This window comes from Capricornis sumatraensis, chromosome 9, assembly GCF_032405125.1.
Source record: "Capricornis sumatraensis isolate serow.1 chromosome 9, serow.2, whole genome shotgun sequence".
Classification (NCBI taxonomy): domain Eukaryota; kingdom Metazoa; phylum Chordata; class Mammalia; order Artiodactyla; family Bovidae; genus Capricornis; species Capricornis sumatraensis.
The window spans coordinates 5507542-5638121 of record NC_091077.1 but is presented as its reverse complement, the minus strand read 5'-3'; the positions used below and the strand labels follow the sequence as shown (position 1 = coordinate 5638121).

The 130580-nt window shown below is 50.5% G+C and overlaps 4 protein-coding genes and 1 non-coding gene across 7 annotated transcripts; 1 reads left to right on the top strand and 4 right to left on the bottom strand.

Moving 5' to 3' along the window:
• Positions 1–14302: 14302 nt before the first annotated feature.
• Positions 14303–77052, bottom strand: PBX4 (PBX homeobox 4). Its single transcript, XM_068980026.1, has 8 exons — positions 76901–77052; positions 53444–53517; positions 21332–21576; positions 20869–21059; positions 20491–20626; positions 16877–17033; positions 16410–16516; positions 14303–14422 (listed from the first exon to the last, which is right to left on the bottom strand). Exons 1-8 carry the CDS (start codon positions 77050–77052, stop codon positions 14303–14305), a joined length of 1182 nt encoding a protein of 393 aa, XP_068836127.1.
• LOC138086749 (U6 spliceosomal RNA) lies at positions 61739–61845 on the top strand. Its single transcript, XR_011145445.1, has one exon. It is a non-coding gene; the product is annotated as a U6 spliceosomal RNA (small nuclear RNA).
• A 3612-nt stretch (positions 77053–80664) lies between the features above and the next one.
• Positions 80665–82489, bottom strand: LPAR2 (lysophosphatidic acid receptor 2). Its single transcript, XM_068981410.1, has 2 exons — positions 81757–82489; positions 80665–80978 (listed from the first exon to the last, which is right to left on the bottom strand). The coding sequence occupies exons 1-2, from the start codon at positions 82487–82489 to the stop codon at positions 80665–80667; spliced, it is 1047 nt and encodes a 348-aa protein (XP_068837511.1).
• A 2071-nt stretch (positions 82490–84560) lies between these two features.
• GMIP (GEM interacting protein) lies at positions 84561–93998 on the bottom strand. 3 transcript variants are annotated; one of them, XM_068980138.1, is made up of 21 exons: positions 93875–93998; positions 92819–92903; positions 92257–92332; positions 92089–92146; positions 91692–91817; positions 91535–91599; positions 91316–91423; positions 90798–90878; positions 90544–90714; positions 90316–90453; positions 89784–89965; positions 89426–89553; positions 89264–89353; positions 88855–88932; positions 88628–88782; positions 88269–88457; positions 88035–88172; positions 87735–87931; positions 87018–87405; positions 85383–85449; positions 84561–85250 (listed from the first exon to the last, which is right to left on the bottom strand). In XM_068980138.1, the coding sequence occupies exons 1-21, from the start codon at positions 93891–93893 to the stop codon at positions 84877–84879; spliced, it is 2913 nt and encodes a 970-aa protein (XP_068836239.1). In that variant the 5' UTR covers positions 93894–93998; the 3' UTR covers positions 84561–84876. The 3 variants fall into 3 exon arrangements, with proteins under 3 accessions (XP_068836239.1, XP_068836240.1, XP_068836241.1); XM_068980139.1 differs by lacking the exon at positions 88855–88932; XM_068980140.1 differs by lacking the exon at positions 88855–88932 and having other exon boundaries at positions 89264–89350.
• A 5693-nt stretch (positions 93999–99691) lies between these two features.
• On the bottom strand, positions 99692–115659 carry ATP13A1 (ATPase 13A1). The gene is made up of 26 exons (XM_068979681.1): positions 115279–115659; positions 113046–113135; positions 112776–112966; positions 111315–111387; positions 110973–111128; positions 110799–110868; positions 110615–110721; positions 109983–110112; positions 109824–109879; positions 109283–109409; positions 109065–109202; positions 108865–108985; positions 108323–108480; positions 107883–108058; positions 107700–107810; positions 106550–106675; positions 105666–105774; positions 104011–104210; positions 103832–103928; positions 102032–102192; positions 101845–101959; positions 101563–101759; positions 100555–100697; positions 100304–100415; positions 100079–100222; positions 99692–99995 (listed from the first exon to the last, which is right to left on the bottom strand). Exons 1-26 carry the CDS (start codon positions 115657–115659, stop codon positions 99885–99887), a joined length of 3600 nt encoding a protein of 1199 aa, XP_068835782.1. The 3' UTR covers positions 99692–99884.
• Positions 115660–130580: the final 14921 nt, after the last annotated feature.

Sequence of the window (130580 nt, the reverse complement as noted above, 5' to 3'; positions counted from 1 at the left end):
CCCTGGCCCTCAGCACGATTGCCCCATCTCCTGTATCCCATGTCATTCTCTGCTGAGTGGCTCTAATGAGCAGCTTTAATGAGCGGCTTCTGGGCCAGAGGGCTGTCTGAGTAGGAGGCTGGGGATGCTTCTTGCTGGGAGGCCAAACCACGGGCCCGCCGTCTGGCCCAGCTGAACACAAACACTTGGAAATGGCCGGCCCGACGGAATCTAGGTTGTGGTCAGGCTGTGGCTGAAGAAGCCACTGGGAAAACACGCAGTCCACGCGGCCAGACCCAGCTTACGTTTCACCAGGCAGCAGTGGCCTGCCGGGCGCCTGGAGCTGAGGAATGTCCGCTCTCTAGCTCTCTGGAACCTGCCGCCCTGACGGGGGGTCCAGCTGCCGGGCAGTACTCCCCTCGGCGTCCTGAGGCCAGGATGTGGCCTGCCTCTTAACGGGTCCTCAGAGAATCAGGCCTCTTGGCTTGTCCCCTGGCCTAGATGCTGTAGGAAACCTTTTGTTTGCTTGTATGCCCCGACCATGGGGAGCTCACTCCTTTATAACTGTCATAGCCAGCAGCCAGGGGCTATAACTGGACTGGTTTCCCACCGGAAGGTCTGGCTCCCTTGACCACATGAAGGGGAGGTCACGCACCCTTCCACGGGTTCAGCCCCTTCCTGGGCCTCCAGACCTCCCCCATGCCTTTGGCGTTCAGCATGTCCTAAGTGGACCCAAGTGTCCTTCCCCCAGGAGGTGCTCCTTGCCCCACGGCCATGCTTCAGCACTTATCTCCCTGTCCTTCTGCCTAAGCCCTGGCATGGGCAGACGGCCCACACATCCGTTGAGCACATGCTGGATACTGAAGCGTTTACCTGCATCTCTTCACCAAGCCCTCCCAGTGAGGCTGTTCCCTATAATCGCTCTCCTGTACAGATGGGAAAACCAGGGCTCAGTGGATTTGCTTGGTGTCCTGGGATAGCACGGCGGATTCTGGAAGAGGGCCATTCCCCCGCTGGTGAACTAGGATAGGGCCCTGGTGATCTCGTCTTTGGGGCTGGGATGCCCCCTGGAGGTCAAAGGGGGAGATGCAGCCTGTGCCCCCAGGTCGGCCTGAGCGGCCCAGCTTCCCTCAGGTTCTGTCGCTGCCCTGCTCGCACCGCCTCCGTGGCGCTCCTGGTCCCCGTCGGTGGGGGGCAGGGGCTCTGCGTGAACTCTTGCTGGGTCACCATGGAGACCCCTGAGCACAGAACCGGCCTCTCATGTCAGACTCAAGCTGGACCCCGGGCTGGGGAGGGACCAGATGAGGGGAGGGGCCGAGTCCAGTCTGCCTGTGGGTGGATGATTCAGGTGAGGGCGGGAGGAGTCCAGGCGGACCGGGGATGCATGCCTGCCCAGACTCCAGGTTTCACTCCACCCGAGGAGAGACGGCGAAATTAAACCCGAAGCTTCGGGGGGACTTTGACGATCTAGCAACACCGGGTAACTGGGGGGTCGCAGACCTCCCCTCCACACAGACCCCAGCTCTCATCATCTCTCGGCCCTCCCCAGGATTCGCTTTGGTCTGGAAAGTCCCCATTGGCTAGTCAGGAGTATGACTGAGGACCAGAGGGAATTCCCTGGTGGTCCAGTGGTTAGGACTCTGAGCTTTCACTGCTGAGTACGCTGGTTCAATCCCTGGCCAGGGAACTAAGATCCAGCAAGCTGGGAAGCCAAAAAAGAGAAAGAAAATAAACCAAAATCTTGGGACCGCAGAGGGGAAGATCCTCCCTGGACATACAGCCCAGTCCCGTCCTGCCCCAGGTGACTTGGCGGCACTTGGCTGGGGGAGGCTGGGGGAGGCTGGGCCTGGGCCCAGATGGGGAACAACGGGAGCCCCAGCCCCAGCTGGAAGGGTGCCCCATCTCTGTCCTTTTATTTTATATATATCTTTGGTCACGCCTCCTAGCTTGCTGGATCTTAGTTCCCTGACCAGGGATGAACCTAGGGAATTCCCGTCCCCGCTGTTTTTGGAGTTGCCCCATCTTTATTCCAGAGGGGAAAGAAGGGCCAGGCCAAAACACTGTGGCCCTTGAAGTGCCCGTGGCCCTTGGACGCTGGCTGGCTGGTGAGGGGGCGGCGGCTGGAAAGAAGGCTGGGCAGCGGGCAGTAGTGCGTCAGGGACCCTGAGGAGTCAGGTCCGGGGAAGAGGGGCTGTAGGAAGTGGGCGGGGAGCAGAGCAGACGGGTGGGATCTTGGGGGGCCAGGTAGAGCAGCTCACGGGGCAAAGAAGGAGACAGAGGGCCCTCGGGCAGAGGGACCAGCCAGAGCGAAAGCCCTGGGGTGGGAGCATGTTCCTGGGAGGGGTGGTGAAGGAGGCCAGCGAGGAGGGAAAGGACGTTTAAAGACACCGTTTGTAAGACCTGGAGGAGGGGGAAAGGTAATCGAGTCTGAGAGGAAAGGGAGCCGCGGCCTGGACTTGCTTCATGTTGTCCGTGCGCCCCCTGGTGGCCGAGTGCAGGAGGGGCAGGGAGATGGGTCTGTCCACCCTCGAGTCTGTGCTTCCCGGCTGGGGCCCTCACAGGCGGTCACAGACACTGTGGCATCCTGAGCCGGCTGCCCTTGGTCAGACCTCTGCCCTCTTGTCTTCCTGTCTCTGTGTTCTCCTCGGAAGGGGGACAAGATGACCCCAGACTCTCCAAGAGCGGGGAGCATGCTTTGGGTCCTCAGCGCTCTTGTGATTCCCACCAATCCTGTGGGGGCAGGAATTACTTCTATTAATATTTCCACTTCGCAGAGGGGAAAACTGAGGCTCAGGAAGGGCAGGGCATGGCTGGACCACCTCATACCATGGATACCTGCCAGGAGAGAATGGATCCCCCCCAGGGACCAGCCCAGTGGGCCAGAACTCAAGTTCAAGTTCTGCCACTTCATATCCTCAGGGTTACCTCCATGTGCCTCAGTTTCCCCAGTCCTTCAGTTGAGGGAGGCTAGCAAGAATAGCTCCAATTCATTCTTCAAACTTTTCTTTCTGCTGATGTTGGTGTCCACTTGTGGTTGAACAGTTGCTCAGTTGTGTCCGACTCTTTGCGACCCCATGGACTGCAGCACACCAGGCTTCTCTGTCCTTCACCATCTCCCAGAGCTTGCTCAAACTCATGTCCATTGAGTTGGTGGTATCATCCAACTATCTCATCCTCTGTCATCCCCTTCTCCTCTTGCCTTCAGTCTTTCCCAGCATCAGGGTCTTTTCTAATGAGTCAGCTCTTTGCATCAGGTGGTCAAAGTATTGGAGCTTCAGCTTCAACATCAGTCCTGCCAGTGAATATTCAGAATTTATTTCCTTTGATCTCCTTGCAGTCCAAGGGACTCTCAAGAGTATTAGTTTCTGCTGTAAAACAACATACAACGTGAATAGCTGTGTGTTCTGCTCAGTCACCCAGTGGTGTCCGACTCTTTGTGACCCCATGCACTGCAGCCCACCGGGCTCCTCTGTTCATGAGAATTCCCAGGCAAGAATACTGGAGTGGGTTGCCAGTTCCTCCTCCAGGGGATCTTTCTGACCCAGGGATAGAACTTGCATCTCTTGTGTCTCCTACACTGGCAGCTGAATTCTTTAACGCTGTGCCACCTGGAATGCCCAAAATCAGCTATAAGTAACATATATCTCCTCTTTCTGGAGCCTCCCTACCAGCCCCCCTCCACTGGTGATTCTTTTTTTTTTTTTTTTCCCAGAGCGAAGTTTATTGTTGTGCGCATTCACACAGCAAAACTGTATCCGCCAACATAGGAAGTGTGACTCGTGCTGGGTTAGAGTTCCCCGCCTTCCTGGGCCGCTCCAGATGCGAATGGAAGGGGGCAGCAGCACCAGACACCAGGGGGACTGGACGTGGGCGTTTAGTTTAATTGGTCTTCCATTTGTGTGTGTGTGTGTGTGTGTGGTTGCTCAGAATGTGGGATCTTAGTTCCCTGACCAGGGATCGAACCCATGCCCCCTTGCAGTGGAAGCAGAGTCTTAACCACTGGACCACTGAGGAAGTTCTAATCGTCCTTAAACTTGCCATCAAAGTAGGGCACCCAGTCCGAAATCAGTCACCGCTGGGTGGCCCACACTAGTACCATAGTGCCCACGGTGCCCCTCATGCCCTCCTTAGGAACCCAATTTCTGGCCAGCTTACAGTAGTGTGGGCCCAGGAACCTATTCAGCACCCCCAGGCTGGCTGGTGATTCTTGCATGAATCAGTGCAATCATGGGCCAGTAGGAGGCCCTTCCTGGAGAAGGCAATGGCAACCCACTCCAGTACTCTTGCCTAGGAAATCCCATGGACGGAGGAGCCTGGTGGGCTGCCATCTGTGGGGTCGCACAGAGTCGCAGACGGCTGATGTGACTTAGCAGCAGTAGCAGGAGGCCCTTCCGCACTGCTCCTGCATCTGTCGGTTACCCTAAAATTTAGGTCCTCTGGCTCCCTGACCTCAGGCTCCTACATATTTGGATGTGTGTTTGAGATTTAAAGTGCTACCCTTCGTGCCTGAGGAAGGTCCCTCATCACCTGGTTCTACAAGGTCTGGGTCATGAGCTACTGTGATTGCTCACCTTCAACAAACCCTGAAGGGAGTTCAGGGCAGAGATTAAGAATGAAGCTCTCAGGGCTCTGGGGAAACTGGTTGAGTAGCCCTTCAGATAGGTAGGTATTTTCAGGAGAAAATGTTTATGAGCCCAGTTTCTTGCATCTTTTCATACTTGGAAAAGCGCTGAAATCATTAACTGAGACATCTGGTTCGTGTGAGTAGCAGCTCTTCTGAGATACGTGCTTGATTGCACGCTCTCCTTCTCCAAGATCACATACGTGCTGACATCCTCCCCACTCTTTGGAGCAGTTGCTGGGAACTCTCTGAGAGGCTGGCGGGGCTATGGTCTTCAGTCAGTCCCCAAAGAAAACTCAAACTCACAGGTCTCATGCTGTGCACTTTTCAAAATTTAATTTTCATTTTATGTTGGAGTAACTCAACATCCAAAAAAACAAAGATCATGGTATCTTGTCCCATCACTTCACGGCAAGTAGAGAGGGAAACAATGGAAATGGTATTTTCTTGGGCTCCAAAATCAGATGCAGATGGTGACTGCAGCCATAAAATTAAATGACGCTTGCTCCCTGGAAGAAAAGCTGTGACAAACCTAGACAGCCTACTAAAAAGCAAAGACATCACTTTGCCGACAAAGGTCCATGTAGCCAAAGCTATGGTTTTTCCTGTAGTCATGTATGGATGTGAGAGTTTGACCATAGAGAAAGCTGAGCACCAAAGAACTGATGCTTTTGAACTGTGGTGTTGAAGAAGACTCTTGAGAGTCCCTTGGGCTGCAAGGAGGTCAAACCAGTCCCTCCTAAAGGAAATCAATCCTGACTATTCATTGGAAGGACTGATACTGAAGCTCCAATACTTTGGCCATCTGAAACGAAGAACCGACTCAGTGCAAAAGACCCTGATGCTGGAAAAGATTGAAGGGAGGAGAGGGGATGACAGAGGATGAAATGGTTGGATGGCATCACTGACTCAATGGACATGAGTCTGAGCAAGCTCCGGGAGTTGGTGATGGACAGAGAGGCCTGGTGTGCTGCAGTCCATGGGGTCACAGAGAGTTGGACACGACTGAGCGACTGAACTGACTAGCTGATCTCCAATGTTGCATTAGTTTCAGGCGTACAGCAAAGTGCTTCCGTTATACATATATATGTATCCATTCTTTTTCAGCTTCTTCTCCTGTATAGGCTATTATAGGTACACAGAATGCCAGGTAGAGTTCTCTGCGCTCTAGAGGAGGTGCTTGTTTGTTAATATCTTATATCTGGTAGTGTATACACGTTCATAGTGCACACACATTGTGCATTTTCATTTCATTCAACACCCTCTTTCCAATCTCTCAGTGTTCCCAAATAAGGAACCCAAGGACCTGACAGCCCAGCCGCACCCTGTCTAAGCTGGCCCCGAGGGAAGGGTGTCATGCGCAGGGTCCACGCCCAGACAGGGGCAGTTACCCCAGTCAGGGTCTCACATTCCAGGCACACGGCTGCTGCTTGCAGAACTCTAACCTACAACCAGACTTTTTATTTCTTTAAATCACCAATCAACCTCAGACACATTGCTAACTGAGGATCATGATGAATACTGTTGTTGTTTGGTTGCTAAGTCATGTCTGACTCTTTCGTGACCGCATGGACTATAGGCTGCCACGTTTCTCTGTCCATTTCCCAGGCAAGAATGCTCGAGCGGGTAGCCGTTTCCTTCTCCAGGGAATCTTCCCCACCCAGGGATTGAACCTAGGTCTCCTACATTGGCAGGAGCCACCTGGGAAGCCTCTATGATTAATATTAAAGTGAATTTTTCTCTGGTGGGGGCCTTGGGATTAAGATGTGTGGATCAGAGAGAATATTAGCAGTTTTTCTGCCCAGACATCTGGTCAGAATGCCAGCCTTATCTGGGAGCTGGTGGAAATGCAGATTCCCAGGTTTGGCCTGGATCCAATGAACCAGAACCTCCATTTAAACCCATCTCTGGCCTAGACACCTCAGAGTAGCCCTCAAGACTCTTGTGTCCAGCTGCTTGGAACCCTGCCCAGGTTACGGTGGCTTTTGTCTCAGAGGGTGGGGCTCTAAGCAGAGAGAGTGTGCCTTCCTGGGGCTCCCAACCAGGTGATGGAGATGAGATTCCGTAGAAGCTGGAGGAGGTGTCCCCTCACCTCTCAGAGGCTGCCCAGGACATGGATTCCCAGTCTCCGTCTCCCAACAAACTGGCTCACAAAAAAAAGGTCTCTAAAAAACTACACAAATAGCACGCAAAAATATGCAAATCACACAGGCGTTTAATTCAAATAAAGCAAATCGTGCATATTCTTTGCAAACCGCAAACACACATGCAAATATCATGAGAGGGAGAGTGCCCGAGTGAGGGTGGTCAGACACTTTGCAAGGGACACACTGAGCAGAATAGTGACAGCGGAGGTCCTGTTTCCTGCCCCGAGCCTGACCCTTTGTGTGGGTCTGCCTTTGAACCCCACAGCTACCGGGTAAGGGGCCTTCCATCCTGGGGTCCCTTGCCCGGGAGCAGCAGGTCTCCAGGCCTCCAGCTCTGTACTCTCTGCAGGGCCCTGGCGAGCCCTGGTGGACGATGGTGGGAATCAGCGCCTGAATCACCCACCCTCTCCTCCCTGAGCGGCGGCTTTCCAGATAGACCCTTCTCCTGTGGGCCTCCTCTCAGGTAAGATCCCGGATCATGTACTCCAAGCATTAGTGGGTGACAAGCAGAACTGACTGGGGCGTGATCAGTGTTCCAAGGGCTCCTTCTCCTCTCCCTGCACAAGCCTCTTTTTGTTGTTGTTTAGTTGCTAAGTCGTGTCTGACCCTTGAGACCCCACAAACTGTAGCCCACCGGGCCCTTAGGGATTTCTAAAATGCAGACTGCCCAAGGGTATACAGAGAAAAGAGAGCCTGCTTTCCCACCAATCCCCGACCCTTGGTTCCTTCCCCAGTGGTCGTGGCTGTGACCTGTGTCTCCTTCCAAAGATATCTGGATACCTCATTTAAAAAAATGTACCAAATTGTTATCTTCCTATTCTTTACAGTAACACATTGTGGAGAAAAACGGCTTCAGCTTTTTAATGGTTGTATACTATTCCATTACAAGACTCAACCGCCTGATTTAAACAGTCCCTGTGCTTTGGGCTTAGTTATGCTGTCGTGTCTGACCCTTTGCGACCCCATGAATTGTAGCCCATCAGGCTCCTTTGTCCGCGGGATTTCTTCCAGCCAAGAATACTGGAGTAGTTTGCCATTTCCTCCTCCAGGGGATCTTCCCAACCCAGGGGTCAAACCAGCATCTCTTGCGTCACAGGCAGATTACTGCTGAGTCATTGGGGAAGCTCCAAATAGTTCTCAACTGACAAATATTTCTTTTCCTTTTCTTGCAGTTACAAAAAATGTAGCAGGAAGTGCATCATTTTGCAGGCATTTGCATGTTCCTGTAGGAAAATTATCAGAAGGCAAACTGCTGAGGGAGAGAGTGTGTGCATTTTTAATACTAATAGATTCTAGAAAATTGCCGTCTTGAGTCGCTGTACTGATGAGCAGTCTCCCCTGATCAGCTTTCAAACTCAAAGCCTCGGGTCTGCCTACCTCTCTCCTAACTGGGGGCCTGGGGCACAGGTCACCAAGCCTCCGGGCCTCAACGTCCTCTCCCATTGTATGCAGGTGCCATCAGCTCCCGCTCTGCCGGCAGCGCGATTCCTCTGAGCTCCTGTAATCCTTATAGTTCGATTACTGTCATGTGGCCACATTTCAGGCATTTTTTGAGTAATGTAATATGAAATGTTAGTAAAGTGCGACTCTAGGTGCAGAATTTGACGTAGGGAGTTTGCTCAAATTGAAACCCTCTAGGAGACCCAGCCGGAAGCTGGAGGCTAAACCAACCCAGAGCTGCTTTCACGCCATGGCCAGGAGAGGGGGCAAGTGAGCAGTGAGCGCTAGGGCCGCCAGGGACACACAAGTTGCAACATCGTCTGTTTCCCCTGGGACACCCCTGCAGGGTTTTCTCCAGCACCTGTGCTCTCCGCCTCCTCTCCAGGGTTCAGACGACCTCCCCTGGCGCATCCCACTTTCCCCTCCCTCAGGACCTGCCGGGCAGCTCTCCCCACACCTTGGGTGTTTCCCTCTCACACCCCACGGCCTCTGGCAACATTTTTGCTGCAAATGTGCTCAAGAGCTGACTGTGCTCTCTGCCTCTGATTGCTTCTTGAACTGGTTTATGGCCCTGTGGTTCGACTGAGCCAGCTACGCTGGTGAGGCTTCACTTTCTGCTCCTGAGATCTGCCTTTCTGACTTGTGACATCCTCTCTTGATTTTTGTCAATTTGGCCTTGGAATGCGGAATGAAGCAGGGCAAAGGCTAATAGAGTTTTGCCAAGAAAATGGACTGGTCATAGCAAACACCCTCTTCCAACAACACGAGAAGATTCTACACATGGACCTCACCAGATGGCCAACACCAAAATCAGATTGATTATGTTCTTTGCAGCCAAAGATGGAGAAGCTCTCTACAGGCAACAAAAACAAGACCAGGAGCTGACTGTGGCTCAGATCATGGACTCCTTATTGCCAAATTCAGACTCAAATTGAAGAAAGTAGGGAAAACTGCTAGACCATTCAGGTATGACCTAAATCAAATCCCTTATGATTATACAGTGGAAGTGAGAAATACATTTAAGGGCCTAGATCTGATAGGTAGAGTGTCTGATGAACTATGGAATGAGGTTTGTGACGTTGTACAGGAGACAGGGATCAAGACCATCCTCATGGAAAAGAAATGCTAAAAAGCAAAATGGCTGTCTGGGGAAGCCTTACAAATAGCTGTGAAAAGAAGAGAAGCAAAAAGCAAAGGAGAAAAGGAAAGATATAAGCATCTGAATGCAGAATTCCAGAGAATAGCAAGAAGAGATAAGAAAGCCTTCTTCAGCGATCAATGCAAAGAAATGGAGGAAAAGAACAGAATGGGAAAGACTAGAGATCACTTCAAGAAAATTAGAGATATCAAGGGAAAATTTCATGCAAAGATGGGCTCGATAAAGGACAGAAATGGTATGGACCTAACAGAAGCAGAAGATATTAAGAAGAGGTGAAATGAATACACAGAAGAACTGTACAAAAAAGATCTTCACGACCAAGATAATCATGATGGTGTGATCACTCATCTAGAGCCATACATCCTGGAATGTGAAGTCAAGTGGGCCTTAGAAAGCATCACTAAGAACAAAGCTAGTGGAGGTGATGGAATTCCAGTTGAGCTGTTTCAAATCCTGAAAGATGATGCTGTGAAAGTGCTGCACTCAATATGCCAGCAAATTTGGAAAACTCAGCAATGGACATAGGACTGGAAAAGGTCAGTTTTCATTCCAATCCCAAAGAAAGGCAATGCCAAAGAATGCTCAAACTACCGCACGATTGCACTCATCTCACATGCTGGTAAAGTAATGCTCAAAATTCTCCAAGCCAGGCTTCAGCAATATGTGAACCGTGAACTTCCTGATGTTCAAGCTGGTTTTAGAAAAGGCAGAGGAACCAGAGATCAAATTGCTAACATCTGCTGGATCATGGAAAAAGGAAGAGAGTTCCAGAAAAACATCTAGTTCTGCTTTATTGACTATGCCAAAGCCTTTGACTGTGTGGATCACAATAAACTGTGGACAATTCTGAAAGGGATGGGAATACCAGACCACCTGACCTGCCTCTTGAGAAATCTGTATGCAGGTCAGGAAGCAACAGTTAGAACTGGACATGGAACAACAGACTGGTTCCAAATAGGAAAAGGAGTACGTCAAGGCTGTATATTGTCACCCTGCTTATTTAACTTTTATGCAGAGTACATCATGAGAAATGCTGGACTGGAAGAAGCACAAGCTGGAATCAAGATTTCTGGGAGAAATATCAATAACCTCAGATATGCAGATGACACCACCCTTATGGCAGAAAGTGAAGAGGAACTGAAAAGCCTCTTGATGAAACTGAAAGAGGAGAGTGGAAAAGTTGGCTTAAAGCTCAACATTCAGAAAACAAAAATCATGGCATCCAGTCCCATCACTTCATGGGAAATAGATGGGGAAACAGTTGAAACAGTGTCAGACTTTATTTTAGGGGGCTCCAAAATCAGTGCAGATGGTGACTGCAGCCATGAAATTAAAAGACGCTTACTCTTTGGAAGAAAAGTTATGACCAACCTAGATAGCATATTCAAAAGCAGAGACATTACTTTGCTGACTAAGGTCCGTCTAGTCAAGGCTATGGTTTTTCCTGTGGTCACGTATGGATGTGAGAGTTGGACTGTGAAGGAGGCTGAGTGCCAAAGAATTGATGCTTTTGAACTGTGGTGTTGGAGAAGACTCTTGAGAGTCCCTGGGACTGCAAGGAGATCCAACCAGTCCATTCTGAAGGAGATCAGCCCTGGGATTTCTTTGGAAGGAATGATGCTAAAGCTGAAGCTCCAGTACTTTGGCCATCTCATGCGAAGTGTTGACTCGTTGGAAAAAACTCTGATGCTGGGAGGGATTGCGGGCAGGAGGAGAAGGGGACGACAGAGGATGAGATGGCTGGATGGCATCACTGACTCGATGGATGTGAGTCTGAGTGAACTCCGGGAGTTGGTGATGGACAGGGAGGCCTGGCTTGCTGCGATTCATGGGATCGCAAAGAGTTGGACACGACTGAGCGATTGAACTGAACTGAGCTTCCAAATTTCTTTTTGGAAGTTTTGCAATATCTCCTTTATTTCTTTCACTTTACAAAAGAAGTTCTTTTAATTTTTAAAAAACTTTTTATTTTGCATTGGTGTATAGCCAATTAACAGTGCTGTGATATTCAGGTGAACAGCAAAGGGACTCGGCCATAGATATATCCATGTATCCATTCTCCCCCGAACTCCCCTCCCCTCCAGGCTGACACATAACATTGAGCAGAATCCCCTGTGCTATACAGTAAGTCCTTGTCCCGGCTTCCACATTTCTATCCTGAACACGACGCTTCTGCCCAGCTGTGTGGACACACCAAGCTGCCAGATCAGAGCTGAGCTGCCCTCCCTCTGTGACATCCCGTCCAGTCTCCCTGTGGCTCAGAGTGCCCCGCTCGACCCGGAAACAGGCTGAATGGAAGGAGCGGGACCCAGAAGGCCTCATGCTGTGTGATCCTCTGTGTGTGAAATGTCTGGAACAGGCAAATCCACGGAGACAGAGCAGATTAGTGGTTGTCAGGGGCTGGGGAGGGGGACTGGGAAGTGACTGCTCACGGGGAGGGGGTCTTCTTTTGGGTGGGCTGCTCAACAGCCTCGATTGAGACTCTCCCTACTCCAGGCTGCGGTTTTGGGGCTTCCTAGCATCTTAACCGTTCCTGCTGGGGGAGTGCACAGTGGAAGTGTCACAGGCGCAGGGGGAGGTCCTGATGGCTGGCCCCTGCGGCTTTCCAGGTAGCTCAGCCTACAAATGCAGGAGACACAGGTTTCATCCCTGGGTCCGGAAGCTCCCCTGGAGAAGGAAATGTCAACCTACTCCAGTATTCTTGCCCGGAGAATCCCATGGACAGAGGAGCCTGGTGGGCTATCGTCCAGGGGGTCACAAAGAGTCAGATATGACTGAGCACTGCAACAGTGCCCTGCAGGGAAGAAAAGAGGCGGCAACGATGCAAAGAGCCAGGCCAGGGGCGGCTCGCTGACCAGCACTCAGCACTCAGGAGTTGCTGAGCTGGGGGGCAGTGAGGGCCCAGGGCTGCAAAGATGGAACCACCCTAAGTACCCAGTACCAGGAACAAGGGGCTCACTCACTGGAGGAAGATCTTCCCAGATGCAGAGGCAGTGGCCGCTCCAAGATACATCATGTGGAGAAAGGCAGGGCATGCAAAGTGGGGACATGCACGCAGGGACACACAGACCATCACAGACCATCTCGGTAGGACCCTAACTCTGAGGATGGGTCTGCAGGGGATGCCGGTGGAGAAGGGGCCAGGGCCTGGATGGAGTCAGCTGAGGCTGTATTACCTTCACTACAAATCTATTTCTTGAGACGTCCCTGGTGGTCCAGTGGTTAAGACTCTGTGCTTCTAATGCAAAGGGCATGGGTTCAATCCCTGCTCAGGGAACTAAGATCCCACATGCCGTGCAGTGCGGCCAAGAAAATATATTAAAAAAAAAAAAAAAGAAAAAGAAATCTATTTCTTTGTTCTCAAACAGAAATGGAGACCTGGAGAGCAGTGTGGTAACAGCAGGCTTGTGGCTGTGACGGTAAGGGTGGGCAGGTGGATGGAAGCCAGAAGGGTGGAGGCTGAGGTCCTCTGATTCCTGGAGACCACTGTGCTCAGCCTTTCGGGGTGTAGGCTGTGATCCTGCCATGCTGCATGGCTGGGCCTGGCGGACTTTTACTCCTGCACCTCGTTTCCTGTCTGCACCCCTCACTAGAGCATCAACACCAAAGTGGTGGCACCGCAGAGGGCGGAGACAGGAGGGAGGGGGCGGAGACAGGAGGGAGGGGGCGGAGACAGGAGGGAGGGGGGCGGAGACAGGAGGGAGGGGCGGGGACAGGAGGGAGGGGGCGGGGACAGGAGGGAGGGGGCGGGGACAGGAGGGAGGGGGCGGGGACAGGAGGGAGACACGGCGGGGCTGGGAGGCCGAGAACCAGGAGAACGCAGTCAACTGGCCAGGATCTGGGGTGACCTGTGTGGAGGCGTGTGGGAGTTGGAACACACTGTGTGCAGAGAAGAACCCTCTGGACAGAAACTCAGGGGCTAGTCGTAGTGTGGGGTCAGGGCCCTGGTGACGTAGACCGATGGGCAGATGCAACATATTTGCTCAGGGCCCTGAGCTGTCTCGAGTCCAGGCTCATTTAATTCTCCCAACAGCCCAGCCCTGCCTTCTTGTTCTGGCTGCGCCAGGCCTCGGCTGTGGCATGGGGCACCTCTAGGTGTGGCATGTGAACTCTGCTGAGGCCCGTGGGATCCAGTTCCCTGGCCAGGGAGAGAACTTGGGCCTCCTGCATTGGAAGCCCAGAGTCTTAGCTACTGGACAGCCAGGGAAGTCCCCCAGCTCTACCACCTTCACTCACGGGGAGGGGAAGAGGAAGAGGAGACGGAGCGAAGGCCGCGCCCCCCCTCCCCCGCCAAGGCTGAAGCAGAGGAGGAACGAGGTGAGGGGACCGAGGGACGCCTGGGAGGCAGGGCACGCTGAGCACCGAACCTCAGGCCAGCGGGATTTCAAGAGCACAGAGGCAGGAAAGCGCTTGGGAAGTTTATTGTCTCGAATGACATTTCAGCTGAAAATGGTAGAACTTGTATTAACGGAAGAAAGAAAAGTGCCAAACTAATTCTGGTAAAACCCTGAGCTCACAACAGACTTAAATCAAAACTGCATATTCATAACACAAGTCAGGTTGGGAGGCAGTGTCTGGGCGAGTTGGCACCGGGATGGACCAGTGAGCAAAAGGTCACAACTCGCACAACTGCACTTGCGTCATCAGCCACTGCCAGCAACAAATCTGGGGTGAATGGTGGCAAAATTAAAATCAGTTCAAAATTTTAATGGCAGAATTGGTGCCAGAATTTCTTGTAGAAATAGTTCCTAGTCTTAACCAGAAAATTACTATGTGTATGTATATATATATATGTATAAATATAAAAACAAGAGTTGGGAGAACAAGCTGCATCTCAAGCTGTTTCAAATCCCAGCTGATAAGCGGAGAGTCAGTGTGTCTGGCCGCTTAGGGAGCGCCCTCTGCTGTCAGCTCTGGGGTTTTGAAGGAACTCGAGGGCCGGGGAACCGCGGCAGGTCACACCGTCCTCTTTTCTGCTCGCCCCAACACTTGATTAGATGCGTCTGAGGGGACACTGCCGGGGTTGCCAGCGGGTGAAGCGGTTGGCATTCGCTTCACCTGCCAGCCGCTCCTGGGCTGAAAAGACAGACAGGACTCAGTGTGTGTGGGGGGGTGCGTGAAGACTGGGGGCCCGTCCAGCCTCCACGTCCCTTAGAACGTGCTGAGGACTGTGAGAGGAGCCAGGGGACGAGGGGGCGCAGGGCTCTGCCCTGCGGTGCGGCTGGCCTCCACATGGCTGTGCTTCCTTGGCGGGGTCTGGCTTCCGCTGGCCGGGCGCTGGCAGGGGAGGGGCGGGGCACCGTGGCACGTGCTCTGAGGGGGAGGGAGACCCAGGCAGGCCCGGAGCTAACAGTGGGCCCTGAAAGACCGTGGTGAGATGTGCTGAGCAGCAAGAGGTTCAGGAACCCAGCAGGACCCGCCTGACATGGGAGGGCCCATGGCCGCTGACTGGGGGGGATGTACTGGGCACACGTGACCGTGGGGTGTTCGTCCACAGACCCCCCACCATCATGCAAACCACTGTTGATGATGGCTGTCTGCTCCAAGGTGAGTCCTGTGTGCAGCCCGCGAGAGCAATGATGCACAAGCTCCCCTTCTCCCCCCTCACTCTCAAACTTTCCTGAACAGGCTGAACCTTCCTGCCTGCATCCAGCCCGACGATGCCCAAGACCCTGCTCCCTTCCCCCTCTCCCCACAGCTGTTACCTCCCACACGTGCCTGAGGACAGTGCTGGGCAAGAGAATCGGGAGGCCAGCGCTGCTGCACTCAGCCTCAGTCTGAAAGCGCCTGGGGCAGGGACGCTGGCCGCAGGGGGACACGCTGTGCCCTCGGGTGGGCACCACAGGCCTGTGACCTCAGCAGGAAGACTTGAGTGAGGAGGGGAGGACTCACCGGGCAGGCCTGGGAGGTGACAGGCTGGGGCCCAGTGTGGGCCTGGGAGCCAAAGGGCAGCTCAGGGCTGAGGAGTCGGCGCCCAGCTGGGTGGGGGGTGGTAGGGGAGCGGGGGTGCTCAGCCTGGAGACCTTCTCTCGGGAAGAGCATCTGTGCCTGCTCACGCCAGGGGACTGGGGCACAGCTGGGTGTACACACCACATCCCACGCTTTCCCACTTACTCCGTGGGGCCGACAGGACCCGGTCCCCGGTCCACGGACCCCTCACCCTGAGTCACTCTCACAGGCTTGCCCCTACTGTGGTCGTGGCGCTGGGCCTTGGGCAAGTGCAGGGCAGGATGAACTGGCCACCCGGTGACAACAGAGTGCTGGCTCTGCCAGGTGCTCACTGTGGGCTGTGGGGTTGCCATGGTGACGGGATGCCCTGCACCAGGGGACATCCATTCCCTGCATCTTTAAGAGGGGTACACTGAGGAGGGAGATTTGACTCTGAAGCAAACAGTCTGGCTGCGTAAGACCCTGCCCACTGCTGCGTGCCCGTGTTACACCTGTACCTGCATAGCTCCGCAGGACAGCCCTGAGTGTGGGGCCAGGCCCCCTAGCCGCCCCCCGCCGTGGCTGTCAGTGGGGGGCCAGGAGGCCCCAGGGCCCTCGAGAGGGATGGCGTCCCACACTCTGAGAAAGTTCCTGAGGGCACATCCTGAGAGTCGGGATCCGAGGCCCATGCTCTTCCCAGTTGCCAAAATGGACCTTCACTCTGGCCCAGCTGGGTGCCAGCGGAGGGGGTGGCAGGGATGGTGAGGCATGCTGAAGGCTCTGAGCTCGGGGGCTGTACCTTCAGACCATCAGGGCCTCGTTTTCCCACCCCACCCTCTGCCTCCTCGGGGAGGGAGGGCCCCTTCCCAACAGGCAGAGCCTGCCGTGCGCACTGAGTCCTGTGAGGACTGAGGTCTCTGGTGAGTGGCCCTCTGTGCCCAAGGTGCCCCGGAGGGGCTCCGCCTGCCTGCACCATCCCCGTGATGAGGGCCTGGCGGGCCCAGCTGGTCGTCATGCCCTTCACAAGAGCCTGCGGAGACCACAGTCCCGAGGACCAGACACCCACGGGGGCTCCAGGCCTGCTCGTCACTGGGTTGGGGACCCCACAGGCCTCGGGGTTGTGCCACAGACTCACCTGGGCCAGAAGGCCGCCTTCCCGGGGGGTGGGCTGGAGACAGGCCAGCGTCTGCAGGCGGATAAGTGTGTCCCCGGGGCCGGTCAGCAGAAACGGGCCAGAGGAGCCTGCAGGGGTCAGAGGGTCAGGACCAGCGTTCCCGCCCCGGGAGGCGCAGCGGCGCTGCAGGTGGGACTTGCCAGCCCCTGGGTCAGGAGGAGGCCGTGAACGTGACTCCCACGGCTCCCAGCCCTCCTGCAGCCTGTGTGGGTGGGGAGACCAGCCTTCTGGGGTGCACCTTCTGTCCCCACGGCACCTGCACAGCCGGCGGGGCTGTGTGACTTGATGGGGACCGTCTCCAGTGGGAATGGAAACCCCACAGTGTGAGCAGAGGGGAGAGGCGTGTGCAGGGCCCTGCGGCTGCCCCGGATGCAGCTCGGTGCACTCAGCCTCCGGGGCCGCCGAGCCCGGCTCACTGTCCCACTCACTGGAGTGGGACATCGATGGGGGGCTGGCCTGGCGCCCTGGGCCCCTGACTTCTGTGGCGTCCACTGCTGTCTTGGCTGTGTAGATGGTAGCCTCTTCTTGAAACTTCCTCATGTTCTTTTTATACCGAATTCTTTTGTTGCCGAACCAGTTGGAGACCTGTGGACACACAGAGACAGAAGTCACTGGAGAAGCTGATGGAGCAATGAGACACGCAAGGAGGGGGCGTTGCTGCATGACAGCGCATGGCCCCGGGACGGGGTGAGAGGCTAAGACTGTGAAGCTGGCACTGATGAACCCTGGGCACAGGGAAATGTCTGCCGTGTGTTGGGGGTGCCCTGGAGTCGGTGTGGCTTACAGAGAGGGAGGAGCTGCGTTGCTTGAGGACCAGGCGCTGCTGGAACTGGGATGAGGATGGAGGTGGGAGCAGGGCAGGCACGTGTCACACGCTTGGAGAGACCAGTGACCAGTTGCTCACTGCAGGCAACAGACTGAATCCTGGCGCGGGACACGTGCACCAGCAGCCGCGTTTCTGGGAATGCGATTGAAGCAAAGAACACAGTCGAATCCAAAGCTTATCAAAGGATACAGGACCACCTGATGGAGCAGGGGAAGGAGCTGAGCGCGGAGCGCAGGCAGCCTTCAGTCCTCGAAGCTGGTTGGGAGGGAGCTGCAGTCACACACATCTCGTAAGCTCGGAGCCGGCCCAGGGGCCCAGCTCTGACTGCACGTCTGCACGAGCCCTCTGGGGCAGGGCTCCTCTCTGTGGATTGTCCTGGGCCCTGAGGGTGCTGAGCAGCATCCCTGGTCTCCAGCGCCGGAGGCCAGGCGCGCCTTCCCCTCCCCTCAAGAGCTGTGACAACGAAAACGTCCCTGGCTGGCTGAGAGGCTGGACAGCGCCCAGCTGTATAAGCATGGAGACGTGCACAGCTGGAAACACCGTGTATCCCCAAGTGGGGCACCTGGGCCTGCAGGTTCATGCACACATGAGACGTGTGCATTTTCATGAACAGAAACACACAGCTGAACTGCATGGCAGGACTGTGGACGACCTTTTCTCCTTTAAAAATTAGTTTCTTTAACGTCTTTCTGTAATCCTCTCAATGTCAACCATGGACAGAAAAGGCCCCATGTGTGTTCCCTGCTCTCAACTCTCCTGCCCTCAGTGTTGAGTGTGACCTGCTCGCAACCAAGCCAGGTATGCACCTGGCTCCCACTTACCTCCAAGGAGTGCACCCACACGTCTGTGGTGAAGTTTGCAGGAGAATGTTGGCGAGCGGTTTTCCATGTTGAATTCAACTGGCATTTTAGAGGGACAAAGAGCAGACTTCCCGAGTGGGTGTCTGCGGGGGAGCTGGTTCAGGCTGGGGTCCGCCCTCCCTACAGGGTCTGTCCCAGCACCTTGGACAGGAGCGAGATGCCCTCTCTGCAAGGGTAGCCACAGCTCGGCGTCACTGGCCACTCCCTGCCCAGTCCCTCTGGCCCCTTTGGTCCATGTAGCTATAGCCACTCAGGTTTCCACCCAATGCCCTGTCCGTGGGCTCAGCTCTCCTGTCCTTCCCCCTCGGGCCTCCTCAGCCTGCAGTTGCAGCTGATCCTTCCTGAAAACATCCGTGGTCTCGTCTGCAACACCGTTTGCCCAATGTTGCTCCACTATTTTCTCCTTAAGTGAACCTCACAGCCTGCACCACGTTTGGAGCCCTACTCAGCTGTCAGCCATTTCTACCGAGGAGCCGCCACAGCGCGGAGGGGTCCCAGGGCAGAATCCGGCTGCTGGTGGGTGGGTGGGGATGTCGGGGCCCAGCCACTGGAATGTGGCCAGAGCTTTTCAAATCTTTGTTTGTCACAAACTCTCTCCTCAGATGAAGCTTAGACCCCAGGCCCGCCTGCTCTCTGAGGTGGCAGGCCCTGGAGTGAGTCTGGTTCTTTCCAGACAACTGCTCCCGGGGACAGATGGGCTGCCCGCTTCTTCTGGGCCTCGAGGTCCTGGAGGCGTAGGCCTCACCTCAGCTCTGGCTGAAGTGCTGAGGACACCACAGCAGTTCTGGGTGAGTGAGGACACCGGCGTGACCCCGCAGGCCTCCGGAGTGCTGCTGCCCCCAAGGTGCTGCCAGACTCCGAGGGGGCTGGTGCAGAGGGTGGTGACTCAGCCTCCCCCTCAGCACAGGGGGAGGGGGAGGGCCAGCCTACTGCGTCCAGGCCCCTGATGGCCCTCTCTGCGGCCAGAGGCGGGCGCCGACCCCCACGCTGCCCCGTGGGTGTTGCCTGGTCTGGTCTCTCCCTTGTGGCCTGCCTGCACTTAACTGTTCTCATTGTAAAACCTTTTGAAAGGGCTTCCCTGGTGGCCTAGTGGTTAAGAGTCCACCTGCCAATGCAGGAGGCATGAGTTCAATCCCTGGTCCAGAAAGATCCCACATGCCTCAGAGCAACTAAGCCCAAGCCAGAGCACCTGTGTTGTGGAGCTCCACAGCAAGAGAAGCCACCCGATGAGCAGGCCCGCAGCACGGCTAAGATAGCCCCCACTCTCTGCAGCTAGAGAAAGCCGGTGCAAAGCAGCAAAGACCCAACACGATAAAAATCAATAAGACAAACAACAAAACCTTCTGACAGATTTCTTGGGCTCTCGCCTTAGCCCCGACCCCACCCCAATCCCACTGAGATGAACAGTCATCCCAATATGGTCCGAAGTTGTCCGGGTCTCTTCTCCAGCCTGCGCTTCTGTTTCCCATCTGGAGCCAGCTGTCACCTGTCTTGTGCCCCCAGACTCACACGCTGGACTGTCTGAGCAACTAGCAGGTGATGCACACGCCTGAATTTATTCCAGGATAACTGAACTGGTGCTTTTGCACAAGAGCTGGTCTCTCACTTTCAGTCCTAATTTTTCTCCAAGTTCTTTTTCTTCTCCTAAGCTTGCACCCCGTCCATCTTACAGGGCACAGCACACCCCTCTGATATGAGGACATGAAATCTTAGCGACTGGGCTTCCCTGGCGGTTCAGTGGTAAAGAATCTACCTGCCAGCGCAGGAGACACTGGTTCGATCCCTGGTCCAGGAAGATCCCACATGCCGTGGAGTAGCTCAGCCCATGTGTCCCAACTACTGCGCCTGCACTCTGGAGCCCGGGAGCCACGACTGCTGATGCCCACTTGCCCTAGAGCCATGCTCCACAAAAGAGACGCCACTGCAAGGAGAAGCCCGGGCCCCGCAATGGCGAGTAGCCCCTGCCCACCACGACTAGACAGAAGCCTGCACAGCAGTGACGACCCGGCCAGCCAAAACCAAATACATCAATAAAGAATGTACGGTTAAAAAAAAAATCCCTAATGACTACAGTTCACCAAGGATCACTCCTAACTGCTGTCCTCAGTGGTGGCAGGACCGCACACTCCACACCCATTGCGTCAGGGAGCGTGGGAGGGTAGGTATGGCTTCCTGCCTGAGGTCCGGGTTCGTAGCCCAGACCCGGGACCTGAGCCCAGCCAGCCAGCTCCGAGGCTGCACTGCGCGTGCTTGGCTGTGGCTGCACACCACGTTTGGCTCCTGCACCACACGTTTGATGAACCTCCCTGGGTGTCCCTTTCGGGTTCAGGGAGGTGTGGCAGGAAAGGACCATCACCTGGGAGACCGTGATGCCACCCCTCCTGGCCAGCTCCTCTTTGGTTTCTTCGCTGGGGTATGGGTTGCTCAGATGGGAATAAAAGTATTCATTCAGCACCTCTGTGGCTTGCTTGCTGAAATTCTGCCGCTTACGCCTGAGAAGACAGACAGCCTCAGCCGGTGATCGTCCATGGGGTCTCATCCCCATCTCTGATCTCCTAGAGGCTGTGACAGCAGCGGTCAGCACTTCCTAGCCTTCCTGGAGGCTGTGTGAGGGCCGCCCCTGCAGCCGTGGTCAGAGCCCCTGCCTAGGCTGGGAGGCTCCCGTAACTCAGACCCAAACCAGTGCAGGACTTGCTTCCCTTCCTGAGGTCAGAGGTTGGGGGGAGGGCCTGACCTGGCGTCGAGGAACCTCGCGCGCAGGGCCAGCACAGCCTCGCAGGTGCTCTGCTTCAGCTGCATCTGGATGCTGTGGAACTTGCCATGGATGATCCCCACCATGTGCTCTATCTCCGTGGGCGAGACGGGCCTGATCCTGCTCTGCTCCTGGAGGAGGTTGGTGACGTGCATGGTGAACTCACGGCAGGCCTGGGGTGGGGACACACGTGCTAGCTGGTGACCACCTAGCAGGCTGGCCTAGGGTCCCGGGTGGGACCAGCCACCTGCCCCCCAAGCCTCCCATGCAGGCTGGCTACTGAGAAATGATGGCAAGGGGCTGGGGTCAAATCAGCCACCTCTGCTATGAGACCAAGCTCGTGGGCTCTCTGCTTGATGCTGCCAAGGGAAGGCAGTTTGTACTCCATGGGTTCCTTTGACAAATGTGCATTCCCATGATAGAAACTCTTCACGCAGAAAATCACCTGTTCATATTTCTCTAGCTCGGAGTGGTACAGCTGTCGGATCTGGGACAGCTTGGCCCTGTAGTCAGAGTGCTCAAGGCCACCCTCGTTTGGACGGCCTCCTGGCGTTGCTGCGTTGGCCGCTGCCGATGCTCCCCTCCCTTGCTTCTCAGGCCTGGACATGCCCTCGGCCAGCAGCATGTTATCCAGCCTCAGGAGCTGAGCATCAGGGGGGCCCACTTCCTGAATGCCGTGGATGCTTGACACTGGATCAGAGAAAGGAGATGGAGTCAGTGCTTGTTGTTGGAGCAAAACCCCCCACGACAGTGCTAGCACTGGCCGAGTGTCTGAACCCTCTTCATGCATCCCTTTTGGGGAAAGAAAGACTATGATGACAGACATCAAATAACCCACTCTGATGCTGGTCTAGGTGCTGTGCTCAGGAGCCCAGCTGGGCTGCCAGGAGTGCAGGCGGCAGGCACGCCACAGCCCACAGCTCACAGCTGGGTACATGTGGAGCTCCAGGCAGGGCAGGGGTGGGATGGCACCAGGTGCTGGAAAGCCTGAAGCCCTGAATCACGCCTCCAGATGGGAGAGGTGGCACCTTCCAGAGGCTCAGAGTGCATAGACAGGAATATGAAGGCTGGTGGCAGCCTGGCTTTGGGAAGGCTGTGCTGGCATGTATCTGAAACTGAGCCCCCCCCCCCCCCGCCCCGCCCAATTGAGCCACCTGAGAAGCCTCAACTCCATGTTCAGTTCAGTTCAGTTCAGTCGCTCAGTCGTGTCCAACTCTTTGCAACCCCATGAATCGCAGCACACCAGGCCTCCCTGTCCATCACCAACTCCTGGAGTTCACTCAGACTCATGTCCATCGAGTCAGTGATGCCATCCAGCCATCTCATCCTCTGTCGTCCCCTTCTCCTCCTGCCCGCAATCCCTCCCAGCATCAGAGTCTTTTCCAATCAGTCAACTCTTCGCATGAGGTGGCCAAAGTACTGTAGTTTCAGCTTTAGCATCATTCCTTCCAAAGAAATCCCAGGGCTGATCTCCTTCAGAATGGATTAACTGAACACTAATCAACCAGTCAGATGACTAATACCGTGTTGTTGATGACATGGTTAAGGTGCTAAATTTGCTATCATAGATATTTCATCATTCACGCACAAACTCAGATTGTGTCTCCGGGGCAAGATGAGCTAACAGGCACGGACCACCTGGAGAGAACCATAAGCCAGAAACATCCTGACTGTTGAAACTATGATTATGAAATGTCACAAGATGATGCTTAATTCCAGCCTCTCTGTTCTCCCCCTTAAAAACAGACCCTCATTCAAAGACCAAAGTGGGGCAGATCTGAGGTTTGTCTTCCACTCCCTTGCTTGGCACCCTGAAATAAATGCTGTACTTTCCTTCACCATGATCTGGTGTCAGTAGAGTGAATTTGCTTTTCAGGTGACTGAACTTTGGTTTGGTAATACGTCTGTTGTGTCTGTGTCTGTTGTGTGCGTGTGTTGAGGGGAGGGTTTCTGCTGTAAAATCAGAGAGGAAAAGATGGATCCAGAGGTGCCAGAAGAGATGAACTAACCCACTGAGAGATGGGTTAGTTTGAGCACAGACACAGTTGCCTGGCTTTATAACATGGAGAAGCCATCCTAGCTAGGCGATGTGCTCAAGGGCAGGACTGGACAGGCAGCGGGTGGGCAGGGGATGAGCTGCTGCTGTCCGAGGGGTGCATGTCAGCTACGAGGCGGCCAGAGGGAGAGGCCCCAGACTGTGACCACCGGAATATGAAAGTGTTAGTCGCTCAGTTGTGTCCGACTCTGCGACCCCATAGACTCTAGCCCACCAGACTCCTCTGTCCAAGGGATTTCCTAGCAAGATACTGGAGTGGGCTGCCATTTCCTCTTCCAGGGGATGTTCTCGACTCAGGGATCGAGACTGTGTCTCCTATGTTTCCTGCACTGGCAGGTGGATTCTTTACTGTCTGAGCCACCAGGACTTGAGAAAAAGGAAGACGCTGTGACAATTCCCACATTCGCCCTGGAAGGCGCTACTTTTTCCCAAGCAGAGCACTCAAAACAGCAGGCAGGCAGGTGAAAAGGTGGTGTCAGGCCGGTCCCTGACACAGCTCAGCACAAATGTCTAGGTGGCTGCGAAGCAGCTGCTACCTGGGAGCTGGGGCTGAGCTGACCAGTTCGGGTGCAAGAAGGTAGTCCTGAGTCACTAGTGTGTGGCGTGTGTTTGGGAAGTCTGTTTTTATCTGCTCGTACCTGCAGGTATATCTATGAGAAGGCCACACCCCCTGAATCCTAGAAAATCAGTGTTTAAAGGGCAGGCAAAGGAGGAGATGGAAAAAGTTATGAGGCAGGTGGAGGAATAATCAGAAGTGGTAACAGAGGGGTGAAAACCTAGGCTTGGGGAAGATTGTTCAGTTCAGTTCAGTTCAGTTGCTCAGTTGTGTCCAACTCTTTGCAACTCCATGGACTGCAGCATGCCAGGCCTCCCTGTCCATCACCAACTCCTGGAGTTTACTCAAAATCATGTCCATTGAGTCAGTGATGCCATCCAACTAGGGGTAGATTGTTAACCTCTGCAAAAGCAGCTGCAGGGTATGGTGGGGTGAAGCCTGACTAGCAAGTTCAGAGGAGGACGGGAGGCAGGCAGTGTGGGGAGGAGTCTGCTACAGGGGTTACAGAGTGAGGCTCGGGTCCAGGGAGGGTGGTCTTGCAGGACCTATTTTTTCTCTGCTTTTTCAGTGATGGAACTCATATCTGTGGAGACACAGGAAGGAAGGCTGAGGGGTGGTTCCTAAGGGGATGGGAGGCAGGGAATGCAGAAGGAGGTAATGATAGATGATATAGATTCCATGTAGTTCTGACTTTCAAGAAAAACAAAGTTTTAAGTCTTTTCTTAGAAACAGGCTCTTAATATTATCAGCTACTAATTGACTTCAGTGCTCAAATAAGAATTGAGCTTAGGGAATTCCCTGGTGGTTCAGTGGTTAGCACTCAGCACTTTCGCTGACATGGCCTGGTTCACCCCCTGGTCCTGTAAGCTGCATGGTGCAGCTAAAAAAAAAATAGTATAATCCTATCATATAGACATTTGCTCATTCATCATATGCCCCTTTCTTGTTCCCTGTTTAACAGATGAACTTGTTTTGGTCAAAAACTCACTAGCAAAAACTGAAGGAGTTCAAGAGATATCCCTGCAGGAATTTTCCTCACATGCAGGGACCCCTACCTCCTCAGATTCAGGGACTCAATTCACACAAAAGAACCCTTTCCATTTAGTCCCACTGGGCTGCAACAGGGCTCTTTCTGAAAGCAATAAAGCAAAAGGGTCCTTTTTATGAGTTGCAGGCCTTCCAGTTCAGAGACCTAATTCCCTAACAGCCTTACTTGGTCTTCAAGAAGCACCAGATGTTAAGGCTGGGGACTTCTGGACAGAGTGGAGCTGCGCTGCCTGATCCTTGTAAAGGCCCACCCCCTCTTAACCGTTCCTAACCCAGAGCCGATTACGGACATGCTCTTCCCTCATCCCTCTGTGTGTGCGGATCCTATTGATTCTACCTCGACGCCTGACCCACCATCCAACCCCTTCCTTCATGCCACTCCTGGAGTCCTGTGCATTGACCCCTTCCTGTCCTCTGCGACCTATGAGGAAAGCTCCCCGCTCTGGTCCATCAGGCACACCTGCAAGCTGACTACGCTCAGAAGCTGTCTTCATCACGCCAGTCTCCTGTTCAAAGACTTCAACCAGCTCTGCATCCACAGCGGCAGCCTAGACTCTGACACCTGGCACTCAGGGCCTTTCCTGACAGCCTTCCAAACCCGCCCTTGTGGACTTTCCCTCTTTCGGGCCCTTCATGGCCCTTGGAAGCACAGCGACTGTCTCAGGCTTGCTCAGCAGCTCCTCTCTAAGCACCCATGGGTCCAGCCTGGGCTCAGGAGTGACCGAGAGGGACACACACAGCACCCCACCCCCCACAGAGGGCCCCCAGCACAGCCTGCCTCCCAGGGCTGGAGAGGTCTCATTATAATTAGGGGCAGGAGTGGTCCAGGCTGGACGCATGGCTAAGTGAAGGGTGGCTGGGAGCACATGTGTGTGTTTGTGCATGTGTGTGTGTATGACCCTGGGCTGCTGAGGAGTGCGTAGTGGTTTGTCTTTTGTTTTGTTTTGTTTTTGGCCACACCTTGCAACCTGTGGGATCTCTGTTTCCCAACCAGGGATTGAACCTGGGTTAAGGCAGTGAAAGCACCGAATCCTAACCACTTGGGTACTCCCCGTTCATTCTTTTATTTAACCAACAGTGTGAAAAAAACACTCTGGTTGTAGCAAACACCCTCTTCCAACAACACCAGAGACAATTCTACACATGGATGTCACCAGATGGTCAATACCCAAATCAGATTGATTACGTTCTTTGCAACCAAAGATTGAGAAGCTCTATACAGTCAGCAAAAACAAGACCTGGCTCAGATCATGAGCTCCTTATTGCAAAATTCAGGCTTAATTTGAAGAAAGCTGAAGTTCCAATACTCTGGCCATCTGATGCAAAGAGTCTATTCATTAGAAAAGACCCTGATCCTGTGAAAGATTGAAGGCAGGAGGAGAAGGGGGTGACAGAGGATGAGATGGTTGGAGGGCATCATCAACTCAATGGACACGAGTTTGAGCAAACTCTGGGAGATGGTGAAGGACAGGGAAGCCTGGTGTGCTGCAGTCCACAGGGTTGCAAGGAATCAGACAGGAATGAGCGACTGAACAACAATAACAAAGAAACTAGGGAAAACCACTAGGCCATTCAGATACCACCTAAATCAAATCCCTTATGATTATACAGTGGAAGTGACAAATAGATTCAAGGGATTAGATCTGGTAGACAAAGTGCCTGAAGAACTATGGACAGAGATTTGTAGCCCTGTACACGAGGCAGTGACCAAAATCATCCCCAAGAGAAAGAAATGCAAGAAAGCAAAGTGGTTGTCTGAGAAGGCCTTACAAATAGCTGACGAAAGAAGAAAAGCAAAAGGCAGGGAAGAAAGGGAGAGATATACACGACTGAGTGCAGGGTCCCAGAGAATAGCAAGGAGAGACAAGAAGGCCTTCTTCAATGAACAGTTTAAGCAAGAGAGTTTCAGAAAGACATCTAATTGACTTAATTGAAGATGCTAAAACCTTTGACTGTGGAGATCACAACAAACTGTGGAAAATTCTCAAAGAGATGGGAATACCAGACCACCTTATCTGTCTTCTGAGAAACCTGTATGAGAGTCAAGAAGCAACAGTTAGAACTGGACATGAAGGGCAGTCCTAAGATGGCAGAGGAATAGGACGGGGAGACCACTTTCTCCCCCACAAATTCATCAAAAGAACATTTAAATGCTGAGTAAATTCCACAAAACAACTTCTGAATGCCGGCAGAGGACATCAGGCACCCAGAAAAGCAGCCCATTGTCTTCGAAAGGAGGTAGGAAAAAATATAAAAGGCAAAAAAAAGAGACAAAAGAGGTAGGGACGGAGCTCCATCCTGGGAAGGGAGTCTTAAAAAGAGAGAAGTTTCCACACACCAGGAAACACTCTCTCTGCCGAGTCTGTGGTGAGCCTTGGAAGCACAGAGGGCAGCGTAACAGGGAGGAAAAATAAATAAATAATTAAAACCCACAGATTACGAGCCCAACGGTAACTCCCCCAGTGGAGAAGCAGCACAGACGCCTGCACCCGCCACTAGCAAGCAGAGGCTGGGCAGGGAGGCGCGGGCTGCATGGCTTAGAGTAAGGAGCTGGCCTGAATGCCCTGAGGGCAATCTGAGTGAACTAACTTGGGCTAGCAAACCAGACTGTGGGATAGCTACCACGCGAAAAGCCAGCCCTAACCTAAGACACCGCCAGGCCCGCGCACAGAACAAAGGATTGAACAGAGATAGCCGGCTGCAGACCATCCCCCTCCGGTGACAGGCAGCCAGAGCCAGAAGTGGGCAATCGCAGCCCCAGAGAGACATTATCTACCAAACTGCAAGCAGGCTTCTTTGCTAATTAAGATTTCTTGGGGTTCTGGACAGTCAACATCCGCCTGAGAAGGTGCGCCGGTTGTACACCCAGAAAACCGGGTGGCAGGGACGGGGGAGGCGATAAGTCACAGCGACCGCGCTCGCCAAACACCTCATCACCTGAGCTGCTCGGACCTGGGAAGGGCACAAAATGCAGGCCCAACCGAATCTGCCTCTGAGGACTACCCGAATGCCTGAACCTGAGTGGCTTAGACCTGGGAGGTGCATGCAGCCCAGGGCTGGCCTCGGATGGTTCCTGGTGGAGCAACCTAGAGCCTGAGCAGTGTGGGCAGGGAGGGCACACGCGCCGGGAGCGGGGGCAGGCCCAGCGTGGCTGAGACACTGCGAGCACACGCCAGTGTTATTTGTTTGCAGTGTCCCTCCCTCCCCACAGCGCGACTGAACAAGTGAGCCTAAAAAAAGTGTCCACCACCACCCCCTTTGTGTCAGGGCGGAAATCAGACACTGAAGAGACCAGCAAACAGAAGAAGTTAAAACAGAAGGAACCCCCTTGGAAATGACAGGTGCAATAGATTAAAACCCTGTAGTTAGTACCGACTGCACAGGAAGGGGCCTATAGGTCTTGAGAAATGTAAGCCGGACCAGGGAACTATCCAAAAATGAGCTGACCCCACACTGCCCGCAACAACACCAGAGAAAGTCCTCGATGTATTTTTACTATTTTTACAATCATTCTTTAAAAAAATTTTTTTTTAATTTTAAGTCCTCTATTACTCCTTTAATTTTCACTTCTATAACCTACTATTACTTTGCAAAAAAAGACCTTATTTTTTAAAGCAAACTTCATATATATATATTTTATAATTTTTGTGACTTTTTTTTTTCTTTCTTTTCTTTAATATTGTATTTTTGAAATTCCAAACTCTACTCTAGATTTCTAATCTTTGCTTTTTGGTATTTGTTATCAATTTTGTACCTTTAAGAACCCAATCGTCAGTACCCATTTTTACTTGGGAGCGAGATTACTGGCTTGACTGCTCTCTCCCCCTTTGCACTCTCCTTTTTCTCCACCAGGTCTCCTCTGTCTCCTACCTACCCCCTCTCTTCTCCACCCAACTCTGTGAATCTCTGTGTGTTCCAGATGGTGGAGAACACTTAGGGAACTGATTACTGGCTGGATCTGTCTCTCTCCTTTGCCCTCTCGATTGCCCCCTTTTATCCTCCCGGCCACTTCTGTTTCCTTCCTCCCTCTTCTCTTCTCTTCTCTGTATAACTCCATGAACATCTCTGAGCAGTCCAGTTGTGGAGTGCACATAAGGAAGTGATTACTGGCTAGCTTGCTCTCTCCTCTATTGATTCCACCTCATCTCATTCAGGTCACCTCTAACTCCCTCCTCCCTCTTCTCTTCTCCATGTAACTCTGTGAACCTCTCTGGGTGTCCCTCACTGTGGAGAAACTTTTCATCTTTAACCTAGATGTTTTATCAACGGTGCTGTATAGAAGGAGAAGTCTTGAGACTACTGTAAAAATCAGACTGAAAACCAGAAGCAGGAGGCTTAAGTCCAAATCCTGAGAACACCAGAGAACTCCTGACTCCAGGGGACATTAATCGACAGGAGTTCATCAAACACCTCCATACCTACACTGAAACCAAGCACAACCCAAGGGCCAACAAGCTCCAGAGCAAGACATACCATGCAAATTCTCCAGCAACACAGGAACACACCTCTGAGCTCCAATATACAGGCTGCCCAAAGTTACGCCAAAACCATTGACATCTCATAACTCATTACTGGACACTTCATTGCACTCCAGAGAGAAGAAATCCAGCTCCACCCACCAGAACACTGATACAAGCTTCCTTGACCAGGAAACCTTGACAAGCCACCTGTACAACCCCACCCACAGCGAGGAAACTCCACAATAAAGCGAACTCCACAAACTGCCAGAATACAGAAAGGCCACCCCAAACTCAGCAATATAAACAAGATGAAGAGACAGAGGAATACTCAGCAGGTAAAGGAACAGGATAAATGCCCACCAAACCAAACAAAAGAGGAAGAGATAGGGAATCTACCTGATAAAGAATTCTGAATAATGATAGTGAAAATGATCCAAAATCTTGAAATCAAAATGGAATCACAGATAAATATCCTGGAGACAAGGATTGAGAAGATGCAAGAAAGGTTTAACAAGGACCTAGAAGAAATAAAAAAGAGTCAATATATAATGAATAATGCAATAAATTGAGATAAAAAACACTCTAGAGGCAAAAAATAGTAGAATAACAGAGACAGAAGACAGGATTAGTGAAGTAGAAGATAGAATGGTAGAAATTAATGAATCAGAGATGAAAAAAGAAAAACGAATTAAAAGAAATGAGGACAATCTCAGAGACCTCCAGGAGAGTGTTAAATGCCCCAACATTCAAATCATAGAAGTCCCAGAAGAAGAAGACAAAAAGAAAGACCATGAGAAAATACTTGAGGAGATAATAGTTGAAAACTTCCCTAAAATGGGGAAGGAAATAATCACCTAAGTCCAAGAAACCCAGTGAGTCCCAAGCAGGATAAACCAAAAGCAAAACACCCCAAAACATATATTAATCAAATTAACAAAGGTCAAACACAAAGAACAAATATTAAAAGCAGCAAGGGAAAAACAACAAATAACACACAAGGGGATTCCCATAAGGATAACAGCTGATCTTTCAATAGAAACTCTTCAGGCCAGGAGGGAATGGCAGACATACTTAAAGTGATGAAAGAAAATAACCTACAGCCCAGATTACTGTACCCAGCAAGGATCTCATTCAAATATGAAGGAGAAATCGAAAGCTGTACAGACAAGCAAAAGCTGAGAGAATTCAGCACCACCAAACCAGCTCTCCAACAAATGCTAAAGGATCTTCTCTAGACAGGAAACACAAAAAGGGTGTATAAACTTGAACCCAAAACTATAAAGTAAATGGCAACGGGATCATACTTATCAATAATTACCTTAAACGTAAATGGGTTGAATGCCCCAACCAGAAGACAAAGATTGGCTGAATGGATACAAAAACAAGACCCCTATATATGTTGTCTACAAGAGACCCACCTCAAAACAGGGGACACATACAGACTGAAAGTGAAGGGCTGGAAAAAGATATTCCATGCAAATAGAGACCAAAAGAAAGCAGGAGTAACAATACTCATATCAGATAAAATAGACTTTAAAACAAAGGCTGTGAAAAGAGACAAAGAAGGACACTACATAATGATCAAAGGATCAATCCAAGAAGAAGATATAACAATTATAAATATATATGCACCCAACATAGCAGCACCACAATATGTAAGACAAATGCTAACAAGTATGAAAGGGGAAATGAACAATAACACAATAATAGTGGGAGACTTTAATATCCCACTCACACCTATGGACAGATCAACTAAACAGAAAATTAACAAAGAAACACAAACTTTAAATGATACAATAGACCAGTTAGACCTAATTGATATCTATAGGACATTTTACCCCAAAACAATGAATTTCACCTTTTTCTCAAGCACACACAGAACCTTATCCAGGATAGATCACATCCTGGGCCATAAATCTAGCCTTGGTAAGTTCAAAAAAATTGAAATCATTCCAAGCATCTTTTCTGACCACAATGCAATAAGATTAGATCTCAGTTACAGGAGAAAAACTATTAAAAATGGCAACATATGGAGGCTGAACAACACGCTGCTGAATAACCAACAAATCACAGAAAAAATAAAAAAAGAAATCAAAATATGCATAGAAACGAATGACAATGAAAACACAACAGCCCGAAACCTGTGGGACACTGTAAAAGCAGTGCTAAGGGGAAGGTTCATAGCAATATAGGCATACCTCAAGAAACAAGAAAAAAGTCAAATAAATAACCTAACTCTACACCTAAAGCAATTAGAAAAGGAAGAAATGAAGAACCCCAGGGTTAGTAAAAGGAAAGAAATCTTAAAAATTAGGGCAGAAATAAATGCAAAAGAAACAAGAGAGACCATACATAGCAAAAATCAACAAAGCCAAAAGCTGGCTCTTTGAAAGGATAAATAAAATTGACAAACCATTAGCCAGACTCATCAAGAAACAAAGGGAGAAAAATCAAATCAATAAAATTAGAAATGAAAATGGAGAGATCACAATAGATAACACAGAAATACAAAGAATCATAAGAGACTACTATCAGCAATAATATGCCAATAAAATGGACAACTTGGAAGAAATGGACAAATTCTTAGAAAAGTACAACTTCCCAAAACTGAACCAGGAAGAAATAGAAAATCTTAACAGACCCATCACAAGCACAGAAATTGAAACTGTAATCAGAAATCTTCCAGTAAACAAAAGCCCAGGTCCAGATGGCTTCACAGCTGAATTCTACCAAAAATTTTGAGAAGAGCTAACACCTATCCTACTCAAACTCTTCCAGAAAATTGCAGAGGAAGGCAAACTTCCAAACTCATTCTATGAGGCCACCATCACCCTAATACCAAAACTGACAAAGATGCCACGAAAAAAGAAAACTACAGGACAATATCACTGATGAACATAGATGCAAAACTCCTTAACAAAATTCTAGCAATCAGAATCCAACAACACATTAAAAAGATCATACACCATGACCAAGTGGGCTTTATCCCAGGGATGCAAGGATTCTTCAATATCCGGAAATCAATCAATGTAATACACCACATTAACAAATTGAAAAATGAAAGCCATATGATTATCTCAATAGATGCAGAGAAAGCCTTTGACAAAATTCAACATCGATTTATGATAAAAAACTCTCCAGAAAGCAGGAATAGAAGGAACATACCTCAATATAATAAAAGCTATATATGACAAACCCACAGCAAACATTATCCTCAATGGTGAAAAATTGAAAGCATTTCCCCTAAAGTCAGGAACAAGACAAGGGTGCCCACTTTCACCACTACTATTCAACATAGTTCTGGAAGTTTTGGCCACAGCAATCAGAGCAGAAAAAGAAATAAAAAGAATCCAAACTGGAAAAGAAGAAGTAAAACTCTCACTGTTTGCAGAAGACATGATCCTCTACATAGAAAACCCTAAAGACTCCACCAGAAAATTACTAGAGCTAATCAATGAATATAGTAAAGTTGCAGGATATAAAATCAACACACAGAAATCCCTTGCATTCCTATGCACTAATAATGAGAAAATAGAGAAATTAAGAAACAATTCCATTCACCATTGCAATGAAAAGAATAAAATACTTACAGATATATCTACCTAAAGAAACCAAAGACCTATATATAGAAAACTATAAAACACTGGTGAAAGAAATCAAAGAGGACACTAATAGATGGAGAAATATACCATGTTCACGGATCAGAAGAATCAATATAGTGAAAATGAGTATACTACCCAAAGCAATCTATAGATTCAATGCAATCCCTATCAAGCTACCAACGGTATTTTTCACAGAGCTAGAACAAATAATTTCACAATTTGTATGGAAATACAAAAAACCTCGAATAGCCAAAGCAATCTTGAGAAAGAAGAATGGAACTGGAGGAATCAACCTGCCTGACTTCAGGCTCTACTACAAAGCCACAGTCATCAAGACAGTATGGTACTGGCACAAAGACAGACATATAGATCAATGGAACAAAATAGAAAGCCCAGAGATAAATCCACACACTTATGGACACCTTATCTTTGACAAAGGAGGCAAGAATATCCAATGGATTAAAGACAATCTCTTTAACAAGTGGTGCTGGGAAAACTGGTCAACCACTTGTAAAAGAATGAAACTAGAACACTTTCTAATGCCATACACAAAAATAAACTCAAAATGGATTAAAGATCTAAATGTAAGACCAGAAACTATAAAACTCCTAGAGGAGAACATAGGCAAAACACTCTCTGACATAAATCACAGCAGGATCCTCTATGACCCACCTCCCAGAATTTTGGAAATAAAAGCAAAAATAAACAAATGGGACCTAATTAAAATTAAAAGCTTCTGCACAATAAAGGAAACTATAAGCAAAGTGAAAAGACAGCCTTCAAAATGGGAGAAAATAATAGCAAATGAAGCAACTGACAAACAATTAATCTCAAAAATATATAAGCAACTCCTGCAGCTCAATTCCAGAAAAATAAACGACTCAATCAAAAAATGGGCCAAAGAACTAAACAGACATTTCTCCAAAGAAGACATACAGATGGCTAACAAACACATGAAAAGATGCTCAACATCACTCATTATCAGAGAAATGCAAATCAAAACCACAATGAGGTACCATTTCACGCCAGTCAGAATGGCTGCGATCCAAAAGTCTACAAGCAATAAATGCTGGAGAGAGTGTGGAGAAAAGGGAACCCTCTTACACTGTTGCTGGGAATGCAAACTAGTACAGCCACTATGGAGAACAGTGTGGAGATTCCTTAAGAAACTGGAAATAGAACTGCCTTATGACCCAGCAATCCCACTGCTGGGCATACACACCTGGGAAAACCAGAATTGAAAGAGACACGTGTACCCCAATGTTCATCGCAGCACTGTTTATAATAGCCCGGACATGGAAGCAACCTAGATGTCCATCAGCAGATTAATGGATAAGAAAGCTGTGGTACATATACACAATGGAGTATTACTCAGCCATTAGAAAGAATATATTTGAATCAGTTCTAATGAGGTGGATGAAACTGGAGCCTATTATACAGAGTGAAGTAGGCCAGAAAGAAAAACACCAGTACAATATACTAATGCATATATATGGAATGTAGAAAGATAGTAACGATAACCCTGTATGCGAGACAGCAAAAGAGATACAGATGTATAGAACAGTCTTTTGGACTCTGTGGGAGAGGGAGAGGGTGGGATGATTTGGGAGAATGGCATTGAAACATGTAAAATATCATATATGAAACAAATCACCAGTCCAGGTTTGATGCATGATACTGGATGCTTGGGGCTGGTGCACTGGGACGACCCAGAGGGATGGTATGGGGAGGGAGGAGAGAGGAGGGTTCAGGATGGGGAGCACATGTATACCTGTGGCGGATTCATGTTGATGTATGGCGAAACCAATACAATATTGTAAAGTAATTAACCTCCAATTAAAATAAACAAATTTATATTAAAAAAAAAGAACTGGCCATCAAATTGGTTCAAAACTGGGAAAGGAGTACAACAAGGCTGTATATTGTCACCCTGCTAATTTAATTCATATACAGAGAACATCATACTACATGATGGGCTGAATGAATCAAAAACTGGAAATAAGATTGCTGTGAGAAATATCAACCACCTCAGATATGCAGATGATACCACTCTAATGGCAGAAAGTGAAGAGGAACGTAAAGAATCTCTTGATGAAGGTGAGAGAGGAGAGTGAAAAGCCAGCTTAAAACTCCACATTCAAAAAACTAAGATCATGGGATCTGGTCCCATCACTTCATGGCAAATAGATGTGGAGAAAGTGGAAGCAGTGACAGATTTTATTTTCTGTGGCTCCAAAATCACTGCAGATGGTGACAGCAGCCATGAAATTAAAAGACATTTGCTACTTGGAAGGAAAGCTATGACAAACCTAGACTATGTATTAAAAAGCAGAGATGTCACTTTGCTGACAAAGGTCATGTAGTCAGTGCTATGACTTTTCCAGTAGTCATGTATGGATGTGAGAGTTGGACCATAAAGAAGGCTGAGCACTGAAGAACTGATACTTTTGAATTGCGGTACTGGTGAAGACTCTTGAGAATTCCGTGGACTGCAAGGACATCAAACCAGTCAATCCTAAAGGATACTGATCTTGAATATTCATTGGAAGCACTGATGCTGAAGCTGAAGCTCCAATACACTGTCAGTGACAAGCTGACTCACTGGAAATGAGACTGATGATGGGAAAGATTGAAGGCAAAAAGAGAAAGGGGTGTCAGAGGACAAGATGGTTAGATGGCATCACTGACTCAGTGGACATGAATCTGAGCAAACTCCAGGAGGTAGTGGAGGACAGAGGAGTCTGGCATGTTAGAGCCCATGAGGCTGCAGAGTTGGACATGACTTATTGACTGAACAATGACAGCAAAGCATCTGAGAACCCATCATAAGTCAAGTACCCAACCAGGTGCAGGAGATTAAAAAAAAACAACAACAACAGAAACCTATGGGACCTATTCTCAACTGAAAACTCTCACAGAGAACTCTGAGAACAAAGAGAGCATCCTTTTCTTATACCTTGTTACGGGGTATGCATTATTGTGACCTTTTTTGGAGGGGTACTTTGAAATGCTGATTAACATCTTAAAATTCCTGTTCTGAGAACTTACCCTACAGGAACATGGACACCAGTAGATGTTATATTTATAGGGCACACAAGACTACACTGAAACTGTGAAAAACCAAACCTGCCTAGATGCCCAGGAATAAGGATACTCCTGGGCAGCAGATTGGCCCCAGGGCAGCCAGCAGCAGCAGAGGGACCCTGGAGCCCTCTGCTCCTAGGCATCCTCCAACCTATGGTCCAGCCTTCCCCAGACTCCCTTCCAAGCTACTCCAGCAGGAGCTTTGCCTTGACTTTTGAGTTGCATGGCCACTGACGGTTTACATGCTCAATGAGGACCAGCAGTGGGACAACCAGGGCACCAGGCATGTCACCCAGCTACATGGAGTGGCCGAAGGGCATGTCATTGCTAGTCAAGGCCTGACAAAACATGGTCCATCAGAGAAGGGAATGGCAAACCACTTCAGTATTCTTGCCTTGAGAACCCCATGAACAGTATGAAAAGGCAAAATGATATGACACTGAAAGATGAACTCCCCAGGTCAGTAGATGTTCAATAAACCAATGGGGAAGAGAGGAGAAATACCTACAAAAAGAATGAAGAGGCGGAGCCAAAGCAGAAACAACATCCAGTTGTAGATGTGTCTGGTGGTGAAAGTAAAGTCTGATGCTGTAAAGAACAATACTGCACAGGAACCTGGAATGTTAGGTCCATGAATCACGGTAAACTGGAAGTAGTCAAACTGGAGATGGCAAGAGTGAATGTTGACATTTTAGGAATCAGTGAACTAAAATGGACCAGAATGGGTGAATTTAATTCAGATGACCATTATATCTACTACTGTGGGCCAGAATCCCTTGGAAGGAATGGAGCAGCTAGCCCTCATAGTCAACAAAAGAGTCCGAAATGCAGTACTTGGTTGCAGTCTCAAAAATGACAGAATGATCTTGGTTCATTTCCAAGACAAACCACTCAACATCACAGTAATCCAAGCCTATGCCCCAATCTCTAATGCCAAAGAAGCTGAAGCTGAATGGTTCTATGATGACTTACAAGACCTTCTAGAACTAACAGCAAAAAAAGAGGTGTCCTTTTCATCACAGGGAACTGGAATGCAAAAGTAGGAAGTCAAGAGATACCTGGAGTAACAGGCAAGTTGGGACTTGGATTACAAAATGAAGCACAGCAAAGGCTAACAGAGTTTTGCCAAGAGAACACACTGGTCATAGCAAACACCTTCTTCCAACAATGCAAGAGATGACTTTACACATGGACATCACCAGATGGTCAATATAGAAATCAGATTGATCATATTCTTTGCAGCTGAAGATGAAGAAACTCTATACAGTTAGCAAAAGCAAGACCTGGAGCTGACTGTGACTCAGATCATGAGCTCCTTATTGCAAAATTCAGGTTCAGATTGAAGAAAGTAAGGAAAACCACGAGGCCATTCAGGTATGACCTAAATCAAATCCCTATGCAAGAGTACTGGAGCGGGGTGCCATTGCCTTCTCCTATGATTATACAGTGGAAGTGACAAACAGATTCAATATACTAGATTTGGTAGATGGAGTGCCTGAAGAACTATGGAAGGAGGTTCATAACACTGTACAGGAGGTGGTGACCAAAACCATCCCCAAGAAAAAGGAATGCAAGAAAGCAAAGTGGTTGTCTGAGAAGTGCTTACAAGTAGCTGAGAAAAGAAGAGAAGTGAAAGGCAAAGAGGAAAGGGAAAGATACACCTAACTGAATGCAGAGTTCCAGAGAATAGCAAGGAGAGATAAGAAAGCCTTCTTAAGTGAACATTGCAAAGAAATAGAGGAACAGAATATAAAGGGGAAGTCTAGAGGTCTCTTTAAGAAAACTAGAGATACCAAGGGAACGTTTCATGCAAAGATGGGCTCAATAAAGGACAGAAACGACAGAAGCAGAAGACATTAAGAAGAGGCAGCCAGAATACACAGAAGAACCGTACAAAAAAGCCCATAATGACCCAGAAAACCACGATGGTGTGGCCACTTGCCTAGAGCCGGACGTCCTGGAGTGTGAAGTCAAGTGGGCCTCAGGAAGCATTGCTACAAACAAAGCTAGTGGAGGTGATGGAATTCCAGCTGAGCTATTTCAAATCCTAAAAGATGATGCTGTTAAAGTGCTATACTCAATATGCCAGCAAATTTGGAAAACTCAGCAGTGGCCATAGGACTGGAAAAGGTCAGTTTTCATTCCAATCCCAAAGAAAGGCAGTGCCAAAGAATGTTCAATTACCATACAATTGCACTCATTTCATATGCTAGCAAGATTATGCTCAAAATTCTCCAAGCTAGGCTTCAGCAGTACGTGAACTGAGAAGTTCTAGATGTACAAGGTGGATTTAGAAAAAGCAGAGGGATCAGAGAAAAAAATTGCCAACATCTTCTGGATCATAGAAAAAGCAAGAGGATTCCACCCCCCCCAAAAAAAAAAACCACATCAATTTCTGCTTCATTGAGTACTCTAAAGCCTTTGACTATGTGGATCACAACAAACTGTGGAATATTCTTGAAGAGATGAGAATACCAGACCACCTCACCTGCCTCCTGAGAAACCTGTATGCAGGACAAGAAGCAACAGTTAGAACTGGACATGGAAAAATGGACTGGTTCCAAATTGGGAAAGGAGTATGTCAAGGCTGTATATTGTCACCTTGCTTGTTTAACTTACATGCAGAGTACATCATGAGAAATGCCGGGCTGGATGACTCATAAGCTGGAATAAAGACTGCTGGGAGAAATATCAAACCTCAGATATGCGGATGATATCACTTTAAGGACAGAAAGTGAAGAGGAAGTAAAGGGCCTCTTGATCAATGTGAAAGAAGGTAGTGAAAAAGCTGGCTTAAAACTCAACATTCAAAAAACTAAGATCATGGCATCTGGTCCAATCATTTCATGGCAAATAGGTGGGGAAAAAGTGGAAACAACGTCAGATTTCATTTTCTTGAGCTCCAAAATCACTGCAGTGACTGTAGCCATGAAATTAAAAGACGCTTGCTCTTTAAAGGAAAGCTATGACAAACCTAGACAATGTATTAGAAAGCAGAGACATCACTTTGCTGACAAAGGCTCATATAGTCAAAGCTATGGTTTTTCCAGTAGTCATGTATGGGTGTGAGAGCTGGACCATAAAGAAGGCTGAGCACCGAAGAATTTGTGCTTTCCAACTGTGGTGCTGAAGACTCCTTGGACAGCAAGGAGATCAAACCAGTCATTCCTAAAGGAAATCAGTCCTAAATATTCATTGGAAGGACTGGTGCTGAAGCTGAAGCTTTAATACTTTGGATACCTGATGTGAAGAACTGACTCACTGGAAAAGACCCTGATGCTAGGAAAGGTTGAGGGCAAGAGGAAAAGGGAGTGACAGGGGATGAGATGGTTGGATGGCATCACTGACTCAATGGACGTCAGTATGAGCAAACTCAGGGAGATAGTGAAGGACAGGGGAGTCTGGCATGCTGCCGTCCATGGCGTCACAAAGAGTTGGACACAATTTAGCGACTGAACAACAACAAAGAGACAATATGGCCGTCACACCCCAGGCCCCATGGTGTTAACAGTGCATATGTTACGGCAGGCGTACACACGTTAGAAGTTTAGTGTCCTCAAACTTGTACATTTTTGCAAATGTACCATGGTCCCAGCTGAGGACACAGCTCTGCTGAGCACCTCTGGGCCCTGTCAGTGGCCCCCGTGTGGAGCCCTTGGTCGCCCTCAGCACGGCCCAGCCGTCTCCCAGCAACCTGTCCCTGGCTTGACTGCGGCCATCAGCACATGTGACATTGGCACATTAGCTCCCTCTCACACACGTGCAGATGATCGATCACTATCAATCACAACAAGCTCGTTTCCGGCCCCAGGGGTGCTCCTCTGCTCCCCCAGGGCCCTTGACATTGGAGCGGGTGGCTCTGGAGACCAGGAGCTCAGCTCAGAGACACTGTCAGTTAGAGGCGTTCAGAGGAGGAGCTGGGATCTAAAGCAGAGGCACTCCCCACCAAACCACCACATTTCCTTATGTTCCCAGTTTACTGTGTGTTTAAAAACCACACAGTGAGGTAAAATAAAATTACGAACATCAACACGTTATGTTTTTTATAAGAAGCAATATGGAACTTCTATGGACTAACTTGTGTTCCCCAAATTCACACATGAAACCCCAAATGTCTATGTGAAATAGGGCCTGTGAGGAAGAAATTAAGGTCAAATGAGGTGATAGGGGCAGGGCCCTAATCCACAGCACTGTGGCCTTCTAAGCAGAGGACAGGGCTTCCATGGTGGCTCAGACGGTAAAGAATCTGCCTGCAATGTAGGAGACCTGGGTTCAATCCCTGGGTTGTGAAGATCCCCTGGAGAAGGGAATGGCTACCCACTCCAGTATTCTTGCCTGGAGAGTCCCATGGACAGAGGAGCCTGGCGGGCTACAGTTCACAGGGCTGCAAAGAATTGGACACGCCTGAGTGGCTAACACTTCATTTCAACCAGAGGAGGAGAGACCTCTCTCATCTACAAACCAGTAAGAGAGCCCAGACTAGGAACTGAACACGCTCCAGACAATAGTAAACCAGTGAGCAGCGGAGTTCCAATAACTGCTTACCAAGACTGCGGCCTGGGACTCTGCTCCTCCGTCCGTGTGCCGCCGAGCCTAACAGCGTCTGAGGAGGAGCCCACGTGCGGGTCCAGACGGGTCCTCACAGCTCTGCTTCACTGCCTTCAGGTCCCCTCGTCCCTGGAGCGCCTCTGGACCCTTCCCCTTCCCTGACAATTTTTCTGCTATGCGTGCACTACAAAGCAGGAGGTTTTAGTGTGTTTCCCTCAGTTCTAATCCAGACAAGGACTCCTCAAAAGCTCGTGTCTGGTCTGCCTTCTGTCTCCATAAAGGCCAGTGCAAACATGAGGGGCAGCAGCGTGACAGGTGAATTTATGTCTGTTGGATCTAATGAGATTTTTGAGCTTATTCTTTTAGATGTCTGCTGCGTTTTTTGTTTCCCTTTCCTGGTTTCCTTCCTTGTGTTTCACGTTGGTCCTGGACAGCGGTGAGCCAGAACGCTTCCTGTGGCCAGGGACACCCTGCGCCTGGGTCGCTCCCAGAGGCTGTGGGTGCGGCCCGGGGGTGCCCTAGCCCCAGCTGCAAGGTCCAGGTGAGGGGCAATCCTGCAGTGACACCCTCAGGGGGCAAAGCTGCTTCCTCTCACACATGTGCGGGAGGCCTGCCTCCCTGTGTGTCACGACCATTCTGTCTCGGGGTGGGGATGGCGCTGCTCCCCTGAAGGAGTCTGGACATGAGATGCTGAGGGAAAGCCCCGTGTGTGGTTTCATTCCAGGTGCTCCCATCGAGGGAACGCAGAGGCGCTAGGCAAGGAGGAGGGGGCCGGGCCCGGGTTGTGAGGGAAGAGCAATCCATTCTCATGGGAAGATCCATGTAGTGAGGAAGCAAGGCCCTTCAAACCCCAACAACGCCAGGTTGGTGGCATCACAGATGTGGCAGGAATTCAGGCTGCGGGTGCTTCCTTCGCAGAGAAGGCAGACCAGGCTTCCTGACCCAGGAGTGAACACCTCAGCCACGCAGCAGCATGGGAACAGGAGGAGGTGGGGGTGACGCCCTGAGGAAGGCAGCTGGCGGTGACTGGGGTGAGGAGGCGGGCTGGGCAGGGTCGGGGGCAGCACAACGAGAGGGAGGTGCGGGCAGTGGGAGGCCCCCCAGGTGGCCCGGGGACCCACCCTGAAGACGCGGGGCCAGAGCAGGAGCAGGAGGCAGCCCCACCCCCCAGCAGGCGCGGGGCAGTGACCCTTGGCCCCCACGTCCTCAGGTTCTGTTCCAGAAAGCTCCCTGGCACTGCCTGCTGCTGTCACTCACTCAGCTCCAACCTGGCTGCCTGCCTTCGGGCCTGGATCCCAGGCCATTCCTGCCTCAGAGACACTTTCCCAACGTGGAAGCAGAGATGTCCCATCAGGCAGGTCCTGGCTCAGGTCAGGGCCCCTGGGGAGACTGACCTGCCCAGCTGCCCACCCCACTGCCCCACTGCCTGCCCCGAGGGCTCTGAAGGCCACAGCGGTCTCTGCATGGCTGTGTGGGACCACCCTGCTCCCCAGGGGCCCAGGGACTGTTGCTGGCTCCTTCACTGCCCGGGCTCTGGTTCCCGTAACGTTCCTGGCCTCACGGAATCATGGCCCAGAAATAGTGACTTGTGCTAAGAAACCTCTCCCCAAAGGCTAGCAGGACATTGTAGGGACCAGCACTACCAGGCCCTCAAGGAAGAGAGAGTGCCTTCCTGCAACACTTTGAGAAAAGAGAGACACAGGAAAAGCAGCCGCTCACAGATGGAGACTGAAGGTGGGGGCTCGCATGCAGAGTCACAGCCCCACGCGCTCATGACCAGAGCCCAGACAGTAAAACACAGCCAGCAGCCCCAAGTCAGCAGCATCTGTGTGCATGTGTGAGCGCAGATACAGGGGCCACAGCCAAGGAGACTCACCTCTGAACACGGGGGCTTCCAAACTCTGTCAGTAAAAATCACCATTGTCAATGAAAAGCAATGTAAATCTATCAACATAAAACACCGCAGTAACCCCAAGGAGAAAAAGCGTATCTCAAAAGATGCAAAAAGAAACAAATTGATTAAAACACCCATTAATGATAAAAACCCTTAGCAACCAGGAACAGAAAGAACCCTCCTTAACCTGATAAGGGGCATTTCCCTAAAGCATGCACGCGCACACACACACACACACACTTAGACGTACTGGGGACCCTTTTGAGGCACTACTTCAAGTCAGACACTGTCCTGTAGGTGCTGGTCAAGCAGATGGCCCAGAACCTAGAAAGGGACAGATGGGCAAAGTGAAGATGGGAGATGTCACCTACTTACAGGCTGAAGGGCATCCCTGTGTGGCTGGAGTCCCCCAGGGAGTCAGTGACACCACTGGCAACTCCCCTCTCATCCTCCACCTCACCCCCAAATTGGCCTCCAGGTGGGGTCGGTGCTGAGCAATGGCATTTGACCAGCTGGCCACCCGCACTGCCAAGGGACCTTTAGATTCTTGCTTCCTGGGGATAATTTGAAACACAGCCTGCTCGTGTTGAGAACTGTCTGCAATTACCTTTGAGGCAATGATTCCCAGGTCAGTTCTTTAAGCAAGATTCTAGATGAAGCCTTGTTTAATTAAAAAAATTTTTTTTGTATGTTATTTCTTTGGCTGCACAGGTCTTAGAGCAGCATGCAGGATCTTTAGTTGCAAGGCATGAGGGGTATTTTAGTTGTAGCATGGGGGATCTAGTTCCCTGACAAGGGATTGAACCCAGGTCCCCTGAACAGTCTTAGCAGTGGACCACCAGGGCAGTCCCTGAAGCCTTGTTTCAAATCACTAGACTTTCTCAGTCCCATGAAAGTGAAAGTGTTCATCGCTCAGTTGTGTCCAGCTCTTTGTGACCCCAAGGACTGTAGCCTGCCAGGATCCTCTGACCAAGGGACTTTCCAGGCAAGAATACTGGAGTAAGTTTCTAGTCTCTTCTCCAGGGGATCTTTCCAACCCACGGGTCAAACCTGGGTCTACCACACTGAAGGCAGATTCTTTACCATATTTCCCATAGGACTTCACAAAGAATATTTCTTTAGGGAGTGCCCTGGTGGTCCACTGGTTAGGTCTCTGTGCTTTCACCGCCAAGGGCCCTTATCAGGAACTAAGATTTCACAAGACGAGTGGTGAGGCCAAAAAAAAGCAAAAAACCAAAGAATATTCCTTTAGCAAACACTCATCAATTTCTGAAATCACAGCTGACATGAACGTTAGATATTCATCAGACTGAAGGGATATAACACTATGCAAATTATCATCAGTTCTAATCAATCTTTAGTTAAAATACATCACAACCTAAGCGCTGAAATCTCAACCAAATATGCAAGTTGTTTTCATTTCAATACACGCTTGCAGTTGTTAATTAAAGGCCTGTGATTCTGTCATAAACTACTGAACTGCTGATGCTCAGTAAAAATGGCATGGAGTTTGCTTCAGCTCTGTTTTCTTGTGGCAACAGGGCAAAAGGACAAGACAGAGAAATGTTGTAATAGAAAATGCAGCCAAGTAAAATGTCTAGAAAACTAGTCCATGGTCTCCTGTGAGGCTTTGAGAACATTTAAGAGCAACAGCCAAGAAAAACAGCACTTATGGATGGTTTCTGTCTACCTTAAACAAGCTTATTTCTCATCCCAAGAAATGCTCAAATTTCAACTGAACGATATCTAGAAGCTTCTGAAGTTGGGCTGCCCAAGGTGTGACCTTTACTTTGCTGAGTCCTGCACAGGGAGGTGACCAGCCCAGCAACACACACAACCATGTCCAATCCATTCTTAGGCTGGAAATCAGATTTTCAGGCCTGCCCCGGACCTAACTCCCCGGGATTGGCCCGGGGACTGCTGCCTGAGGGATTGGCCTGGGGACTGCTGTCAAGCAGGTTCTAGGTGACCGTCAAAAGGAGCATTCCCTTTTGAGAAAGGTCAGTCACTTTCACACCATGACCAGGTTTACTGATGTCGACTGTGGGCCAAGCCCGTAACTGGGCTGGGAAACGCTGCAGGCACGTCTGTGCGTTCATGGGCTGGCGTTCCAGGGCGGGGATCAGGAGACACTCCAGAGACAAACCCACAGGATAGTTTCAGCCAATGGTTAAGCCCTAAGAAGAAACTGCAGTAGAGATACGGATCCTGCAAGAAGGCGATGCTGTATAAGAATCTCTGTCCCAAGTCCTTAGGCTGTGGGCCCCTGACCAAAATCCTTCAGTCTCGGAGTGGTTTTTATAAAAGCTTCACTGAGAAATAATTCAGGTGACATGCAATCCACCCATTTCCAGTGAATAACTCAGTGGTTTTCCAGTGCTTTCACCAGGTTGTGCAACCAGTGCCTAGTTTTTCACCACCTCAGAGAGACCCCAGGCCCATCAGCAGTCGCTCCCCACCCTCCCCCCCCAGCCTCTGGTAACTACTAACCATCTCCTTCTGCCTCTTCTGGACGTTCCACCTAAACGGAGCCACATGCTATTTTGGACATTTTCGTCTGGCTTCTTTCACTCAGCATAGAGGTTTTTCCTTTTTTAATTGAACTGTAGTTGATTCAGAATGTTTCAGGTGTACAGCAAAGTGATTTTGTTATATATATATTATTTATATAATAATAAATAGAAACATATAACATATTAATGTACTATATATGTTATATGCATAATATATATATTTCTCAGATTATTTTCCATTATAGGTTATTACAAGATATTGCATATAGCTCCCTATACTATACAGTAGGGCCTTGTTAGAATAAAGGTTTTAAGGTTCATCAATGTTGTAGTTTGTGTCAGAAAACTTCATTTCTTTTTATGGCTGAATAGCATCCACTGAACAGATGGACCACATTTTGTTTCTCTGGTCATCATCATGGACATCAGAGGTTTTTTTTTTTTTTTCGTAATTCTTGATTTGTGTGTTTGTCTGTACTAATCCACCTGTCTGTCCAGCAGAATTTCCCCAGTGATGGAGTGTTCTGCATCTGCAGTGTCTAATATGTGAACCACCAGCTACACATGGCTACTGAGCACTTGAGATGTGGCTAGTGTGGCTGAAGAACAGCTTATTTAATTATACTTGATTTTAATTAACTTGAATGGAAATTGTCCCTGGGGGATGAACCACAGTCTGTGGCTGCAGAGGAGCTATGATAGGCTGGTCAGAACTGGAGGCTCAATTCACAAGTCACCCTGAGACTGTGGGGCCGAGAAAGGATACTCCGAGCAACCTGAAAAATAACCCCCAGCTCTAGGAGGTCTGCAGCCACAGTGAGCTACTCAGGACCAGCCAATCACAAAAGGGGGCCGAATTCCGAAAGAAGTCACACACTGGCCCAGAGGGCAGTCTTTGGGACAGACCCAACCAGAAGGCTGAAACTACCTACCACCATGTTACAACTGCAACAGCTCTGAGTGGCTGAGGAGGAAGGGAAACATGAGTGAAAAAAACAAAAGAACTGCTGGATGACTATGCCTGAGAGCTCCCACCCAGGCCCGGGGAGCAGCGGTGAGGAGGGTGGTCCTTTGCGTGGCAGTTCTTTACACCCACTCTGCTGATAGCAGCTCCTGGTGCTCCTCGGCTCCAGAGCAAGGCTGGCAGAGCTGGGACGTCTCGTTCCTCAGAGAGGAAGGGAAGCACAGGGGTGCGCTCGAGGCCAGCACAGGGGACAGGCAGGCTTGGGGAAGACAGGGCAGGGCGCTCGGTGCGGATTGCCTGGAATGCCTGGCAGCTCTTCCGGGGCGCTCCAAGAGGAAAGCTTTTTACACAAGCTGGCACTCGAGCTAATTTGCAGGTACAGCCTGACCCACACCAGGGTGTGTGGCTGTTCCTGCTCTGAGGCTCAGGCACTTCACACAGGCTCTGCTTCAGTCCTTGTCAGCACCACACACCTGAAACCCAAACAGAGTCCTGTCCTGCACCAGCCCCAAGGGTTTCAGGAAGGGGACTGGGCCAGTACTGGGTCCTCCCAGCTAACTTCAAAGATCTCCAAAAAGGGTGTATTAGTTCTCAGGAGTGCTGCTCCAGACACCAAGAAGGACGGGTGTTTCAAGGGACGGATGAAGAGGGGAGTGTTCTCCGAGGATACGCTTGGCCTCCGGAGAGTGCCACCACAGGACCATCCAGACAGCACACAGAGGAGAGCACGGGTGGGGCACTGGCATCTTGACCCTGGAAGATGTGCCGACATCCCTGCCACAGGCTGGAGGAGGCGTTGGACAGAAACTCCTGGAACTTGTAGGTAGGGCTTCCAGGAAAACTGGGCACCATGGCTCACACAGAGGACGGTGCTCTCTTCAGGGTGATATGAACGATGAACCTTGTGTTCTGAATCAGGCCCCAGACACCCAATCTTCCTGAATCCCGTAAGATGTACAAGGTAAAAAGGATTTCACTCAATAGGTATCAGTCACCAGAAACTGCTCTTTATTCAACAAAAATACAAGCTGTGTACACTGTGTGTCAGGCACCAGGGCAGTCCTAGGACATGGCCAGTTAGAGACGCTGCACTCACGGGAGGAGGCAGATGGCAGAGGCCAGGAGCCGCCGTGGAGGGAGCCAGAGCCGCAGACACGGAGGCAGCGCCTGGGGCCTGTGGGTGCAGGGTTCCCTCCCTGAGCCAGAGCAGCATGTGGAGGGGTAGCACGTGGCCTGGCTACGGGCTACTGCAGTGCAACCCTCTCTCTGGACTCCACTCTGCTCATCTTCAAAATAGGAGTGACGTAAACGTCTGTGCGGGGCCGCTGGAAGGTTGGGGCAACGATGCTGGAGCTCGCGGAGCTGCCTTGCTGTGGACCACACCCCATCAGTGCCTCGAGTTTGTGCTCAGTTGTGTCTGACTCTTTGTGATCTTATCGACTGTAGCTGGCCAGGCTCTGTCCATGGGATTTCCAGGCAAGAATGCTGGAGTGGGTTACTATTTCCTCCTCCAGGGGATCTTCCAGAGCCAGAGATCAAACTAGTGTTTCCTGCATTGGCAGGCAGATTACTTTATCACTGAGCCACCTGGGTACTGGCCTTTAAATCCTCTGTGCAGGTTTGGTTTTAGTTTTTATCCTAAAGGCTTGTCGCAGACATTAGCCAGAGGCAAATTTGGGTTAAATAAAAAAGCCGATGTGGGGCTGTGCTGGTGGTCCAGTGGTTAAAACTCTGCCTTGCAATGCAAGAGACACTGGTTTGATCCACCCTGGTCCAGGAAGAACTCACGTGCTGTGCAACAACCACAGAGCCTGTGCTCCGCAACACTATAGAGAAGCCACTATAATGAGAAGCCCGTGCATCGTGGTGCAGAGCAGCCCCTGCTCTCTGCAACTAGAGAAAGCCCTTGGGCACCAATGAAGACCCACCACAGCCAAAAAACAAAATCAATCAACCTTTAAAAAAAAGAAGAAAAAGCTGATGTGCCATCTCCTGCTGTGAGCGCCCCAGGAGGCCCAACCCCCAGGATTGCTCACTGGGCAGAGGCCCCTAGGAAGCCAGTGCAGAGTCAGGACCCTCAGCAGTTTTCTCTGGGCCAGAACTTGGTCATGCCTGGCCAGGGGGTTGGGGAAAGCTCAGGCAGAACTGAGATCTCGCTTCTTTTCTTTGTGGTCTGTCCTGAGACGGGAAGGCCGGTGGCCCGTGTGTTGGACACACAGTACTCCCACGACTGCACTTCCTACTAATATGAAAAGACGCCTGGCCACACTGAACCTGACGTTTAGGCAGCTCTTGGCAGTCGTGATGGCTTGTGTTTTTCAAGGCTGAGTGGTGCTGCTCCATCCTGATGCCATACCCCCAAACGTACCAGGCACCCTGATGTTTGAGCCAATCAGTGGAAAGGAAGCATGATTTTCTGAAAAAAAAAAAAAGCCCAGATCTGATGCGTGGCCTATACTGTGGGCCCCACAGCTGCCTTGGGACCCAGTCTGGGTGGGGTCAGAAGCCCTGAGTGTGACCCCTAAGCCTGGGAGGACGGGCTAGCGCAACAGCGTGGGCTAAAATGGAGACCTCAGCCAGTCCTGATGGCGGTAGGTGTCGAGCCGTTCTTCTTCTCCTGAAGTTGCTGAGTTGGAAGCTGACTAACGGCTGTCATCACGTCCGTACATACAGAATCAGATGAAGCCAAAGCGCATGTGGCCAGACAGTGCAGCCGCGGCACTCAGGAAGCAGTTCTCTGATCAGTCCCAGCATCTCGCTGATGGGAAAAGCTTGTCAAGAGCCACAGCTTCCTGAGATGACAGCTGATGAAACGACTTTTAACGATTGCTTATTATTGCCACTCAATTCTTTACTTTGCATAGCTAAGTTGTCAATAAAAACCTTAAGGATCCACACAGCCAAGGCGCTCTGATGACAGGGCCAGCTGCTGGGGGCAGTGGGGAGCTCCCCCAGAGGGCTGTTTCTCCCCTCCAGGGCCAGTTGGGGGCTGGCTGGGAGATAGCACGCCTCAGAGAGAGGCACCAACACTGCACAATTTTGAGGAAGGTGATCAACATCACACAGTCCACGTGGTACTAAGGAGCATGTGACTGTGCCGGGAGCTCCAGGTGCTGGACACACACCACGTGTCCCCTGAGGGCAGTGTGTTCCAGACCGCGGGGCTCTTGGGTTGGGGTGCTTTTCAGTTGCAGGAATGCTGCTTATCTGGTTCACACAGAGCTCTGGAGGGAGGTGCTGTGAGGCATTGAGAGCAAACTTGTTTATAAACCCCCCAAAAGCCCAACCTCTGTTTACTGGAAGCCATAATATCTGTGCCCCATAATAGAAATAAGGGACACAAATGAAAACATACATAAGTAAGGAACACAGAGGACAGACCACTAGACACTCAGACACCGTGAGAAGCACCTGAGCAGGAGCTCAGGGGTGGGGCATCGTAGCCCTGTCGGGCAAAGGCCTGTCTGCAGGGCAGGGCGACCTGGTTGTGGCCGTTGGAGGCTGAGGAGGGTGAGGAGGGCCGCCGGCAGGAGCGGGCGAGAATCTGGGTGGTGGAAAGGGATCCGTGTGGAGGGGAGGAGGAGGGATATGCGTGAGAGGGGAGGGGTGACTGATTAAATAAGTAAAGCACCGAGGATGACGCGTGCAGGGTTCTGACTGTTGGAGAGACAAGTTACCAATCCAGAGAGAGAGAGATGGAGTGAAGCCTGTGGTGCTGAACTGGGATTAAAGATACTGACATGAGCACCTGTCCTGGTGGCCCAGTGGTTAGGACTCCGTGCTTGCAGTGTAGGGGCACGGGTTCCACCCTGGGTTGGGGAGCTAAGATTCTGCGAGCTGTACCGCATGGCCAAAACCAGAGGGAGAGAGAGAGAGCAAAGAGTTATAATAGTAACTGACTGTTTTAAATAATACTCCATGAATCAATAGTGATACAAAACCCAAAAATGAATAAATGGGAAATTTAATAAGGAGTAGTCTTAGAGTACCTCCAACAGAATAATTATTACAAAGGGAAAAGGAGCGACTTTAAAAAGGAGAAGTCTGGCAGACGCCACCTTACTTGAGTTAGCAAAGTTAATGTCACCAAGAGGGCGCAGAGCCAATGTGGGCGCCGCTGACCAGTCTTTGTGTGAGAAGAGGCATGGCTTCCTTGTGAGGATGTGCAGCAGAAGTCTCTTCATGAGGAAACACCAGACAAGCCCAAAGGAAGAGGGCTCGCCTGTGACCTTCCAGATGCTCAGGTCGTGAGGGTCAGGGAAACACAGGGGTCTTATCACAGAGGCAACAAGACCAAAGAGACGTGACAACTAAAGGCGACATGGGACCTTGGCTCTTTTGGTCCTTTTCTCTAAAATACACCATTGGGGAAACTGGCAGAGCCTGAATGAGATCTGAGGGTTCCATGGTGGGTGACGCACCAGTGTTCCTCTTCTGACCGTGATGGCTGTTCTGCGGGTAAACAGGAGGCTGTGCCCTGTGTGTTGGAAATGTGCTCAACTGTGCAGGGCTCATGAGGCATCACGGCAGCAACTTACCCTCCAACAGTGCAGAGAGAAAGTTTATTGGTGCTATTCTTGGAACATTTATGTAAATCTGTGATTGTTTCAAAATAAAAAGTTAAACATGCATGAACAAACTTATCAGAACAAATGGAGACCACTCAAACGAGAGTGGCTTTGTAAACCAAATGGAATATAAGTTTCTGGGTTACAGAGTGCATAGAAGGTAAAATAATTAAAAAAGAAATACACCACAAGCTGGGCTTCCCAGGTGGCGCTAGTGCTAAAGAACCTACCTGCCAATGCACGAGATGCAAAAGATATGGGTTCGATCCCTGCATCGGGAAGATCCCCTGGAGGAGGGCATGGCAGCCCACTCCAGTATTCTTGCCTGGAGAATCCCATGGACAGAGGAGCCTGGCAGTTACAGTCCATACGGTTGCAAAGAGTCAGAAAAGATTGAAGCAACTTAGCACACACACTCATATCATACCACAGGCTAGTTCTTATGAAAAGTCTCAGTTTAGGAAGATGAAAACGTGTTGGAGGTAGATGGTGGTGATGGTTGTACAACGATGTGAGTGTACTTAATACCACTAAACTGAACACTTAAAAATGGCTGAAGCGGTAAATTTCATGTTATGTATATTTTATCGCAATAAAAAATATTCAAACTGTGGGAGGAAAAAAAGAATCTTATGTCCTTACAGCATTTGGGTGAAACTTAAATAGGTTTAAAATTGAATTTCTCTTTCAGTCATCAGATAACTGCTGGAGGCTGGCACTTCACCCATAACCTTACATCTCTGAGCTCACAGTCTTCAGTCATCAGGAGCTAAGTGTTGTCACTGTCCCCAGTTCACAGGGAAGGACTAGAGACAGGAAGATTCTCAGTCACGTGCCCGGGTGATGGAACCAGAAGCAAAAAGGAATTCAGGCCATGTCACTGCCCTCTGCCACTGTCCATGTCAAGTACACATCAAGCTTGCACCAATCTTGCACCATTTTTGGACTTACCTGGTGGATAGGAAACCACTCGCCAATGCAAGAGACGTGGGTTCAATCCCCAGTCTAGGAAGATCCCACAGGCCGCAGGGCAACTAAGCCCTGCACCATCACTACGGAACCTGCATGCTCTGGGCCCGCCAGCTGCAACTGCAGAAACCCATGCGGGCCTAGAGCCTGTGCTCCACAACAAGAGAAGCCCCCCAAAGTAAGGAAGACCCCAAATAACTGAATTAACAAATAGAAAAAGAAACATACTTTTATACCACATGTGTACTTTCTACAAGCCCCAGTATAACTGAAGTGCTATGCTCTAACGTGACACACAACGTTCAAATAACTGATCTCAAGAGACCAACTCTCTCTAAGAAATCAAGGGACAACCCTTCTATTGAGGACTTTAGTTTTAAAAATATCGTCACCATATTTTCTGGCTTCTCTTATAAACCATCTTCAGGGGACTTCCCTGGTGGGCCAGTGGATAAGAATCCCCCTGCCAATGCAGGGGACACAGGTTCGATCCCTAATTTGGGAAGATTCCACATGCCGTGGAGCAACTAAATCTGTGTGCCACAATTACTGAGCCCATGTCCCAGAGCCCATGAGCCACGACTGCTGAGCCGGTGAGCTGCCACTTCTGGAGCTCACGTGCCTAGAGCCTGCACTCTGCAACAAGAGAAGCCCCCACAGTGAGAAGCCCGTGCACCGCAAAGAAGAGCGGCCCCTGTTTGCTGCAACTAAAGGCCCGTGAGCAACAACGAAGACCCAGTGCAATCAAAAGTTAAAAAAAAAGAAACAAACCTTCAAACTGCTGTTAACCTTGACCAAGTGATCAAGGCCAGAACTATCAGTGGTAGGATTTATTGACAGCACATACCTCCGACATGAGAAACTGAGAAGTACACAGCCTTGCTTCTGTGAGATTTCTGCCAAAGACGCACAGCCTCAGTCTAATTACGCAGAAACAATGGACAAACCACACTGAAGGACTCTCTATAGAATGGCTGAGCAGTCCTCAGCAGAAGTATGAACATCATGAACGAGGACCAACAACAGAGAAAACTTCACAGGTTGGTGGTAACTAAGGAGACACGATGACTACATGCAGCGTGGATCCTGAAGCAGAAAGAGGGCATTTAGGGTCAAACCCAGGGAAATTCAAATTGCTCAGTTACAGAGCATTGCACCAACGTCAGTTTCCTGGTTTTAATCACTGCACTATGGAAACAGTGACAGACTTTATTTTCTTGGGCTCCAAAATCACTGTGGATGGTGATTGCAGCCATGAAATTAAAAGACACTTACTTCACCTAGACACATATTAAAAAGTGGAGACATTGCTTTGCTGACAAAGGCCTGCACAGTCAAAGTTATGGTTTTTCCACTAGTCATGTACGAATGTGAAAGCTGGACAATAAAAAAGGCTGATCACCAAAGAATTGATGCCTTCAAACTGTGGTGCTAGAAAAGACTTGAGAGTCCCTTGGACAGCAAGGAAATCAAACCAGTCAATCCTAAAGGAAATCAGCCCTGAATTGGAAGGACTGATGCTGAAGCTTAAGCTCCAATACTTTGGCCACCTGATGTGAAGAACTGACTCACTGGAAAAGACCCTGATGCTTGGAAAAACGGAAGGCAGGAGGTGGAGGAGGTGATAGAGGATGAGATGGTTAGATGGCATCACCGACCCAATGGATATGAGTTTGAGCAAACTCTGGGAGATAGTGAAGGACAGGGAAGCCTGGTGTGCTGCAGCCCATGGGATCGCAAAGAGTCGGACACAACTTAGTGCCTGAACAACAACAACCGTTTTGAAGGTGTTGCTGCTAGAAGAAGCTGGGAGAAGGGTATATTAGAACGTTCTGTACTCGCTTTTCAACTTTCTGCAAGTCTAAATTAATTCAAAATAAAAAGATTTTTGTTTAAACAAAAGAATTTCCAATGGCAGAAACTTCCATGGGGCTTACTTTGGATGCTTAAAACAACCAAAACAAAATTATTCTACTTTCCGAATTCTGTAATGTTAGATCCTTTTGTAAAACAATGGAATGCCACAATGCCTCTGAGGTTTTATACACAGAATGCAGCTGCTTGTTACTCACTGGCAACAGTACTTCTCCGGTTACAAACTATGAAATGAATGAGTGTAATACACCAGAAAGCAGGGCTGTGACAAGTCAGAAGTGAGTCATCTGAACCACTGCTGCCAGAGAGGGATGTGACGAGCAAGACGGCTCAGGATGCGTGTTAGGACTGAGCCAGGACCAGAGCTATGAAGTGGCTGCGGGCCTGGAGCCACACTGGCAGCACCTTCTCGATGGCCTACCTGTCTTTTCCTTGATCTCGCAGAGCACACTGTAGAGTGCAGGCTTCATCCGATGGCAATTCAGAGCGTGCTTTCTGAAAGAGAGGCGACAGACGCGCATGTGAGAAGGTGAAGAGTCATTCTGGGCACAAGAGTAAAGACCCTCCATCCTGAGTCTGCCAGTTCTGTTGAAATTTCCTATGAAAGGACAGAACCATAGCATTTCAAATAAATGCAATTTGTACCAAATCCAAACAGTAATATTCAAATATTCAAGACATTTCTCCTTAAACACTGCAAATTCGAGTAACACAAATGTGAAATTTCAAAGTCCAGTAATCTGAAAGCTGTTCGCATGTTGCCCTATAGCAGGCTTTCAGTGCATAAGTAAAACCCCAGTGGAACTATCCCAGTGTCCTGCAGTGTTAATTTAGCAGGACTGATGCTGAAGCTGAAGCTCCAGTACTTTGGCCACCCGATGCAAACAGCCAACTCATTGGAAAAGACCCTGATGCTAGGAAAGATTGAAGGCAGGAGGAGAAGAAGAGGGTGACAGAGGATGAGATGGTTGGATGGCATCACTGACTCAACGGACATGAACTTGGGCAAACTCCGGGAGATGGCGAGGGATAGGGGAGCCTGGGGTGCTGCAGTCCATGGGGTCACAGAGAGTCAGACACAACTCAGTGAGTGAAAAACAGCAACTGAGCAGCTTCTAGGTGCCACGCACGATTCCAGTGCCACAGAGACACAGAGGAGTTCCCGAGCAGCTAGGGTGGAGACGATGAGACACTGCACAAACAAACACATCCCGTCAGCGGGGGCAGGCGCTTTCTGGTGGCTTAAGCTAGAGTGACTAGAAGGCTTATTGGAGTTTGCATGTCTCTAAGGTGACATCAAAGCCGAGATCAGAGTGACAAGGAGAAGTCAGGCGGGAAGAGGCCCAAAGAGTAAATGTTTAGGCAGAGGAAACAGCCAGTGCCAAGGCCCCAGGTGTGGGGTTTCCCTGGTGGTCCAGTGTAAGGATCTGCCTTGCAATGCCGGGGACATCGGTTCCGTCCCTGGTTCAGGAAGCCCCCTCGTGCCTCATGGCACCACAACTACTGACCCTGTGCTCTGGAGCCCACGTGCAGCAACTACTGAAGCGTACAGGCCCGAGAGCTTGTGCTCCCCAAGAGAAGACCCTGCCATGAGAAGCCAAGTCCCTCAGCTAGAGAGTAGCCCCGGCTCTGCATAACTGGAGAGAGCCTGCGTGCAGCAACAAGGACACAGCGCAGCCAGAAGCAATAAATAGTGGGTAAAGAGAGCAGGGCGCTGTCGGGTAAGGGGCGAGGGAGACAGCCATATGGCTAAGTTAGAGAGGCAGGCGGGGCTGACTGGAGAGTCTTGTAAGTCAGAGGAAGGGCTCTGGCTTTTGCTCACAGTGGTGGAAACTGTGGCTGGCAGAGGAATGGCCCCCAAAGATGTCAGTATGGTGACCCTCAGAACCACTTAAGAGAGAAAAAGGAACTCTCAAGAAGATTGATGTTAATGACTTTGAAGCGGAAGGGTGAACTTGGATTACACAGATGGGCACAATCTAATTCATGCGTCCTTTCTTTTCTTCAAATTGAAGTACAGTAGAAATGGCAACGCACTCCAGTATTCTTGCCTGGAAAATCCCATGGACAGAGGAGCCTGGAGGGCCACAAGTCTATGGGGTTGCAAAGAGTTGGCACGACTGAACACACACGCATACATACATAGCTGATTTACATCTAATCATGTGTTCTTACAAGTGGACAAACTCTCCCAGCTGTGGTCAGTGAGAGAGAGGCAATGACCTAGGGTCAGAGACACTGTGTTGTGGGCTTTGAAGATGGAGGGACTGTGAGGCAAGGAATGCAGGTGGGAAAGGCAAGGAAGTGGACACTTTTCCAGAGCCTCCAGTAGGAATCCCCTGCTGACACCTTGATTTTAGCCCAACAAGAGCCCTGTTGGACTTGGAACCTACAGAAATGGAAGATCACAAATCTGTGCTTTTTAAGCTACGATGTGGTCATTTGTCACAGCTGGCAATAGGAAACAAACACAGGAAGCGACGGAGGATTTTACAGGGTGGTTTCACGTGATATGTACTGTACTTTTATTAGTGCCAATTTTTTTGAGATATAATTCACACGTCATAAAGTTTACCCTTAAGGGTGTATGTAATTCAGTGACTTTTAACTAATTCGTGACATGCATTCTCACCACTACCTAATTCCAGGACACTTTCATCACCCCAAGGAGAAATCCTGTTCTCATTAGTGGCCATCCCACATTTCTCCCCGCTCCCACTCAGCAACTCCTGACCTGCTTTCACAGATTTGTCTGGACATTTCATATAAAAGGAAGTCGTACAGCATGCGGTCTTTGGTGACATAGAGCGCGTTTTCAAAGTTCATCTACGATATTGTGTATCGGTGCTTCCTTCCTTTTTACAGGCAACTAATACTCCATCGTTAGATTATATTTTGTTCAGCTGTTCATCAGTTGATGGACATTTGGGTTATTTCCACCTTTTGATTATTATCAATAATGCTGCTAGGAACATGAATGTGTTTTTGTGCGACCACATACCTAGGGAGAATGGTTGGATCATATAGTAACTCTACGTTTAACTTTTTAAGGAAATGGCCAACTTTTGCAAAGTGGCTGCACCGTTTCCCCTTCCTTTCAGCAACTTAAGAGGGATTCAATTTCTCCACATCCTCAACACTTGTTTTTTTTTTTAACTATAGCCACCCCTGTGGGTGTGAGGTGGTATTTCACTGTGGTTTGGATTTGCATTTGTCTAATGGCTAATGACGTACATCTTTTCAAGTATTTATTAGCCACTTTTTTTGGCAGTACTGGGTCTTCATTGCTGAATGCGGGCTTTCCCTAGTTGCGCTGAGCAGGCTTCTCATGGCGCTGGCTTCTCTCGAGGAGCACAGGTTCTAGGCATGCGGGCTCCCCTGGTTGCGGCGTGTGGCTCTAGGCCGTAGGCCTCAGTAGTGGTGGCGCTGGGGCTCAGTAGCTGCGGCTCTCGGACTCCAGACCGCGGACTCAGAAGTTGTGGCACACAGGCATAGTTGCTCCAAGGCTTGTGGAATCTTCCTGGACCAGGGATCAAACCTGGGTCCCCTGCATTGGAAAGTGGATTCTTATCCACCATGCCACCAGGGAAGTCCTATCAGCCTTCTTCTTCTTTTTTTCTGGTGTATTTGGTCTTTTTATTTTTAACATTTACTGGAGTATAATTGATTTATGGGCTTCCCAGCTGGCTCAGTGGTAAAGAACTTGCCTGCCAATGCAGGAGACTATGGATTCCATCCCTGGCTTGGGAAGATCCTCTGGAGAAGGAAATGGCAACCCATTCCAGTATTCTTGCCTGGGAAATCCCATGGACAGAGGAGTCTGGTGGGCTACATCCATGAGGTCACAACTTAGTGACTAAACAACAGCAACAACAACAAATCGTTGGTCTACAATATCGTGTCGTTTCAGGTGCACAGCAGGCCACTCTTTAGAAAAATGTCTGTTCAAATCCTTCACTTACTTGACTGCACTGGATCTTAGTTGCATCAGTTGCGGTCTCCGATGTGTCCTGCGGGGTCTTTTGTTTCGGTCACGGACTCCGTCTTTTGTTTTGGTCACAGACTCTGTCTTTTGTTGTGGCCTGCTGGCTCCAGAGTGCATAGGCTCAGTGGTTGCAGGGTGAGGCCTCAGTCGCTCTGTGGCAAGAGGGATCTTAGTTCCCCGACCAGCGATCACACTTTAGTTCCCTGTATTGCGAGGCAGATTCTTAATCACTGGACCATCAGGGAAGTCCCCTTTGTTCCTTTTTAAATTAGGCTCTTTTTTATTGTTGAGTTGTAAGACTTCCTTATATATTCTGGATACTAGATGCTAACATGATTTGCGAATTTTTTCTCCTATTCTATAAGCTGTCTTTTGACTTTATAGTGTCCTTTGAGGCACTATAAAGAAAGTTTTTCATTTTTCATTTTGATGAAATCAAATTTATCTATTTTTTTCCTTTTGCTGCGTGTGCTTCAGGGGTCATATCTAAGAAGCCATTGAGACTGGAGGGCTTTGGGGGTTTGAGTGTTGAGCATGTTTGGGGGAGGGTCTGGAAAAGAGGGCTGTGTTTTGATCAGGTTATACCTGAGATCCCTATAAACTTCCCAAGAGGAGGAATCACGTAGGCAGATAGCACACAGGCATGGACTCAAGGCTAGAGATAAACAACATAAATGTTAGCGGAAACACTGTCTGAAACTGCCCACCCTGGCCATGCACCATAGTAACCATTTATGTGTTATTTTGTGACAGGAGGTCCTGGTAAGAAATATGGAACTAACAAGCCACCACCAATGGGAAGAATATGCAAAAGGTCAAAAGGAGACGCCATATGTCCTACCAACCTCCCAGGATCCTTCTCGTTGGAGTCCATCTTTGCTGAGTGATGCGTGCACCACCAGGAAGGACCCTGAGTCAGAATGATTGGCCAGAGACGATCTGGAAACTAACCGCATCACCATAACACCCGAGACTGCGAGCCATGTGGCAGAGTAGTCCTTCCGGGTTCCCTTACCCCCCTTCTCTCCGCCCAGGCACCCCTTCCCAATAGAGTCTCTTGTTCTGTGAGCTTGTGTGTCCTCTCGGACAGTTCATTTCTGAGTGTTAGATGAGGGCCCACCCTCTGGCCCTGGGAGGGGTCCACCCTGCCTTCTTGCAATGTAAAGATGGAGCCTTGGGCCTAGAGATGGCACTTTTAAGTCACAAGACTTGATGGAATCACCACGGGAGAATGTAGATAGAGGAGCCCAGGCCCCAGGCTCAGCCATCTGGCCTTGGAGAGGCCAAGCAGATGAGAAAGTCCTGCAGAGGAGACTGGGGCCCAAACTGCCAGTGGGGAGGAACCAAGAACAGTTTCAAAGACAGAAGCGTATTCTGTGAGAAATGCTTCTGAGAGGTGAAGCAGGAGAAGAGACCTTGGATTTAGCAACATGGAGGTCACTGGTCACTGACTCAGCAGAGGGAGGAGAAGGCTGGGAGAGGGTGGGTGGAGGTGGGAGAGGAAGTGGAAGTAGCAACCACAAACTCTGACACCATCACAAAAAGCAGCAGAGAAACGCAGCGAGCGCTAAAAGAAAGGGTGTATATTAGGCATGTTGAAAATTTTTCTTATTTTATTTATTTTTAAAAAATTCATGCATGCATTCGTTCATTTGGCTGCACCGGTCTTAGTTGCGGCATGTTCTGTCTTTTATGATGCTTTGACTTTGACATCCTGGGGTAGGGAGAGACCGACTTTCCCAGGGCTAGCTAAATCCACAATGCTTGTCTGAGAGTGTGTCTTTCATATGCCAACTCAAATCCAAGGCCCACACTCTTAACTACTGCTTTATCTCTCAGCATCAGTCAAGATGCCCCTAGCCCTAAATCACCCAGGTGCCAGGTACCAGATGAGGAGAGAGGAACTGCTGAAATTATTGAAAATATCCGGTCCCAAACTTGCTTGGTTGTCTACCCAGCCTCACTGCTTCCTCCTCACACGTGCATGCTAAGCCGCTTCAGTCATGTCCGACCCTTTGCGACCCTATGGACTATAGCCTGTCAGGCTCCTCTGTCCATGAGATTCCCCAGCAAGGACACTGAAGCGGGTTGCCATTTCTTCCTCCAGGGGATCTTCCTGACCCAGGCAGCGAACCTACATCTCTTAGGTCCCCTGCATTGACAGGCGGGTTCTTTACCACTAGCGCCACATCATGGAAATCATAATAAAGGCTCCAGGCCATGCTTTCTCCTCACTTCTGCCCCTGTGGCGCTTCCCCATGTGGCCCTGCATGGCGTGGACTGCCTTCTCTCAGGAATTTTAAGTGATAAACTCTTCTTTTGAAGTTGTCTCTGTCTTTCATCTTATTATACCTGATTAAAAGCAAATCCTAGGGATTTCCCTGGTGGTCCAGTGGTTAAGAATCTGTCTTCCAATGCAGGGGACTTGGGTTTGATCCAGATCTCACATGCCTCGGGACCAAGCACATAGCAGCTAGCGGGCCGGCGTGCTCTAGAGTGTGCCCCACAACTAGAGATCCCCCACGCACCGCAACTGGAGGAAAGCCGGCATGCCACAATGGAGGGCTCCTGAGAGGCAAGGAAGACCCAGCATAGCCAAAAAAACAAAAAAACACCCACCCAAATCCCAGGGACATGTCAAAGACAGGGAGAGTCAAGGGAGGCTTTTGTTTCTTTGTGTGTTTTTAAAGATGGGAGACACCAGCACGTGTTTATATGCCCAAAAGCCAGTCTAGGGAGGGGATTTGGTAACACAAGAGAGAGTAAGGATAACTGTAATCTCAAGGGTGTATATATATGTGAGAAGTCAGCATACAAATTTGATTGTTTGAGGCTAGGCTTCAACGGTACATGAACTGAGAAATTCCAGATGTACAAGCTGGATTTAGAAAAGGCAGAGGAACCAGAGATCAAATCGCCAACAATTATTGGATCATAGAAAAAGAAACAGAATTCCAGAAAAACATTTACTTCTGCTTCATTGACTACACTAAAGCTTTTGACTGTGTGGGTCACAGAAAACTGGAAAATTCTTAAAGAGGTGGAAATACTGGACCACCTTACTTGCCTTCTGCGAAACCTGGATGCAGGTCAAGAAGCAATGGTTAGAACCAGACATGAAACAAAAGACTGGCTCAAAATTGGGAAAGGAGTACATCAAGGTTATATACTGTCACCCTGCTTATTTAACTTACGTGTAGAGTATGACATGTGAAATGCCCAGCTGGATGAAGTACAAGCTGGAATCAAGATTGCAAATCTGAAGAGGAGAAGCGGATGGGAGAAATATCAATAACCTCAGATATGCAGATGACACCACCCTTATGGCAGAAAGCGAAGAGGAACTAAAGAGCCTCTTGATGAAGGTGAAAGAGGAGAATGAAAAAGCTGGATGAAAACTCAACACTCAGAAAACTAAGATCATGGCATCCAGTCCCATCACTTCATGGCAAATAGATGGGGAAACAATGGAAGCAGTGACAGACTTTATTTTGGGGGGCTCCAAAATCACTGCAGATTGTGACTGCAGCCATGAAATTAAAAGATGCTTGCTCCTTGGAAGAAAAACTACAACAAACCTAGGCAGCATATTCAAAAGCAGAGACGTTACTTTGCTGACAAATGTCCATATAGTCAAAGCTATGGTTTTTCCAGTGGTCATGTATGGATGTGAGAGTTGGACCTTAAAGAAGGCTGTGCACCAAAGAATTGATGCTTTTGGACTGTGGTGTTGGAGAAGACTCTTGAGAGTCCCTTGGACTGCAAGATCAAACCAGTCAATCCTAAGGGAAATCAGTCTTGCATATTCATTGGAAGGACTGATGTTGAAGCTGAAGCTCTAATACTTTAGCCAACTGATGTGAAGAGTCCACTCATTGGAAAAGACCCTGATGCTGGGAAAGACTGAAGGCAGGGGAAGAAGGGGACCACAGAGGATGACATGGCTTGATGGCATCACCTCCTACTCAATGGACATGAGTTTGAGCAAGCCCTGGGAGATAGTGAAGGACAGGGAAGCCTGGCATGCTGAAGTAAATGGTTTCACAAAGAGTTGGACATGACTGAGCATCTGAACAACAACAAAATGCCATTATTTTAACATTTACTGCTGCTGAATGTTTAAAAGCATTTATGATTTTAAACTCTATAATGCTGTCATCTAAGCATCCATTATTAAAAGATGCTGCCAAGGACACATAATGTACCTGAAAACCAGTAGCTTCATTATGGAAGCCAGATGTGATTAACACTCTGAGAAAGGTCAAACACCTGCCACAATGCACTATAATGTTGATCCAAGGGAAAACGCCCTCATTTTCAAATGCTTTCCAAATTCACCACATGCCCCTGCGGGATGCCTTTCAAAAGGTTAGGGTTGGGGTGCAGAGCTAAGATACACATCTGTGAAGCCAAATATGAGAAGGTTAATGGGTGATGAGATTCGGTGCTCTGCAAAGCTGAACCCAAATGTTAGTCCTTCTTACACAGTGTACAGTAGTTGATCACATAGGATATTATGCCGAAATGGTTTCCTTCCATAGAAGCAGTTATTATCATCATAAAAATGGACTCTGGTTAGAGCTTGTTATCCTCTGTGATGTAATTCTAAAAATACTAGGCAAGAGGAAAGAGAATAAAGTTGGCTGCTTTGCTTCTCAAAGGGGATTCTAGGAAAGTTTATTCCCAGGTCAGTTTCCTGCTTATAAAACATCTTACTTAAGATACAGTATAGTGCTCGCTTTGGCAGCACATATACTAAAATTGGAACGATACAGAGAAGATTAGCATGGCCCCTGTGCAAGGAGGACACGCAAATTCATGAAGCGTTCCATATTAAAAAAAAAAAAAAGACACAGTATAAAAGCACCTTTGAATGAACACAAAGTGATTTCACAGAATGTTTTTTGTGGTTTATTATAAACAGTAAACAAATGTCTAAACATTCAGCATGTTCCTGGCCTAGAGGTGATCAGCTGACAGCAAACCATTAATGATCTCATAAGATATGACAGACCAGGGAGTTCACGGCATCACCAGAAAGGATGGATTATTTTCTGCAATGGACACACCCTGAGGTGACCCCGCTGAGTGTGATCTTCCCTCCTTGAGTTTGGGCAGATTTTGTGACTTGCAGGGCAGCAACGGTGATGATATGGTCTTGCCTGTGGTTTTGTTACATTATGTTATGACTCCGGTTTAGTAGACTGGGGAATGTAACCTGTCGTCCTTGAAGCCAGGACGTCCTTGCTATGTTGTGAGAGGGCCATCAAGCGGAACTCTAGGGAGTCTCTTAGAGTTGAGAGCGGATCCCATCTGACAGCTGGCAAGAAAATAAGAACCTCTATCCTATAACTTCAAGGAACAGTTCTGCCAACAACCCTGAGACTGGAAGAGGACCCAGAGCTTCAGATAGGAACACAGACCAGCCAACACCTTGCCTGATGCCTTGCGAGACCCTGAGCAGACGACCCAGCTTACATGTGCCCAGATTCCTGCCCATGGAAACTGAGATCACAAAGGTATGTTGTTTCAAGCCATTAGGTGTGTGGTAATTTGTTACATAGCAACAGATAACTGACCAGATAGCAAGGCAGTGAATGGGGACTGTGGGCAGAAAAACAAGGTCTGTGTTGGCACCTCTGGCAAGTACATCACATGTTCTGCCCAACCAAGTATCTACATTAAAACGAAACAAAATGTTAATGTTTATGAAGACGTAAAATTCCAATGAATGAGAAATGATAAATCCTTTAAATAAACTTCTGAGGATAAACTAAATTAAAAAACAAATCTGTGAGTATCCTTTTAAAACCAACCTGTAACAAAACTATTATCACATAGAATCATGCCAGAAAATGAAAGCATTCAGCTTTACCACCCTCCAACCATGCTTATTCAATATTTACGGGACAAACATTGAGGCACTACTATATAGTGGTCACTGTACAAGGAGAAAGGACTGTGGCAATGAATAGAACATGAATCACATCCTGGCTCCTACCAACAGTGTACTACAGCCTCTAATTTTAGTTATCATTTACTTTTTCAAGTTATAGAATGATCTGCCTTCCTGAACAAAGTATTGTTTCATTTACTTTTGGGGTAGTTGTTTACTAATTTTTTATTAAAGTATAGTTGACTTACAATGCTACATTAGTTTTGGGTGTGTGTGCGTGCTAAATTACTTCAGTGGTATGCAGCTCTTTACGACCCTATGAACTGTAGCCCACAGGCTCCTCTGACAATGGGATTCTCCAGGCAAGAATACTGCAGTGGGTTGCCATTCCCTTCTCCAGGCGATCTTCCTGACCCAGGGATCAAACCCAGGTCCCCTGAGGCTCCTGCTTTGCAGCTGGATTCTTTACCACTGAGCCACTAGGAAGCCCAGTCTAGGGTGTATACCATAGTAATTCAATGTTTTAATAGCTTATACTCAAAACAAAGTTACTATAAAATATTGTCTATATTCCCTGTGCTGTGCATAAAATTCCTCAGTTCAGTTCAGTTCAGTCGCTCAGTCGTGTCCGACTCTTTGCGACCCCATGAATGGCAGCACGCCAGGCCTCCCTGTCCATCACCAACTCCCGGAGTTCACCCAAACCCACGTCCATCAAAGTCGGTGATGCCATCCAGCCATCTCATCCCCTGTCGTCCCCTTCTCCTCCTGCCCCCAATCCCTCCCAGCATCACAGTCTTTTCCAATGAGTCAACTCTTCGCGTGAGGTGGCCAAAGTACTGGAGTTTCAGCTTTAGCATCATTCCTTCCAAAGAACACCCAGGGCTGATCTCCTTCAGAATGGACTGGTTGGATCTCCTTGCAGTCCAAGGGACTCTCAAGAGTCTTCTCCAACACCACAGTTCAAAGGCATCAAGTCTTCGGTGCTCAGCTTTCTTCACAGTCCAACTCTCACATCCATACATGACCACAGGAAAAACCATAGCCTTGACTAGACGGACCTTAGTCAGCAAAGTAATGTCTCTGCTTTTGAATATGCTATCTAGGTTGGTCATAACTGTTCTTCCAAGGAGTAAGTGTCTTTTAATTTCATGGCTGCAGTCACCATCTGCAGTGATTTTTGGAGCCTCCCAAAATAAAGTCTGACACTGTTTCCACTGTTTCCCCATCTATTTCCCATGAAGTGATGGGACCAGATGCCATGATCTTCGTTTTCTGAATGTTGAGCTTTAAGCCAACTTTTCCACTCTCCTCTTTCACTTTCATCAAGAGGCTTTTTAGTTCCTCTTCACTTTCTGCCATAAGGGTGGTGTCATCTGCATATCTGAGGTTATTGATATTTCTCCCAGCAATCTTGATTCCAGCTTGTGCTTCTTCCAGCCCAGCGTTTCTCATGATGTACTCTGCACATAAGTTAAAGAGCAGGGTGACAATATACAGCCTTGATGTACTCCTTTTCCTATTTGGAACCAGTCTGTTGTTCCATGTCCAGTTCTAAGTGTTGCTTCCTGACCTGCATATAGGTTTCTATGACTTACTTATTTCATAACTACTAGTTTGTACCTTTTAACCCCCTTCACCTATTTAGCCTCTCCCCCAGTCCTCTTCCCTCTGGTAACCACTGGTTTGTTCTCTGTGAGTCTGTTTCTGTTCTATTTGGTCACTTGCTTTATTTTCCAGACTCCACATATAAGTGAAAACACACTATGTATCTTTTTCTCTCTGACTTATTTCCTGAACAAGGTCTCATTTTAAATTATTGAGAAATTTGCCTTAGAGATACATCCAGAGATCTTATCCCTTAGAATAGGATACTTCTTGAAAAAACTTCCCTAAGAGCAACAATGATCAAATACCTCAACAAAAGATGGAATCAAATCCCCTTAATTATTTTCGTTTCTGAAGAACTGTTTTAGCTGACAAATATTATGTACCTCCTGGAGACAGACCGAGGTGAAGAACAACAATTAAAGACATGGTCCCTACCCTGAGGAAACAAAATCTTGATGGAAAACCTAGAAACTCACAGAGGGTGCCGAGCTCCAGAAGGGAATGCAATCCAGGAGGCAGATGCCCCTGGCATTTTAAAATAAACTTCTTAGTAAACTAGGAAGAATCAAACTATAGTAGGTATCATCAATCATTTGTACAGTCATTCAAAAAACAAACTTATACACAATGAAACAAAAACAGCTAAGTAAATAGGAGCTGAGAATATGTCCTGATACCCAAGTTCAACCATGGAAATCATTACAGCAATTTTAGCAAAATGAAGCCTTGAATCAGGAGCTAACTTTGGCACCAGGAAACAAGGACAATTATTCAATACAATATAAGAAAAACTCTGTAGGACTTGAATGAAAGAGCAACCTTTATGTAGAATAAGTTTAAGACTGCATAAAGCTCATTTCAATGTTCTTATTTCCTAATTTGCCTGTGGACTGGTCACGATTGACACTGCCGCGTAATTTCTTACTGAAAACCATGGAGAGATGAGAATCTCTCTGAGCACAAGATGAAATGGCTACTCACTATCTGCTCCAATAAACTCAAACCCCTCAGCAAAGTATTTGAGGCTCTTAACCAGCATCTCTCTGACCTGCTCCCTCCGCTGGTCTTGAGAGCGAAAAGTGAAAGTGAAAGTTGATCAGTCGTGTTCGACTCTTTGCAACCCCATGGACTATACAGTCCACGGAATTCTCCTGGCCAGAATACTGGAGTGGGTAGCCGTTCCCTTCTCCAGGGGTCTTGGGGGAAGTCCTACCTTTCTGTCAAGTCCAAGACTCTAATGGCTTGGCCTGTCCCAGCCTGGATTCATTACTCCCTCCTCTGTTCTATTGACAGTGCTTACCAAGTCTGGCCTGGGCATGATGAAGGCCTCAACTTACACATTTTAGGAAGTCCAGGCCAGCACCACACTTGGCACAATAACTGGGCAAAGATTTGTTGAATTTGACTGAAGGAAAGGCAGAGGCTAGATACGTCAAACTAATAGAGGAGAAATGAAGTGGCAGAGCTCCGACATCTCTAGACTGAAGTAGAGCAAGTGGAGAATCAAAAACTAGGGTGGAACCGTAGCTGCCACAGCCAAAGAAGAGAGGAGAAGCCAAAGGCACACAGGGCTCGGTTGGGAGCCCCTCCTTCCTGGTCTCATTTATAGGGCTGAGCTCCTGGTGGGCACTCATCCACTCTAAGAATGAAGAGAACATATTAAGGGGTTTAATAATGCTGCATGACGAGAGAGACAATCAAAAGAGGATGATGGCCAGAACACACTACATTTGGAGAGTTCCCTAGAGGTCCAGTAGTTAGGACATTGGCGCTTTCACTGCTGGGGTCTGGGTTCAACCCCTCATTGGGGAACTAAGATCTTGCAAGCCTCATGACATGGCCAAAGGGAGGGGGTGGGGCAACACTAGATTTGGGCAGGAGAAAGTGATGAATAAAGAAGAAAGGTGCTTTAATAAGAACTAAGAGCAAGAGTCCTTAAACCACTGGAAGGCTCAATCTGCAAGAGAAATGAGTGTCTCAAGACATTTCTGAAGAATGGATGGTAGAGAAGAGCCAGTGACTGCTCAACTTTCTTCGGATCCAGGACCAACACCTTAGGAAGGATGGAGTGCTTCAAGAAGTACTTATACAAGGAACAGAATAAACCTCACGCTCACTCCTTGCTTGGTGCTTGGCAAGGAATTCATGCTCGACTGGACAGCAGAGAAGACAGGCAGTCACCCCGCTGAGTCCCCGCCTTGCCCTCCACTCAGGTCTGACAGAACCACATGTTCCATGCCTTCCCTGCACACATGCCTGCCCCAGCCTGGAATACTGTTGCCTCCTTGGCCTAGGCAAAGCCTCTCATCCAGGCCACAGTCACCTCCTCGGGGGATGCTTCTGACACCCAGCCTGACTTCAGCTGGACTCTGGTGTCCCAGGGTGCACATTCCATGGGCTCTCATCTTGCTGACAGGTAGTCTCTCTTGCCCTGGCTGATCGATTCCTCATCACACTCTCTCTGGTTGCCCCTGTACTGCACTCTGTGGTGTCTGCCTCTCCTGAACTGTGAACTTTTGCACCTCACTGCTGTATCCCCAGAACCTGGCACAAAAGGAAAGGCTACTGAGCAGTTGAGATTAAATGCTTAAGAAGGAACTTGAAAAAATAGCTTCTGGTGCTCCAGTCCAGCTTTCTAGTCTTCCACAGTCCTGGGGCAGCTCCAAGCTCCTCTGAGTGAGGTCATGCTCTCAGGGAGACCATGGGGCACCGGGAGAACAGGGAGGACAGCAGGTCAGCACCAGAGTTCAAGAGAATAAGGCCAAATCTCCAGCCACCACACCCTAGTCATCTGACCTCAGGCAAGTTCTTACTCAGGTCCAGTTCCTCTTCTAGAAGCTCAGCGAAACCACCTACTTCCTAGGGTTTTTGGGAGATTTAAATGAGAGACAGAAATGATGGCTGCCGTCATCATCATCAACCACTGTATTCTGAAAGAGGTGCTGAGTGCTGTGCTGTGCTTAGTCACTCAGACGTGTCCGACTCTTTGCAACCCCATGGATTGTAGCCTGCTAGGCTCCTCTGTCCATGGGATTCTCCAGGCAAGAATACTGGAGTGGGTCGCCATGCCCTCCTCCAGGGGATCTTCCCAACCCAGGGATAGAACCCGGGTCTTCTGCATTGCAGGTGGATTCGTTACTGTCTGAGTCACCAGGAAAGTCACACTGTCACTTAAATGACTGAAACCTGCTCATTTATGAAACTTTTCTGAAACAGTCACATATTGCTTTACTTACTGATAAAACCACTTCAAAAGGGATTTTGCCGTGATCCTAGATAGCTTCAGGAAATCATCTTAAAACCAGCAAAGTCCACCTCTTGGGAAAAGTACACCAAGGACAGCAAGACTTTCCTTTGGCACTAGATCAAGTCAAGCTAAGTGTGTTAAGCTAGAAGCAGAGCTAAAACCTGCAAGCAGGCTAAGGACACAGACTGCCAGGCGCCAAGTCGACTTGCATTTACAGAACCTCCTTAAAGGTGATGAAAAAGAAAATTTGAGCGCTGAAATTCTACTTCCTGGGTTTGGACGAATAGATCCTCTCTTGCTAATGCTATCTGGCTTTAGGAAACTATGAACCATAAATTCCTCTTCTGACTCCTTGCATTCTTTGATGGGTGTGCTGAAAGGCTGAATGCTTTCTGATATGCACTAAGATGCTTACTTCTAATGGTCTCTGTTCCCATGTTTAGTATCCCAGAGGTCCTGAGACAAGGGGCACACCATTCACTTGACAGTACATGCCTCGCCATTTGAGTAAGTTCTAAGAATAGTCAAATTTATGTCATCACCATCTTTTAATATTCAGAACTTAATCCATATCATAAGTAAAATCTGCTGAAAAACTGGAGGAATTAAGAAAGTCATGCAAATTTTGACCAGTAGAAAATATCTTACAAGTCATATAAGTAAAAATCCAATTAAAAAGCGTTTCTTCCTAAGGAAAGTTATGAAGGTCCTAATTGAAGTGTCCATTATGTTGCCTAAAAGCCAACCTCTAAATATAACCTTTTTAGTTTCAGGTACACCACCCCATATGCCATGTAGCTAGCTCCTAACACATGTATAATAGTGATGGGTTTTTTTAATCATATAATCTCATCTGTTGCATTGTAATCCCTTTTTAAAATTTTTATTTATTTAATGAATTTATTATTTGGCTGCATCAGGTCTTAATTGCAGCATGCAGGGCCTTTCAGTTGTGGCATGTGGGATCTAGTTCCCCAGCCAGGGATCGAACCCGGGCCCCCTGCTTTGGGAGCACAGAATCTTAGCCACTGAACCACTAGGAGTCCCTCTTCATCATATTTTTATTTGTTATATATAAAGCTTTTTTGCCCTAAAAACCTTAGTACCATTCCCCATTGGTCATTTGCTATTATACTCAAATTCAACAAACTAACACAAATTTGAGCTATGGTTTTATAGGCTATGTACAGAAAATATTAGAAACAATGCCTGGAACCTCTAAAACCTGACTTCCTTGGACTGGAAATTAAACAGACCCTGAAACAACAGGGCCCCAAGCCCCCAGATCAAAAGTATCATCTAGAGGGGGAAAAAATCAACTATTTTCTGATTTTTATTTGGTTCATTTCTAATTTTCTTTCTATATTAAGTAGGCAAAACAACACTAATATGTGACCCTTGTGGTTAATTTTAAATTCCTTATGCCCACACACAATTTGGGCTCAAAAATAATTTCCATTTGTCAGATTAACCATCTATTCAAGAAGATCAAACCAGTCAATCCTGAAGGAAATCAACCCTGGATATTCATTGGGAGGACTGTTGCTGAAGCTGAAGCTCTAATACTTTAGTCACTTGATGTGAAGACCCAACTCCTTGGAAAAGACCCTGGTGCTGGGAAAGATGAAGGCAGGAAAAGGGGACAACAGAGGATGAGATGGTTGGATGGCATCACTGACTCAATGGATATGAATGTGAGCAAGCTCTGGGAGATGGTGAAGGACAGAGAAGCCTGGGATGCTGCAGGCCATGGGGTCACAAACAGTCGGACACTGCTTAGCGACTGAACAACAAAAACAAGGTAAAATGATCCATGAAAATGGAAATAAGTGACATACTCTCACCCCTACTCTTTTTTTTTTTTTCCATCCCTACTTTTGAGAGTCCAACCTCTCCAAGGGTGGTCAGGGATCAGCACCCTTGGGAGATGGTTAGAAATGCGGACTCTTTGGCCTCACTGGGACCTGGCACATCAAAATCTGCAAGCAACAGGATTTCTGCAGAGATCTGCTGCAGGTCCAGCCGAGAGACACACTGCTCTAAAGCACAGTTGTCTGGAAATTTCTGCAGTGACAGAAATGTTTTTTACCTTCATTAATATAGTAACTATTAGCCACATGTGGCTACGGAGTACTTGAGATATAGCTAGTGTGACTGAGGAACTGAATGTTTAACTCTGTTTACTTTTAATGCATTTTATTATTTCTAATTATTATTATATTTTTGCTGCTCTGCATGGCATGTGGGATCTTAGTTCCTCAACCAGGGACTGAATCTGTGCCCCCTGAAATAGAAATGCAGAGTGTTAACCACTGGGATACTAAGGAAGTCCCCAATTTTAATGCATTTAAATTTAATTTATGTTAAGGGGCTACCACAATGGACAGTGTAGCGAGTACCTGCATTTCCTTGCAAGCAAATGGTCAAGAAGTGACCACAACAGCCAAGTCTGCCAATCTGGCAGCGCAATCCTTCTGTCCTTCCAACACGCAAAATGACCTGAAGGCCAGTCCTCTTTAGCTGCTTCTCCCAGAACATCAGGCCTGAAGCTGGGGCTCCAGGGTGACACCGCTGACCATTCTGCTTCCTTTTTTTTTTAAAGGTAAGAAGTGGATTTATTTAGATTCAGAGGGAAGTACACTCCACAGACAGAGTATGGGCCATCGCAGAGGGCGAGTGGTGAAATTTGATGTGGTTAGTTTTTATAGACTATTTTTGCTCAGGGTCTTGACGTCTCATCGCAGAAACAATTCAGTGAGAGACAAGTGATAGGTAAGAAGTAGGTTTATTTAGATTCAGAGAGAAGCACACTCCACAGACAGAATGTGGGCCATCGCAGAGGGCGAGTGTGGCCCCTTTTTAAATTAAATTTCCAAAACTCACCCGTCAGCTTTGCCAGGTCGAGTTTTCACCTGACTTCTTAGGAATCTCACTACTAGACAAAAAGTAAGTCCACCAGCCTTTGATGACTGGCAGCTTTCAGATCCCAGGGCACCTGAAGCCTGAGGATTCTCAAAGGTGTGGTATACAAGCACACTGTTTCGGGTCACGGTAGTGGGGTGGGGGACCAGAGATTGCACCAGATTTTCAAAGCGGCCCACGATTCAAACACTGGTTAAGAACTCTGGGAGGAAGGAAGAACTTTTGAGCCTGACTGTCCTGACAGAAGAGCCTTCAACCGGAATCTGGCAATCTCATAAACCCTTCATAAAGGGTTTCAAAGCTATCCATAAAGGCATTCAAAAGAAGCAAATGAAAAAAAAAAACTATGTCAACTTCAAAATGTAAAAGGCACTATTATAAAAAATAAGGCTATACATGATAGAGCGATATACTCAGAAAATCTTTGGCAAATAAGAGAAAATTTTCTGCCTTCCTGGTTCCATATAAGAAATGAATGAGGACATGGTCAGTGAAAGGTCCAAGCCAGAAACTGTAAAACTGTCCCTTCTCCAGGAAAACCTCAGGGTGTCACCCAAGAAAGTCAGAAGATCATTCAAGGAAACTGGTTATCCCTTACACAGGAAGTCTCCAGCTGATGACGGCTGAATTTCAACTAAGATGGTGCATTCCAAGGTCCCCAGTGTCCATCTACTATCTGTGTAGCCGGAAGGAAGAACGATACACAGTTCACTATTCCAAGACTCCATCAAGCTGAAGCTATAATGACAAAATGAATTACACACAAGCACTAGGAGCTGCCTTCCTAATAACGTGGAAGGGTGTAAGAGAAATCCAGGTTTAAGGAGGACAGGTGTGCTTTCCTTCTTTAAACACATTTAATGGTGACAAAGTGGGCTTCCCTGGTGGCTCAGTGGTAAAGAACCTACTTGCCAGTGCAGGAGACCTGGGTTCAATCTGGGGGTCAGGAAGATCCCCTGGAGAAGGAAATGTCAACCCATTCTAATGTTTTTGCCTGGAAAATCCCACGACAGAGGAGCCTGGCAGGATACACTCCATGGGATGCAAAGAGTCAGGTACGACTTAGAAACTGAACACACATGCATGGACAAAGCAGGTTGAGAGGGCCTCAGATCTGAGATGAAAAGCTTTTTCTTGCCAGCCAGTTGGGCTAAATGGATTCCAGGGGCTATGAAGGGGTCGGGAGGGCACAGAGAGAGCGCAGGGTCAAAAAGGCTAAGGAAGGTCTCAGCCAGTTGGCCAATCAGGAAAACGCAGTCTGCCCCCCTGCCCAGGTTGATAATCTACCTGGCTGCTGGGTTTACTATGAGGAATGTAGTAAAGTGTGAGTCGCTCAGTCATGTCCGACTCTCTGCAACCCCATGGACTTCAACCCGCCAGGCTCTTCTGTCCACAGAATTCTCTAGGCAAGAAGACTGGAGTCAGTAGCCATTCCTTTCAAGGAACAGGCCCGCCCAAGCTGTGTTTTCTCCGAAATGGAGTAAGTGGCCCGCCCACTAGAGGACTAAAGACTGGTGTCTGGACTTGGGTGACTTTTAGGGCCCGAATTCATCTAGAGACTACGCAGGAAGCAGAGCAGATGTAAAGCTCCCCAAAGTCTCAAAATAGACACCCCAGGGTGCTTTCTACCTCAGAAGGAAAACAGGAATCAGCTACCTAACAGCTCTGTGGTGGTAAAGCAAGTACCATACCCTCCCTTTTCAGTTTCTTAGGCTTCAAAGAAAAACGACTTTCTTTGAGAACAGCAAGTAGTGACTGCATTCCATTCTAAAGCCTACCTAAGGGAGTTGAGACTCGAGATTGACAAGAGAAAAGCAGCAGCCTCGGGGCTGTGCTGGGGTGCCACATGCCTGAGGAAGGCCATGTCTGAGCAGAGTTCAAGCTGCTTAAGCAGCTCCAGGCCTAGAATAGAAGGAACTGAAAACGCTGCTTCCGTGGTTCCTTGGTGTGAAAAGCCCGTTTTCCCTTTTCCCTAGCTCCAACCAATCCTTCCAGAATCTAAGTGCCACAAAACTTGACTGAATACTAGGTGCCAGGTATTGTGCACAGCCCTGGGAATACAAAGGAAAGCACAACAATGCCCTTGCTCTCAGACTGGCTTAGCAGACAGGGCCTCACAGAAGGGCACCCTCTCCCGGCTCAGCTCTTTGTGCCAGGAATCACCTCTATCCGCACACTGCTATTATGATGACTGTTTATAAGTCAGTCTCCCCCACACCTTACTTCTGAGTGAGCTTATTATAAGAGAACCTCTTAGCCATCCTGGTTTCTGTAGCACCTAGCACACTGCTCCAAGGGGGTGGGGGTGGAAGTATATATATGTAACACTCTTAACTTTCCAGATAGAGGCCTTGAAACTGTGGAAAGAATTGGCATGTTATAAGAAGCAGAGGAAAGAAAGTTTGAAGAATGCCTGCCACATCCACCTTTTACTTGCCTCCTCTGTTTCTGGGGCTGCTGTTGACCTGGCTTTGTAACCTGTCCTCTCTAGAAGGTTCTAGGCACTATACAGTTCGCAACTCCAGACCCTGGTCCCATCCCCAGGGACCATCCTTTACCCCAAACAGGTCACATTCAACAAGACCTCATCTTTGAAAAGGGCTTTGCTATTTTCTAATAATTCAGTTCATTTCAGTTCTGTTCAGTCGCTGAGTCGTGTCCGACTCTTTGCGACCCCATGAATCGCAGCACGCCAGGCCTCCCTGTCCATCACCAACTCCGGGAGTTTACTCAGACTCACGTCCATCGAGTCAGTGATGCTATCCAGCCATTTCATCCTCTGTCGTCCCCTTCTCCTCTTGCCCCCAATCCCTCCCAGCATCAGAGTCTTTTCCAATGAGTCAGTCAACTCTCCGCATGAGGTGGCCAAAGTACTGGAGCTTCAGCTTTAGCATCATTCCCTCTAAAGAAATCCCAGGGCTGATCTTCAGAATGGACTGGTTGGATCTCCTTGCAGTCCAAGGGACTCTCAAGAGTCTTCTCCAACACCACAGCTCAAAAGCATCAATTCTTCGGCGCTCAGCTTTCTTCACAGTCCAACTCTCACATCCATACATGACCACTGGAAAAACCATAGCCTTGACTAGACGGACGTTTGTTGGCAAAGTAATGTCTCTGCTTTTCAACACGCTATCTAGGTTGGTCATAACTTTTCTTCCAAGGAGTAAGCGTCTTTTAATTTCATGGTTGCAATCACAATCTGCAGTGATTTTGGAGCCCCCCAAAATAAAGTCTGACACTTTCCACTGTTTCCCTATATATTTCCCATGAAGTGATGGGCCCAGATGCCATGATCTTCATTTTCTGAATGTTGAGTTTTAAGCCAACTTTTTCCACTCTCCTCTTTCACTTTCATCAAGAGGCACTTTAGTTCCTTTTCACTTTCTGCCATAAGGGTGGTGTTATCTGCATATCTGAGGTTATTGATATTTCTCCCGGAAATCTTGATTCCAGCTTGTACTTGATCCAGCCCAGCGTTTCTCATGATGTACTCTGCATATAAGTTAAATAAGCAGGGTGACAATATACAGCCTTGATGTACTCCTTTTCCTATTTGGAACCAGTCTGCTGTTCCATGTCCAGTTCTAACTGCTGCTTCCTTACCTGCATACAGATTTCTCAAGAGGCAGATCAGGTGGTCCCATCTCTTTCAGAATTTTCCATAGTTTATTGTGATCCACACAGTCAAAGGCTTTGGCATACTCAATAAAGCAGAAATAGATGTTTTTCTGGAACGCTCTTACTTTTTCCATGATCCAGCGGATGTTGGCAATTTGATCTCTGGTTCCTCTGCCTTTTCTAAAACCAGCTTGAACATCAGGAAGTTCGCAGTTCATGGATTGCTGAAGCCTGGCTTGGAGAATTTTGAGCATTACTTTACTAGCACGTGAGATGAGTGCAATTATGCGGTAGTTTGAGCATTGTTTGGCATTGCCTTTCTTTGGGATTGTAATGAAAACTGACCTTTTCCAGTCCTGCGGCCACTGCTGAGTTTTCCAAATTTGCTGGCATATTGAGTGCAGCACTTTCACAGCATTATCTTTCAGGATTTGAAATAGCTCAACTGAAATTCCATCACCTCCACTAGCTTTGTTCTTAGTGAAGCTTTCTAAGGCCCACTTGACTTCACATTCCAGGATGTCTGGCTCTAGGTGAGTGAGCACACCATCGTGATTATCTTGGTCATGAAGATCTTTTTTGTACAGTTCTTCTGTGTATTCTTGCCACCTCTTCTTAATATCTTCTGCTTCTGTTAGGTCCATACCATTTCTGTCCTTTATTGAGCCCATCTTTGCATGAAATGTTCCCTTGGTATCTCTAATTTTCTTGAAGAGATCTCTAGTCTTTCCCATTCTGTTCTTTTCCTCTATTTCTTTGCACTGATTGCTGAAGGCTTTCTTATCTCTTCTTGCTATTCTTTGGAACTCTCCATTCAGATGCTTATATCTTTCCTTTTCTCCTTTTCTTTTCACCTCTCTTCTTTTCACAGCTATTTGTAAGGCCTCCCCAGACAGCCATTTTGCTTTTTTGCATTTCTTTTCCACGGGGATGGTCTTGATCCCTGTCTCCTGTACAATGTCACGAACCTCATTCCATAGTTCATCAGGCAGTCTGTCTATCAGATCTAGGTCCTTAAATTTATTTCTCACTTCCACTTTATAATCATAAGAGATTTGATTTAGGTCATACCTGAATGGTCTAGCGGTTTTCCCTACTTTCTTCAATTTGAGTCTGAATTTGGCAATAAGGAATTGATGATCTGAGCCACAGTCAGCTCCTGGTCCTGTTTTTGTTGACTGTATAGAGCTTCTCCATCTTTGGCTGCAAAGAATATAATCAGTCTGATTTTGGTGTTGACCATCTGGTGAGGTCCATGTGTAGAGTCTTCTCTTGTGTTGTAGGAAGAGGGTGTTTGCTATGACCAGTGCATTTTCTTGGCAAAACTCTATTAGTCTTTGCCCTGCTTCATTCCGTATTCCAAGGCCAAATTTGCCTGTTATTCCAGGTGTTTCTTGACTTCCTACATTTGCATTCCAGTGCCCTATAATGAAAAGGACATCTTTTTTGGGTGTTAGTTCTAAAAGGTTAGTTCTAGTAATTCTAATAATCATGTTAGTTATCTAATTATCTAATAATGTTAGTTCTAATAATTCAAGCAGACCCCAAACATAATGGGCTGCCTTGTGAAGCACCTTCTACCAATCCTGGCTGGCTGACAAATGGTAGGTGGAGGTGAGACATGAAAACCACTGTGATTTTCCCACTACACCTGAAATAAAACCCAGACTCCTTCCCGAAGCTTGTCATCCCCATGTGATCTTGGTTCCAGACTCTCTCCACTCTACTGGGGACTTTCAGTCCCTAGCTCTGTTTTCTTCCTGCCCTTTCCCACCTTGGGGCTTCTGAAGGTGCGGTGCCCTCTCCACCTGGCTTCCCACAGCTTTCCATCCCTTTACTTACAGTTTTCCTCGCAACTTAGTTTCGTTATTATTTTCTCTCTGTCAAACCATTAGCTTGACCACAGTGACTATGACAGCACCCCGCTCCGTGCCCCACACATAGTATCGAACAAATATTCGCCAAATTAATTTAAAAAAAGAGGGGGATCCTTTGTCTCCACTCAGCTTCCCCACTGACTTTTTTACTGGATCATTCCCAAATCAAATGACACCATCTCTTTATTCTCCAGTCTTATTTCCCACAACTCATTCTCCATTACCGGCCCCCTCAATTTCCCATCTTCATAAATACCACTGATTCATTCAGTTGTCCATTATTCACAAATCCTGTGTGAACCCACCTCTCAGCTCTTACATCCCTCATCTCCAAAACTCTTCCCTCTTACATTTCATAAACTTTGAAACCACCTTTCACCATAAACCTCTCCATCCACAAACTCTCCTTCAACCCATCCCTCTCACCTCAGGACGAGCTCTTAAAATCTATCACTCAACTGCTTAGCTCCATAAGCTCCCTTTCAATCTGTTCCATTTTAACCCCTCACGTCCCTTCGGCCTCAGAATCCGGCTTCAGTCCTCCTCAAGCCTCCCCCTCCCATGCGCCCTGCCCTCCCTCTCTCCGCCCGGAGACTCATCGCATCTCTCACCTTGCACCTTCCTCACCCCTCACGACCCCAGCTGCCCCGGTCCTGGCCCCTCGGCCCGCCCCCTTCAGTGAAGCGACTTTGGATGGCCCCCCGCCGAATCCGCGCCAGCACCTGGCCTGCGCCTCGTCCAGGCTCTGGTCGGTAGTGGCCATGATCTGCTGCAGGACGTCTCCTGTGTTGGAGCCCGGTGGGGGCCCGGGCGGCGAGCGGCGCGGGGCAGGCGGTGGCGGCGCGGGGCGCGGCGGGCGCGGCGGAGCGTCCATGAGCTGCGGGTGCTCAACCAGGAGCTGGCGAGCCTGGAGAGCTCGCGCAGACGTCGTAGCCAACTGCTGCAGTCCGTGCGCCCGGTGCGCTCACCCCGGAGCCCCGGCCCTCGCCGCCGCCTACGGCCAACCGCCGCCAGCCAGGCGGCTGCGCCCCGCCTAGGGACACGCCCTACTACGCCGCCAGCCAACCACCGCCGCCCAAGCATCCCCGCACCGCCTAGAGACACGCCCCCACCAGCTCCTCTCAACGGCCTAGGACTCTTTTGGAGGTTGCTGAGGCAACGGCGCTTTCCATTTTAACCCCCTCCCTCTTCCCCGCTGGCTCAGACCGAAAAGAATCCGCCTGCAATGCGGGAGACCTGGGTTCGATCCCTGGCTTGGGAAGATCCCCTAGAGTAGAGCATGGCAACTCACTCCAGTATTCTTGCCTGGAGAATCCCCATGGACAGAGGAGCCTGGAGGGGTACAGTTCATGGGATCGGACTGAGCGACTAAGCACACATTCTTCCAGCCGGAGAGGGCGACGCCGTTTTTGTTCTGCTTTGGAGACTCCCATCTCTTACATCTCTGCCTTCCGCATTTCCTCAGAGCGACCGCTCCTGCTCAGAGGCACTTTACTTCTCCTCAGAGCCAGAGCCCACCCCCCTCCCCTTTTCATAGGCTCCCATGTCTCAGAGCATCCCTCAGGAACCTACACATCTCAGATCCTAACTTCTCAGGCACTCCACTCTTCCTTCAAGTCACCCTTTATTTTCAGACCTTCCCTTGCCTTTCAGAACCCCATCAACAGCCCCAGCCCCCCACCCCTCCGCCACCACACTCACAATCTACAGAAACCCTGAGCCCCAGATCCCTGCTCAGTGAGCTAGTCCGTCCCTCAGCCTAGGTCCCATCAGGTGGGTTGGGGCTTCCGGCCTCCTGGCTCCCCCTGCTGCACCTCCAGTGTTCCATGGGTGGCACAGGAATATGTGGTGATGGTGGCTGGGAGTTAAAACTGAGTGATTTTCTCAGTTGCAGAAACCAATTCACCTTTCAAGATTCAGCTTAAGAGTGACCTTGCTTGTTTATTCATTCTTTCGCTAGCATGGGAAGGATGCTTTCTGAGGACCTACCCTGATGCACCCCCAAAGCAGAGTGAATCTTCACAGACCTTTGTTTCTAGCTGTTAGGACTCCCACCATCAGAGGATTTTTGTGTGAGAGAAAAGGATTTATTATTGGACATAAATCACTTCTCCAAAGTCATGGGACCTCCTCGAGCCTGTTTGCTTTGGGGACAGATTTCTGACACAGGCTCAGAAAGGAACTTCAACTTCCTGTGAACATTTCAGAAACTTCTTCCCACTACTGTTGGAGAGGAAATGCGAACACCATCTAATGTGAAAACCACGACATGGCCCGTTAACAGAAGTACTAGACCACGTGGAGACCACGGAAATGTCAGTGACTACAGTGGTCAGTGATGACACAAAAGACCTGAAAAGTGGTCGGTAACTTTGGTGTCCTTCAGAGAATAGTGGTGGGAGGAGGGGGTTGAAAGCTATGAGTACCGTCTGAGACAAAAAACCTGGTCACCTGGCGGACAGGAGCAAACCTACAGGGGAGGGAAAAACTGACGGCACAAGATCCCAAAGGAGACCAGAACTGTGTGGGTTAGAACCTGGAAGATGCTGACGCAACAGCAGCCCGCTCAGAGCACATGAAAACAGAGCTACCTTTGGAGACCACTGGGGGCGGTTCCCACCCCACAGGAACTGATTGGCTCTGCACCTGAAACAAATACTCCTGTCCAACAGGCATGGAGCTCCAAGGAGACAAGGACTGCGTACTCATCTGTGTGGTAGAGGTGCTGGCCAAGGTCATCACTTCTGGCAATTCAGGGCCCAAGCTCAAGGAACCACACTGCCCACCTTGGACTCTGGGATACCTAGCACCCCAGTTTATTCTTGCCTCCTCACAGAGCTGTTGTAGGGCTGGGAGAATTTTCCAAAGGGAAACCCAGCCCCATTCCATGTAGAAAGACCTACATGTTTTTGGTTCTTTGGCAATGAATGCTTTAGTAGTTTAAGAATTTGGTCTCTGATGGGAGGGCTGGGTTCAAATTCTGGCTGGGTGTGGAAGCAGAGAATCCAGATCCTGGTTCACTCTGGGCCTAGCAAATGGCCTCTATGAGCATCTGAGAGGGGGTTCATCATGGGTCTGGCACATCTGAGACCAGAGAGTGAAGCGGGCAAAGCCGGGCTGAGCTTGTGACCAATTCCGGACTTGATGGAAAACTGAAGCCCTTTCTTCAGGGGCCTCTCTAGCCCCCTCTGTGTCCTTCTGAAGCTATGTGACCATGGGCCAAATCTCAATCTTTTGGGGCCATTGTCCTCACATGAAAAATATGTATAACACCTTTGCCACAAGAAGCAGATGGTGATTAAACAATGTACCTAAAGTACCCTGATGCTGGGAAACAGAGGGCAGGAGGAAAAGGGGGGACAGAGGATGAAATGGATGGCATCACCGACTCAATGGACATGAGTTGAGCAAGCTCTGGGAGTTGGTGATGGATAGGGAAGCCTTAATGAATTGCAGTCCATGGGGTCGCAAAGAGTAAAGTACATATCTGTGTGTCAGGCACAGCAGAGGAGCTTGAGAAATGGCAACTTTAAAATCCTGCATGCTGGTCCATGGACCCCACAACCCCTAGCCCTTCTATTATAGGTAGGTGATAGAGTGGGCAATGGGATAGACACACCTGACTATTAACAACCTGGACTCAGACCAAAGGGCAAGCAGCAGGCTTACACAGGCCAGGAACCACTCTGGGTCCAGAGGATGGAGACAGAGAGGCAGGTGGCAAGATGGAGGCAGGGGAACAGGGGGAGGAGACAGAGGACAAAGGAACGAGACCAAGGGGGACTGAGGATAGGGCCGAGGAGATGCCATGTTGAAGGATCCCAGCTCATTCTGAGCCAAGGTGGACAACTGTGGGACACAGGGACAGACAGACCAAGCTAACAACAGAAGAGGCTTTGGAGATCTCAGAGTAGAAAAGTTTACTCCTTAAATCACGCCCTCCTTGTAGACCGCCTCAGTTCTCATGGGGACAGGCAAGACCCTTGGAGGCTGCAAGGGGTCACAGACCTTTCCCAGCTCACACTCAGCACTCCTGTCTATGCCCCTAAACAGCCTCAGGCAGACGGGGCATCCATAATCCATCCTTGTTACCCTGCTTCCCTGGGCCGCGTGGTCCGAGAATCCTCATCTCTCTCATCTTTATCATCTACACCACCCCAGACAAGAAAGCAGTCCACAGGGTTACCAGGCATGTGCACAAAAAAGTAGAAAAGTGTCTGTTAAAAAGCCCCTCAACCTGAGATGACTTCAGAGCCCGATTCTTGCACCCCATTCAGCTCTCTCCCAGTTGCATAGATGACCCTAACCCGCAGGCTCAGAGACAGGCACAGCTGTGTGCCTGGGTAGGGCTGGCAGTGGCTCATGCCATGTGAGACTGACGGTCTGCCTTTAAGTCTGGCCCGCAGACTGGGTAGAGCCAGGTGCATCCACCGTGGCTGGGGCAGCGATGTGGCATTTGCTGTACCCTGCTGAAGTCCAAGGTTAGCTAAAGGGTGGAGTCCATCAGGGAATGGCCATTCTCAGGAAGCATGATGCGAGTGCTAGTGCCTGTGTGAGTGGAGGCTGTGTAGCGAACAGACTCATGGGTAGATGGGCGGAGGCACCGACAGCAGAGGAGACGGCGGAAAGTGAGGCGCATCTCAGCATCACGGCAGGAGTATACCACAGCATTGACCAGAGAGTTGGCCTCGGCTAAGAGTAGGAAATACTTCTCCACTGCCAGGACGTTGCAGGACTTGCAGCCCAGACCATCCAGGAGGAGCACCACCTGGCCCGGCGTCCAGCAGACCACAAACGCCCCTGTGGGATAGAGCCTGATGTGAGCAGGGCCAGCTGTTACAACCGCTCAAAGCTGGGGGGAATCTCTAGGTCTTGGGTGACAGCTGAGTGGTTTACAAGGAAATGCTTCCTGTCTTGCTGCCTTTGCAGCATGATGGGCAGAACGGCTAAGAAGGGGAACCTTTCTCTGATTTGTCTGCCTTTCCTAACTGGTATACGGTGGACAGGTGGAGTAGGAAATGGCAGCTACAGTATTCCTGCCTGGAAACTCCCATGGACAGTGGAGCCTGGCAGGCTACAGTCCATGGGGTTGAAGAGAGTCAGACATGACTGAGCACGCATGCACACAGTGGACAGGACCCTGGACACCGAAGATTCTTTGGTGGAAAGGTCACTGTGGGACTGGCCAGTTAGTTGGTGGGGGAAAAGGAATGATTGGGAAGAGTTATTCTGTTTCTTGGGGGTGGTGTGTGTCCTCAACCCAGACCATTCTACATTTAACAGCCGAACTGACCTCATTACTCCTGGCTAAGAACCCTTAAATTCCCACGGAACTCAGAACAAGCTCCTGTCTGTCCCCTTTAAGGCTGTGCTGACCTCTCCTCACAGAACAGCTACGCGGGCCTTCTTCTCTTTTTGGGCTGGTCCTGTTGGAGATCTCACTTTCCGTTCCCGCCGCTTGGAACTCTTCCCTGGCCTCATTGCAGGTATCACTTCCTTGGAGAACATTCCCCACTCACATCATCCCCACCCATCACGCTCGATCAGACTGGCAGTCAGGAAGCAGGGTACCACTCACCTAGGATGATGACAACCGTCTTGACCAGGTTCAGCGTCGTTTCACGGTAGCGGGGGTGGCAGCTGACATGCTCGGACATGCGCTGCACTCGCCGCCTCACATAGAAGAAGATGCGGGTGTAGACAGCCACCATGAGCAGGAAGACGAGCAGGCTGGACAGTGCCCAGACGGCGAGGTAGGAGCGGCTGAGCAGGGGGGCCATTCGAGAGCAGCGGTCCAGGGCACAGAGGCAGTGCCAGGAGTGGGCGGGCAGCAGCCCCAGCCCCAGCGCGGCCACCCACACGCCCACAATCAGCATGATGACCCGGCCTCGGGGCAGGCGGCTGTGCAGCTGCACGGCCATCACACTGCGGTGCCGCTCCACGGCAATGGCCAGAAGTGTGGCCACGGAGGCCGTCAGGCTCGTGTCCAGCAGGCCCTGCCGCACGAACCAGCCCCGGAGTGACAGCCGGGCTGTGCGCGGGCCTGTGTGGAACATGAGGAAGAGGTAGGCCACACCGGCAAAGAGGTCAGCTGCGGCCAGGTTGCCGAGCAGGTAGTAAATGGGCTGGTGGAAGCGGCGATTGGAGGCGATGGCTGCGATGACCAGCAGGTTGGTCAGAAGCACCAGCACGCTGACAGTCAGGCCCAGCGCCACCACGACCAGATCTTTGGGCCGCCAGTGGGAGCTGAGCTCCTTGCCGCTGTTGTTGTAGAAGAAGCCGATGGTCTCATTGTAGTAGCACTGGCCCATGGTGACTATCTGGGGGCAGAGAGGCGGAAGTCAGTACAGGCAGTCCTTGGTGGAAGGACACAGAGGGGAGCAGCAGCCAGAGGGAGGGTTAAGATGGGAAGGGCAAGCGTCTCAAACTCAGATGAAAGTGAAATCGAAAGTCGCTCAGTCCTGTCCAGCTCTTTGAGACCCCAAGGACTGTATAGTCCACGGAACTCTCCGGGCTAGGATACTGGAGTGGGTAGCCTTTCCCTTCTGCAGGGGATCTTCGCAACCCAGGGATGGAACCCAGGTCTCCCGCATTGCAGGCGGATTCTTTACCAGACGTCTGACCACCAGGGAAGATGCCTCATGGCAAAGCGGCACTGGTGGGGACAGGGCTGACCTGGAAAAGAATTCTCCATGAGTTGGGGGGTGGGCAGCTGTTGCTTAATTACGAATAAGCCTCTTGTAAAGATATCCCCTGAATCAAATGACTGGGCGGTTTTGTTTTTAACTGAAAAAAGCAAAACAAAACTCATTTGCCCACCCAGGGCCAATGTGTAACCAACTTGTGCTGGGTGATGGTGGGGGGCGTAGATTCGGGCAGGACAAAGGGGTGTGAGCCGTGAAAGCAGACAAGGGAGTTTCAGTTTGGTGCCGGGGTCAGTGCAGGGAGCAGAAACCAGCGGGCGTGTTCGCAGGGTGGGGCCACTGCTAGGACCTGGCAGGAGGTCGGTGCTGGGGTGTGGTGACCTGGGCGATCAGATTGGACAGTGAGGCAGCTCCATGAGTTGGGCGGCGGGCTTTGCTTTGCGCGCGAGTGCTCCCGAAGCAGGCGGTGCGTCGGGCCGCTCCGGGTGGGAGTGAAGACGCTGGCGGCCTCTGGGACAAAAGGGGCTGTCAGGAAGGCGGTGGCAGGCCTGGCCTAGGGGGGTGGAGGTGGGACCCAGGCTGGAGGAGAAGAAGGAAGGAGAGGAGGGTGAGGCGCCTGGGGCCCGCGGGCACGTGCCGCGCCCTCCCCGGGGCCCGCGCCCACCCACCCCCCCAGTCGATGCCGGCCTCACCTGAGCCGCCCGTCACGCCGCAGACTGGGCGACCCCGCGCCCGAGACCCATGGCCGGGCGACCGGGGCGGGAGCAGAAGAGCGTCTGGAAGCGCCGGGCCGGAGCGGTTCGGGAAGGGCGGGAGGCGGGGTCCCGCCGCCACGCCCCCGTCGCGGCGCCCCGCCCCCACCACCTGGGCGAGCCCCGCCCCGTCCCCGCCACCTGGAGGAGCCTTGCTTCCGCAGCCGCGGCAGGGACAGGGGCGTCCGGAACCACAGCTCCCCGTTTCCTCTCCGCCTCGCGGCCCCTCGGCCGCCCCCTCCACTTCCGGCGCGGGACCCCCACCTCCTGTCCCCGCACACCTCTCGCGCCTGCAACTGTGGGCCTTCGCGGGGCTGGCCGAGAGCTCCCGCCGGGACCTGGCGCCGCCCGGGCCCACGTCCGGGTGGTCGCTTGGTCCGCGCCCCCGCCCCGGCCCTCCCCCGCCCGCTCCCTCGCGTCCAATCCGTCGCCGAGTTCCAAGCCACGCCCTGATCCGACCCCGCTCCCCTCGCCCGGACCCCAGCCCCTCCTCGGCTTCGCCGGCCCAGAGCTACCGCACGCCTGGCCCCAGCTGACTGTCCGGTCGCACTCAGGTTTCTCGGAATGCCTCCCTCCTCAGCGCTGTTCCCTGCCCGGCCCACGCCTGTGGCAGCCCTGGACTCCCACGTCCCAGAGCACACAGCCCTATTGTCTCGGTTATCTGCACTTTATTTAAGTGTTTGAATTCGCGGGACCAGATCGCAAGCGGAGCTCTGGGAGGGCCGGCCCGTGTGACTCAGCCAGGTGTCCAGGCCCAGCCTCTACCGCCTGTACATGCTCGGGGGTGTTCTGAGATGAAAAGAAGGGCTTTGGCTTCCGTAGTCGGTGAAACTGGAGCGGAAGACTGCTGCCTCACCGACCTCTCCTGTGTCACCCTCCCCCAGCAAAGAAAGACACTCAAGGATATAAAAGACACAGTTTATTCAGAGGCCACCAGACCGCAGGCACCACCAGGATGCTGAGTCTGAGTTGCCACACCCTCCAAGATCTGGTCACTTGGGATCAGCTAAGGAGACAGAGATGGGGGAGTGGCCACAACCAAAGTAGCAAAAAGCACCCCTGTCTCAAGGATCCCGTGACCTATACTGACCCTGAGTAACCTCTGAACCTGAGTGGCCCTGATGCTTGACATTGACCTGTGTCTTGTAGAGGGTATCCTGGTACCGCCAAAAGGGTTTTAGTTCTCTGCTAGGCCATGTAGTCCTTCCTCAGAGCAACTCTCCAGACACCCCAACATTTAACTCCTGGGAAGTTGGGCCCATCTTCTCAGTCCTGGCCTTCTGGATCAGAGCGCTGGAATAGTCAGAAGTGGTCCTCAGCCTCCTCAGTTTGGGGGTCTGGGCAGCAGGTGGCCGTGGGCACAGACTCGCTGTGCAGCTTGGAGAGTAGCCTGGCTGTCTCCTGGGTGATCTCAAAATGCTTGGGCAGAGGGGTGCGGCGCAGAGGGCTGTCCTCACGGGTGGTAGCGGCAGGGCTGGGTCCTCGCCTCTGCAAGCTCCCTTGGGGCACTGATGTGACGTGGGTCTCCTCGGACAATTTGGAAGCCACCAGGGCCAAGCCGGACAGCTGGTGGGTGACAGGCCGCACACCTCCCCGGGGATACTTCACTGGCTGGCGGCTGAAGTGGCCACGGGGCTGTGTCCCCAGGGGTGAGTCCTCAGGCCCTTGGCTGGGCACTGTGGGATAGGGTGGTCAATGCTAAGCACTCCAAAGTCCTCTGGATACCACCCTCCATTGTCATCACCAAGTCCAGCAACCCCAGGGCAGGAGCAACCCCAGAACCCTGGGCTAACCTCTAACACACTCACCTTCCCCTCCCTCATTTTTGATGTCTTCGGTTATTTCCTCTTCCTGCTCACTCTGCAGAGTTGAAATCTGTAAGAAACCCAGGAATGAGACCTCCAGGAATAAAATCCCAGTTCTTGGAGACTCTTGAACCAGCAATAAAATCCTAGTTGTTGGAGACACTTGAACAAAGCTCCTCTTTGCAGTTTTGTTATTTGGGGAGAGATGATGCCCTTAAGAATGTACTGCTTGCCATCCTATCATTAATCTCAACTGTGGGCTCTGTCAAGTGGGAGTGCCTTTGTTCAGCAGAGGTTGTTGGTTGTTAGTCACTCAGTCATGTCTGACTCTTTGCGACCCCATGAACTGTAGCCCACTGGGCTCCTCTGGCCACAGGATTCTCCAGGCAAGAATACCGGAGTGGGTTGCCATTCCCTGCTCGAGGGGATCTTCCAGACCCAGGGATCGAACCCAGGTCTCCCGCATTGCAGGCAGCAGAGGACCAGCCTGGAAAGTGACAGCCAACTCTCCGTTAGGAAGGGGTGAACTACTGATCTCCATCCTGCTACACTTTACAATTTTAGGCCTGCTTTTTTAGCTTATCGGTTTACCTTTTAGTTTATCCTTTAGCTAATGCTAATAGCAGTTGGAATGCTATCTCTGTGTCCTGAGCACTTTCTGAAGTTCTGAGTCCCACACCTCACTGACAGCCCCTTTCCCAGCTCTGGGGTTCTACAGGGGAGATCCAAGCTCTCAGGAATGGTGAGTATATCAGGACCCGAGGGACAGGAAGCCTCCCCTAAGAGTCCCATCTACATATGGTTTTCACTAACAGTACGTACCTCTTAGGGCACTTAGTATGGAAGCTCACCTGCACTGTAGGTATGCAGTCAATGGAGGCTTGCACACCCCTCTTTGGCCTCACTTCCTACCACCTTCCCCTCACTCATTCATTACAGCATACGGCTATGCCCTGAACACTCCAGGCATGGTCCTACCTCAGGGGTTTTGTACTGGCTGTTCCCTTTGCCTGGAACACCCTTTCCCTGATCTCCACCTGGCTTACTTCCCCCTCACATCCTTCTAGTCTCTGAGCGAACTCATCTTCTTCATGAGACCCACCCACAGCATCCTATTTACTGTTACAAAGTACCCACCACCTCTCACCTTGGTGCCCTTGCCTTCTTTTACTTTACCCAACCCTTTCTTTCCTTTATAGTACTCATCACCTTGTAACATCCTATATACCTTTGTATGACTTTGTATCATATATCTTGTTTATTGTTGGTTTTTTCCTCACTAGAAGGTAGGCAACCAAGAGGGTGGAGTCTGAATATTTTGCTGGTACATATGTAGTGCCTAGAACAATGCTTGGCACACAGTATGTGTTCAATAAATATTCCGTTGAAGGAATCAATAGTATTCATGTTAGGGTCTCTGCAAGGCTGTATCCTGTTGTTATTCCATTATTTTCCACCACTCCATTCCTTACTTTTCCTTTCAGGATGAGCGCAGGGTCAATAATAAAAGAGGAAGGGAATGAAATAGACAGTTTTAAAGGGGAAGGAAGGAAGGAAGGAAGGCAGACAGGAGAGAGAGTGGGAGGATTACATGGAGAGCAGGTTCTCCCCATGTCTGTGGGCCCAGCAGGTTCCTACCTCTGGGAGCGTGGCCTCGGGATGCTTCTCCAGGGCACTAAGGAGCATGGCGTCTGGGTCCCGGTCTGAGGCTAAGGCTAAGGGCAGGGGGTCCAGGACAAGTTGTAAGTGTGGTGGCTGGAGGCTAGCTGGGAGGGTCACAGGGGGTGGGCTGGGTTCTCGGGGCAGGGGCTCAGCGGGCAGGAGGAGCTCGTCAGGCCCGAAGATCTGCTCATAGTGCACAATGAGGAACTCGACGAGCTGAGCCTGGTGTGCGGAATCCAGCAGGCAGGTGACAGGTCCGGCACTGGCTGGCCCTGGACTGTCGGGCAGCCGCAACAGCGTCGGCCCAAATACAATGCCCAGGTTGTTGGCAGACATCTTGTTGTCCTCAAACTGTGCAGCCACCCTGGGGACAGCATGAGCAGAAGGATCAGGGCACAGAGTGTCTGATTACTGGTCACTGGGTAGGACCTGCAAACCAGGCTAGTGGCGACTTGCTCAAGTCATGGGTAAGAGGTTCTGGTCATTGTTTGCGACCAGCAGCCACAAGCCTGGAGATGGGGGTCAAGGGTCAGCATCCAAAGTCAGGAGTCATGTATTAAGTTTCAGAGCTCAGAAAATACATATGAAGGTTAGAAGTCAGTGTCAGGGGTCAGTGGTCCCATGTCTAAGGGGGGCACAACAGTCTGAGCCACAGGTCAGAAGTCACACGTTAAGATCAAGGACAGTGCACACCTGAACAGATGGGCCACCAGGTGCCGCAGGGTGCTGTAGTTAGAGTCGGGCAGCTGCACCAAGAGGGTCTTCAGCGAGCGGATAACCTCAGGGCTGGGGCTGGGGGTCCCAGGGTCGTGCACAGGGTCTGCATGCAGGGTCTTAGCCAGAGAGATGAAGGCATCGTAGAGGTGGAAGGGGATCACGGGGTCAGTGAGCTGGGGGGTGGAATGGCAGGGGGGATATGGGTGTGGGTGGGCTGCAGAGGGTCCTCAGCCTGAGCCCATCTGGCCCATGAGTCCCAAGCCACTGAGCACCCACCTCCTGGAGGAATCGCTTGAGAACACTCGAGACATCATGAGGTGAGTTCCCTGACAGGTCAACCAATGCTCGGCCATTCTCAAAAGCCTGGCACAGCCGTTCCACGCGGACCCTGGACCCGCTGACCCGATAAATGCCCTGCAGGGCAGGGGTGGGAAGTGGACACCTGGCTTGCAGTCTGGCCATTGAGAGGGCTAGGTCACTACTAGGGGTGGTCAAAGGTCAAGGCAGCACCTGCACATGGAGCGCGCGCTGTTCTATCTCGGCCGTGCACCTGGTGATCACAAAAGGCACCTCCTCTGGGAAGTCCCTGGGCAGCTGCAGGAAACTGACCCCAAAGAGGGGAGTCCGGGCTGGTAGCCGCTTATGTCCACAGAGGATCAGTAGGGTCTCGAGGCAGCGCTTGTGGCAGGCCAGAAAGCACTAAGGGAAGGTCATGAGGGTCAGTGGGGAGAGAAGGTCATAGAGATACTCAGGGGGTTCATAGGGGAGCATCAGATCAGGGCAGGCCTCTCATGGGAAGGTCTTAGGAATCTCAGGTCGGGGAGATGCCTGTGGTCAGAGAGATCACTGGGGGTCAGCCCAGGCCGCACCTCCTCGCACTCTGTCCCGCTGACCATGAAAGCCTCACACTCTCGGCACTTGGCTGGGCCCCGCAGCCGCCGCAGCCGGTGGGTCTGGGCTGCGCTGGATAGTGTCCACTTCCTGAAGGGGGTCCCTGGCCCGTTCTCCAGCCCATCTCCCAGGTCTGCAGGGAGGGAGACAGGGTCAGAAGTGCCTAGTCCATCCCCAGCCCACCTCCACCTGCTTCCAGCCTCACCAGGGTCTCGCTCCTCAAAGTCATCTGAAGACTCGGTGCCTATGGATGACACTTTTACCAGCCGCCTTGTGCCAGAGCCTGGAGTCAGAACGTTACAGAGGGTGAGGGTCACAGAGGTCATGGGGGAGGCTCCAAGGCTAAGGAGACCTTCCTGGTCTTCAGCCTTCCCAAAGCACCCACGGATGCCCTTGGGGAAAGGGTCAGAGGTCAGAGGGGTCACACAGGTCAGGGGTTAGGGGCTGAAGAATATAGGTCAGTAACCTGAGGGTAACGGTGGTTCCAAGTTGGATCAAGAGAATGGGTCAGAAGTTGAGAAAATAGGTCAGGGAAGCAGGGTAGGTCAGAGGTCAAAGAAAGAGGGTTCAAGATTGAGGGTCAGAGCCTGGCCAGGGGCCGAGGATGGTCCCACCTGGACTGGAGGTGGGAGAGTCCTGGGAACGAGGCTCGCTGCCACCACCCACACCGTCCACATCGCTGCCCACAGTGGGGCCTGGAGCTCCTAGGGAGGGGCAGGTCGGTCAGGTGCGGCCCTCTCCCCGAACCACTCCTGCCCGCCTTTCCCAGTACTCACCCTGGCAGCCTGTGCCTGTGTCCTCCCAAGGGCCTGGCTCAGCTGCACTCTCCTCCAGCTGTGGAGGGGGTGCTCCAGAGAGCTTCTTTCTTGTGTCCAGAGGGGAACTGAGAGGAGAGGTTTGAGGGCTCTGATAATCAGGAAGCTGGCTGGGGACTGACATCACCCCTGGCATCCCTTTTAGGACCCAACTTCACGGACTTGGGTCTGCAAGCCCTATGGCCATGGGCATCATGGCCCCCAGTGCAGTAACCCCAAATTCCCAACCCTCCCACGACTAGGATAACCCCACCCAAATGCCTGGCACCGTGTCTCCCTGGCTTCCTATCTGACCCTGCTCCTGGGGACCCACCTGTGCGTGAACTCCTGGAAAGAATAGGCGGGTGGCGGGGGCGGTGGGGAGTGGGGCTGTATGGCCCTCACGAACTCTTGGTATCGCTGGCCAGGCTCGAAGGGAAGGCAGCACTCGGCCAGAGCGGCGAAGGCGCGCGGGGCACGCTCTGCCTGAGCCTCTCGAAGCCCGAACAATCCCAGGGTCACCTGTGGGGCGGAGCCCGCGTGAGAGGGGCGGAGCCTGGGAGCCTGGGGCGTGGCCTGACCCTGAGAGACACCAGCTCCGTCCAGGCTGGTCCAGGCTTGGGGGCCTGGCAGGGCAGTGGGAGGTGGCTGAGGGACTGAGCCTGCCGCTGGCATAGGAGTGTGATCAGAACCCGGGTGGGTCAACCTCGGGGGAGGACCCCTTGAGTGGGGACGAGAAAGGAAGTCTGGGGGCAGAAACTGGCTGTCCCGGGAGAGGGAGCGAGTCCTGGTGCACCGGAAACGGTCTAGGGGCAGGTGAGGCCCAGCGGTGCTATTGAGCGTGGCGGGCAGCTGTCAGGTTAGGGTCTCACCCGCCTCAGCACTTCGTCCCCCTGCAGCACCAGTTTGCGCACGTGTGACACGATCCGCTGCTTGGCGGCCTCCAGTTCCTGTTGCCGCGCGTTGGCCTCTCTGACGCAGGCCTGGTACAGCGCTTCGGCCTCCTGCGCCTGGAGAAACCGAGGCAGGGAGCGTGTATGGGAGAGATCCGTGGGGCTGGGGGTGCCGAAGCGCAGCGGGGCACGGGGCAGGGTCCCCACCTTGGCCTGGGCCTCTTCTCGAGAGCGCCGCCGCCGCTCCTGATGTTTGTTGGGGCCTGGTGAGGCCTGGAGAGCCAGGTCTTCAGGCGACACCTGGGAGCGAACCCGCAGCTCCTCGCTGCGCTGCATGTACTGGAGCTGGGCCCGCCGCAGCGCCTGCACCGCCTCGTTCTAGGGGGGAAGAGGGACGGGTCTTCCGGCTTCTTCATCTCCTCCACCAACCCGCTTTCCCAGCCCGCAACCCTAGGCCTCACCATCCGTTTCTGCTCTTTCATCCACTGCTCCTTGAACTCCTTCCGCCACTTCTCAATCTCAGTCCGTTTGGCAGCCAAGGGCTGGGAAGGATGGGGAATGAGGAATGCTGCCTGGGTTGCTTGGTCATCCCATTCACTGTGGCCACCTGCCTTTCACCCTCTGGACCCTTTTCTGGGTCTGCACTCTCTCCTGGGTCTTCTCCCCCAGATCTGCCCTGCCCTACCCCAGTGGCCTCTCCGCAAAGAATCTCGGTGGTCACCTCCATCCTTTGGGTCTGGAGCTGGGGATGCCAAGGCTCTCTTCCTGAGTACACTCGGCATCTCGCCCCATGGCCCGCAGACAAACAAAAGCACAGTTTTGCAATCACACAGGAAGCCTGGTTTGAATCTCTGCTGGGTAACCTCGGGCAAGTTCCGCAGCATCCCTGGTCTCGGCTTCCTCATCAGCAAATGGTGCTGATGGTAATGATGCCTCCCCAGATGCTTGTGGAGAAATGATGCATGAGGGCCCCCCTCACCTGGTAATAGTCCCTTTTCTGCTGGGCCAGTGTCTCCATGGCCAGGGTTGCTAAGCTGAGGTCGTGCTCCAGAAACAGGAGGTAGATATATTGCAGTGACATTTGGCTCTGGGGGAGGGGAGAGGCAGCTGGTGTTAGAGGATGCTGAGGATCTAGGGGGGGCCCAGCTGGGATTCTGGAGGGGTTGGGCTCTGGGGGCCAGTGTCTGCTCAGGGCTACCTGCTGCTGGATTGACACCTTGCCAGACTCGGCAATCTTCATAATGCTTTTGGCAAACTCCAGCTCTGGGGGTAGACAGCAGGGGTCTGAGTCAGGCAGGGTGCGAGGACACCAGGGTCCAGTGCAGGGCCTGAGACTGGGCCCAGGAAGCCCTCACCATAGCTGGCTCTCTTCTCAGTCCAGGCCAGCAGCTCCTTGACGTAGCGGCTCCAGGTCTTGGCGTACTCCAGGGCTGCATCCACGCCCCCCTTGGTTCGGATGAGCCGCAAGTCCAGTTCCTCCCCTGGGGCAGATGGGGGGACCTCTGAAGCTTCCCTGAGCCCTCAGACCAGACCAGTGAACCCTGTTCTACATGCCATGGCTTCCCCAAACACTCCTTGCTTTTACTTATCCAGGTTGCTATCTTACGCTGATTCTCTGCTGAGAATGGGGCTCCCTGAGGACAGGGGCTCACGCCTGTTGTGTGCACTGCCATGCCCCTGGTGCATGGAACAGGCAGTTGGTGATGAAGGACTCCTTTCTGCCCCCACGCTTCTGGCCCCAGAGCCCCCTACCTGTAAGGGGTGCAGGATCCTCTGCGGAGGGGCCACTCCAGCGGCTGGTTTCACTGGTCTGAGGGGTGGGGGGAGACAGCATTCAGCAACACGCAGTGCAAGCGCCCCACCTTCCTCAGTCTCTCCTCTGAGGCCCCTCCTCCCTGTCCCCTGAGTTCCATCTCTCACCAAAGTGGCTGTGGGTTTCTTGTCAGGTTCCAGGTCTCCTGAAATCACAGGGTCTCCAGCCAGCATCTCAAGAGTCCTGGGAGGTCAGGGAGTCAGGATGCCACCCTCCACCGAGTCTGTCCCACCTAGGGTGCTGGGGACCCCAGGGAAGTTTGGGGATGGTCCTAGATATCACCTCTGTGACATCTGTCATATCTGGGTCCTGAGGGATGGGACTTTAGGGAGGGAAGTGAGCTTTTTTTTTAATGAAATTTGAGATAGAATTTGAAGGATCCTGGGTAACTTTGGGGTTTAGAGTAGGATTATAAAGCTCTCCAATGTTTTAAGGAGTCACAAGCGTCACAAGAAGGATACGTGGGGGCCCTAGGATCACTCTGGGGGTTGCTGGTGGATTTAGGGGGTTGAATTTGGGGATATTCAGATGTGTTGAGGGCCCTCTCTTAGGCTTCTTGGGTTATTAGGTAAGTGCATCCAGAAGCTGCAGGTTCCTAAAGGGGCTTTGGGACCCTAAATGGATTTAGGGGTTCTGGCAGAATTTGGGGTGACTCAGGCTCAGACTCACACGTTCCCCAGTGAGATCTCGAGGTTGTCCAGGCTTCGGAAGATGTCACTGTACCTCTTCCTGCTCTCAGGAGCCGGGGGTAACCCTTGGAGAGAGGAGTATCACACATAGGCCAACAGAAGCCTCTCTCCACCCACTGCACCTTGGCAGGGCGGTGTGGTGTGTGTGGGGGGGTGGGGGTGGGGAGGTGGGGTGGGAGGAGGGAAAGAGAAAGGAAAGAGAGAGAGAGAGAGTTCTGGTCCCACGGGGAGTGCAGGATGGTGTGGGTGTTTGAGCTGGGATGGCGGGAGTGTGGGCTTGGGTGGAGCCCGACTCAGGACAGGCAGATGGACTCAGGCACAACCCAACACAGAGCATTGCTTGGAGAAGCAGAGACACCCACACATACATGGGCCTAGAAACAAAGTGACAAAACAGATGTCCTAGATACAGCCGCACTGTCTCCAGGGACAGAGACAGCTTGACAATGGAGCCACACGGACCTCAGGCCAGACAGATGGAAATACACGTGGGACAGACCAGCACAGGGCCCGCGGCAGAAACACACACGGGCAGATTGAAACCCGGAGAGGCATAAAGACCAAATGACACCCAATATGCAAATCAGAGACACAAAGACTGGCGGAAACAAAGTCGGACCTCGCCACGTTTCTGCTGCAGGCACCCCTTCTAGGGGGCGCAGATCAGCATGTTCCCCTCCCTGGGCAATGGAGTAGCTGGGTGGGGATCCTGCCGCGTTGCCCTCTCCATCAGCAGTCGTGACACCCTGCCCCCATCACAAATATCAGAAGCAGAAGCGGCCACTTCCCCTTCCTGGGCCCCCTCCCCCAGACATCCGGGGTGAACTCTTACGGGGGAGGGGGTCAGGGGCTGGTGTCCCGGGCCCCCTCTCAGCTTGGGAGTCCCCACAGTGGAGAATTCCCGCGTCCTCCCCATTCAGGAACTCCTCTCCCAGCTCTCCGGACAGAGAGGGACAGGAGGGGACCCTCACTGATTTAGGAAGTAGGATTCGGTCGGGAGAGGCCCCTCGAGGATCACGAGTCCCGGACCGCCTACCCGGCTCTGTTGAGTCCATGCTCCGGCCCTAGGGTCTCTCGGCTAGGACGGGGACTGGGATGGAATCGCGCGTCGGCGCCTCCGGGGCCAAGCCCCGGTTTCCTGCCTCGGCCGCCGCTGCCGGGGTTCCGCGCGGCCCCGCCTCGCGAAGGCCCCGCCCCCAACCACGCCTCTGCCGCTAGGCCACACCCTCCAGGCAAAGACGGGCGGACCACGCCCCCTGCCGGAGCGGCCGGGGGTGCACTCAGGACTTCCCGGGTGACCGGCCGAAACGACCCCATCCCGGCTAGGGTTTCCTCTTCCCAGATCTTTGTGGGGCCCCCTAACCCCAGCATATTCCCCTTACACTGAGCCCACACAGTCTGCCTGGCCAGAGGAGCCTGTCCCAAACTTCCCGTTCTACGACCCAGTGACACCCCTGCCCAGAAGTCTCTTGGAACTCAGTGGGAGCCCCCTGGTGGTGGTCTGATGTTCTGCCCCATTCCGGTTGAATCTGAAGTCCCCAAAAGCCGAACGCCGAAGAACTGATGCTTTTAAACTGTGGTGTTGAAGACTCTTGACAGTCCCTTGGACTGCAAGGAGATCAAACCAGTTCATCCTAAAGGAAATCAGTCCTGAATATTCACTGGAAGGACTGATGCTGAAGCTGAAACCCCAATACTTTGGCCACCTGATGCGAAGAACTGATTCATTGGAAAAGACCCTGTTGCTGGGAAAGATTAGAGGCGGGAGGTGAAGGGGACGCCAGAAGATGAGATAGTTGGATGGCATCACCAACTCGATGGACATGAGTCTGACCAAGCTCCCAGAGTTGGTGATGGACAGGGAAGGTGCAGTCCATGGGGTCACAAAGAGTCGGACACAACTTGAGCGACTGAACTGACTGAACACAGCAGTCCTCAATCTTTTTGTCACCAGGGACCGGTTTTCTGGAAGGCAATTTTCCCATGAATAGGGGCGGTGGGAGCAGGGGTATGGTTTCAGGATGATTGGAGAGCATTACATTTATTGTGCACTTTATTTCATTATGTCATTGTGGTACATAATTAAATATTTATACATCTCACCATAATGCAAATCAGTGAGAGCCCCAAGCTTGTTTTCCTGCAGCTGGAAGGTCCCATCTGGGGTTGATGGGAGACAGTGACACCTGAAGTGCGTTGCTTATGTCCAGTCTACTCTGGGATCTCATTCTGGTCGCTGTCACTGCAGAAAACCCTGCTTCACAAAGATGAGATGGAATGGAAGTGGAAATGGAAGCAGGTTTTTCAGGGCTTTTGTGGCAATCGCTGGATATTCTGCTTTGACTTTAATCCAGAACAAGTGTGCGTGCTAAGTCGTTTCAGTTGTGTCGGACCTTATGGACTATGGACCATATTGTCCATGGGATCCTCCAGGCAAGAAGACTGGAATGGGTTACCGAGCCCTCCCCCAGAGGATCTTCCTGACCCAGGGATCGAACTGGTACCTCTTATGTCTCCTGCATTGGAGGCAGGTTCTTTACTACTAGCGCCACCAAGCCTGCAAGTGTTAGTTGCTCAGCTGTGTCTGACTCTTTGCGACCTCATGGACTGTAGCCCACCAGGCTCCTCAGTCCATGGAATTTCCAGACAAGAGTACTGGAGTGGGTTGCCATTCCTTTCTCCAGGGGATCTTCCTGACCCAGGGATCAGACTCTTTACCATCTGAGCCACTAGGAAAGTCCATCCAGAACATACAGAAATTTGAAATGATCTCAGACATACTTTCAAGGCCACCGTCATTTTTGATCTCAATCAGCTGATCCTTTTCTAGCATGGACAAAATCAATCCACCTGGCTTTTTCACAAATGGGTTGAGGATCCATTCCTTCCCAATTTGGCGGTCTTCTGTGGTTGGGAAGTAGTGCTCAAACTCTTGAAAGCTGCAGTAGGTGATCATTCATCAGCTGGGAGAAAGTAGGCCCTGGCTCAGTCCCTTTCAAAATCTCTGCTAACGTTCGAAACATGTCAAAAATCCCCAATGTTCACTCGTTGCCCCCGTAATTCTGGTGTGTGTTTGAATGCAGCCACTTTATCTGCTGACCTGAACTTAGTTGTTTGCCCCTGAAGTGACAGATTGAGTTCGCTGAGCAGGTTGAAGATGTCACACAAATAAGCAAATTTTGCAACCCATTCTGTCACTGGAATATGCTGCCAGTGGTCACTGTTTTTCTAAAAGAAATCTCTAGAGCAGCTCCCATAACTCAAAAACTCTGGCTAGGGATCCACTTTTGCTTAATTTATTTTTATGTATTATTTTTGGCTGTGTTGGGTCTCCGTTGCTTTGTTTGAGCAGGGACTGCCCTTCATTGCAGTGTGTGGGCTTCTCATTGGAGAGCGCAGGCTCTAGGCGCATGGGCTACAGCAGTTGCAGCTGAGGGCTCAGTCACTGTGGCACATGGGCTAAGTTGCTCCTTGGCGTGTGGAATCTTCCTGGACTAGGGATCGAACCCATGTCCCCTGCATTAGAAGGTGGATTCCTATTCACTGTACAACCAGGGAAGCCTCGGTGATCTGCTATTAGAAAGCATCTCACTTCTGTGTAGAAGAGAAGAGATGCTTGTGCTCTGTGTCTGTCTCTTCACAAAGCTGCTCGAACAGATGTGAGTTAAGGGCATGTGCTTTAATGTGGTTGGTAATTTTAATCACATCATACAAAATGTTAAGTTCAGGTGACATTTTTTGGCTAGCAGCATTTCTTTATGGATGACACAGTGTGTAGACTCGCACTCAGAAGTGACCTCATTGACCCAAGAAGTGAAAGCAGAAAGACTTTTAGTCACGGCAGCCCTTCAGTCCATGCATATACCGACAGTGAGCTGATACATAAGAACTCAGACTTGTGGTGTTGGTGGCAACAGAAGTGCAGGTAACATATTCTCATGAAAAACACAGCACACACACTGCTGCCTTGTCACACTGGTGGATTAGTCACCTGGATTGCATACTGTGTCAATTTGCTAACCCTAACAACTGGGCCTCAATATTCTCTATTTCATGTTAGTTTAGTTATGAAAGTGAAAAGTCAAAGTGCCAGTCACTCAGTCGTGTCTGACTCTTTATGACCCGTGGACTGTAGCCCGCCAGGCTCCTCTGTCCATGGAATTCTCCAGGCGTGAATCCTGGAGTGGGTTGCCACTCATTCCCTTCTGCAGGGGGACCTCCTTGACCCAGGGACGGAACCTGGGTCTCCTGCATTGCAGGTGCATTCTTTACTGTCTAAGCCACCAGGGAAGCCTAATTATGGTATCCTCTAGTTATGGCACTAGCCAAAAAGGAACACACGCCACCTTTTGAACTGCAGCCTCTCCTAAAAGTTCATGACAAATGTCCTCAGCAGCAGGAAGGATCAACTCTTCACCAACAGTAAAGGGCTTAGCTTTAGCAATAGGGTTAGCCACTAAGAATGATGTTTTCTGTTCAGACACATTTAATGAAGTGGTGGCCTTCAAGAACTGCTTCTGTTCTTCGGTTCACTTTTTTTCTTCTGAAGAACTCCAAAGGCTTGTCTTTTAACGCAGGGTGGTTGGTCTCCATGTGGCAAAGCAGTTTCGAAGGCTTCATGGCTTTGTTGGATAGCCAGTTACCCATATTACACAGCACGGTCTTACAGCGTGTGAGCCCCTTTTACAGTGAACTCGTAAATTAACTATGCTAGGACTCTTGGTTGCTGTTGTTCAGTTGCTAAGGTGTGTCCGACTCTTTTGCGACCCCACGGACTGTAGCCCACCAGGCTCCTCTGTCCATGGGATTTCCCAGGTAAGAATACTGGAGTGGGTTGCCATGTCCTTCTCCAGGGGATCTTCCCAAACTAGAACTCTTGGTATTTCCTTTCAAATGCTTTTTTTTTTTTTGGCAGTCTTGGAGTCTTCTGCTGTCTCACCACTGGGTCTTTCCTCCCTTACAGAGCTCTCCAGTGACATTTGCTTTTACACATTTTGGCTAGGGTCAACTTGCGGGCTTATCAAAACTGTTACCTGAGTGCAGTTCGGGAAAGAGGCACAGACGGAAGTGAAGCGGTAAATAAAATGGGCAGGCCACACATGGACTAAAACGAAGTGTTGGATTCTGACTTTAAGCCTGCCATCAGATGTAGCTGCATAATCGAAGTACAACTCACTTGCCACTATAAATCCTGCCGAGAGGTGCAGCTTAACTGGCACTTGCCACTCACTGATAGGGATCTGAGTCTGCAAGCAACTGACGATGGTCTCTGTGCAGTGGAACCGCTCTACTACTGACCACCTGCATCTGCAGCTGCTTCCTGTGCTGGCATCGCCACCTCAGCTCCACTTTAGAACACCAGGTATTGGGTTCTTGTAAGGAGCGCGCAACCTAGGGATCTAGGTTTGAGTCCTTGCATGCGCAGTTCATGGTGCTGTGAGACTCTAGCGCTGCCACTGGTCTGACAGGAGGTGGGGCTCGGGTGGTAACGCGCGAGATGGGGAGCGGCTGTAAATACAGATGAAGCTTCGCTTGCCCACCTGGCGCTCACTCCTTGCTGAGCAGCCTGGTTCCTGAGGCCCAGGGCTTGGGGACCTCTGCCCTAACATGCTGGGGCTGAAGACACTACTGGGGAACCCCTGGGAGGGCCCAGTCAGGGGTCAAAGCACCCCTCGGACCTCTCTCATGCACGGAGGGTACAAGGACGCTTGCTCTGAGCCCACTGAGAGTCATTCCCAGCAAACTCCCCCACCCAGGGTGCGCCCCTTCCCCATCCGAGTGCCTCAAATGGTCTCAGGGGTCCCCTGCTGGACGGGGTCTGGCACCTCTGTTGTTGTTCAGTTGCTAACTGGTGTCCGGCTCTCTGCAACGCCATGGGCTGGGAGACGAGCAAAGAAACAGCAGGCACCTCTTCCCCTCTGGACACCCTGGCCAGTGTCCAGGGCCCACGTGATGCTCAGGGCCGGTCCCAGCCCTGTCCTCACTCTGGCTTCCAGGGCTCTCGGTGGGCTGTGGGCCACACCCCCTCTGACAGAGAAGCCTGTTGCGTGGGTGGCTGAGGATGACCAATGAGGCAGGAGCAGAACAGGGTAGAGTCCCTCACCGAGCATCAGTGGGGAGAGGAAGCGAGCTGTCCAGAAGCCTGGGCTTGGGTTCCGTGGCCTGAGGTCGTCACATGCAGCTTGTCAAGAGTTATCAAAGGCACCCACACCTCACACTCTGGAATTTCTGACTGGAAATAAAAGGCTTCTTCTAGTTTTTTTTTTGGCTGTTGAAAAGCAAAGAAATCTCTGACTGTGGCTCTTAGCTTTCACACCACCAAGTCCACAGCTCCTGAACTGTAGTGGGTGAACGCCTTATGGAAGGAAGGACAGTGTCATTATTGAGAGCCAGAGTGCAGGCCAGACCCTAGGTAGGATGACCGTGTGCTGGTACCCGTGTGCTGCGGAATCCTGAGGGCTACGACCCGACTCAGTATCTGTAATGACTTCAACTTCCTTGTATCTGACACCATGAGAGGAAGGCATGCTGTTATTTTGCATGTTACTTAAAAAGGAAAATTGCCACGATCCTAAGACTTCCCTGAGTGCCTGAGATGTCAAAAATGTGAAGCCGCGAGGCCATGGAAACGCTTACAAAACTAGGAAGTGCACAGAGGTCTCTGGGTTCCGAGCTCGGCCTGTCCAAGTGCCGAACGTGTTGCAGAGCAAAGTCAGAACCTCACACTGCCCAAGGCGGGAGGCAGGGGCCAGGACCTTCCTTGGGGACCACTCAGACCCTGACACCCCCTCTGTGGCACACAGATGCAGGAGAGGTTTCTTAAAATCATCAATGCTGCTTTATTTACCAAAGGTGCTAGCCCAGGGCTGGTTCCGCCAGCCAGGCCCTCAGCCAGCCATAGGGGGGCAGGGTCGGGGGTGGGTGGGGGGTGTCCCAGCTCAGTCCTGGTGGGCAAGGCCAAGTCGGCCTCATTGTGGGGGCAGTGCTCCCTCCTGGGGCCCTCGTGGGGCTCCTGCCCAGTGGCAGCAGGGGCCAGCACTGCTGTCTCAGGAAGGCACTTTCAGCTTTGGGGTCCCCAAGAAGAACTGCAGGACGCGGTCTGCCAGGAGCGCCAAGCAGAAGTCCAGGAGGAGGACCTGGGCGATGACCAGCTTGAACTGTGGGGCAGGGAGTGCTGGTGAGTCAGGTGCCCAGACAGGTCCAGGCTGCGTTCCGGGACCATGGCTACGGAGCGACTCACCTCCACAGGGATGTCCACGAGCCCAAACTGGCTGTTGAACTCAGGTGAGGAGCCAAGGAGCAGGCCCACAATGGCCAGGAGAGACACGGCCAGGCTCCACACCAGGGGCCTGTTCTCAGGCAGGCTCTCCATGAAGGGGGGGCCCTGTGGGGACAGACGGATGGAGAGCTGCGTCATGGGGGCCGAGGGTGGGCAGGGGGTGCCTGGACAGGGGCCAGGCCTCACCTTGTAGTTAATGGCGAAGGTGGCCATCTGCATGGCCATAGCCATGATGTACACTGTGCTGTTGACCAGGCTCGGCTCAAATTCTTTGTACAGGTCCACAAACTGCTCCTGCCTGCAGGGACACGGGGGGCGGTCAGGGCCCCTTCGTGATCCCTGCTGCACCCCCAGAACCAGGGCTCTGCTGGCCTGCCCACCCCAGGCCAACGTCTGCGCGTGTCCCTCCTGCCCCCTGGCCCTGGGCGGGCACTCACTTCTCAGGGCTCCGGGCCTGGGCCTCGCTGTACAGGTAGACGAGACTCACAAAGTGCACACAGAACTGCAGCGTGACGGTGAGGATGGTGTACAGGTTGAAGATGTTGGGCAGGGGCCGCTCTCGAGACAGTGTCTTCAGGGGCTGCAGAGGCAGGCAGGGGGTCAGGGCCCAGGCTCAGCCTGGGGTCACCCACTACCCTGCTCCCTGGCAGGCCTTATGTAGAGAGTGGTCACTGAACTCTGGGGGTTGTAGGTCGGTGCCAGTCGCCTGCTCACTCCTCCAGCTGCTCAGTGCAGATGCCACGCCAGCCTTGCTCAATGCCACGTGCTATCACAGGGGTCTTACGACCCACCATGCCCCTGCTCTAGAATAAACGTAGAGGCCCCTGGCCCCACTACTGCTCACGGCACAGGCAGAGTCAGTGCAGACCACTGCCCATGCCCTCTGGCCTCCAGGGCCTCCTGCACCAGCCCTTGACCACCCGCGACCTTTGTGGGGCTCCTGGCTGCTTCTCTTGCTCTTTATGCGCTCACTTGAGTGTCGGCATCACCCAGGCCTCCCTGGCTGGCCCCGAAGCCGTTCCCCACAGCCTGTGTGGCCCCACTTGGTGGTGTTCTCAGCACTGCATGCTTTCTGAGTGGTCTTGATCATCGTTTCCCCAACTGTCTTGTCCTCACCTGTGTGGCCCAACTGAGACCCCAGCCTGTGGACAATGCTGGACCAGAGATGCTACACTCTGAAGAACCCAAGTGGGCGCCCACCCTGCCCTCGATCTCCATCTGAAACTTGGAGCTGACAGTTCTCACCCCAAGGGTTGCTGCGCAGGTAAGTCAGACCTGTGGCTCCACCTTTAACTGCATGCCCTGGATGGCCCAACTGTCAACTGATGGCCGACCTGCAATCCGAGAAGCCTCTCAAGACCTCCAGGGCAGGAATCATGGCTCAGAGAAGCAGAGGGTACCCTGGGGCTGGAGCAGGAGCCCCTGCTTTTCGGCTCCTGGCCCACCTTGGAGCGGGAGATGAAGAGGAAACAGCCAGCCAGAAGCAGCCCCTGCAGCGTGGCCTGGAAGTCACTGAACTTGACGCCCTCCAGGTACAGGACACTCTGGCTGTAGGCCAGGATGAGGGCGTTGAGCGCCAGGATCTTGAACATCTGCAGTGTGGTCACCAATGTGCATCGGCCCTGCTTGATCACGTGGCAAACTGCGGGGGAATGCAGGTGTGGGCGTGCGGCCAGGCAGCAGGGCCGAGGGATGGGGCAGCGGGAGGAGCAGGCAGCAGGACTCACTGCACTGGATGGAAGAGAGCTTGGAGGTGAAGGGCGCGGCGATGCTGGCATCCCCCAGCTTCACCATGGGCGTGCTCTCGTCCTCTAGGTCCCGCAGCACCTGACTCAGGCGGTCCTGCGAAGCAGGCAGGCGGGTGAGACCTGACCACAAGGGGGCGCTGGTGCCCCTCCGCCTCTGGAGACTCACCCGCTGGGAGGCCAGCTGTTCCTCGGGGGCTGGGAGCCCTGACCTCTGCTTGGCAGCCCTGGAGGTGGCCCTGACTCCGCTGTTGCTCAGGACGGGACTGTCCCGGGGCCGTCGCCGCCGTTCGACAACCCTCTCAGGGGCGTTGGCCAGGAGGGCCACACCTGGTGGGAGAGTGTCAGGGGCCAGAGCATGGGGCCTCTGCTCGACGCAGCTTGCCCGGTACCAAACCCCCCCATTTCACCTGCCCACCCACCCCAAGGAATGGGCACCTCAGAGAGCATCCATCCTACTTTCTACCAACTACTTATAGAAAAACGACATGAAAAAAGCAATACCCAAATAAAGTATGTGACCCTGCTGCTAAGTCACTTCAGTCGTGTTTGACTCTGTGCGACCCCACAGATGGCAGCCCACCAGGCTGCCCCATCCCTGGGATTCTCCAGGCAAGAACACTGGAGTGGGTTGCCATTTCCTTCTCCAATGCATGAAAGTGAAAAGTGAAAGTGAAGTCGCTCAGTCGTGTCCAACTCTTAGTAACCCCATGGACTGTAGCCCACCAGCCTCCTCCAGCCATGGGAGGCAAGAGTACTGGAGTGGGGTGACATTGCCTTCTCCGTATGTGACACTACATAGGTCCAAAGTGATTCCCAGAGAAGTTTATTGCCAAGAGTCATGAGGTCAAAAGCAGAGACATAACTTTGCCGACTAAGATCAGTCTAGTCAAGGCTATGGTTTTTCCAGTGGTCATGTATGGATGTCAGAGTTGGACTGTGAAGAAGGCTGAGCACCGAAGAATTGATGCTTTTGAACTGTGGTGTTGGAGAAGACTCTTGAGAGTCCCCTTGACTGCAAGGAGATCCAACCAGTCCATTCTGAAGGAGATCAGCCCTGGGATTTCTTTGGAAGGAATGATGCTAAAGCTGAAACTCCAGTACTTTGGCCACCTCATGCGAAGAGTTGACTCATTGGAAAAGACTGTGATGCTGGGAGGGATTGGGGGCAGGAGGAGAAGGGGACGACAGGGGATGAGATGGCTGGATGGCATCACTGACTCGATGGACCTGAGTCTGAGTGAACTCCGGGAGATGGTGATGGACACAGAGGCCTGGTGTGCTGCGATTCATGGGGTCACAAAGAGTCGGACAGGACTGAGCGACTGAACTGAACTGAACTGAACTGATGTGGTCATGAGAACTGTAGTTGATGAACCAAGTAAATATCTGAAACGCACTGAAAGAAGGTGGGGCTTCCCAGGCAGTGCTAGTGGTAAAGAACCCGTCAGCCAATGCAGGAGACCTGGGTTTGATCCCTGGGTCAGGAAGACCCTCTGGAGGGTCAGTAACCCAGTCCAGTATTCTTGCCTGGAGAATCCCAAGGACAGAGGAGCCTGGTGGGCTACGTGCGGTCGCTCAGAGTCGGACATGACTGAAGTGACTTAGCACACGTGCATGAAAGAAACGAAGTTAAATTGTCTTTAAATACCAGCTCGCTATCTGTGCTGTGTGACTCGGAATCAAGGTGGTAAACTCTCCTGGCCTTGGCTTTTGGTGCTCACACTGCCTGGGGGGAGGGCTGAACAAACTGAGTTGTGTCTGCCCCATGGAACCTGCCTGGGCCCCCACCACACTCTTCCTCAGGCACATGTATCCCTTCCTGGCCTTGGAGCCCTTCAGATACCCAACCCCATTGGTCCCTGCCCCATCTCTTCACCACTGCCACCTTACAGAACTGGCTCAGTGGCGTGCCCCTGACGGTAAGCCAGTGATGGCAGAAGAGCCCCTCCCCCGACCCCAGGCTCACCCACATCGGCGTGCTTCAGGGCACCCACGTCATTGGTGCCGTCTCCGCACATGAGGGTCACGTAGCCCAGCTCCTTCAGGCTGGTGATGACAAACTCCTATTTGGGGAAGAGATGGGCTGAGTGAGGGCTCTGTGCCGTGCCCAATGCCCCGCCTGCCCTCTGCCACCCCCGTACCCACCTTCTGTTTGGGGGCCACTCGGGCAAACACTTGCACGTAGGGGATGAGGCGAAGCAGCAGCTGGGGGTCCTCGGCCTGCAGGTGGGCCAGGCCATCGCCCGTGAGGCACAGTGCGTGCTCCCGGGCCAGGGTCTTGGGGGAGCCCTGGGCCAGGGGCTGTGAGACGCTGCCGTCGATGGAGCGCCACTCACACGGGCCACCTGCAGAGCCAGGGCCCAGGGTCAGGGCGGGCGTCAGCTGTCAGGTGGGCCCTCTCACCTGGACCCCACGTAAGCAGTCCTTGTCCTCCTTCTCTGGAGCACCTTCTTACTCCTTACCCCTCCTAATCCAGGTCCACAGCAACCTGCCTCCTAGACTCTCAGCACCCCACAGAAATCATGCATGGAAGGCTCTGATACAAAGAATAGGAAAACCTAGGGCCTAAGCCACTAGAGACTGCATGAAGAGGCCAGACCTAAACCCAGATAGCGTTTGCCTGTAATGCTGCTCTCCTAGGCCAGGGCACCCCATGTCGCTTCCTCAGGCCACACACTGCTTGCTATCCACTTCCCCTTTCTAGCTGGTGGGTCCAGGCTCAGATGCTGAGTGGCAAGGACAGCTCAGGGCAGTCTACCAGCCCTTGTGGCACTGGGCTGGCCCTGAGCTGTCTCAGCCTGGAGGAAAAGCAATCTCCACCTGGCTTGCTCTAGCTGTTTTGCTAAAGTAGCTTGGCTGGAAAGCTAGTCTTGGTATCTCTGGGCCACCCACCTACGATTTTCCAGGCTTTGGAAGAGTGCAGTGCCTGGGACTGGGACAGAGATCTGGGATATAACACAGACTGAGAGAAGGGCGAGGAGGCTCTGGAAGCCCCCTTGGCTGGGCCACGCCAGCATCCTCCTCTGTCTGGCCTGCTGCCTGGTGACACCCCTGCTGCACGCTGCTCCCAAGCCAAGCCCCGCCCTGGGGGCCACCCTAGGGCATCTGATAGATCCCACCCCACCAGCTGGAGGTGCTGGACCTGGATTTGCCTCTTGACCAGTCTGATTCTGAGGCACCACTCACAACCAGTTCGGTTACTCAGGAGACGCCAGAGACCACGAGCTCTGGACCTGAGTTCAAACCCTTAGCCACAGTGTCTCCAAATGACCCAGGTGGATGGATTCACTTCTGTTTCTTTATCTACAGAGCTGGGACCCCCAACAACTGATCCAGCTGGGTTCCTACGTGGTGTGGGAATGGCAGGCCCTTCCACATGGAGCAGAAGGGCTGACCTGGTGAAGCAAACCAAAGCCTCTGCCCTGGGTCCAGCCACGCCAAACACGAGTACCAGAAGTCCCCGTGCTCTCAATGGGAGCACTCAGGCAGTCAGCCGGGCCCAAGGCGGGGAGACTACAAAACGCGGGCTGCTGTGAGTATAACCCATTGCTTTAAGACTGCAAGTCACCGCTGGTCCTGGAGCCAGGGGTCACCTGACGCTGCTACACGGGCAGGGTATGGAGTTCCCCGGCTGGGTAGCCCGAGTGTGCTTACGGGGCAGGACTGTGACCAACGGGCCTGTGTCACAGGTGCCGGAGGATGCCAGGCATGCTCACTCAGGCTGGGCACAGGGGTGAGCCACCAGGTGGGAACTGCTCTTGGACTCGAGGCCCCCCAGCTCATGAGACATGGGGCCTCACCTTTCCCCGTAGGAGGCTGCAGGATCAGCGTCTGGGCCTTCTCGATGAAATGCAGCTCCCGAGCCACGTGGCAGGCAGTGAGTGGGTTGTCACCTGTGATCATGACCACCTGGGGAGAAGGCAGACGCTCAGGAGAGCAGGGCTCAGTGGTCAGAACTGCAGCCTGGAGACACGGGGGCTAAGTCTCTTCTAAGGAAGGCCGCAGAGGGAGCTCTTGGCCTCCTACTGGGGACTGGGCTTCCAGGAGCCATAATGTCTGGTAGCGGTTTCTGCAAACAGTATACGTATCTGTGTCTTTGTGAGAACACTCACAGCCTTTAATTATAACATACCCCAAGAACCAGCCTTTGGTGTGGACCCTCTTGGCTTGGAGGCTGGTGATGGGAAGACGGGCCCCGACTGCTGAGGGCCGGGTGAGGACTAATCGTATCACTACCCCGACACTTCCAGCTCATCTCCCACACGCTAAAACTGCAATTTGAACCCCCAACTAGAAAACACAAGCCGCGAGGACTGACAGCAAAGCCACCGGGACAGACGCAGCCTGTATGGGTGTGGTCTCCACATTCTCTCAGCCAGGCTCAACTTTCCCCTAAGACGGGGTGGAATGGGGGAACAGCCCTCATCTCCCAGGACGCTGGGGCCTGATGAAGTGAGGTGACAAGGGTGGGCAATGGGTCCTAGAGCATCCTCAAGATGGGTCAGCACGAGCGTAAGTCATGGTGGAGTTCAACCAAGAGCCACGCTTTTTGCTTCCAAGGCCCAGACGCCCACCCCTGGGCACCCCACGGAGGGCCAACTGTCTTCCACTGTCACATTCCCTCGGTAAGGAGCAGCCAAGACCGCCACCCGGGGGCTGGCAGGAAGGGGGCCAGTGGCTGTACCCGATGGGAGGCATTCTGGATCTCACGGATCACGGCCTTGGAATCAGCCTTGAGCGGGCAGGAGACCACGATGAAGCCGACGAACTTGAGGTTGCACTCCAAGGCCTCCCGCTTGACCTCCCGGGCCTGTGGATGGAGACACCGGGGCCCTAAAGATCTGTTTCTCTCCTCCTTCCTCGATACCTAAGCTCTGACACGACAACATGCTGGGGATGGGTGTGTCAGAGACAGCCCCCTCCTTGCAGGAGGGGAACCTGAGGGTCAGAAGATGAGAGATGTGGGGAGGGTGAGGCACCCTGGTGGCAGAGGGGCTGAGCAGTGGCTGGGCGGCCCTGGCCCCCAGCGGCACCTCTCCCCTCTATCACAGTCAACAGCGTGGCACAACGTCCCTGCGAGTCCACTTCTAGGACCAGAGAGTCTGGCCTCTCCTTTGATGACCACTGAGTGCAAGCTGACCCTCCTCACCTTGTACAGAAAGCAGAAAATCTCTGCTCTCAGGGCACTTGCCTTCTCCAGGAGGAGACGTGTAGTAAAGGCATAGAAACCAGAGCACCGAGTACCGTGAGACAGACAGGGGGTGGGGCGGAGGGGCGTGGGCGGCACAGGGCGGGGTGGCTCTGGCACGTCTGTGACTAGGCTCTGGAAACAGAGGTGTGACCTGCTGCGCTTTCTGGAAGGATCTCCTGGCCACTGGGTGCAAGCAGATGAAAGCCACTTGGATGAGGGCCGACGTGGAAGCAGACAAAGGAGCAGTGTCAGTGATGGGGGTGGGAGGAGAGCCTACACGGATGCGGGCTGTGACCAAGGGCTGGGGATGCCCCAAGACCGTACAGTGGCCAGCTGGCTAGGCAGGGCAGCGGCGGAGCTGGGGAACCCAAGGTGCCCCAAGGCCTCCGCAAAGCGGGTGAGCATAGGAGGTGAGACCTGGGTGTGTTCTCCAGGGAGCAGCCCTGGATTTGGGGATGGGACGGGGTCCCGTAGGGGAGGGGGCATGCTGGGGAGAAGAAACCGCAGACAGAGTGCCACCTGGGGCCTCCAAAGGTAGAGGCCAGGGAAGAAGACGATGAAACTGTGGCTGCTCGTGGTGGCACCACAGCGGGTAGGGGGTGATCTGCACGGGGGTTGGCGGGTGAGGGGCCTGGGCCCTTACCTGCTGGTGAGTGAGGTGCCCCAGCTCCTTGTACCCCAGCGCCAGAACTCGGGCTCCTTCCCGGGAAATCTCCGTGTGAATGTGGTGGTAGTCAGGTGGGCACTGGGCGAACTGCAGGGAACGCAGGGGGAGATCACCGACCGCCCTGGACCCCCCTCCCGACCCTGGCCGGGGCTGGCTCACCATGGAGTGCAGGGTTTCGGGGGCCCCCTTCACGGCCGCGATGTAGCAGAGATCGGTGGAGCCGAGCTTCTCATAGGAGGCGAGCACGGACATTCGCTTTAGGGCACTGGCAAAATGAAAGCGCTGGTGAATTTTCAGCCCCTGAGTTTTAATACTTCGGGGGAATACTTTCTCATCTGGAAACAAATAAGCACGAGTCCTGAGGGCCTTCGCCCCGAAGAGGCTGCCAGGCCCCCGCCCGCCCCCGCCGCGCCCTGCCTCCCTCCGTCCCGTCCTCCCTCCACCTCCACACACGGGGTCTGGCTCTGGAAGGGGTCAGAGCTGGGCAACCTGGGCACAGAGGCGAGCCTGTGCCACCCGCCTGGCCCTAAGGTGAACACACAGGCGTCCTGCCCGGGGATGTATAAGCTGGTGGCGTGCTGGCGGCCCCAGCCCCTCACCTCTGGTCAGTGTCCAGTCCACGGCCGTCAACATGGCTTTCTCCAGGGGGTCACCCACGAGGGTCCCGTCGTCCAGCTGCATGAGGGAGTGGCATGAGGCCAGAGCCCGGTGTGTCTCTATTGGGATGCTGGACACAGGGGTCACCTCCTTCCCGTCCCTGCAAGGAGGACCCGCTGCTTACAGAGTGGAGGGGAGTGGGCAGAGCAGCCCCTGGGGGTCAGGACGACGGGCGGGCCCCCACGCGCCACTTGTCACGGGGCAGGGGCAACGACGACAGTGTTAGGGTGTCACCTTGGTCCTTGTAGCATCTGTGCCTGCTTCACGACGCCCCCAGAGATCACGTGGCTGCCTGAGGCCTGAGCTGGGCCACGTGTCGCTGTCACTCACACTGACAGCTGCTGGGGGGACCCCTGGAGTGGGCCTCAGCGGGAGGGCCTGTGCCAGGCCCTCACTTTGAAAGCTTGGGCTGGGCAGCTCTCTGTCCCGAGTGCCCAGAAACGCCCCCGGTGGGCAGCTGGTGACCCCGATGCCCCATGCTCACCGGAGCCCAGCCACACCGCGCACCACCAGGCTGTCACTGGTCAAGGTCCCTGTCTTGTCGAAGCAGCACACCTCCACCTTGCCGGCGAAGGGGATCCGGAAGGGCTCCGTGCAGTACATGTCTGGGTGGTGGGAGCCAGGGTCAGGGGCCCTGCAGGGCCGCAGCCCACTCGGCGCCCTGCCCCTGCCCCGGAGACTCACAGAGCTTGGCCAGGGCGATGAGAGAGGTGTTGACGGCCAGAGACAGCTCGATGGGCAGCTCAGGGGGCACGACGGAGGTGAGGATCAGCGTGCACTCCAGGAAGAGCTTGTAGCGGTTCCGGCTGGGGTCCTTGGTGCCTGCGCAGACAGGGCCTGCCAGTCCGGGGCCTCGGGCCTGGGGCCGAGCAGATGGGGGGGCAGGGGGTCAGGGCGCTTACCTTCGATCCACACGTAGGCGGCTGCCGCGATGGCAAAGACCAGGAGGAAGAGGATGAAGATGAAGGTCTCCAGGTTGTTCGCCGTCACCCTCTTGACCCCAAAGAGAATGGTGCGCAGCAGCTTGCCCTAGAGGATGGAGGGGCAGAAGGCTCTCCTGGGAGGGCAGCAGCCTCTCCTGCCCCCCGACTGAAGATGGGGGTCAGGGAAGGAAGTGGCTGTGACTGGGGCAGGGGTTGAATTTTCCAGGGGAGAGCTGACCATCATCTTTCCTAAGGAATCCTTAAGCCACTTCAGTGTTTACTTGGCCCAGACAGTTTCTGATCCCCAGGTGTGCGGGGTCACAGTCTGGGGTCTCCACTAGAGCCCCAGCCAGGGAAAGCGGACCTGCCCTGGGGCTTGTCTCTGCAGTTGCCCCCAGCCCAGCATCTGCTACCACAGCGCTTATGGGCTGTATGTTCTGGGGTCTGGAAAGGCTGCCACCTCAGCTGCCCACCGGTCGGCCCAGGTGCCACCCTCCTCAGGACGGGGCAGGTGCCACACCTGGGACGTGTTGAATCCGGTCCTCAGGACGTAGGCCACACACCCGTTGTCCACGGCTGGGGAGACAGAACGGCCGTCACTCGTGCCTGCACACCCCGGGCCTCTCTCAGGGCTGAGCAGACCCGGGGTGCAGGGACCCTCCACGCCCGAGGCACTTACGTTTCAGGCCTGCGGCAGCTTTCTGCGGGGGGATGTGCTGCACGACTTTGGTGCCCCCGAAGACAATGTGGAGCCGGGCGTCGGCCTGAAGGTCCAACACCCGGCTGGGGCTGAGGTCCTCGATGGGCTCCTGGGGAGGTGGGGAGGATGATAGAGTCAATGGCTCACCCCATCCTGGCCTCCATCCCTGGTCGAGTCTGCAGGGAGCCCGCCCGACCCTCACGGGGCTCTCTATCCAACCTGGTGCGTGTCACCAGGGTCACGGCCCCGGTCTGTCTTCTTCCCACCTTCGTGCACAATACTGACTCCCTGGGACCCTGTATCCGCCCCACCCCGGAGTCACAGCTTCTAGTTCTCCCTCAGCCCACCTCACCGAGACCCCAGAGGGCCTGGCTCCCCACTGACACTGCTGCCTCTCGTCTCCTCCTCACCACCCGGCTTCCCTTAGTCCAGGGTGCTAACCCGCCAGGAAAGCCAGGAGCCCCGTCTGTGCCTCCTTCGTCTCCCAGGCTCCGTCCCTCCTGGGTCTGAGCCTGGGCAGGACCCTGGCCCGTTTCCTCCCCGGTGAGTGTGATGCTGAGAGGCCTGAGTAGACGGAGGCGCACGCCCCTCCCCGACGCCCGAGCCGGCACCTTCATCTGGGGCACTGACTCCCCGGTGAGCATGGCCTCGTCCACGATGCAGCGGCCCCGCAGCAGCAGCACATCGCAGGGCACCAGATTCTCCTGGGGGGAGCGGCCTGTGGGGCAGGGCGGGGGCGTTGGACTGAAGCCCGAGGCAAAGGCTCCCGCGGGGCAGAGCAGGACTGGGCCTCACCGATCGAGACGATGTCCCCGGGAACAATCTCATCGCTGGCAATGGGCCTCCACTTCCGGCTTCGGTAGACCTGGGCGAGGGCAGGGTGCCGTCAGTTCTGGGGATGCTCCCATGCTGCGCACCCCCCAAGACCACAGGGACCCTCCTACCCGCCCACTGCCCCACTGGCTGCACCTGGATCATGTGGGGCTTGTTGCCCATCTTCCGGATCTCTGACATGTTCCGCATCTGCTGCTGCACCAGGGAGGCCTCGAAGGCCACCAGCATGGAGAGCGTGAAGACACTGTAGTACCAGTACTCGTCCAGACACCAGAGCCCCACACAGAACACCTGCGGGGCACGGGCCTGTCTGTTCCCAGGAACGTGGGAGACCGCCTGAGGCGGACTGGCTGGCAGGTCGTGGGCCACTCTGCCCATGGGCTCTGCCCACGAGGGCAGGGGAAGCTTTCACATTTGGACGTGGGCTGGGAGGGTTCCAAGAACAGGTGGGAAGAAGGACCGATGCTGCTGCTTTACCTGGAACACAAAGAAGGGCGCCGTGGCTCTCTCCTTGAACAGCTCCAAGAAGTCAGGCACCACCATCTCGGCCCTGAAAGACAGACGGCTCACCCTGTTACGGGCAGGAGGCCCCACTTTGACTCCTCCACTTGGGGGCACTGAGGGCCTCCCTGGGCGAAGGGATGCTCCATTCAAGCCTGTCTTCTTGACCGTGCAGCGCCGAGGCGGGCATGCTGACTGCCCCAGCCCTCTGCTCTGCAGAGCCCTGATGAAACCTCTGAATCTGCACTGCAGGCACTTCAGCGAGCAGCCACACGCTCGGTGGGCTGGTGAAGACAAGACCCTGTCAGGTGGTTGGGGGACAAGGCCGGGGGGAGGAAAGGCTGACTGTGGGCCGGGAGCCTTGAGGCTGCACAGAGGAGGCTGGGCAGCGCTGGGCTGTGGGGCACCCCAGGGCCTGAACCCCACCCTACTATGGAGAGGGGCGGTCTGAGCTGGGATTTCCAAAGATTCCTTGGATGAAAGCCCTGGAATTTGAGGAGAAGGGCTGAAAGGTGCGCTCTGCAGTACTCTGGGTGGTGGCTGGCTCTGCCCAGGGGACCAGGTCAACTTGGGCTGTCTCTGTTTGGCCCTGCAGAACTGCAGTGATGTCCAGGACGTGGGACTTGGGAAAAAGAAACTGCACCGTGGCTGCGTTGTGATACAAACTGAGCTCTGACCCGGACTGTCCAGGGTGCCTTCACCCGAGTGAAGGTGGGGTGAAACGGGACACCCCAGCCTGCCAGCACGCTGACCGGGGTGGGGTGGGAGGAGATCAATAAATGCTTCTGGTAAGACTTCTGATTAGATTGCTGGGTGCGGTAATGTTTTTGTAATTTTTGAAAAGCAGCTAGGTCAAGAAGTAATTTCCTAGAGAGTCTGAGGGTTTTCAAGTCACGGACAATCACCACCAGGATGGGGGCTCTGAAGCCCAGCTCTGGTCCCACCCAGCCTGGTGTTGACACAGGCGGTTCTGATGAAGGTGAAAGGACAAAGTGCTAACAGAGCATCTGCCTTCCACCTGGTACAAATGAGCTGCTCTGATCACCACCGTCTTTTCTCTTATTATCCCTCATATGCTCCTGGGATACTATGAGAAGAATGACAAGAATTCACATCTATAGACAAAACTTCAAACAAAGACAGAACTAGAAACACAAGGCAAGGATGAACAGCCCCGGGCCAGGCTTCCAGCAGCGGGCCCTTCAGGGGGTCCTATCAGCAGGCAAGTTGGGAGAGGCTAGACTAGAACATCTTTCTCAAAGGGCGCCTGCTGCGTTCACCCGGGACATTTTGTTGAAAGGCAGACTCCCCCAAACCGCTGAGCATACACAAATGGGGCAGGCGCCATTAACTGGAGCAGGGACTCGGCCTGTGACTATAAGGCAGAGCCCCAGCCCTGTCTCAGCAGGGGCAATATACAAGCGTGCTGGGACTCACTTGTTGCTCCCAAACTTCTTCTCGGCAGCACGAATCTCCGAGTCCTCCTGGAACCCTCTGTTGCTCTGGTAGAATGAGAAAGCGTTTCCCACTGGAAAGGCCACGGGGAGAAAGCGCTTCTTCTCCAGGGCATCATAGGAATACTTGATCTTCTGGAATTCGAAGGACAGCACCTCCTGCCCGTCTTCGCCCTGTGGGAGGTGAGTCTGTGGCAGGGGCCCCTGGCCTGGGGACCCCATCTGAGCCCATGCCGGAGCTGGTGGTCCCTACCTCATCGCGATGCAGGGCCACGAGTTCGGTGGAGCCGTTGTTGGGAGTCGGCACCACCTTCACAAAGGTTGCTTTGCGGGCGTCGTACTCCTGTGAAAGGCAAAGCGCCACTGCTGAGCCCTCCTCAAGTCCCAGCTCCACATTCTGGAACATGCCACTGGGCTCTAGGTGTGGGCTTTGCCACACCCAGTTTACCATCGGGACAAGGGACAGCATTTCACTGGGCCTTTGGTCCCGCCCATATCATAAAGCCAGGGTCATGAACAGTGCCAAATGCCCAGGGCTCTGCTGACGAAGGTAAACTCCAACAGGAAAAATGCTGCCTGGCACGAGGTACGCTCTCAATCCGTGTGAGTCAGGCCCTGTCCCAGCCCACCTGGCCTGCTGCTCCCGCTGACCCCCCGCCGCCCATTACTATTCTCACTGTGTTCTCCAGTGGCAAGGGACAAAAAGGCTCATCCTTGCTCCAGCAAAGGGCACATGCTGTTTTTTTCCTGCCTGGAGCGCACGGTCACACCGCTGGCTTTAGGCCTTTGCTCAAACGTCACCCCTCACCACCTCAAGCTCCCCCACAGGATCTGTGTCCTGGTTTTCCCTTTTGCACTGACGGGGGAGTTGCATCTCCCCCACTAACACCAGGAGAGCAACGCATCTTGTCTGTTTTGCGATTTCTCCAGCACTTAAGACACAGAGGCGCTGAATAGAGCTGCACTAGTGCTTTCAGCTGTGAGCTGCATCCACTCCACAACTGCTTCACCAGAACCTGGGTTGCCCTGTTTTTTTTTTTTTTGGGGGGGGGGGTGTGGAGGACACAGCAGTGATCCTGAGAAGCAAGGCCCTGCCCCTCCAGGAGTTCATGGTCCCCAAAGCAGGCAGAAACTAACGACAAAAGACAGAACTACCAACCCTGGGAACGCCAGGTAGAAAGGTGCCAAATAGTACATGGGGCCAGCCGCACGCCGGGTGCTCTGCAGATGGCGTCTCAGGTTCTTCTTCCGCTGGCACCCTGAGCTAAGTGTTACGGTTCTCACTTTACACTAGGGGAAACTGAAACCCAGAGAGGAGAAGCACACTTATCTGAGACCTCTGATGTAAACTCAGATCTGCCGGTCCTAACCTCCAGCTGTTGAGCTCTCCATTTCTGGAGAGGAAGTTAATAACAGTCCCACTTTTCGGCTGCAGGCTAGCAGGCAGCTGTAAGTTTGGGGGTGTCACCCCCCAACTTCCCTCCATTCTTTCGTCCGTCACTGGGGTCTTTCATTGCACTGACTGGAAGCTACCAATCCCAGAAGGTTTAGTCTCCCTTCTGGGATAAGAGATTTCAGTTTCTCAAAAGAGAGAATTCAGTTCATATTCGGAGTCAGACAGGTTGTAGGGTGGGGTTGTTGCTTCCCTTTCTCTTTCTGGAGCCCGTGGCGCTGTTCCCTTTCTCTCTTCTTTTAGCAAACAGGTCTGGGATGAGGGGAGGCTGGCTGGAGGCTGCCCTCAGTCCCCATGGGTCCACACCTGCTGGTGTCATGAGGCAGGCCCAGAGGGCAGTGGACAGTCAACTGCTGAGTGGGCAGTGCTCATCCAGACCTCACTGCTAAAGGTCATGTGTACTAGCGTGCTGTTATATTCTGAGGGCGGCCCTCTTTAACATCATACCCTTGCAGACGGACATAAGGGTCTCTGAGCAGTTAAGTCACTTGCTCACAAATACCCACTGCTCCTCTTAAACGCTGCAATTAACTGCGTTTCAAGCTCATTTCAGTCTTTGTGGGGTGGAGGCTCCCAGCACTGGCCAGCAGGACTGATGCTCAGTTCTGAAGATGCACAGACAGGGATATCCATCCTACAGGTCTAGCCTCACACTTTGAAAAACAAGGTAGGAGACAGGCAACAAAGAAGGCAGGACCGATTCTAGGAGACTCGCACTCGCTAGTAATGGGAGCTAGCAAACGGTGACATATGCTAGGCTCGGCGCTAAGCTTTTTACAGGGTCCCTTATCGAATCTAATCGACCACACCAGGGAGGAATTTCAAAGGGAAGTAACCTGCGCCAGGGTCGTACAGTTAAGTCAGTAGCAGGTCGGAATTTAGCGAGCAGCGCAAAAGGATGGAGGGCGCCCGGCGACGCCTGGGACCGGCTGAGGCAGCCCCGGCTGGGTTGGGGACCGACACGAACGCAGAGGCTGAGATCCGCGGTGAGGCCTGACCACGGCTGTGGTCGGTCTCGGGCGCGCACACTTACCGGGGTGCAGGTGAGCGCGCAGTGCGCGTGCACGGACCAATGCCCCGAGAGGACGGTGAGCGCGTGCGCCAGGCAGATGGTGGCCAGCACAAGCAGCGCGGCCTCGGGGATCTGCGCCCAGCTGCTGCCCCAGCCCCAGAAGCCGGTAGCTGCGGAACCCAGCCAGGCCGGGTAGAGCACACCCACGAATGGGAGCAGCGTGAGGCGCCGCAGCAGCGCCAGCCGCCGGTACGGCCACACGGCGGCGACCAGCTCGTCGCCGCTCTGTATGAGTGCCGGCCCAGCGGCGAGGAGCGCGCGCTGTTGCGGCCTGGGCTTGGGCTGCCCGGCGGGCCGGGCCCCGCAAGGAACCGCATTGCCCACCGCTGCCTCCGCCGCCATCTTTCCCAGCGCCGCGCTCGCTTCCGGGCAGAGGCACCGGCTCACTTCCGGTTTTACTTCCGGTAAACCCTGGGGGCCGCCATGACACATGGGAGGAGGAAGAGCCCGGGAAACGTAGGTATTTGTGTCTGAATTTGGCTACTCAGGGCATCGCCATGACAGGCTGTGCCCGGAAGGAGACGCAGGGCACCGCCATGATAGAGAGGGCTTGAGATGACTAAAACCGCCTACCTACTCTGCCACGCCGGATTGAGACCGGAAAAGACGAGGCAAGGTGGGCTGGGCGCCACCATGACAACCTAAACCGGAAGAAGCGAATTCTCTTCGGAGTCTGCACTGTCTGGGTCGGGAAGGGTGGAGCCTAGATGCTGCGGAGGCGGAACCTAAGAAGAGCCGGTGCTGTGTGGGCGGGGTTTATCATTGAGGGTGGAGCTTGTGGGGGTGCGGAGGGGGTGAGGCTTCCCTCCCCCTGGGCTTGGGTTTAGCTTGAGGCTGGTGAGCTTAGAGGGTCAAGACAGGATACAGTTCAGCTCAGTCGCGTCCGACTCTTTGCGACCCCATGGACTGCAGCACGCCAGGCTTCCCTGTCCATCACCAACTCCCGGAGTTTACTCAAACTCTTATCCATTGAGTTGGTGACGGCATCCAATCATCTCATCCTCTGTTGTCCCCTTCTCCCGCCTTCAATCTTTCCCAGCATCAGGGTCTTTTCAAATGAGTCAGTTCTTTGCATCTAGGTGGCCAGAGTATTGTATTTTCAGCTTTAGCTTCAGTCCTTCCAATGAATATTCAGGACTGATTTCCTTTAGGATGGACTGGTTGGATCTCCTTGCAGTCCAAGGGACTCATCTCCAACACCACAGTTCAAAATAATAAATTCTTCAGCGCTCAGCTTTCTTTATAGTCCAAATCTCACATCCATGCATGACTATTGGAAAAACCATAGCTTTGACTAGATGGACCTTTGTTGGCAAAGTAATGTCTCAGCTTTATAATACGCTGTCTAGGCTGGTCATAACTTTTCTTCCAAGGTGTAAGCATCTTTTAATTTCATGGCTGCAGCCACACCTGAAAAGAGGCATCATGTAATAGGTAATAATTACACACTCACAAGGGGCTTCCCACGTGACCATAGTGGCAAAGAATCTGCCTGCCTATGCAGGAGAAACTGGTTCTATTCCTGGGTTGAAAAGATCCATGGGCTAGAGGACCCTGGTGGGCCCCAGTTTGTGGGGCTGCGAAGACTGGGCCAGGACTGAATCACTGAGCACATACCCACAAGATTACTTCTTTTACATAAGAATATGAAAAATTGGTGTTTATTTACTGTTTCATAAATGCTGTTGTTTGAACAAAATCAGCATAGGACTAATAACGATGGTGATTAGTATTTCAATACTTGTTTTTCAGTCACATCTGACTCTGTGATCCCATGGGCTGCAGCAGGCCAGGATTCCCTGTCCTTCACCATCTCCCAGAGCTTGGTCAAACTCATTTCCATTGAATCGGTGATGCCATCCAGCCATCTCATCCTTTCCCAGCATCAGGGTCTTTTCTAATGAGACAGCTGTTTGCGTCTGGTGGCCAAAGTATTGAAGCTTCAGCTTTAGCATCAGTCCTTCCAATGAATATTCAGGACTGATTTCCTTTAGGACTGACTGGTTTGATCTCTTTGCAGTTCAAGGGACTCTTAAGAGTCTTCTTCAACACCACAGTTCAAAAGTATCAATTCCTTAGTGCTTAGCCTTCTTTATGGTCCAGCTGTCATGTCCATATACGACTACTGGAAAAACCATACCTTTGACTATATGGACCTTTGTTGGCAAAGTAATGTCTCTGCTTTTTAATACATTGTCTAGGTTTGTCAAAGCTTTTCTTCCAAGGAGCAAGCATCTTTTAATTTCATGGCTGCGATCACCATCCACAGTAATTTTGGAGCCCAAGAAAATAAAGCCTGGCACTGTTTCCACTGTTTCTCCATCTATTTGCCATGAAGTGCTGGGACAAGATGCCGTGATCTTAGTATTTTGAATGCTGAGTTTTAAGCCAGCTTTTTCACTTTCCTTTGTCACCTTCAAGAGGTGGTCTAGCTCCTCTCTGGTTTCTGCCACAAAGGTGGTGTTATCTGCGTATGTGATAATATTGACATTTCTGCCAACAGTCTTGATTCCAGCTTGTGCTTCATCCAGCTGGACATTTTGTATGATGTACTCTGCATGTAAGTTAAATAGACAGAGTGACAATATACAGCCTTGATGTACTCCTTTCCCAATTTTGAACCGGCCCATTGTTCCTTGTATGGTTCTGTTGCTTCTTGATCTGCATACAGGTTTCTCAGGAGGCAGGTAAGGTGGTCTGGTTTTCCCATCTCTTTAAGAATTTTCCACAGATTGTTGTGATCCACATAGTCAAAGGCTTTAGCATAGTCAATGAAGCAGAAGTAGAGGTTTTTTTGCAGAATTCTCTTGCTTTTTCTATGATCCAATGGATGTTGGCAATATCACAGTCAATATCACAGTAATCCAAGTCAGAACCTAAACAACTAATGCTGAAGAAGGTGAAGTTGAACAGTTCTATGAAGATCTACAAGACCTTCTAGAACTAACACCAAAAAAAGAGATATCCTTTTCATCATAGGGGATTGGAATGGAAAAGAAGGAAGTCAGGAGATACCTAGGGTAACAGACAAGTTTGGTCTCAGAGTACAAAATGAAACAGGGCAAAGACTACCAGAATTTTGCCAAGAGAATGCACTTGTCATAGCAAACTCTCTTCCAAGAACATGAGAGATGACTCTACACATGCACATCTCTAGAATGATTACATTCTTTGCAGCCAAAGGTGGAGAAGCTCTATACAGTCAGTAAAAACAAGACTGGGAGCTGACTGTGGCTCAGCTCATGAACTCCTTATTGCAAAATTCAGACCTAAATTGAAGAAAGTAGGGAAAACCACTAGACCATTCAAGTATGACCTAAATCAAATCCCTTACGATTATACAGTGGAAGTGACAATTAGATTCAAGAGATTAGATTTGATAGAGTGCCTGAAGTACGATGGATGGAAGTTCACGACATTGTATAAGAGGCAGTGATCAAGATCATTCTCAAGAAAAAGAAATGCAAAAAGGCAAAATAGATGTCTGAGGAGGCCTTACAAATAGATGAGAAAAGAAGAGAAGCAAAGAAGAAAAGGAAAGATATACCCATTTGAATGCAGAGTTCCAAAGAACAGCAAGTAGAGATAAGAAAGCCTTTCTCAGTGATCAATGCAAAGAAACAGAGGAAAACAATAGAATGGGAAAGACTAGAGATCTCTTCAAGAAAATTAGAGATACCAAGGGAACATTTCATGCAAGTTCAGTTCAGTCACTCAGTTGTGTTCAACTCTTTGCAACTCCATGGATTGCAGAGATGAACACAATAAAGGACAGAAATGGTATGGACCTAACATAAGCAGAAGATATTAAGAGGAGATGCCAAGAATACAGAGAGGAACTATACAAAAAATATCTTCATGACCCAGATAACCACGATGGTATGATCACTCACCTAGAGCCAGACATCCTGGATTGCGAAGTCAAATGGGCCTTAGGAAGCATCAGTATGAACAAAGCTAGTGGAGGTGATGGAATTCCAGTTGAGCTATTTCAAATCCTAAAAGATGATGCTGTGAAAGTACTGCACTCAATATGCCAGCAAATTTGAAAAACTCAGCGGTGGCCACAGGACTGGAAAAGGTCAGTTTTCATTCTAATCCCAAAGAAAGGCAATGCCAAAGAATGTTCAAACTACCTCACAATTGCACTCATCTCACAGGCTAGCAAAGTAATGCTCAAAATTCTTCAAGGTAGGCTTAAACAGTATGTGAACTGAGAACTCCCAGATGTTCATTTCAATACTTAGTAGTACTACTAATAGAAAACGCATAACAATATGTTTGAGGTAAATTTGTTTTGATATGTTTATAATTTTTTCTGTCCTCCAATATGGTAGTTTATTTGAACTATTTTTTAAACTTTCATTGGATGTTAAATTTATAGGTTTATATTGTTGCCTATTAAGGTATATACATGTAAGATTGCAAAAGGAGAAGAGAAGTGCAATAGGGCTTGGATAATATTGTATGTTTAATTAAAAATATGACATTTCTATGTTTCCCATTTTCCGCAGTAGGATACCTTTACTCTTTCAGTTTTGTTTCCCAGTAATGCTTCTTTGAGTGGACTGCAGTCATTAGGGCATCCTTTTCACAGGAACTCCCTGGTGGTCCAGTGGTTAGGACTCTGTGCTTTCACTGCATAAGGGCTAGGGTTCAGTCTCTGTTTGGGGAACTAAGATACTGCAAGCTTGGCCAAAAAAAAAAAAGAAAAAAAAGAATGTTTTTTATTTTATGTGGTGATAGAACTGGCCCAGGCAGGGGTTCCCTTGTTGATCCAGTGGTTAAGAACCTGCCTTGCAATGCAGGTGACATGGGTTCGTTCCCTGGTTGGGGAACTAAGATCCCGCATGATGCTGAGCCTGAGCGCCAAAACTAGAGAGTCTGTGTGCTGTTTCGAAAGATCCCGCATGACGCAGGGAAGATCCTGGGTGCTGCAGCTAAGATCTGACGCAGCCAAATAAATAAATAAACATTACACACAAAAGCTAGCTCAGTCAAAGATTGCATCACTTTGGGATCCCCTGGTGGTTCAGTGGCTAAGATTCCTGGGGCCAGGGTTCCACCTTTGGTTGGGAAACTAGATCACACAAGCCGCAACTAAAGATCCGCATGCCACAACTAAGACACAGCACAGCCAAATAAAGAAAAATAAATATTAAAAATGGTGACATCACTTTAACTTGCTCCCCTGCTCTTAGCAAACCCACAATTACACTGACTCTTGGTGTCATTCCACTGTGAAGACATCAAGCAAATATCCTCCCACCTGAAGTCATTCAGCATGGATTTTACTAATTATTAATAGCAGCAACAAGCTTTTTGACTTGCAAGAATTTGTTTCTACTAATAGCTCTCCAGACCAGATTTGTTTTGAGACCAGCTGTTTGTCAGTCAGGTCTTTGCAGCCGATGATGACTGTAGTGAAGTCATCGTATGCCACTACTGGTGTCCAAGGTGTTCATCAGTTTTGAACACTCTGAAGGACAATTCCAGTGGTAACTTATTTCAGGTTAACTGTAAGTTAAACCTCCCTTGCTCAGGGAGAATGGTTTTAAAGTGTAGAGGTAACCTGTGAAATCAGAGTTGGATTCCAAATAGTTACGTTTTTAGGAAAGAAACAGTCTATCCCATTTTTATTGACTGCACGTTTCTGTTGACATTTTGAGTTCCAAAGCAGTCATACTTCAAAAAATGAGTCATTGTCGTATGAGCTTAAAACATTTTATTTCTGTGTTTATGTATTTATGTTTGGTTGCACTGGGTTTTTGTTGCTGCACGTGGGCTTTCTCTAGTTGCAGTGAGCAGGGGCTACCCTTTGCTGCAGAAAATGGGCTTCTCTTGTGTGAAGGCACATGGGCTTTTCTAGGCACACGGGCTTCAGCAGTTGTGGCGTGTGGGCTCAGTAGTGGTGGCACACGGGTTTAGTTGCGCCTCAGCATAAGGAATGTTCCTGGACCAGGCATTGAACCCGTGTCCCCTGCACTGGGAGGTGGATTCTTACCTGCTATACCACCAGGGAAGTTCCATATGAATTTTTGTCACAACCTACACACGACTAACATGTCCAGCAACTTAGGGGTAATCAGTCCTTATCTGGGCTCCTTATGGCTTCTTTAAACAAGTGTTTTGGAGGAACAGCTTATAAATTTCTGCTTTGCTATCACTGTGTTTTCATTCTAATTCTCATGCCTTTGCAAATTAAAGAAAGTAATTTTTCTTTTCTAAAACTTTGAAAATAGGTTTTATGGCAGGTCAACTTAAAAAAAAACTTTATTAGAGCAAATAAAACTTCAAGCTCAAGCAAAGCTGAGAGAAAGGTACAGTAATTTCCCACATTATCACCTGCCCTCCCACGTTTATAGCCTTCCAGATTATCATCTAACTAAATGGACGTGAGTTTGGGCAAACTCTGGGAGACGGTGAAGGATGGGAAGCCTGGCATGCTGCAGTTCATCGGGTCACAAAGAGTCAGGCACGACTTAGCGACCAAACAACAGCAGATTATCAACCTCCTCCACCCAAGTGGTACATTGTTAACTTGATGGACCTATATTGACACATCATAATCATTCTAAGTCTATAGTTTGCTGTAGGGTTCACTTTTGGCATTGCACATTCTTGAAGAAGTGAAGTGAAAGCCACTCAGTCGTGTCTGACTCTTTGCGACCCCATGGACTATACAGTTCATGGGATTCTCCAGGCTAAAATACTGGTAGCCTTTCCCTTCTCCAGGGGATCTTCCCAACCCAGGGATCGAACCCAGGTCTCCCGCATTGCAGGCGGACTCTTTACCAGCTGAGCCACAAGGGAAGCCCAAGAGTACTGGAGAGGATAGCCTTTCCCTTTTCTGGCAGATCTTCCCCACCCAGGAATCAAACCAGGGTCTCCTGCATTGCAGGCAGATTCTTTACCAACTGAGCTATCAGGGAAGACCCCTCAAATAAAGATGTCATGTGACCAAGTCTGCAGTGACCCAGCAGACCTGACAGGGAAGTCACACCCCATGGATGATACAGTCCATGGAGTTCTCCAGGCCAGAATACTGGAGTGGGTAGCTGTTCTCTTCTCCAGCGGGTCTTCCCAAACCACGGATCACACCCAGGTCTTCCACACTGCAAATGGATTCTTTACTAGCTGAGCCACCAGGGAAGCCTGTACATTTGAAGTGAAGTTGCTCACTCGTGTCTGACTCTTTGCAACCCCATGGAAAGTAGCCTACCAGGTTCCTCCATCCATGGAATTTTCCATGGCAAGAGTACTGGAGTGGATTGCCATTTCCTTCTCCAGGGGATCTTCCTGACCCAGGGATAGAACCCAGGTCTCCCGCATTCCAGGCAGACGCTTTACCGTCTGAGCTACCACGGAAGCCCGTACATTCTGTGGTTTTGGGCAAATGTATAATAAAATGCATCCACCATTATAGTATCATACACAGTAGCTTTACTGTCCTGAAAATCTCTTGTTCTGCATATTCACCCCTTCTCCCCTGAACTCCAGGCAACCACTATCTTTGTTTTTCTGTCTCCTTGCCTTTTCCAGAAAATTATATAGTTGGAATCATGCAGTATATAGACTTTTCAGACTGACTTCTTCACTTAGTACTGCATTTAAGGTTCCTCAATGTCTTTTCATGGCTTGATAGCTCATTTCTTTTTAGCACTGAATAATATTCCATTATCTGGATGTACCACAGTTTATCCATTTCCCCTACTGAAGGATACCTTGGTTGCTTCCAAGTTTTGGCAATTATGAATGAAGTTTTGCTATACGTGTATGCTGTGTGTGTCACAAAATGGTAACATGGTGACATACATATCTTTTTTCTTCCTTTCACATGTTCTAGCTTTATTGAGACACAATTCACATATAACATTGTATAAGTTTAAGGTGTACAACGAGATGATTTCCTATGCTTATGTATTCCAAAGTGATTACCACAATAAGTTAACACCTCCATCCGCTCACATATTTACGTGTGTGTGTGTGTGTGTGTGTGTGTGTGTGTGTGTGTGTGTGTGTACTGAGAACATTTAAGATCTACTCTTTCAGCAACTGGGCTTCCCTGGTAGTTCAGCTGTTAAAGAATCTACCTGCAACGTGGGAGACCTGGGTTCGATCCTTGGTTTGGGAAGATCCCCTGGAGAGGGAAATGGCAACCCACTCCAGTATTTTTGCCTGGAAAATTCCATGGATAGAGGAGCCTGGTAGGCTACAGTCCATGGTGTCGCAGAAGAATCGGACATGACTGACTTCACTTTCTTTCTTTTATCAATTTTCAATCAGACAGTACAGCATTAACTGTAGTCATCATGCTGTATATTACATCCCCAGAACATACTCATCTTGTATCTAGAAGTTTATACCCTTTGGCCAACGTCACTCCATTTCCGCCACTCCTCAGCCCTGGGAACCACCCGTCCACTCTCTGAGTTCCAGGTTTTCAGATCTCAAATATAAATCATGTGATCATGAAGTATTTGTCTTTCTCTTCTCTGACTTCTTTCACTTACTATAATATCCTTAAGGTCCATCCAGATTGTCTCAAATGGCAGGATTTCCTTTTTTTCTAATTGGCTGAATGTGTGTGTACATATATATATGTATATATAACACATTTTATTGATATACATATTTGTAATATGTATGTTTTATAAATGCATATACACATATATTTGTAATATGTCTATACCTCACATTTTCTTTATTCATACATTGTCAACAAACACTTAGATTTTTTCTGTGTCTTGCCTGTTGTGATTAATGCTGCAATGCACATGGGAGTGCAGATAACTCTTTGAGATACTGATCTAACTTCCTTAGAGATAGTGATTTCTTTTGCTTTGGATATATACCCAGAGTATGATTGCTGGACCACACAGCAGCTCTAATTTTAATTCTTTGAGGAAACTCCATGCTGTTTTCTGAAGTGGCTGTGCCAGTTTAACATTCCCACCAATAGTGCGCAGTTTTCTCTAGATCCTTGCCAGCTTTTGGTATTTCTTGTCTTTTTGACAAAAGCCATTTTAGGGATGAGATGATATCTCATTATGATTTTAATTTGTGTTTCTCTGATCGTCATGTTGAATACCTTTTCATGTACCTGTTGGCCATTTATATAACTTTGGAAAAATGTCTATTCATACCCTCTGCTCATTTTTAAATTGGATTTTTTTTGTTATTGAATCATAGGTGTTCCTTTTATATTTTGGATGTTAATCTATTATCATATATCTGGGGTTAAAATATTTTCTCCCGTTATATAGGTTGCCTTTTTTGTTATTCTTGTTGATTACTTCTTTTACTTCTTTTAGTTTGATGTAGTTTCTCACTTATTAATTTTTGTTTCTGTTGCTTATGCTTTTGCTGTCATATTCATGAAATGGCTGTCAAGACCAATGCCAAGGAACTTATTCCCTTTGTTTTCTTCTAGGGTTTTTACAGTTTTAGACTTATGTTTAAATCTTTAATCTATTTCATTGTGAGTGGTGTAAGATAGGGTTCCAGTTTCATTCTTTTGCGTATGGATATCCAGGTTTCTCATTACCATTTATGCAAGAGACTAACTTTTCCCATTGAGTATTCTTGGCTTTCTTGTCAAACATTAGTTGACCATATATGCATGGGTTTGTTTCTGGGCAAATGGTTCTGTCTCATTGCTCTGTGTGTCTCTTTTTATGCAGGTACTGTACTGTTTTGATTACTATACTTTTGTAATATGGAAATCAGAAGTATTCTCAGTATTTGTCTACTCAGGGTGTTTTGGGTTCCATGCAAATTTTAGGATTGTTCATTTTATTTCTGTGAAAAATGCCATTGGAATTTTGACAGCGTTTGCATTGAATCTGCAGATGGCTTTGGGTGGTATGGAAATTTCAATTATATTAGCTCCCCTGATCTGTGAACATGGGATATTTTCCCATTTATTTGTCTCTTCTTCCATTTTTTAATCAATGTCATATAGTTTTCAGTGTGTCTGTATATATATATATATTTGTATATATCTTTCTCTTGGTTGAATTTACCCCTAGGCATTTAATTGTTTTTGATGCTACTCTGAATAGAACTGTTTTCTTTCTTTTTCAGATAGTTTATTGTTGTTGTATAGAAATGCAACCAATTTTTATGTTGAATTTTTTTTTTTTTTAGCACTCTTCAGATTGCAGGATCCTAGTTCCCCTACCAGAGATCAAACCCACACCCCCACAGTGGAAACACAGAATCTTGACCTCTGGACTGCCAGGGAAGTCTCTTTGTATGTTGATTTTGTATCCTGAAATTTTACTAAATTTGTTTATTAGTTCTAAAATTTTTTTTTGAGGAGTCTAGGATTTATAAAAAAATCATATCCACTGATAGAGAAAATTTAGTTCTTTTTTTTTTTCAATTTGGATTTTTTTTGTTTTATTTTTTTACTTGTCTGAGCATTCTGACTAGGACTCCCAGTACTGTGTTGAATAGGAGTGGTGAGAGTGAGCATGCCTGTCTTACTTCTGATCTTAGTGGGAAAATGTTCAGTGTTTTACCATAAAGTATAATGTTAGCTTTGGGTTTTTATTTATGGCCTTTGTTATGTTGAGGTATGTTCCTTCCATACTCACTTCTTTTGAGAGTCTTTATCGTGAAAGGATGTTGAATTTTGTCAAATGCTCTTTTGGCATCTACTGAAATGACTACATGATTTTTGTCTTTCATTCAAGTAGTGCAGTGTACCATATTTACTGATTTGTGTGTCTTGAATTATCCTTGCATCCTAGGGATAAATTCTGCTTCTTCATGATGTGTGATCCTTTCAGTGTGCTGTTGAACTTGGTGTGCTAATATTTTATTGAGAAATTTTGCATCCATGTTCATCAGGGATATTGGCTTATAATTTTATTTTCTTTTAGGGTCCTTATCTGGCTTTAGTATGAAGATAGTGTTGGACTTAAGAGTAAATTTGGGCATGTTCTTTACTATTCTATTTGTTTGGAAGAGTTTGAGAATGATTGGTGCTAATTTACCCTTGATTGGTAGAACTGGTAGAAAACTGGAGTTTTCTTTCTTCAGTTCAGTTCAGTTGCTCAGTTGTGTCCGACTCTTTGCGACCCCATGAATCACAGCACACCAGGCCTCCCTGTCCATCACCAACTCCAGGAGTTCACTCAGACTCACATCCATTGAGTTGGTGATGCCATCCAGCCATCTCATCTCGGTCGTCCCCTTCTCCTCCTGCCCCCAATCCCTCCCAGCATCAGAGTCTTTTCCAATGAGTCAAGTCTTCACATGAGGTGGCCAAAGTACTGGAGTTTCAGCTTTAGCATCATTCCTTCCAAAGAAATCCCAGGGCTGATCTCCTTCAGAATGGACTGGTTAGATCTCCTTGCAGTCCAAGGGACTCTCAAGAGTCTTCTCCAACACCACAGTTCAAAAGCATCAATTCTTCAGCGCTCAGTCTTCTTCACAGTCCAACTCTCACATTCATACGTGACCGCAGGAAAAACCATAGTCTTCGCTAGACGGACCTTAGTCGGCAAAGTAATGTCTCTGCTTTTGAATATGCTATCTAGGTTGGTCATAATTTTCCTTCCAAGGAGTAAGTGTCTTTTAATTTCATGGCTGCAGTCACCATCTGCAGTGATTTTGGAGCCCCAAAAAATTAAGTCTGACACTATTTCTACTGTTTCCCCATCTATTTCCCACGAAGTGATGGGACCAGATACCGTGATCTTCATTTTCTGAATGTCGAGCTTTAAGCCAACTTTTTCACTTTCCACTTTCACTTTCATCAAGAGGCTTTTTAGTTCCTCTTCACTTTCTGCCATAAGGGTGGTGTCATCTGCATATCTGAGGTTATTGATATTTCTCCCGGCAATCTTGATTCCAGCTTGTGCTTGATCCAGCCCAGCGTTTCTCATGATGTACTCTGCATAGAAGTTAAATAAGCAGGGTGACAATATACAGCCTTGATGTACTCCTTTTCCCGTTTGGAACCAGTCTGTTTTTCCATGTCCAGTTCTAACTGTTGCTTCGTGACCTGCATACAGGTTTCTTAAGAGGCAGGTCAGATGGTCTGGTATTCCACTGGCCTGCAAAGTTTCTGCTAAGAACTCTACATGTAGCCTTAGCAGTGGATAAGTTACTTTGTGCGAGAAAAAATTGAACTTTTCCGCTTTTAACGTTCTCTCTTTAGTTTTGATTTTTGATAGTTCTGTTATAATGTGTCTTGATGAATATCATTTTGGGTTGAAATTTTGAGGTGATCTATTAGCTTCATGAAGTTGGATGTCTAAATCACTCCACAGGTTTGGGAATTTTTCAGCCATTCTTTCTTTTTACTTTAACATTTTTCTTTATCTATTTTTATTGAGATATAGTTGACAACATTATATTAGTTTCAGGTATACAAAATAATGATTTGATATTTATATGTACTGTGGAAGACTTAAGATTTACTCTCTTAGCCATTATTTTCATTTTATTATTATTTTTATAAAAATGTAAATTTCCCTTTTTATTTTATTTTTAATATAAATTTATTTATTTAATTGGAGGCTAATTACTTTACAATATTGTATTGGTTTTGCCATACATCAATATGAATCTGCCACGGGTGTACACGTGTTCCCCATCCTGAACCCCCCTTCCACCTCCCTCCCCATACCATCACTCTGGGTCATCCCAGTGCACCAGCCCCCCATTATTTTTAAAAATAAGCTTTCTAACCTTTTCTTCCTCTCTTCTTCTGGGACACAACTGTACACAATCATGTGTACATTGTTCACTGATTATTTCTTCTGCATGGTCAAGTTTGTTGTTGAAGCTTTCTGTACAGGTTTCTGTGTGGACATAAGTTTACAGTTCTTTGGTCATATACCCCAAAGTTAGATTGTTAGATTGGTGGTATGCTCAGAAGGGCATTAAAAACACTTCCTCAGGCTCTGTATCACTCTAGAGGGGTGGGATGGGGCGGGAGATGGGAGTGAGGGTCAAAAGGGAGGGGATATATGTATACCTAGGGCTGATTCATGTTGAGGTTTGACAGACAACGACACAATTCTGTAGAGCAATTATCCTTCAATAAAAAAATTAAACAAAAACAAAAAAAACTTCCTCTGATGAGGCTGTGGCTCCACTGAGACCAAGATGTCTCCCGCAGATTCATGATCTGAAGATGAAACATGTTCTGTGGGACTGAGAAGGGACCCTGTGGGTTGCTACCAGATGTCTCAAGTGTCACATCCAAGGAATCGTTGCTAAATGTCATCCCAAGAGCATTTTCAGCCATGTTTTCTTCTAAGAGTTTAATAATTTAGGTCTCCTGTTTAGTTCTTTACCCATTTTGAGTTAATTTTTGTATCTGGTATTAGGTAAGGGTTACTTCATTCTTTGCGTGGGGAGATCCAGATTTTCTAGCACCATTTGTTGAAAAGACTGTCCTTTCCACTCTTGAATGGTCTTGGCACCCTTGTTAAAAACCACTTGACCATATATGTGAGAGTTTATCTCTGAGCTTTCTATTCTATACCATTAGTCTAGATGTCTTTTTAAAAATTTATTTATTTGGCTGCAGTGGGTCTTAGCTGTGGCCTGTGAGCTCTTCTTTGCAGCGTGTGGGATCTAGTTCCCTCACCAGGGACTGAAACTGGGCACCCTGCATTGGGAGCGGGAGTCTTATCCACAGGACCACCAAGGAAGTCCTTGTGTGTCTTTTTGCAATGCCACTGCCATGCTGTTTTGATTACTGTAGTTTCTACTAAGTTTAGAAATCAGGAAATGTGAATTTTCCAAATGCTGGGTCCTGCTGTGTCTCCTCATGGATGTACTTCCTAATTTTTTTTCTAAGTTCTCCTTTGTGGAGCAAAGAGAGTATGCCCAGCACTGCCATGGGCCCACGTGGGGCATAGTTGCTGTGTCTAGTTCTCCCTTCAGAAGGGGTACATTTCCAAGCCAGACACTTCAATCCTCCCAGGTCAAGACTGCAGGGGAACTGGGCCAAAGTCAGGTAGGTAGCAGAGCGCTTGCCTTTACCCAGGGATCTGGATTAGGCCCGTTCCTGCTCTAGCTGGTTATTGGGAGTTGACTGGCTCCTGTCTCTGTGTGGCTCCTCTGGAGCTCTGATTGTCCGTGGAACAGAACTGCACCTGGCCATTATGGCCTGAGGCAGAGTTTCAAGAGGCTGGCAATAATGGCAGGGTTGTTCTGTTATGCTCACTGTGGCAGGGGAAAGCATTTGCCACAGATTTACTTACAGATGGGGAGAGAGTAGAAAGTTAATTCCCAGGTAGGTTGATAAGGAGTCTAGGGCCACTGAGGAGGAGAAAGGGGCCTGGGGCCCTCGAGGTGGAGTAAAGGGACAATTTTTTTTTTCTTTCCTACATTTCTTCATCTTAGTCTGGCTTCCCTGGTGGCCCAGACAGTCAAGAATCAACCTGCAATGCCTCAGACCCCAGTTCGATTTCTGGGTCGAGAAGATCCGCTGGAGAAGGGATAGGCGACCCACTCCACTGTTCTTGGGCTTCCCTGGTGGCTCAGCTGGTAAAGAATATGCCTGCAGTGTGGGAGACCTGGGTTCGATCCCTGGGTTGGGAAGACCCCCTGGAGAAGGCAATGGCTACCCACTCCAGTATTCTGGCCTGGAGAATTCCAGGGTCTTAAAGAGTCTTCACTTTTACTTTTCATCTTAGTCACAAAAGATAAAAGTCTTTTTTCTTAAGCTGCGTTGTTACGCAACAATGTATTTCTTCTAAGACTAACTTAAATTGCACTCATCTCACATGCTAGTAAATTAATGCTCAAAATTCTGCAAGCCAGGCTTCAGCAATATGTGAACCATGAACTTTCAGATGTTCAAGCTGGTTTTAGAAAAGGCAGAGGAACCAGAGATCAAATTGCCGACATCCGCTGGATTATGGAAAAAGCAAGAGAGTTCCAGAAAAACATCTATTTCTGCTTTATTGACTATGCCAAAGCCTTTGACTGTGTGGATCACAATAAACTGTGGAAAATTCTGAAAGAGATGGGAATACCAGACCACCTGACCTGCCTCTTGAGAAACCTGTATGCAGGTCAGGAAGAAACAGAACTGGACATGGAACAACAGACTGGTTCCAAATAGGAAAAGGAGTATGTCAAGGCTGTATATTGTCACCCTGCTTATTTAACTTCTATGCAGAGTACATCATGAGAAACGCTGGGCTGGATCAAGCACAAGCTGGAATCAAGATTGCCGGGAGAAATATCAATAACCTCAGATATGCAGATGATGCCACCCTTATGGCAGA

Excerpts from the sequence above, each read along its gene's own strand:
- LPAR2 (XM_068981410.1), bottom strand. The coding sequence starts at position 82,489 with ATGGGCCAGTGCTACTACAATGAGACCATCGGCTTCTTCTACAACAAC. Across the intron at positions 80,979-81,756 it reads GACGGTTGTCATCATCCTAG|GGGCGTTTGTGGTCTGCTGG; the intron begins GTGAGTGGTACC and ends TCTATCCCACAG.
- ATP13A1 (XM_068979681.1), bottom strand. The coding sequence starts at position 115,659 with ATGGCGGCGGAGGCAGCGGTGGGCAATGCGGTTCCTTGCGGGGCCCGG. Across the intron at positions 110,869-110,972 it reads ACAAGCCCCACATGATCCAG|GTCTACCGAAGCCGGAAGTG; the intron begins GTGCAGCCAGTG and ends GCCCTCGCCCAG. Across the intron at positions 110,722-110,798 it reads CGGGGACATCGTCTCGATCG|GCCGCTCCCCCCAGGAGAAT; the intron begins GTGAGGCCCAGT and ends CCTGCCCCACAG.
- GMIP (XM_068980138.1), bottom strand. Across the intron at positions 91,424-91,534 it reads AGGTGTCAATCCAGCAGCAG|AGCCAAATGTCACTGCAATA; the intron begins GTAGCCCTGAGC and ends CCCCTCCCCCAG. Across the intron at positions 85,251-85,382 it reads CAAAAATGAGGGAGGGGAAG|TGCCCAGCCAAGGGCCTGAG; the intron begins GTGAGTGTGTTA and ends CCTATCCCACAG.
- PBX4 (XM_068980026.1), bottom strand. The coding sequence starts at position 77,052 with ATGGACGCTCCGCCGCGCCCGCCGCGCCCCGCGCCGCCACCGCCTGCC. Across the intron at positions 20,627-20,868 it reads GCGAGGTTCCTCGACGCCAG|GCGTAAGCGGCAGAATTTCA; the intron begins GTCAGGCCCTCC and ends CTGTCTTCTCAG. Across the intron at positions 14,423-16,409 it reads AAGGCGGCCTTCTGGCCCAG|CCCAGGAGCGGCTGGCAGGT; the intron begins GTGAGTCTGTGG and ends CTGTCTTTTCAG.